This window comes from Rhipicephalus microplus, unplaced genomic scaffold (assembly GCF_043290135.1).
Source record: "Rhipicephalus microplus isolate Deutch F79 unplaced genomic scaffold, USDA_Rmic scaffold_31, whole genome shotgun sequence".
Lineage (NCBI taxonomy): Eukaryota > Metazoa > Arthropoda > Arachnida > Ixodida > Ixodidae > Rhipicephalus > Rhipicephalus microplus.
The window spans coordinates 1,484,797-1,628,975 of NW_027464604.1; positions in this window are offsets into that span (position 1 = coordinate 1,484,797).

The window sequence follows — 144,179 nt, forward strand, 5'->3', positions numbered from 1 at the left end:
CTGTGTATGCGTTCATTTCGTATCATGTAATGCTCTTCTGCTCACGCTGGCATTACCGCAGTGCTTTTGCGATGCAGTGAAGCTTGATCAAATTTAAGTATTGGTCCTTCTGTTTGCCTGAGACGGACATGCCAAGATGCATATTTGGCCTAAGCAGTCGCAAATGCTTATATTTGTTTGATGCACAAGTGGCCTGTTCTTGCAGTCATTTCGTATCATGTAATGCTTTTCTGCTCACGCTGGCTTTACCGCAGTGAATTTCGCGATGCAGTGAAGCTTAGTCATCTTTCGGTAACTGTCTTTTTGTCTCCCTGAAACGGACGTGCCAAGATGCATATTTGGCCTGAGCAGTCGCAAATGCTTATATTTGTTTGATGCACAAGTGGCCTGTGCATGCGTTCGTTTCGTATCATGTAATGCTCTTCTGCTCATGCTGGTTTTACCGCAGTGCTTTGGAGATGGAGTGAAGCTTAATCAGCTTTTGGTAATTGTAGTTTTGTCTCCCTGAAACGAACGTGCCAAGTTGCATATTTGGCCCGAGCAGTCGCAAATGCTTATATTTGTTTGATGCACAAGTGGCTTGTGCATGCGTTCATTTTGTATCATGTAATGCTCTTCTGTTCACGCTGGTTTTACCGCAGTGCTTTTTCGATCCAGTGAAGCTTAATATTTTTCGGTAATTGTCTTTTTGTCTCCCTAAAACGGACGTGCCAAGATGCATATTTGGCCAGAGCAGTCGCAAATACTTATATTTGTTTGATGCACAAGTGGCCTATGCATGCGTTCATTTCGTATCATGTAATGCTCTTCTGCTCATGCTGGCTTTACCGCAGTGCTTTTGAGATGCAGTGAAGCTTGATCATATTTAAGTATTTGTCCTTTTGTTTGCCTGAAACGGACATGCCAAGATGCATATTTGGCCTGAGCAATCGCAAATGCTTATATTTGTTTGATGCACATGTACCCTGTGCATGCCTTCATTTCGTAACATGTATTGCTCTTCTGCTCACGCTGGCTTTACCGCAGTGCTTTTGCGATGCAGTGAAGCATGATCATATTTAAGTATTTGTCCTTTTGTTTGCCCGAAACGGACGTGCCAAGATGCATAATTGGCCTGAGCAGTCGCAAATGATTATATTTGTTCGATGCACAAGTGGCCTGGGCATGCGTTCATTTCGTATCATGTAGTGCTCTTCTGCTTATGCTGGCTTTACCGCAGTGCTTTTTCGATGCAGTGAAGCTTGCTCATCTTTTGGTAATTGTCTTTTTGTCTCCATGAAACGGACGTGCCAAGATGCATATTTAGCCTGAGTAGTCGCAAATGCTTATATTTGTTTGATGCACAAGTGGCCTGTGCATGCGTTCATTTCGTATCATGTATTGCTATTTGCTCAAGCTGGCTTTACCGCAGTGCTTTTGTGATGCAGTCAAGCTTGATCATATTTAAGTATTTGTCCTTTTGTTTGCCTGAAGTGGACGTGCCAAGATGCATATTTGGCCTGAGCAGTCGCAAATGCTTATATTTGATTGATGCACAAGTGGCCTGTGCATGCGTTCATTTCGTATCATGTAATCCTCTTCTGCTCACGCGGGCATTACCGCAGTGCTTTTGCGATGCAGTGAAGCTTGATAAAATTTAAGTATTTGTCCTTTTGTTTTCCTGAAACAGACGTGCCAAGATGCATATTTGGCTTGAGCAGCCGCAAATGCCTATATTTGTTTGATGTGCAAGGGGCCTTGGCCTGCGTTCAATTCGTATCATGTAATGCTCTTCTGCTCAAGCTGGCTTTACCGCAGTGCTTTTTCGATGCAGTGAAGCTTGATCATATTTTAGTATTTGTCCTTTTGTTTGCCTGAAACGGACGTGCCAAGATGCATATTTAGCCTGAGCAGTCGCAAATGCTTATAATTGTTTCATGCACAAGTGGCCTGTGCATGCGTTCAATCCGTATCATGTAATGCTCTTCTGCTCACGCTGGCATTACCGCAGTGCTTTTGCGGTGCAGTGAAGCTTGATTAAATTTTAGTATTTGTCTTTTTGTTTGCCTGAAACGGACGTGCCAAGATGCGTATTTGGCCCGAGCAGTCGCAAATGCTTATATTTGTTGGATGCACAAGTGGCTTGTGCATGCGTTCATTTCGTATCATGTAATGCTCTTCTGTTCACGCTGGCTTTACCGCAGTGCTTTTTCGATCCAGTGAAGCTTAATAATTTTTTTGTATTGTCTTTTCATCTTTCTGAAACGGAGGTGCCAAGATGCATATTTGGCGTGAGCAGTCGCAAATGCCTATATTTGTTTGATGTGCAAGGGGCCTTGGCCTGCGTTCAATTCGTATCATGTAATGCTCTTCTGCTCAAGCTGGCTTTACCGCAGTGCTTTTTTGATGCAGTGAAGCTTGATCATATTTTAGTATTTGTCCTTTTGTTTGCCTGAAACGGACGTGCCAAGATGCATATTTAGCCTGAGCAGTCGCAAATGCTTATAATTGTTTCATGCACAAGTGGCCTGTGCATGCGTTCAATCCGTATCATGTAATGCTCTTCTGCTCACGCTGGCATTACCGCAGTGCTTTTGCGGTGCAGTGAAGCTTGATTAAATTTTAGTATTTGTCTTTTTGTCTCCCTAAAACGGATGTGCCAAGATGCATATTTGGCTTGAGCAGCCGCAAATGCCTATCTTTGTTTGATGCGCAAGTGGCCTGGGCATGCGTTCATTTCGTATCATGTAATGCTCTTCTGCTCACGCTGGCTTTACCGCAGTGCTTTTTTGATGCAGTGAAGCTTGAACATATTTTAGTATTTGTCTTTTCGTTTGTTTTAGACGGACATGCCAAGATGCATATTTGGCCTGAGAGGTCGAAAATACTTATATTTGTTTGATGCACAAGTGGCCTGTGCAGTCGCAAATGCTTATATTTGTTGATGCACTAGTGGCCTGTGCATGCGTTCATTTCGTATCTTGTAATGCCCTTCTGCTCATGCTTGTTTTACCGCAGTGCTTTGGCGATGCAGTGAAGCTTAATCAGCTTTTGGTAATTGTAGTTTTGTCTCCCTGAAACGAACGTGCCAAGTTGCATATTTGGCCCGAGCAGTCGCAAATGCTTATATTTGTTTGATGCAGATGTGGCTTGTGCATGCGTTCATTTCGTATCATGTAATGCTCTTCTGTTCACGCTGGCTTTACCGCAGTGCTTTCGTGATGCAGTGAAGCTTAATCGTCTTTTGGTAATTGTCTTTTTGTCTCTCTGAAACGGACGTGCCAAGATGCATATTTGGCCTGAGCTGTCGCAAATGCTTATATATGTTTGATGCACAAGTGGCCTGTGCATGCGTTCATTTCGTATCATGTAATGCTCTTAGCTCACGCTGGCTTAACCGCAGTACTTTTGCGATGCAGTGAAGCTTGATCATATTTAAATATTTGTCTTTTTGTTTGCCTGAAGCGGACGTGCCAAGACGCATATTTGGCCTGTGCAGTCGCAAATGCTTATATTTGATGCAGAAGTGGCCTGGGCATGCGTTCATTTTGTATCATGTAGTGCTCTTATGGTCATGCTGGCTTTAGCGCAGTGGTTTTTTGATGGTGTGAAGCTTGATCATATTTTAGTAATTGTCCTTTTGTTTGCCTGAAACGGAAGTGCCAAGATGCGTATTTGGCCTGAGCAGTCGCAAATACTTATATTTTTTTGATGCACAAGTGGCGTGGGCATGCGTTCATTTCGTATTAAGTAATGCTCTTGATCTCATGCTAGCTTTACTGCAGTGCTTTCGCAATGCAGTGAAGCCTAATCATCTCTTGGTAATTGTTTTTTTGTCTCCCTGAAACCGACATGTTAAGATGCATATTTGGCCTGAGCAGTCGCAAATGCTTATATTTGATTGATGCACAAGTGGCCTGTGCATGCGTTCATTTCATAACATGTAATGCTCTTCTGCTCACGCTGGCTTTACCGCAGTGCTTTTGCGATGCAGTGAAGCATGAATATATATTTAAGTATTTGTCCTTTTGTTTGCCCGAAACGGACGTGCAGAGATGCATATTTGGCCTGAGCAGTCGCAAATGAATATATTTGTTTGATGCACAAGTGGCCTGGGCATGCGTTCATTTCGTATCATATTTGTCCTTTTGTTTGCCTGAAGCGGACGTGCCAAGACGCATATTTGGCCTGTGCAGTCGCAAATGCTTATATTTGATGCACAAGTGGCCTGGGCATGCGTTCATTTTGTATCATCTAGTGCTCTTCTGGTCATGCTGGCTTTAGCGCAGTGGTTTTTTGATGGTGTGAAGCTTGATCATATTTTAGTAATTGTCCTTTTGTTTGCCTGAAACGGAAGTGCCAAGATGCGTATTTGGCCTGAGCAGTCGCAAATACTTAAATTTTTTTGATGCACAAGTGGCGTGGGCATGCGTTCATTTCGTATTAAGTAATGCTCTTGATCTCACGCTAGCTTTACTGCAGTGCTTTCGCAATGCAGTGAAGCCTAATCATCTCTTGGTAATTGTTTTTTTGTCTCCCTGAAACCGACATGTTAAGATGCATATTTGGCCTGAGCAGTCGCAAATGCTTATATTTGATTGATGCACAAGTGGCCTGTGCATGCGTTCATTTCATAACATGTAATGCTCTTCTGCTCACGCTGGCTTTACCGCAGTGCTTTTGCGATGCAGTGAAGCATGAATATATATTTAAGTATTTGTCCTTTTGTTTGCCCGAAACGGACGTGCAGAGATGCATATTTGGCCTGAGCAGTCGCAAATGAATATATTTGTTTGATGCACAAGTGGCCTGGGCATGCGTTCATTTCGTATCATATTTGTCCTTTTGTTTGCCTGAAGCGGACGTGCCAAGACGCATATTTGGCCTGTGCAGTCGCAAATGCTTATATTTGATGCACAAGTGGCCTGGGCAGGCGTTCATTTTGTATCATCTAGTGCTCTTCTGGTCATGCTGGCTTTAGCGCAGTGGTTTTTTGATGGTGTGAAGCTTGATCATATTTTAGTATTTGTCTTTTGTTTGCCTGAAACGGACGTGCAGAGATGCATATTTGGCCTGAGCAGTCGCAAATGAATATATTTGTTTGATGCACAAGTGGCCTGGGCATGCGTTCATTTCGTATCATGTAGTGCTCTTCTGCTCATGCTGGCTTTACCGCGGTGCTTTTTTGATGCAGTGAAGCTTGATCATATTTTAGTATTTGTCTTTTGTTTGCCTGAAACGGACGTGCCAAGATGCATATTTGGCCTGAGCAGTCGCAAATGCTTATATTTGTTTGATGCAAAAGTGGCCTGTGCATGCGTTAATTTCGTATCATGTAATGCTCTTCTGTTCACGCTGGCTTTACCGCAATGCTTTTTCGATCCAGTGAAGCTTAATAATTTTTTGGTAATTGTCTTTTTGTCTCCCTAAAACGGATGTGCCAAGATGCATATTTGGCCTGAGCAGTCGCAAATACTTATATTTGTTTGATGCAAAAGTGGCCTGTACATGCGTTCATTTCGTATCTTGTAATGCTCTTCTGCTCACGCTTGCTTTACCGTAGTGTTTTTGCAATGCAGTGAAGCTTGATCATATTTAAGTATTTGTCCTTTTGTTTGCCAGAAACGGACGTGCCAAGATGCATATTTGGCCTGTGCAGTCGCAAATGCTTTTATTTGTTTGATGCACAAGTGGCCTGTTCTTGCGTTCATTTCGTATCATGTAATGCTTTTCTGCTCACGCTGGCTTTACCGCAGTGAATTTCGCGATGCAGTGAAGCTTAATCAGCTTTTGATAATTGTAGTTTTGTCTCCCTGAAACGAACGTGCCAACTTGCATATTTGGCCCGAGCAGTCGCAAATGCTTATATCTGTTTGATGCACAAGTGGCTTCTGCATGCGTTCATTTCGTATCACGTATTGCTCTTCTGCTCATGTTGGCTTTACCACAGTGCTTTCGTGATGCAGTGAAGCTTAATCGTCTTTTCGTAATTGTCTTTTTGTCTCTCTGAAATGGACGTGCCAAGATGCATATTTGGCCTGAGCTGTCGCAAATGCTTATATTTGTTTGATGCACAAGTGGCGTGTGCATGCGTTCATTTCGTTTCATGTAATGCTCTTAGCTCACGCTGCCTTAACCGCAGTACTTTCGCGATGCAGTGAAGCTTGATCATATTTAAGTATTTGTCCTTTTGTTTGCCTGAAACGGACATGCCAAGATGCATATGTGGCCTGAGGAGTCGCAAATACTTATATTTTTTTATGCACAAGTTGCGTGGGCATGCGTTCAATTCGTATCATGTAATGCTCTTCTGCTCACGCTGGATTTACCTCAGTGCTTTTGCGATGAAGTGAAACTTGATCAAATTTAAGTATTTGTCCTTTTGTTTGCCTGAAACGGACGTGCCAAGATGCATATTTGGCTTGAGCAGTCGCAAATGCCTATATTTGTTTGATGCGCAAGTGGCCTTGGCCTGCGTTCAATTCGTATCATGTAATGCTCTTCTGCTCAAGCTGGCTTTACCGCAGTGCTTTTTCGATGCAGTGAAGCTTGATCATATTTTAGTATTTGTCCTTTTGTTTGCCTGAAACGGACGTGCCAAGATGCAAATTTAGCTTGAGCAGTCGCAAATGCTTAGAATTGTTTCATGCACAAGTGGCCTGTGCATGCGTTCAATTCGTATCATGTAATGCTCTTCTGCTCACGCTGGCATTACCGCAGTGCTTTTGCGATGCAGTGAAGCTTGAATAAATTTTAGTATTTGTCTTTTTGTCTCCCTGAAACGGACGTGCCAAGATGCATATTTGGCCTGAGCAGTCGCAAATGCTTATATTTGTTTGATGCACAAGTGGCCTGTGCATGCGTTCATTTCGTATCATGTAATGCTCTTCTGCTCATGCTGGTTTTACCGCAGTGCTTTGGAGATGGAGTGAAGCTTAATCAGCTTTTGGTAATTGTAGTTTTGTCTCCCTGAAACAAACGTGCCAAGTTGCATATTAGGCCCGAGCAGTCGCAAATGCTTATATTTGTTTGATGCACAAGTGGCTTGTGCATGCGTTCATTTTGTATCATGTAATGCTCTTCTGTTCACGCTGGTTTTACCGCAGTGCTTTTTCGATCCAGTGAAGCTTAATATTTTTTGGTAATTGTCTTTTTGTCTCCCTAAAACGGACGTGCCAAGATGCATATTTGGCCTGAGCAGTCGCAAATGCTTATATTTGTTTGATGCACAAGTGGCCTGTTCTTGCAGTCATTTCGTATCATGTAATGCTTTTTTGCTCACGCTGGCTTTACCGCAGTGAATTTCGCGATGCAGTGAAGCTTAGTCATCTTTCGGTAACTGGCTTTTTGTCTCCCTGAAACGGACGTGCCAAGATGCATATTGGGCCTGAGCAGTCGCAAATGCTTATATTTGTTTGATGCACAAGTGGCCTGTTCTTGCAGTCATTTCGTATCATGTAATGCTTTTTTGCTCACGCTGGCTTTACCGCAGTGAATTTCGCGATGCAGTGAAGCTTAGTCATCTTTCGGTAACTGTCTTTTTGTCTCCCTGAAACGGACGTGCCAAGATGCATATTTGGCCTGAGCAGTCGCAAATGCTTATATTTGTTTGATGCACAAATGGCCTGTGCATGCGTTCATTTCGTATCTTGTAATGCTCTTTTGCTAACGCTGGCTTTTCCACAGTGCTTTTGCAATGCAGTGAAGCTTGATCATATTTAAGTATTTGTCGTTTTGTTTGCCAGAAACAGACGTGCCAAGATGCATATTTGGCCTGTGCAGTCGCAAATGCTTATATTTGTTTGATGCACAAGTGGCGTGGGCATGCGTTCATTTCGTATTAAGTAATGCTCTTGTTCTCACGCTAGTTTACTGCAGTTCTTTCGCAATGCAGTGAAGCCTAATCATCTCTTGGTAATTGTTTTTTTGTCTCCCTGAAACGGACATGTCAAGATGCATATTTGGCCTGAGCAGTCGCAAATGCTTATATTTGATTGATGCACAAGTGGCCTGTGTATGCGTTCATTTCGTATCATGTAATGCTCTTCTGCTCACGCTGGCATTACCGCAGTGCTTTTGCGATGCAGTGAAGCTTGATCAAATTTAAGTATTGGTCCTTATGTTTGCCTGAGACGGACATGCCAAGATGCATATTTGGCCTAAGCAGTCACAAATGCTTATATTTGTTTGATGCACAAGTGGCCTGTGCATGCGTTCGTTTCGTATCATGTAGTGCTCTTCTGCTCATGCTGGCTTTACCGCAGTGCTGTTTCGATGCAGTGAAGCTTGATGATATTTTAGTATTTGTCCTTTTGTTTGCCTGAAACGGACGTGCCAAGATGCATATTTGGCCTGAGCAGTCACGAATGCTTTTATTTGTTTGATGCAAAAGTGGCCTGTGCATGCGGTAATTTCGTATCATGTAATGCTTTTCTGCTCACGGTGGCTTTACCGCAGTGCTTTCGCGATGCAGTGAAGCTTAATCATCTTTTGGTAATTGTCTTTTTGTCTCCATGAAACGGACGTGCCAAGATTCATATTTGGCCTGAGCAGTCGCAAATGCTTATATTTCTTTGATGCACAAGTGGCCTGTGCATGCGTTCATTTCGTATCATGGAATGCTATTTGCTCAAGCTGGTTTTATCGCAGTGCTTTTGTGATGCAGTGAAGCTTGATCATATTTAAGTATTTGTCCTTTTGTTTGCCTGAAGCGGGCGTGCCAAGATGCATATTTGGCCTGTGCAGTCGCAAATGCTTATATTTGTTTGATGCACAAGTGGCCTGGGCATGCGTTCATTTTGTATCATGTAGTGCTCTTCTGCTCAAGCTGGCTTTACCGCAGTGCTTTTTCAATGCAGTGAAGCCTAATCATTTCTTGGTAATTGTTTTTTTGTCTCCATGAAACGGACGTGCCAAGATGCATATTTGGCCTGAGCAGTCGCAAATGCTTATATTTGTTTGATGCACAAGTGGCGTGTGCATGCGTTCATTTCGTATCATGTAATGCTCTTCTGCTCACGCTGGCATCACCGCAGTGCTTTTGCGATGCAGTGAAGCTTGATCAAATTTAAGTATTTGTCCTTTTGTTTGCCTGAAATGGACGTGCCAAGATGCATATTTGGCTTGAGCAGCCGCAAATGCCTAACTTTGTTTGATGCGCAAGTGGCCTGTGCTTGCGTTCACTTCGTATCATCTAATGCTCTTCTGCTCACGCTGGCTTTACTGCAGTGCTTTTTCGATGCAGTGAAGCTTGATCATATTTTAGTATTTGTCTTTTCGTTTGTCTGAGACGGACATGCCAAGATGGTTATTTGGCCTGAGCAGTCGCAAATGCTTATATTTGTTTGATGCACAGGTGGCCTGTGTATGCGTTCATTTCGTATCATCGAATGCTCTTCTGCTCATGCTGGTTTTACCGCAGTGCTTTGGCGATGCAGTGAAGCCTAATCAGCTTTTGGTAATTGTAGTATTGTCTCCCTGAAATGAACGTGCCAAGATGCATATTTGGCCTGAGCAGTCGCAAATACTTATATTTGTTTATGCACAAGTGGCCTGTGCATGCGTTCATTTCGTATGTTGTAATGCTCTTCTGCTCACGCTGGCTTTACCGCAGTGCTTTTGCAATGCAGTGAAGCTTAATCATATATAAGTATTTGTCCTTTTGTTTGCCAGAAAGGGACGTGCCAAGATGCATATTTGGCCTGTGCAGTCGCAAATGTTTATATTTGTTTGATGCACAAGTGGCCTGTTCTTGCGTTCATTTCGTATCATGTAGTGCTTTTCCGCTCACGCTGGCTTTACCGCTGTGAATTTCGCAATGCAGTGAAGCTTAGTCATCTTTCGGTAATTGTCTTTTTGTCTCTCTGAAACGGACGTGCCAAGATGCATATTTGGCCTGAGCAGTCGCAAATGCTTATATTTGTTTGATGCACAAGTGGCCTGTGCATGCGTTCGTTTCGTATCTTGTAATGCTCTTCTGCTCACGCTGGCTTTAGCGCAGTGCTTTTGCGATGCAGTGAAGCTTAATCATCTTTTGGTGTGTGTCTTTTTGTCTCCCTGAAATGGACGTGCCAAGATGCATATTGGCCTGAGCAGTCTCAAATACTTTTTTTTGATGCACAAGTGGCGTGGGCTAGAGTTCATTTCGTATGATGTAATGCTCTTGTGCTCAAGCTGGCTTTACCGCAGTGCTTTTGTGATGCAGTGAAGCTTGATCATATTTAAGTATTTGTCCTTTTGTTTGCCTGAAACGAACGTGCCAAGATGCATATTTGGCCTGGGCAGTCGCAAATGCTTATATTTGTTTGATGCAAAAGTGGCCTGTGCATGCGTTAATTTCGTATCATATAATGCTTTTCTGCTCACGGTGGCTCTACCGCAGTGCTTTCGCGATGCAGTGAAGCCTAATCATGTTTTGGTAATTGTCTTTTTGTCTCCATGAAACGGACATGCCAAGATGCATATTGGGCCCAAGCAGTCGCAAACGCTTATATTTGTTTGATGCACAAGTGGCTTGTGCATGCGTTCATTTCGTATCATGTAATACTCTTCTGTTCACGCTGGCTTTACCGCAGTGCTTTTTCGATCCAGTGAAGCTTAATAATTTTTTGGTAATTGTCTTTTTGTCTCCCTAAAACGGATGTGCCAAGATGCATATTTGGCCTGAGCAGTCGCAAATACTTAAATTTGTTTGATGCACAAGTGGCCTGTGCATGCGTTCAATTCGTATCTTGTAATGCTCTTCTGCTCACGCTGGCTTTACCGTAGTGTTTTTGCAATGCAGTGAAGCTTGATCATATTTAAGTATTTGTCCTTTTGTTTGCCAGAAACGGACATGCCATGATGCATATTTGGCCTGTGCAGTCGCTAATGCTTATATTTGTTTGATGCACAAGTGGCCTGTTCTTGCGTTCATTTTTCTGCTCACGCTGGCTTTACCGCAGTGAATTTCGCGATGCAGTGAAGCTTAGGCATCTTTCCGTAATTGTCTTATTGTCTCCCTGAAACGGACGTGCTAAGATGCATATTTGGCCGGAGCAGTCGCAAAAGCCTATATTTTTTTATGCACAAGTGGCCTGTGCTTGCGTTCATTTCGTATCATGTATTGCTCTTCTGCTCATGTTGGCTTTACCACAGTGCTTTTGTGATGCAGTGAAGCTTAATCGTCTTTTGGTAATTGTCTTTTTGTCTCTCTGAAACGGACGTGCCAAGATGCATATTTGGCCTGAGCAGTCGCAAATGCCTATATTTGTTTGATGCACAGGTGGCCTGTGCATGCGTTCATTTCGTATCATGTAATGCTCTTCTGTTCACGCTGGCTTTACCGCAGTGCTTTTTCGATCCTGTGAAGCTTAATATATTTTTCGTAATTGTCTTTTTGTCTCCCTAAAACGGACGTGCGAAGATGCATATTTGGCCTGAGCAGTCGCAAATACTTATATTTGTTTGATGCACAAGTGGCGTGGGCATGCGTTCATTTCGTATCAAGTAATGCTATTGTGCTCACGCTTGCTTTACCGCAGTGCTTTCGCGATGCAGTGAAGCTTGATCATATTTTAGTATTTGTCCTTTTGTTTGCCTGAAACGGACGTGCCAAGATGCATATTTAGCCTGAGCAGTCGCAAATGCTTATAATAGTTTCATGCACAAGTGGCCTGTGCATGCGTTCAATTCGTATCATGTAATGCTCTTCTGCTCACGCTGGCATTACCGCAGTGCTGTTTCGATGCAGTGAAGCTTGAATAAATTTAAGTATTTGTCTTTTTGTTTGCCTGAAACGGACGTGCCAAGATGCATATGTTGCCCGAGCAGTCGCAAATGCTTATATTTGTTTGATGCACAGGTGGCTTGTGCATGCGTTCATTTCGTATCATGTAATGCTCTTCTGTTCACGCTGGCTTTACCACAGTGCTTTTTCGATCCAGTCAAGCTTAATAATTTTTTGGTAATTGTCTTTTTGTCTCCCTAAAACGGACGTGCCAAGATGCATATTTGGCCTGAGCAGTCGCAAATACTTATATTTGTTTGATGCCCTAGTGGCCTGTGCATGCGTTCATTTCGTATCTTGTAATGCTCTTCTGCTCACGCTGGCTTTACCGTAGTGCTTTTGCAATGCAGTGAAGCTTGATGATATTCAAGTATTTGTCCTTTTGTTTGCCAGAAACGAACGTGCCAAGATGCATATTTGGCCTGTGCAGTCGCAAATGCTTATATTTGTTTGATGCTCAAGTGGCCTTTCTTGATCTCATTTCGTATCATGTAATGCTTTTCTGCTCACGCTGGCTTTACCGCAGTGAATTTCGCGATGCAGTGAAGCTTAGTCATCTTTCGGTAACTGTCTTTTTGTCTCCCTGAAACGGACGTGCCAAGATGCATATTTGGCCTGAGCAGTCGCAAATGCTTATATTTGTTTGATGCACAAGTGACCTGTGCATGCGTTCATTTCGTATCATGTAATGCTCTTCTGCTCACGCTGGCATTACCGCAGTGCTTTTGCGATGCAGTGAAGCTTGATCAAATTTAAGTATTTGTCCTTTTGTTTGCCTGAAATGGACGTGCCAAGATGCATATTTGGCTTGAGCAGCCGCAAATGCCTATCTTTGTTAGATGCGCAAGTGGCCTGGGCTTGCGTTCATTTCGTATCATCTAATGCTCTTCTGCTCACGCTGGCTTTACCGCAGTGCTTTTTCGATGCAGTGAAGCTTGATCATATTTTAGTATTTGTCTTTTCGTTTGTCTGAGACGAACATGCCAAGATGCATATTTGGCCTGAGCAGTCGCAAAGGTTTATATTTGTTTGATGCACAAGTGGCCTGTGTATGCGTTCATTTCGTTTCATCGAATGCTCTTTTGCTCATGCTGGTTTTACCGCAGTGCTTTGGCGATGCAGTGAAGCCTAATCAGCTTTTTGGTAATTGTAGTTTTGTCTCCCGGAAATGAACGTGCGAAGATGCATATTTGGCCTGAGCAGTCGCAAATACTTATATTTGTTTGATGCACAAGTGGCCTGTGCATGCGTTCATTTCGTATGTTGTAATGATCTTCTGCTCACGCTGGCTTTACCGCAGTGCTTTTGCAATGCAGTGAAGCTTGATCATATATAAGTATTTGTCCTTTTGTTTGCCAGAAAGGGACGTGCCAAGACGCATAATTGGCCTGTGCAGTCGCAAATGCTTATATTTGTTTGATGCACAAGTGGCCTGTTCTTGCGTTCATTTCGTATCATGTAATGCTTATCCGCTCACGCTGGCTTTACCGCTGTGAATTTCGCAATGCAGTGAAGCTTAGTCATCTTTCGGTAATTGTCTTTTTGTCTCTCTGAAACGGACGTGCCAAGATGCATATTTGGCTTGAGCAGTCGCAAATGCTTATATTTGTTTGATGCACAAGTGGCCTGTGCATGCGTTCGTTTCGTATCATGTAATGCTCTTCTGCTCACGCTGGATTTAGCGCAGTGCTTTTGCGATGCAGTGAAGCTTAATCATCTTTTGGTATGTGTCTTTTTATCTCCCTGAAATGGACGTGCCAAGATGCATATTGGCCTGAGCAGTCGCTAATACTTATATTTTTTTGATGCACAAGTGGCGTGGGCTTGCGTTCATTTCGTATGATGTAATGCTCTTGTGCTCAAGCTGGCTTTACCGCAGTGCTTTTGTGATGCAGTGAAGCTTAATCATATATAAGTATTTGTCCTTTTGTTTGCCAGAAAGGGACGTGCCAAGATGCATATTTGGCCTGTGCAGTCGCAAATGCTTATATTTGTTTGATGCACAAGTAGCCTGTTCTTGCGTTCATTTCGTATCATGTAATGCTTTTCCGCTCACGCTGGCTTTACCGCTGTGAATTTCGCAATGCAGTGAAGCTTAGTCATCTTTCGGTAATTGTCTTTTTGTCTCTCTGAAACGGACGTGCCAAGATGCATATTTGGCCTGAGCAGTCGCAAATGCTTATATTTGTTTGATGCACAAGTGGCCTCTGCATGCGTTCGTTTCGTATCATGTAATGCTCTTGTGCTCACGCTAGCTTTAGCGCAGTGCTTTTTCAATGCAGTGAAGCCTAATCATCTTTTGGTATGTGTCTTTTTATCTCCCTGAAATGGACGTGCCAAGATGCATATTGGCCTGAGCAGTCTCAAAAACTTTTTTTTGATGCACAAGTGGCGTGGGCTTGAGTTCATTTCGTATGATGTAATGCTCTTGTGCTCAAGCTGGCTTTACCGCAGTGCTTTTGTGATGCAGTGAAGCTTGATCTTATTTAAGTATTTGTCCTTTTGTTTGCCTGAAACGGACGTGCCAAGATGCATATTTGGCCTGTGCAGTCGCAAATGCTTATATTTGTTTGATGCAAAAGTGGCCTGTGCATGCGTTAATTTCGTATCATGTAATGCTTTTCTGCTCACGGTGGCTTTACCGCATTGCTTTCGCGATGCAGTGAAGCCTAATCATGTTTTGGTAATTGTCTTTTTGTCTCCATGAAACGGACATGCCAAGATGCATATTGGGCCCGAGCAGTCGCAAACGCTTATATTTGTTTGATGCACAAGTGGTTTGTGCATGTGTTCATTTCGTATCATGTAATGCTCTTCTGTTCACGCTGGCTTTACCGCAGTGTTTTGCAATGCAGTGAAGCTTGATCATATTTAAGTATTTGTCCTTTTGTTTGCCAGAAACGGACGTGCCAAGATGCATATTTGGCCTGTGCAGTCGCAAATGCTTATATTTGTTTGATGCAAAAGTGGCCTGTTCTTGCGTTCATTTCGTATCATGTAATGCTTTTCTGCTCACGCTGGCTTTACCACAGTGAATTTCGCGATGCAGTGAAGCTTAGGCATCTTTCCGTAATTGTCTTATTGTCTCCCTGAAACGGACGTGCTAAGATGCTTATTTGGCCTGAGAAGTCGCAAATGCCTTTATTTTTTTATGCACAAGTGGCCTGTGCTTGCGTTCATTTCGTATCATGTATTGCTCTTCTGCTCATGTTGGCTTTACCACAGTGCTTTCGTGATGCAGTGAAGCTTAATCGTCTTTTGGTAATTGTCTTTTTGTCTCTCTGAAACGGACGTGCCAAGATGCATATTTGGCCTGAGCTGTCGCAAATGCTTATATTTGTTTGATGCACAGGTGGCCTGTGCATGCGTTCATTTCGTATCATGTAATGCTCTTCTGTTCACGCTGGCTTTACCGCAGTGCTTTTTCGATCCTGTGAAGCTTAATAATTTTTTGGTAATTGTCTTTTTGTATCCCTAAAACGGACGTGCGAAGATGCATATTTGGCCTGAGCAGTCGCAAATACTTATATTTGTTTGATGCACAAGTGGCGTGGGCATGCGTTCATTTCGTATCAAGTAATGCTATTGTGCTCACGCTGGCTTTACCGCAGTGCTTTCGCGATGCAGTGAAGCTTGATCATATTTTAGTATTTGTCCTTTTGTTTGCCTGACACGGACGTGCCAAGATGCATATTTAGCCTGAGCAGTCGCAAATGCTTTTAATTGTTTCATGCACAATTGGCCTGTGCATGCGTTCAATTCGTATCATGTAATGCTCTTCTGCTCACGCTGGCATTACCGCTGTGCTTTTGCGATGCAGTGAAGCTTGAATAAGTTTAAGTATTTGTCTTTTTGTTTGCCTGAAACGGACGTGCCAAGATGTATATTTGGCCTGAGCAGTCGCAAATACTTATATTTGTTTGATGCACCAGTGGCCTGTGCATGCGTTCATTTCGTATCTTGTAATGCTCTTCTGCTCACGCTGGCTTTACCGTAGTGCTTTTGCAATGCAGTGAAGCTTGATCATATTTAAGTATTTGTCCTTTTGTTTGCCAGAAACGAACGTGCCAAGATGCATATTTGGCCTGTGCAGTCGCAAATGCTTGTATTTGTTTGATGCACAAGTGGCCTTTCTTGATCTCATTTCGTATCATGTAATGCTTTTCTGCTCACGCTGGCTTTACCGCAGTGAACTTCGCGATGCAGTGAAGCTTAGTCATCTTTCTGTAACTGTCTTTTTGTCTCCCTGAAACGGACGTGCCAAGATGCATATTTGGCCTGAGCAGTCGCAAATGCTTATATTTGTTTGATGCACAAGTGGCCTGTGTATGCGTTCATTTCGTATCATGTAATGCTTTTCTGCTCACGGTGGCTTTACCGCAGTGCTTTCGCGATGCAGTGAAGCTTAATCATCTTTTGGTAATTATCTTTTTGTCTCCATGAAACGGACGTGCCAAAATGCATATTTGGCCTGAGCAGTCGCAAATGTTTATATTTGTTTGATGCACAAGTGGCCTGTGCATGCGTTCATTTCGTATCATGTAATGCTCTTCTGCTCACGCTGGCATTACCGCAGTGCTTTTGCGATGCAGTGAAGCTTGATCAAATTTAAGTATTTGTCCTTTTGTTTGCCTGAAATGGACGTGCCAAGATGCATATTTGGCTTGAGCAGCCGCAAATGCCTATCTTTGTTAGATGCGCAAGTGGCCTGGGCTTGCGTTCATTTCGTATCATCTAATGCTCTTCTGCTCACGCTGGCTTTACCGCAGTGCTTTTTCGATGCAGTGAAGCTTGATCATATTTTAGTATTTGTCTTTTCGTTTGTCTGAGACGAACATGCCAAGATGCATATTTGGCCTGAGCAGTCGCAAAGGCTTATATTTGTTTGATGCACAAGTGGCCTGTGTATGCGTTCATTTCGTATCATCGAATGCTCTTCTGCTTATGCTGGTTTTACCGCAGTGCTTTGGCGATGCAGTGAAGCCTAATCAGCTTTTGGTAATTGTAGTTTTGTCTCCCGGAAATGAACGTGCCAAGATGCAAATTTGGCCTGAGCAGTCGCAAATACTTATATTTGTTTGATGCACAAGTTTCCTGTGCATGCGTTCATTTCGTATGTTGTAATGCTCTTCTGCTCACGCTGGCTTTACCGCAGTGCTTTTGCAATGCAGTGAAGCTTGATTATATATAAGTATTTGTCCTTTTGTTTGCCAGAAAGGGACGTGCCAAGACGCTTAATTGGCCTGTGCAGTCGCAAATGCTTATATTTGTTTGATGCACAAGTGGCCTGTTCTTGCGTTCATTTCGTAGCATGTAATGCTTATCCGCTCACGCTGGCTTTACCGCTGTGAATTTCGCAATGCAGTGAAGCTTAGTCATCTTTCGGTAATTGTATTTTTGTCTCTCTGAAACGGACGTGCCAAGATGCATATTTGGCCTGAGCAGGCGCAAATGCCTATATTTGTTTGATGCACAAGTGGCCTGTGCATGCGTTCGTTTCGTATCATGTAATGCTCTTCTGCTCACGCTGGCTTTAGCGCAGTGCTTTTGCGATGCAGTGAAGCTTAATCATCTTTTGGTATGTGTCTTTTTATCTCCCTGAAATGGACGTGCCAAGATGCATATTGGCCTGAGCAGTCGCTAATACTTATATTTTTGATGCACAAGTGGCGTGGGCTTGCGTTCATTTCGTATGATGTAATGCTCTTGTGCTCAAGCTGGCTTTACCGCAGTGCATTTGTGAAGCTTAATCATATATAAGTATTTGTCCTTTTGTTTGCCAGAATGGGACGTGCAAAGATGCATATTTGGCCTGTGCAGTCGCAAATGCTTATATTTGTTTGATGCACATGTGGCCTTTCTTGATCTCATTTCGTATCATGTAATGCTTTTCTGCTCACGCTGGCTTTACCGCAGTGAATTTCGCGATGCAGTGAAGCTTAGTCATCTTTCGGTAACTGTCTTTTTGTCTCCCTGAAACGGACGTGCCAAGATGTATATTTGGCCTTAGCAGTCGCAAATGCTTATATTTGTTTGATGCACAAGTGGCCTGTGTATGCGTTCATTTCGTATCATGTAATGCTCTTCTGCTCACGCTGGCTTTACCGCAGTGCTTTCGCGATGCAGTGAAGCTTGAATAAATTTAAGTATTTGTCTTTTTGTTTGCCTGAAACGGACGTGCCAAGATGCATATTTGGCCTGAGCAGTCGCAAATGCTTATATTTGTTTGATGCACAAGTGGCCTGTGTATGCGTTCATTTCGTATCATGTAATGCTCTTCTGCTCACGCTGGCTTTACCGCAGTGCTTTCGCGATGCAGTGAAGCTTGAATAAATTTAAGTATTTGTCTTTTTGTTTGCCTGAAACGGACGTGCCAAGATGCGTATTTGGCTCGAGCAGTCGCAAATGCTTATATTTGTTTGATGCACAAGTGGCTTGTGCATGCGTTCATTTCGTATCATGTAATGCTCTTCTGCTCATGCTGGCTTTACCGCAGTGCTGTTTCGATGCAGTGAAGCTTGATGATATTTTAGTATTTGTCCTTTTGTTTGCCTGAAACGGACGTGCCAAGATGCATATTTGGCCTGAGCAGTCGCGAATGCTTATATTTGTTTGATGCAAAAGTGGCCTGTGCATGCGTTAATTTCGTATCATGTAATGCTTTTCTGCTCACGGTGGCTTTACCGCAGTGCTTTCGCGATGCAGTGAAGCTTAATCATCTTTTGGTAATTATCTTTTTGTCTCCATGAAACGGACGTGCCAAAATGCATATTTGGCCTGAGCAGTCGCAAATGTTTATATTTGTTTGATGCCCAAGTGGCCTGTGCATGCGTTCATTTCGTATCATGTAATGCTCTTCTGCTCACGCTGGCATTACCGCAGTGCTTTTGCGATGCAATGAAGCTTGATCAAATTTAAGTATTTGTCCTTTTGTTTGCCTGAAATGGACGTGCCAAGATGCATATTTGGCTTGAGCAGCCGCAAATGCCTATCTTTGTTAGATCCGCAAGTGGCCTGGGCTTGCGTTCATTTCGTATCATCTAATGCTCTTCTGCTCACGCTGGCTTTACCGCAGTGCTTTTTCGATGCAGTGAAGCTTGATCATATTTTAGTATTTGTCTTTTCGTTTGTCTGAGACGAACATGCCAAGATGCATATTTGGCCTGAGCAGTCGCAAATACTTATATTTGTTTGATGCACAAGTGGCCTGTGCATGCGTTCATTTCGTATGTTGTAATGCTCTTCTGCTCACGCTGGCTTTACCGCAGTGCTTTTGCAATGCAGTGAAGCTTGATTATATATAAGTATTTGTCCTTTTGTTTGCCAGAAAGGGACGTGCCAAGACGCATAATTGGCCTGTGCAGTCGAAATTGCTTATATTTGTTTGATGCACAAGTGGCCTGTTCTTGCGTTCATTTCGTAGCATGTAATGCTTATCCGCTCACGCTGGCTTTACCGCTGTGAATTTCGCAATGCAGTGAAGCTTAGTCATCTTTCGGTAATTGTCTTTTTGTCTCTCTGAAACGGACGTGCCAAGATGCATATTTGGCCTGAGCAGTCGCAAATGCCTATATTTGTTTGATGCACAAGTGGCCTGTGCATGCGTTCGTTCCGTATCATGTAATGCTCTTCTGCTCACGCTGGCTTTAGCGCAGTGCTTTTGCGATGCAGTGAAGCTTAATCATCTTTTGGTATGTGTCTTTTTATCTCCCTGAAATGGACGTGCCAAGATGCATATTGGCCTGAGCAGTCGCTAATACTTATATTTTTGATGCACAAGTGGCGTGGGCTTGCGTTCATTTCGTATGATGTAACGCTCTTGTGCTCAAGCTGGCTTTACCGCTAGTGCTTTTGTGAAGCTTAATCATATATAAGTATTTGTCCTTTTGTTTGCCAGAAAGGGACGTGCAAAGATGCATATTTGGCCTGTGCAGTCGCAAATGCTTATATTTGTTTGATGCACAAGTGGCCTGTTCTTGCGTTCATTTCGTATCATGTAATGCTTTTCCACTCACGCTGGCTTTACCGCTGTGAATTTCGCAATGCAGTGAAGCTTAGTCATCTTTCGGTAATTGTCTTTTTGTCTCTCTGAAACGGACGTGCCAAGATGCATATTTGGCCTGAGCAGTCGCAAATGCTTATATTTGTTTGATGCACAGGTGGCCTGTGCATGCGTTCATTTCGTATCATGTAATGCTCTTCTGTTCACGCTGGCTTTACCGCAGTGCTTTTTCGATCCTGTGAAGCTTAATAATTTTTTGGTAATTGTCTTTTTGTATCCCTAAAACGGACGTGCGAAGATGCATATTTGGCCTGAGCAGTCGCAAATACTTATATTTGTTTGATGCACAAGTGGCGTGGGCATGCGTTCATTTCGTATCAAGTAATGCTATTGTGCTCACGCTGGCTTTACCGCAGTGCTTTCGCGATGCAGTGAAGCTTGATCATATTTTAGTATTTGTCCTTTTGTTTGCCTGACACGGACGTGCCAAGATGCATATTTAGCCTGAGCAGTCGCAAATGCTTTTAATTGTTTCATGCACAATTGGCCTGTGCATGCGTTCAATTCGTATCATGTAATGCTCTTCTGCTCACGCTGGCATTACCGCAGTGCTTTTGCGATGCAGTGAAGCTTGAATAGGTTTAAGTATTTGTCTTTTTGTTTGCCTGAAACGGACGTGCCAAGATGCATATTTGGCCTGAGCAGTCGCAAATACTTATATTTGTTTGATGCACCAGTGGCCTGTGCATGCGTTCATTTCGTATCTTGTAATGCTCTTCTGCTCACGCTGGCTTTACCGTAGTGCTTTTGCAAAGCAGTGAAGCTTGATCATATTTAAGTATTTGTCCTTTTGTTTGCCAGAAACGAACGTGCCAAGATGCATATTTGGCCTGTGCAGTCGCAAATGCTTGTATTTGTTTGATGCACAAGTGGCCTTTCTTGATCTCATTTCGTATCATGTAATGCTTTTCTGCTCACGCTGGCTTTACCGCAGTGAATTTCGCGATGCAGTGAAGCTTAGTCATCTTTCTGTAACTGTCTTTTTGTCTCCCTGAAACGGACGTGCCAAGATGCATATTTGGCCTGAGCAGTCACAAATGCTTATATTTGTTTGATGCACAAGTGGCCTGTGTATGCGTTCATTTCGTATCATGTAATGCTTTTCTGCTCACGGTGGCTTTACCGCAGTGCTTTCGCGATGCAGTGAAGCTTAATCATCTTTTGGTAATTATCTTTTTGTCTCCATGAAACGGACGTGCCAAAATGCATATTTGGCCTGAGCAGTCGCAAATGTTTATATTTGTTTGATGCACAAGTGGCCTGTGCATGCGTTCATTTCGTATCATGTAATGCTCTTCTGCTCACGCTGGCATTACCGCAGTGCTTTTGCGATGCAGTGAAGCTTGATCAAATTTAAGTATTTGTCCTTTTGTTTGCCTGAAATGGACGTGCCAAGATGCATATTTGGCTTGAGCAGCCGCAAATGCCTATCTTTGTTAGATGCGCAAGTGGCCTGGGCTTGCGTTCATTTCGTATCATCTAATGCTCTTCTGCTCACGCTGGCTTTACCGCAGTGCTTTTTCGATGCAGTGAAGCTTGATCATATTTTAGTATTTGTCTTTTCGTTTGTCTGAGACGAACATGCCAAGATGCATATTTGGCCTGAGCAGTCGCAAAGGCTTATATTTGTTTGATGCACAAGTGGCCTGTGTATGCGTTCATTTCGTATCATCGAATGCTCTTCTGCTTATGCTGGTTTTACCGCAGTGCTTTGGCGATGCAGTGAAGCCTAATCAGCTTTTGGTAATTGTAGTTTTGTCTCCCGGAAATGAACGTGCCAAGATGCAAATTTGGCCTGAGCAGTCGCAAATACTTATATTTGTTTGATGCACAAGTTTCCTGTGCATGCGTTCATTTCGTATGTTGTAATGCTCTTCTGCTCACGCTGGCTTTACCGCAGTGCTTTTGCAATGCAGTGAAGCTTGATTATATATAAGTATTTGTCCTTTTGTTTGCCAGAAAGGGACGTGCCAAGACGCTTAATTGGCCTGTGCAGTCGCAAATGCTTATATTTGTTTGATGCACAAGTGGCCTGTTCTTGCGTTCATTTCGTAGCATGTAATGCTTATCCGCTCACGCTGGCTTTACCGCTGTGAATTTCGCAATGCAGTGAAGCTTAGTCATCTTTCGGTAATTGTATTTTTGTCTCTCTGAAACGGACGTGCCAAGATGCATATTTGGCCTGAGCAGTCGCAAATGCCTATATTTGTTTGATGCACAAGTGGCCTGTGCATGCGTTCGTTTCGTATCATGTAATGCTCTTCTGCTCACGCTGGCTTTAGCGCAGTGCTTTTGCGATGCAGTGAAGCTTAATCATCTTTTGGTATGTGTCTTTTTATCTCCCTGAAATGGACGTGCCAAGATGCATATTGGCCTGAGCAGTCGCTAATACTTATATTTTTGATGCACAAGTGGCGTGGGCTTGCGTTCATTTCGTATGATGTAATGCTCTTGTGCTCAAGCTGGCTTTACCGCAGTGCATTTGTGAAGCTTAATCATATATAAGTATTTGTCCTTTTGTTTGCCAGAATGGGACGTGCAAAGATGCATATTTGGCCTGTGCAGTCGCAAATGCTTATATTTGTTTGATGCACATGTGGCCTTTCTTGATCTCATTTCGTATCATGTAATGCTTTTCTGCTCACGCTGGCTTTACCGCAGTGAATTTCGCGATGCAGTGAAGCTTAGTCATCTTTCGGTAACTGTCTTTTTGTCTCCCTGAAACGGACGTGCCAAGATGTATATTTGGCCTTAGCAGTCGCAAATGCTTATATTTGTTTGATGCACAAGTGGCCTGTGTATGCGTTCATTTCGTATCATGTAATGCTCTTCTGCTCACGCTGGCTTTACCGCAGTGCTTTCGCGATGCAGTGAAGCTTGAATAAATTTAAGTATTTGTCTTTTTGTTTGCCTGAAACGGACGTGCCAAGATGCATATTTGGCCTGAGCAGTCGCAAATGCTTATATTTGTTTGATGCACAAGTGGCCTGTGTATGCGTTCATTTCGTATCATGTAATGCTCTTCTGCTCACGCTGGCTTTACCGCAGTGCTTTCGCGATGCAGTGAAGCTTGAATAAATTTAAGTATTTGTCTTTTTGTTTGCCTGAAACGGACGTGCCAAGATGCGTATTTGGCTCGAGCAGTCGCAAATGCTTATATTTGTTTGATGCACAAGTGGCTTGTGCATGCGTTCATTTCGTATCATGTAATGCTCTTCTGCTCATGCTGGCTTTACCGCAGTGCTGTTTCGATGCAGTGAAGCTTGATGATATTTTAGTATTTGTCCTTTTGTTTGCCTGAAACGGACGTGCCAAGATGCATATTTGGCCTGAGCAGTCGCGAATGCTTATATTTGTTTGATGCAAAAGTGGCCTGTGCATGCGTTAATTTCGTATCATGTAATGCTTTTCTGCTCACGGTGGCTTTACCGCAGTGCTTTCGCGATGCAGTGAAGCTTAATCATCTTTTGGTAATTATCTTTTTGTCTCCATGAAACGGACGTGCCAAAATGCATATTTGGCCTGAGCAGTCGCAAATGTTTATATTTGTTTGATGCCCAAGTGGCCTGTGCATGCGTTCATTTCGTATCATGTAATGCTCTTCTGCTCACGCTGGCATTACCGCAGTGCTTTTGCGATGCAATGAAGCTTGATCAAATTTAAGTATTTGTCCTTTTGTTTGCCTGAAATGGACGTGCCAAGATGCATATTTGGCTTGAGCAGCCGCAAATGCCTATCTTTGTTAGATGCGCAAGTGGCCTGGGCTTGCGTTCATTTCGTATCATCTAATGCTCTTCTGCTCACGCTGGCTTTACCGCAGTGCTTTTTCGATGCAGTGAAGCTTGATCATATTTTAGTATTTGTCTTTTCGTTTGTCTGAGACGAACATGCCAAGATGCATATTTGGCCTGAGCAGTCGCAAATACTTATATTTGTTTGATGCACAAGTGGCCTGTGCATGCGTTCATTTCGTATGTTGTAATGCTCTTCTGCTCACGCTGGCTTTACCGCAGTGCTTTTGCAATGCAGTGAAGCTTGATTATATATAAGTATTTGTCCTTTTGTTTGCCAGAAAGGGACGTGCCAAGACGCATAATTGGCCTGTGCAGTCGCAAATGCTTATATTTGTTTGATGCACAAGTGGCCTGTTCTTGCGTTCATTTCGTAGCATGTAATGCTTATCCGCTCACGCTGGCTTTACCGCTGTGAATTTCGCAATGCAGTGAAGCTTAGTCATCTTTCGGTAATTGTCTTTTTGTCTCTCTGAAACGGACGTGCCAAGATGCATATTTGGCCTGAGCAGTCGCAAATGCCTATATTTGTTTGATGCACAAGTGGCCTGTGCATGCGTTCGTTTCGTATCATGTAATGCTCTTCTGCTCACGCTGGCTTTAGCGCAGTGCTTTTGCGATGCAGTGAAGCTTAATCATCTTTTGGTATGTGTCTTTTTATCTCCCTGAAATGGACGTGCCAAGATGCATATTGGCCTGAGCAGTCGCTAATACTTATATTTTTGATGCACAAGTGGCGTGGGCTTGCGTTCATTTCGTATGATGTAACGCTCTTGTGCTCAAGCTGGCTTTACCGCTAGTGCTTTTGTGAAGCTTAATCATATATAAGTATTTGTCCTTTTGTTTGCCAGAAAGGGACGTGCAAAGATGCATATTTGGCCTGTGCAGTCGCAAATGCTTATATTTGTTTGATGCACAAGTGGCCTGTTCTTGCGTTCATTTCGTATCATGTAATGCTTTTCCACTCACGCTGGCTTTACCGCTGTGAATTTCGCAATGCAGTGAAGCTTAGTCATCTTTCGGTAATTGTCTTTTTGCCTCTCTGAAACGGACGTGCCAAGATGCATATTTGGCCTGAGCAGTCGCAAATGCTTATATTTGTTTGATGCACAAGTGGCCTGTGCATGCGTTCGTTTCGTATCTTGTAATGCTCTTCTGCTCATGCTGGCTTTAGCGCAGTGCTTTTGCGATGCAGTGAAGCTTAATCATCTTGTGGTATGTGTCTTTTTGTCTCCCTGAAATGGACGTGCCAAGATGCATTTTGGCTTGAGCAGTCTCAAATACTTTTTTTTGATGCACAAGTGGCGTGGGCTTGAGTTCATTTCGTATGATGTAATGCTCTTGTGCTCAAGCTGGCTTTACCGCAGTGCTTTTGTGATGCAGTGAAGCTTGATCATATTTAAGTATTTGTCCTTTTGTTTGCCTGAAACGGACGTGCCAAGATGCATATTTGGCCTGTGCAGTCGCAAATGTTTATATTTGTTTGATGCAAAAGTGGCCTGTGCATGCGTTAATTTCGTATCATGTAATGCTTTTCTGCTCACGGTGGCTTTACCGCAGTGCTTTCGCGATGCAGTGAAGCCTAATCATGTTTTGGTAATTGTCTTTTTGTCTCCATGAAACGGACATGCCAAGATGCATATTGGGCCCGAGCAGTCGCAAACGCTTATATTTGTTTGATGCACAAGTGGCTTGTGCATGCGTTCATTTCGTATCATGTTATGCTCTTCTGTTCACGCTGGCTTTACCGCAGTGCTTTTTCGATCCAGTGAAGCTTAATAATTTTTTGGTAATTGTCTTTTTGTCTCCCTAAAACGGATGTGCCAAGATGCATCTTTGGCCTGAGCAGTCGCAAATACTTATATTTGCTTGATGCACAAGCGGCCTGTGAATGCGTTCATTTCGTATCTTGTTATGCTCTTCTGCTCATGCTGGCTTTACCGCAGTGCTTTTGCGATGCAGTGAAGCTTGATCATATTTAAGTATTTGTCCTTTTGTTTGCCTGAAACGGACATGCCAAGATGCATATTTCGCCTGAGCAATCGCAAATGCTTATATTTGTTTGATGCACATGTACCCTGTGCATGCCTTCATTTCGTAACATGTAATGCTCTTCTGCTCACGCTGGCTTTACCGTAGTGTTTTTGCAATGCAGTGAAGCTTGATCATATTTAAGTATTTGTCCTTTTGTTTGCCAGAAACGGACTTGCCAAGATGCATATTTGGCCTGTGCAGTCGCAAATGCTTATATTTGTTTGATGCACAAGTGGCCTGTTCTTGCGTTCATTTCGTATCATGTAATGCTTTTCTGCTCACGCTGGCTTTACCGCAGTGAATTTCGCGATGCAGTGAAGCTTAGGCATCTTTCCGTAATTGTCTTATTGTCTCCCTGAAACGGACGTGCTAAGATGCATATTTGGCCTGAGCAGTCGCAAATGCCTATATTTTTTTATGCACAAGTGGCCTGTGCTTGCGTTCATTTCGTATCATGTATTGCTCTTCTGCTCATGTTGGCTTTACCACAGTGCTTTTGTGATGCAGTGAAGCTTAATCGTCTTTTGGTAATTGTCTTTTTGTCTCTCTGAAACGGACGTGCCAAGATGCATATTTGGCCTGAGCTGTCGCAAATGCTTATATTTGTTTGATGCACAGGTGGCCTGTGCATGCGTTTATTTCGTATCATGTAATGCTCTTCTGTTCACGCTGGCTTTACCGCAGTGCTTTTTCGATCCTGTGAAGCTTAATAATTTTTCGGTAATTGTCTTTTTGTCTCCCTAAAACGGACGTGCGAAGATGCATATTTGGCCTGAGCAGTCGCAAATACTTATATTTGTTTGATGCACAAGTGGCGTGGGCATGCGTTCATTTCGTATGAAGTAATGCTATTGTGCTCACGCTGGCTTTACCGCAGTGCTTTCGCGATGCAGTGAAGCTTGATCATATTTTAGTATTTGTCCTTTTGTTTGCCTGAAACGGACGTGCCAAGATGCATATTTAGCCTGAGTAGTCGCAAATGCTTATAATTGTTTCATGCACAAGTGGCCTGTGCATACGTTCAATTCGTATCATGTAATGCTCTTCTGCTCACGCTGGCATTACCGCAGTGCTTTTGCGATGCAGTGAAGCTTGAATAAATTTAAGTATTTGTCTTTTTGTTTGCCTGAAACGGACGTGCCAAGATGCGTATTTGGCCCGAGCAGTCGCAAATGCTTATATTTGTTTGATGCACAGGTGGCTTGTGCATGCGTTCATTTCGTATCATGTAATGCTCTTCTGTTCACGCTGGCCTTACCACAGTGCTTTTTCGATCCAGTCAAGCTTAATAATTTTTTGGTAATTGTCTTTTTGTCTCCCTAAAACGGACGTGCCAAGATGCATATTTGGCCTGAGCAGTCGCAAATACTTATATTTGTTTGATGCACTAGTGGCCTGTGCATGCGTTCATTTCGTATCTTGTAATGCTCTTCTGCTCACGCTGGCTTTACCGTAGTGCTTTTGCAATGCAGTGAAGCTTGATCATATTTAAGTATTTGTCCTTTTGTTTGCCAGAAACGAACGTGCCAAGATGCATATTTGGCCTGTGAGTCGCAAATGCTTATATTTGTTTGATGCACATGAGGCCTTTCTTGATCTCATTTCGTATCATGTAATGCTTTTCTGCTCACGCTGGCTTTACCGCAGTGCTTTTTCGATGCAGTGAAGCCTGATCATATTTTAGTATTTGTCTTTTCGTTTGTCTGAGACGAACATGCCAAGATGCATATTTGGCCTGAGCAGTCGCGAAGGCTTATATTTGTTTGATGCACAAGTGGCCTGTGTATGCGTTCATTTCGTATCATCGAATGCTCTTCTGCTCATGGTGGTTTTACCGCAGTGCTTTGGCGATGCAGTGAAGCCTAATCAGCTTTTGGTAATTGTAGTTTTGTCTCCCGGAAATGAACGTGCCAAGATGCATATTTGGCCTGAGCAGTCGCAAATACTTATATTTGTTTGATGCACAAGTGGCCTGTGCATGCGTTCATTTCGTATGTTGTAATGCTCTTCTGCTCACGCTGGCTTTACCGCAGTGCTTTTGCAATGCAGTGAAGCTTGATTATATATAAGTATTTGTCCTTTTGTTTGCCAGAAAGGGACGTGCCAAGACGCATAATTGGCCTGTGCAGTCGCAAATGCTTATATTTGTTTGATGCACAAGTGGCCTGTTCTTGCGTTCATTTCGTAGCATGTAATGCTTATCCGCTCACGCTGGCTTTACCGCTGTGAATTTCGCAATGCAGTGAAGCTTAGTCATCTTTCGGTAATTGTCTTTTCGTCTCTCTGAAACGGACGTGCCAAGATGCATATTTGGCCTGAGCAGTCGCAAATGCCTATATTTGTTTGATGCACAAGTGGCCTGTGCATGCGTTCGTTTCGTATCATGTAATGATCTTCTGCTCACGCTGGCTTTAGCGCAGTGCTTTTGCGATGCAGTGAAGCTTAATCATCTTTTGGTATGTGTCTTTTTATCTCCCTGAAATGGATGTGCCAAGTTGCATATTGGCCTGAGCAGTGGCTAATACTTATATTTTTGATGCACAAGTGGCGTGGGCTTGCGTTCATTTCGTATGATGTAATGCTCTTGTGCTCAAGCTGGCTTTACCGCAGTGCTTTTGTGAAGCTTAATCATATATAAGTATTTGTCCTTTTGTTTGCCAGAAAGGGACGTGCAAAGATGCATATTTGGCCTGTGCAGTCGCAAATGCTTATATTTGTTTGATGCACAAGTGGCCCGTTCTTGCGTTCATTTCGTATCATGTAATGCTTTTCCGCTCACGCTGGCTTTACCGCTGTGAATTTCGCAATGCAGTGAAGCTTAGTCATCTTCCGGTAATTGTCTTTTTGTCTCTCTGAAACGGACGTGCCAAGATGCATATTTGGCCTGAGCAGTCGCAAATGCTTATATTTGTTTGATGCACATGTGGTCTGTGCATGCGTTCGTTTCGTATCTTGTAATGCTCTTCTGCTCATGCTGGCTTTAGCGCAGTGCTTTTGCGATGCAGTGAAGCTTAATCATCTTTTGGTATGTGTCTTTTTGTCTCCCTGAAATGGACGTGCCAAGATGCATTTTGGCCTGAGCAGTCTCAAATATTTTTTTTGATGCACAAGTGGCGTGGGCTTGAGTTCATTTCGTATGATGTAATGCTCTTGTGCTCAAGCTGGCTTTACCGCAGTGCTTTTGTGATGCAGTGAAGCTTGATCATATTTAAGTATTTGTCCTTTTGTTTGCCTGAAACGGACGTGCCAAGATGCATATTTGGCCTGTGCAGTCGCAAATGCTTATATTTGTTTGATGCAAAAGTGGCCTGTGCATGCGTTAATTTCGTATCATGTAATGCTTTTCTGCTCACGGTGGCTTTACCGCAGTGCTTTCGCGATGCAGTGAAGCCTAATCATGTTTTGGTAATTGTCTTTTTGTCTCCATGAAACGGACATGCCAAGATGCATATTGGGCCCGAGCAGTCGCAAACGCTTATATTTGTTTGATGCACAAGTGGCTTGTGCATGCGTTCATTTCGTATCATGTAATGCTCTTCTGTTCACGCTGGCTTTACCGCAGTGCTTTATCGATCCAGTGAAGCTTCATAATTTTTTGGTAATTGTCTTTTTGTCTCCCTAAAACGGATGTGCCAAGATGCATATTTGGCCTGTGCAGTCGCAAATGCTTATATTTGTTTGATGCACAAGTGGCAAGTGTTGATGCAAGTGTTCTTGCGTTCATTTCGTATCATGTAATGCTTTTCTGCTCACGCTGGCTTTACCGCAGTGAATATCGCGATGCAGTGAAGCTTAGGCATCTTTCCGTAATTGTATTATTGTCTCCCTGAAACGGACGTGCTAAGATGCATATTTGGCCTGAGGAGTCGCAAATGCCTATATTTTTTTATGCACAAGTGGCCTGTGCTTGCGTTCATTTCGTATCATGTATTGCTCTTCTGCTCATGTTGGCTTTACCACAGTGCTTTTGTGATGCAGTGAAGCTTAATCGTCTTTTGGTAATTGTCTTTTTGTCTCTCTGAAACGGACGTGCCAAGATGCATATTTGGCCTGAGCTGTCGCAAATGCTTATATTTGTTTGATGCACAGGTGGCCTGTGCATGCGTTTATTTCGTATCATGTAATGCTCTTCTGTTCACGCTGGCTTTACCGCAGTGCTTTTTCGATCCTGTGAAGCTTAATAATTTTTCGGTAATTGTCTTTTTGTCTCCCTAAAACGGACGTGCGAAGATGCATATTTGGCCTGAGCAGTCGCAAATACTTATATTTGTTTGATGCACAAGTGGCGTGGGCATGCGTTCATTTCGTATGAAGTAATGCTATTGTGCTCACGCTGGCTTTACCGCAGTGCTTTCGCGATGCAGTGAAGCTTGATCATATTTTAGTATTTGTCCTTTTGTTTGCCTGAAACGGACGTGCCAAGATGCATATTTAGCCTGAGCAGTCGCAAATGCTTATAATTGTTTCATGCACAAGTGGCCTGTGCATACGTTCAATTCGTATCATGTAATGCTCTTCTGCTCACGCTGGCATTACCGCAGTGCTTTTGCGATGCAGTGAAGCTTGAATAAATTTAAGTATTTGTCTTTTTGCTTGCCTGAAACGGACGTGCCAAGATGCGTATTTGGCCCGAGCAGTCGCAAATGCTTATATTTGTTTGATGCACAGGTGGCTTGTGCATGCGTTCATTTCGTATCATGTAATGCTCTTCTGTTCACGCTGGCCTTACCACAGTGCTTTTTCGATCCAGTCAAGCTTAATAATTTTTTGGTAATTGTCTTTTTGTCTCCCTAAAACGGACGTGCCAAGATGCATATTTGGCCTGAGCAGTCGCAAATACTTATATTTGTTTGATGCACTAGTGGCCTGTGCATGCGTTCATTTCGTATCTTGTAATGCTCTTCTGCTCACGCTGGCTTTACCGTAGTGCTTTTGCAATGCAGTGAAGCTTGATCATATTTAAGTATTTGTCCTTTTGTTTGCCAGAAACGAACGTGCCAAGATGCATATTTGGCCTGTGAGTCGCAAATGCTTATATTTGTTTGATGCACATGTGGCCGTTCTTGATCTCATTTCGTATCATGTAATGCTTTTCTGCTCACGCTGGCTTTACCGCAGTGCTTTTTCGATGCAGTGAAGCCTGATCATATTTTAGTATTTGTCTTTTCGTTTGTCTGAGACGAACATGCCAAGATGCATATTTGGCCTGAGCAGTCGCGAAGGCTTATATTAGTTTGATGCACAAGTGGCCTGTGCATGCGTTCGTTTCGTATCATGTAATGATCTTCTGCTCACGCTGGCTTTAGCGCAGTGCTTTTGCGATGCAGTGAAGCTTAATCATCTTTTGGTATGTGTCTTTTTATCTCCCTGAAATGGATGTGCCAAGTTGCATATTGGCCTGAGCAGTCGCTAATACTTATATTTTTGATGCACAAGTGGCGTGGGCTTGCGTTCATTTCGTATGATGTAATGCTCTTGTGCTCAAGCTGGCTTTACCGCAGTGCTTTTGTGAAGCTTAATCATATATAAGTATTTGTCCTTTTGTTTGCCAGAAAGGGACGTGCAAAGATGCATATTTGGCCTGTGCAGTCGCAAATGCTTATATTTGTTTGATGCACAAGTGGCCTGTTCTTGCGTTCATTTCGTATCATGTAATGCTTTTCCGCTCACGCTGGCTTTACCGCTGTGAATTTCGCAATGCAGTGAAGCTTAGTCATCTTTCGGTAATTGTCTTTTTGTCTCTCTGAAACGGACGTGCCAAGATGCATATTTGGCCTGAGCAGTCGCAAATGCTTATATTTGTTTGATGCACACGTGGCCTGTGCATGCGTTCGTTTCGTATCTTGTAATGCTCTTCTGCTCATGCTGGCTTTAGCGCAGTGCTTTTGCGATGCAGTGAAGCTTAATCATCTTTTGGTATGTGTCTTTTTGTCTCCCTGAAATGGACGTGCCAAGATGCATTTTGGCCTGAGCAGTCTCAAATACTTTTTTTTGATGCACAAGTGGCGTGGGCTTGAGTTCATTTCGTATGATGTAATGCTCTTGTGCTCAAGCTGGCTTTACCGCAGTGCTTTTGTGATGCAGTGAAGCTTGATCATATTTAAGTATTTGTCCTTTTGTTTGCCTGAAACGGACGTGCCAAGATGCATATTTGGCCTGTGCAGTCGCAAATGCTTATATTTGTTTGATGCAAAAGTGGCCTGTGCATGCGTTAATTTCGTATCATGTATTGCTTTTCTGCTCACGGTGGCTTTACCGCAGTGCTTTCGCGATGCAGTGAAGCCTAATCATGTTTTGGTAATTGTCTTTTTGTCTCCATGAAACGGACATGCCAAGATGCATATTGGGCCCGAGCAGTCGCAAACGCTTATATTTGTTTGATGCACAAGTGGCCTGTTCTTGCGTTCATTTCGTATCATGTAATGCTTTTCTGCTCACGCTGGCTTTACCGCAGTGAATATCGCGATGCAGTGAAGCTTAGGCATCTTTCCGTAATTGTATTATTGTCTCCCTGAAACGGACGTGCTAAGATGCATATTTGGCCTGAGCAGTCGCAAATGCCTATATTTTTTTATGCACAAGTGGCCTGTGCTTGCGTTCATTTCGTATCATGTATTGCTCTTCTGCTCATGTTGGCTTTACCACAGTGCTTTTGTGATGCAGTGAAGCTTAATCGTCTTTTGGTAATTGTCTTTTTGTCTCTCTGAAACGGACGTGCCAAGATGCATATTTGGCCTGAGCTGTCGCAAATGCTTATATTTGTTTGATGCACAGGTGGCCTGTGCATGCGTTTATTTCGTATCATGTAATGCTCTTCTGTTCACGCTGGCTTTACCGCAGTGCTTTTTCGATCCTGTGAAGCTTAATAATTTTTTGGTAATTGTCTTTTTGTCTCCCTAAAACGGACGTGCGAAGATGCATATTTGGCCTGAGCAGTCGCAAATACTTATATTTGTTTGATGCACAAGTGGCGTGGGCATGCGTTCATTTCGTATGAAGTAATGCTATTGTGCTCACGCTGGCTTTACCGCAGTGCTTTCGCGATGCAGTTAAGCTTGATCATATTTTAGTATTTGTCCTTTTGTTTGCCTGAAACGGACGTGCCAAGATGCATATTTAGCCTGAGCAGTCGCAAATGCTTATAATTGTTTCATGCACAAGTGGCCTGTGCATACGTTCAATTCGTATCATGTAATGCTCTTCTGCTCACGCTGGCATTACCGCAGTGCTTTTGCGATGCAGTGAAGCTTGAATAAATTTAAGTATTTGTCTTTTTGTTTGCCTGAAACGGACGTGCCAAGATGCGTATTTGGCCCGAGCAGTCGCAAATGCTTATATTTGTTTGATGCACAGGTGGCTTGTGCATGCGTTCATTTCGTATCATGTAATGCTCTTCTGTTCACGCTGGCCTTACCACAGTGCTTTTTCGATGCAGTCAAGCTTAATCATTTTTTGGTAATTGTATTTTTGTCTCCCTAAAACGGACGTGCCAAGATGCATATTTGGCCTGAGCAGTCGCAAATACTTATATTTGTTTGATGCACTAGTGGCCTGTGCATGCGTTCATTTCGTATCTTGTAATGCTCTTCTGCTCACGCTGGCTTTACCGTAGTGCTTTTGCAATGCAGTGAAGCTTGATCATATTTAAGTATTTGTCCTTTTGTTCGCCAGAAACGAACGTGCCAAGATGCATATTTGGCCTGTGCAGTCGCAAATGCTTATATTTGTTTGATGCACATGTGGCCTTTCTTGATCTCATTTCGTATCATGTAATGCTTTTCTGCTCACGCTGGCTTTACCGCAGTGCTTTTTCGATGCAGTGAAGCCTGATCATATTTTAGTATTTGTCTTTTCGTTTGTCTGAGACGAACATGCCAAGATGCATATTTGGCCTGAGCAGTCGCAAAGGCTTATATTTGTTTGATGCACAAGTGGCCTGTGTATGCGTTCATTTCGTATCATCGAATGCTCTTCTGCTCATGGTGGTTTTACCGCAGTGCTTTGGCGATGCAGTGAAGCCTAATCAGCTTTTGGTAATTGTAGTTTTGTCTCCCGGAAATGAACGTGCCAAGATGCATATTTGGCCTGAGCAGTCGCAAATACTTATATTTGTTTGATGCACAAGTGGCCTGTGCATGCGTTCATTTCGTATGTTGTAATGCTCTTCTGCTCACGCTGGCTTTACCGCAGTGCTTTTGCAATGCAGTGAAGCTTGATTATATATAAGTATTTGTCCTTTTGTTTGCCAGAAAGGGACGTGCCAAGACGCATAATTGGCCTGTGCAGTCGCAAATGCTTATATTTGTTTGATGCAGAAGTGGCCTGTTCTTGCGTTCATTTCGTAGCATGTAATGCTTATCCGCTCACGCTGGCTTTACCGCTGTGAATTTCGCAATGCAGTGAAGCTTAGTCATCTTTCGGTAATTGTCTTTTTGTCTCTCTGAAACGGACGTGCCAAGATGCATATTTGGCCTGAGCAGTCGCAAATGCCTATATTTGTTTGATGCACAAGTGGCCTGTGCATGCGTTCGTTTCGTATCATGTAATGCTCTTCTGCTCACGCTGGCTTTAGCGCAGTGCTTTTGCGATGCAGTGAAGCTTAATCATCTTTTGGTATGTGTCTTTTCATCTCCCTGAAATGAACGTGCCAAGTTGCATATTGGCCTGAGCAGTCGCTAATACTTATATTTTTGATGCACAAGTGGCGTGGGCTTGCGTTCATTTCGTATGATGTAATGCTCTTGTGCTCAAGCTGGCTTTACCGCAGTGCTTTTGTGAAGCTTAATCATATATAAGTATTTGTCCTTTTGTTTGCCAGAAAGGGACGTGCAAAGATGCATATTTGGCCTGTGCAGTCGCAAATGCTTATATTTGTTTGATGCACAAGTGGCCTGTTCTTGCGTTCATTTCGTATCATGTAATGCTTTTCCGCTCACGCTGGCTTTACCGCTGTGAATTTCGCAATGCAGTGAAGCTTAGTCATCTTTCGGTAATTGTCTTTTTGTCTCTCTGAAACGGACGTGCCAAGATGCATATTTGGCCTGAGCAGTCGCAAATGCTTATATTTGTTTGATGCACATGTGGCCTGTGCATGCGTTCGTTTCGTATCTTGTAATGCTCTTCTGCTCATGCTGGCTTTAGCGCAGTGCTTTTGCGATGCAGTGAAGCTTAATCATCTTTTGGTATGTGTCTTTTTGTCTCCCTGAAATGGACGTGCCAAGATGCATATTGGCCTGAGCAGTCTCAAATACTTTTTTTTGATGCACAAGTGGCGTGGGCTTGAGTTCATTTCGTATGATGTAATGCTCTTGTGCTCAAGCTGGCTTTACCGCAGTGCTTTTGTGATGCAGTGAAGCTTGATCATATTTAGGTATTTGTCCTTTTGTTTGCCTGAAACGGACGTGCCAAGATGCATATTTGGCCTGTGCTGTCGCAAATGCTCATATTTGTTTGATGCAAAAGTGGCCTGTGCATGCGTTAATTTCGTATCATGTAATGCTTTTCTGCTCACGGTGGCTTTACCGCAGTGCTTTCGCGATGCAGTGAAGCCTAATCATGTTTTGGTAATTGTCTTTTTGTCTCCATGAAACGGACATGCCACGATGCATATTGGGCCCGAGCAGTCGCAAACGCTTATATTTGTTTGATGCACAAGTGGCTTGTGCATGCGTTCATTTCGTATCATGTAATGCTCTTCTGTTCACGCTGGCTTTACCGCAGTGCTTATTCGATCCAGTGAAGCTTAATAATTTTTTTGGTAATTGTCTTTTTGTCTCCCTAAAACGGATGTGCCAAGATGCATATTTGGCCTGAGCAGTCGCAAATACTTATATTTGTTTGATGCACAAGTGGCCTGTTCTTGCGTTCATTTCGTATCATGTAATGCTTTTCTGCTCACGCTGGCTTTACCGCAGTGAATTCCGCGATGCAGTGAAGCTTAGGCATCTTTCCGTAATTGTCTTATTGTCTCCCTGAAACGGACGTGCTAAGATGCATATTTGGCCTGAGCAGTCGCAAATGCCTATATTTGTTTATGCACAAGTGGCCTGTGCTTGCGTTCATTTCGTATCTTGTATTGCTCTTCTGCTCGTGTTGGCTTTACCACAGTGCTTTTGTGATGCAGTGAAGCTTAATCGTCTTTTGGTAATTGTCTTTTTGTCTCTCTGAAACGGACGTGCCAAGATGCATATTTGGCCTGAGCTGTCGCAAATGCTTATATTTGTTTGATGCACAGGTGGCCTGTGCATGCGTTCATTTCGTATCATGTATTGCTCTTCTGCTCATGTTGGCTTTACCACAGTGCTTTCGTGTTGCAGTGAAGCTTAATCGTCTTTTGGTAATTGTCTTTTTGTCTCTCTGAAACGGACGTGCCAAGATGCATATTTGGCCTGAGCAGTCGCAAATGCTTATATTTGTTTGATGCAAAAGTGGCCTGTGCATGCGTTAATTTCGTATCATGTAATGCTTTTCTGCTCACGGTGGCTTTACCGCAGTGCTTTCGCGATGCAGTGAAGCCTAATCATGTTTTGGTAATTCTCTTTTTGTCTCCATGAAACGCACATGCCAAGATGCATATTGGGCCCGAGCAGTCGCAAACGCTTATATTTGTTTGATGCACAAGTGGCTTGTGCATGCGTTCATTTCGTATCATGTAATGCTCTTCTGTTCACGCTGGCTTTACCGCAGTGCTTTTTCGATCCTGTGAAGCTTAATAATTTTTTGGTAATTCTCTTTTTGTCTCCATGAAACGCACATGCCAAGATGCATATTGGGCCCGAGCAGTCGCAAAGGTTTATATTTGTTTGATGCACAAGTGGCCTGTGTATGCGTTCATTTCGTATCATCGAATGCTCTTCTGCTCATGCTGGTTTTACCGCAGTGCTTTTGCAAGACAGTGAAGCTTGATCATATATAAGTATTTGTCCTTTTGTTTGCCAGAAAGGGACGTGCCAAGACGCATAATTGGCCTGTGCAGTCGCAAATGCTTATATTTGTTTGATGCACAAGTGGTCTGTTCTTGCGTTCATTTCGTATCATGTAATGCTTATCCGCTCACGCTGGCTTTACCGCTGTGAATTTCGCAATGCAGTGAAGCTTAGTCATCTTTCGGTAATTGTCTTTTTGTCTCTCTGAAACGGACGTGCCAAGATGCATATTTGGCCTGAGCAATCGCAAATGCTTATATTTGTTTGATGCACAAGTGAACTGTGCATGCGTTCGTTTCGTATCATGTAATGCTCTTCTGCTCACGCTGGCTTTAGCGCAGTGCTTTTGCGATGCATTGAAGCTTAATCATCTTTTGGTATGTGTCTTTTTATCTCCCTGAAATGGACGTGCCAAGATGCATATTGGCCTGAGCAGTCTCAAATACTTTATTTTGATGCACAAGTGGCGTGGGCTTGAGTTCATTTCGTATGATGTAATGCTCTTGTGCTCAAGCTGGCTTTACCGCAGTGTTTTGTGATGCAGTCTAGCTTGATCTTATTTAAGTATTTGTCCTTTTGTTTGCCTGAAACGGACGTGCCAAGATGCATATTTGGCCTGTGCAGTCGCAAATGCTTATATTTTTTTATGCACAAGTGGCCTGTGCTTGCGTTCATTTCGTATCATGTATTGCTCTTCTGCTCATGTTGGCTTTACCACAGTGCTTTCGTGTTGCAGTGAAGCTTAATCGTCTTTTGGTAATTGTCTTTTTGTCTCTCTGAAACGGACGTGCCAAGATGCATATTTGGCCTGAGCTGTCGCAAATGCTTATATTTGTTTGATGCACAGGTGGCCTGTGCATGCGTTCATTTCGTATCATGTAATGCTCTTCTGTTCACGCTGGCTTTACCGCAGTGCTATTTCGATTCTGTGAAGCTTAATAATTTTTTGGTAATTGTCTTTTTGTCTCCCTAAAACGGACGTGCGAAGATGCATATTTGGCCTGAGCAGTCGCAAATACTTATATTTGTTTGATGCACAAGTGGCGTGGGCACGCGTTCATTTCGTATCAAGTAATGCTATTGTGCTCACGCTGGCTTTACGGCAGTGCTTTCGCGATGCAGTGAAGCTTGATCTTATTTTAATATTTGTCCTTTTGTTTGCCTGAAACGGACGTGCCAAGATGCATATTTAGGCTAAGCAGTCGCTAATGCTTATAATTGTTTCATGCACAAGTGGTCGGTGCATGCGTTCAATTCGTATCATGTAATGCTCTTCTGCTCACGCTGGCATTACCGCAGTGCTTTTGCGATGCAGTGAAGCTTGAATAAGTTTAAGTATTTGTCTTTTTGTTTGCCTGAAACGGACGTGCCAAGATGCGTATTTGGCCCGAGCAGTCGCAAATGCTTATATTTGTTTGATGCACAGGTGGCTTGTGCATGCGTTCATTTCGTATCATGTAATGCTCTTCTGTTCACGCTGGCTTTACCACTGTGCTTTTTCGATCCAATGAAGCTTAATAATTTTTTGGTAATTGTCTTTTTGTCTCCCTAAAACGGATGTGCCAAGATGCATATTTGGCCTGAGCAGCCGCAAATACTTATATTTGTTTGATGCACTAGTGGCCTGTGCATGCGTTCATTTCGTATCTTGTAATGCTCTTCTGCTCACGCTGGCTTTACCGTAGTGCTTTTGCAATGCAGTGAAGCTTGATCATATTTAAGTATTTGTCCTTTTGTTTGCCAGAAACGAACGTGCCAAGATGCATATTTGGCCTGTGCAGTCGCAAATGCTTATATATGTTTGATGCACAGGTGGCTTGTGCATGCGTTCATTTCGTATCATGTAATGCTCTTCTGTTCACGCTGGCTTTACCACAGTGCTTTTTCGATCCAGTCAAGCTTAATAATTTTTTGGTAATTTTCTTTTTGTCTCCCTGAAACGGACGTGCCAAGATGCTTATTTGGCCTGAGCAGTCGCAAATGCCTATATTTGTTTGATGCACAAGTGGCCTGGGCATGCGTTCATTTCGTATCATGTAGGTCTCTTCTGCTCATGCTGGCTTTACCGCAGTGCTTTTTCGATGCAGTGAAGCTTAATCATCTTTTGGTAATTGTCTTTTTGTCTCCCTGAAACGAACGTGCCAAGATGCATATTTGGCCTGAGCAGTCGCAAATGCTTATATTTGTTAATGCACAAGTGGACTGTGCATGCGTTCATTTCGTATCATGTAATGCTTCTCTGCTCATGCTGGTTTTACCGCAGTGCTTAGGCTATGCAGTGAAGCTAAATAAGCTTTTGGTAATTGTCGTTTTGTCTCCCTGAAACGAAAGTTCCAAGTTGCATAATTGGCCTGAGCAGTCGCGAATGCTTATATTTGTTTGATGCACAAGTGGCCTGTGCATGCGTTCATTTCGTATCATGTAACGCTCTTGTGTTCACGCTGGCTTTACCGCAGTGCTTTCGCGATGCAGTGAAGCATAATCACCTTTTGGTAATTGTCTTTTTGTCTCCCTGAAACGGACGTGTCAAGATGCATATTTGACCTGAGCATTCGCAAATGGTTATACTTGTTTGATGCACAAGTGGCTTGTGCATGCGTTCATTTCGTATCATGAAATGCTCTTCTGCTCATGCTGGTTTTACCGCAGTGCTTTGCGATGCAGTGGAGCTAAATGAGCTTTTGGTAATTGTCATTTTGTCTCCCTGAAACGAACGTTGCAAGTTGCATATTTGGCCTGAGCAGTCGCAAATGCTTATATTTGTTTGATGCACAATTGGCCTGTGCATGCGTTTCTTTCGTATCATGTAATGCTCTTCTGTTCACGCTGGCTTTACCACAGTGCTTTTTCGATCCAGTGAAGCTTAATAATTTTTTGGTAATTGTCTTACTGTCTCCCCAACTTGGACGTGCCAAGATGCATATATGGCCTGAGCAGTCGCAAGTGCTTATATTTGTTTGATGCACAAGTGACCTGTGCATGCGTTCATTTCGTATCATGTAATGCTCTTCTGCTCACGCTGGTTTTACCGCAGTGCTTTGGCGATGCAGTGAAGCTTAATCAACTTTTAGTAATTTTCTTTTTATCTTCCTGAAACGGACGTGCCAAGATGCATATTTGGCCTGAGCAGTCGCAAATGCTTATATTTGTTTGATGCACAAGTGGCCTGGGCACGCGTTCATTTTGTATCATGTAGTGCTCTTCTGCTCATGCTGGCTTTACCGCAGTGCTTTTTTGATGCAGTGAAGCTTGATCATATTTTAGTATTTGTCCTTTTGTTTGCCTGAAACGGACGTGCCAAGATGCATATTTGGCCTGAGCAGTCGCAAATGCTTACATTTGTTTGATGCACAAGTGGCCTGGGCAAGCGTGCGTTTTGTATCATGTGGTGCTCTTCTGCTCATGCTGGCTTTACCGCAGTGCTTTTTCGATGCAGTGAAGCTTGATCATATTTTAGTATTTGTGCTATTGTTTTCCTGAAACGGACGTGCCAAGATGCGTATTTTGCTTGAGCAGTCGCAAATACTTATATTTTTTTGATGCACAAGTGGCCTGTGCATGCGTTCATTTCGTATCATGTAATGCTCTTTGTTCACGCTGCCTTTACCGCAGTGCTTTTTCGATCCAGTGAAGCTTAATCAGCTTTTGGTAATTGTAGTCTTGTCTCCCTGAAACGAACGTGCCAAGTTGCATATTTGGCCTGTGCAGTCGCAAATGCTCATATTTGTTTGATGCACAAGTGGCCTGTGCATGCGTTCATTTCGTATCATGTAATGCTCTTCTGCCCACGCTGGCCTTACCGCAGTGCTTTCGCGATGGAGTGAAGCATAATCATCTTTTGGTAATTGTCTTTTTGTCTGCCTGAAACGGACGTGCGAAGATGCATATTTGGCCTGAGCAGTCGCAAGTGCTTATATTTGTTTGATGCACAAGTGGCCCTTGCATGTGTTCATTTCGTATCATGTAATGCTCTTCTGCTCACGCTTGCATTACCGCAGTGCTTTTGCGATGCAGTAAAGCTTCATTAAATTTAAGTATTTGTCCTTTTGTTTGCCTGAAACGGACGTGCCAAGATGCATATTTTGCCTGAGCCGTCACAAATGCTTATCTTTGTTTGATGCACAAGTGGCCTGTGCATGCGTTCATTTCGTATCGTGTAATGCTCTTCTGCTCACGCTGGTTTTACCGCAGTGCTTTCGCGATGCAGAGAAGCTTATTCATCTTTTGGTAATTTTCTTTTTGTCTCCCTGAAACGGACGTGCCAAGATGCATATTTGGCCTGAGCAGTCGCAAATGCCTATATTTGTTTGATGCACAAGTGGCCTGGGCATGCGTTCATTTCGTATCTTGTAGGTCGCTTCTGCTCACGCTGGCTTTATCGCAGTGCTTTTTCGATGCAGTGAAGCTTGATCATATTTTAGTATTTGTCTTTTCGTTTGTCTGAGACGGACATGCCAAGATGCATATTTGGCCTGAGCAGTCGCAAATGCTTACATTTGTTTGATGCACAAGTGGCGTGTGCATGCATTCATTTCGTATCATGTAATGCTCTTCTGTTCACGCTGGCTTTACCGCAGTGCTTTTTCGATCCAGTGAAGCTTAATAATTTTTTGGTAATTGTCTTATTGTCTCCTTAAAACGGACGTGCCAAGATGCATATTTGGCCTGGGCAGTCGCAAATGCTTATATTTGTTTGATGCACAAGTGGATTGTGCATGCGTTTATTTCGTATCATGTAATGCTCTTCTGCTCACGCTGGCTTTACCGCAGTGCTTTTGCGATGCAGTGAAGCATGATCATATTTAGGTATTTGTCCTTTTGTTCTCCCGAAACGGACGTGCCAAGATGCATATTTGGCCTGAGCAGTCGCAAATGATTATATTTGTTTGATGCACAAGTGGCCTGGGCATGCGCTCATTTCGTATCATGTAGTGCTCTTCTGCTCATGCTGGCTTTACCGCGGTGCTTTTTCGATGCAGTGAAGCTTGATCATATTTTAGTATTTGTCTTTTTGTTTGCCTGAAACGGACGTGCCAAGATGCATATTTGGCCTGAGCAGTCGCAAATGCTTATATTTGTTTGATGCAAAAGTGGCCTGTGCATGCGTTAATTTCGTATCATGTAATGCTTTTCTGCTCACGGTGGCTTTACCGCAGTGCTTTCGCGATGCAGTGAAGCTTAATCATCTTTTGGTAATTGTCTTTTCGTCTCCATGAAACGAACGTGCCAAGATGCATATTTGGCCTGAGCAGTCGCATATGCTTATATTTGTTTGATGCACAAGTGAACTGTGCATGCGTTCGTTTCGTATCATGTAATGCTCTTCTGCTCACGCTGGCTTTAGCGCAGTGCTTTTGCGATGCATTGAAGCTTAATCATCTTTTGGTATGTGTCTTTTTATCTCCCTGAAATGGACGTGCCAAGATGCATATTGGCCTGAGCAGTCTCAAATACTTTATTTTGATGCACAAGTGGCGTGGGCTTGAGTTCATTTCGTATGATGTAATGCTCTTGTGCTCAAGCTGGCTTTACCGCAGTGTTTTGTGATGCAGTCTAGCTTGATCTTATTTAAGTATTTGTCCTTTTGTTTGCCTGAAACGGACGTGCCAAGATGCATATTTGGCCTGTGCAGTCGCAAATGCTTATATTTTTTTATGCACAAGTGGCCTGTGCTTGCGTTCATTTCGTATCATGTATTGCTCTTCTGCTCATGTTGGCTTTACCACAGTGCTTTCGTGTTGCAGTGAAGCTTAATCGTCTTTTGGTAATTGTCTTTTTGTCTCTCTGAAACGGACGTGCCAAGATGCATATTTGGCCTGAGCTGTCGCAAATGCTTATATTTGTTTGATGCACAGGTGGCCTGTGCATGCGTTCATTTCGTATCATGTAATGCTCTTCTGTTCACGCTGGCTTTACCGCAGTGCTATTTCGATTCTGTGAAGCTTAATAATTTTTTGGTAATTGTCTTTTTGTCTCCCTAAAACGGACGTGCGAAGATGCATATTTGGCCTGAGCAGTCGCAAATACTTATATTTGTTTGATGCACAAGTGGCGTGGGCACGCGTTCATTTCGTATCAAGTAATGCTATTGTGCTCACGCTGGCTTTACGGCAGTGCTTTCGCGATGCAGTGAAGCTTGATCTTATTTTAATATTTGTCCTTTTGTTTGCCTGAAACGGACGTGCCAAGATGCATATTTAGGCTAAGCAGTCGCTAATGCTTATAATTGTTTCATGCACAAGTGGTCGGTGCATGCGTTCAATTCGTATCATGTAATGCTCTTCTGCTCACGCTGGCATTACCGCAGTGCTTTTGCGATGCAGTGAAGCTTGAATAAGTTTAAGTATTTGTCTTTTTGTTTGCCTGAAACGGACGTGCCAAGATGCGTATTTGGCCCGAGCAGTCGCAAATGCTTATATTTGTTTGATGCACAGGTGGCTTGTGCATGCGTTCATTTCGTATCATGTAATGCTCTTCTGTTCACGCTGGCTTTACCACTGTGCTTTTTCGATCCAATGAAGCTTAATAATTTTTTGGTAATTGTCTTTTTGTCTCCCTAAAACGGATGTGCCAAGATGCATATTTGGCCTGAGCAGCCGCAAATACTTATATTTGTTTGATGCACTAGTGGCCTGTGCATGCGTTCATTTCGTATCTTGTAATGCTCTTCTGCTCACGCTGGCTTTACCGTAGTGCTTTTGCAATGCAGTGAAGCTTGATCATATTTAAGTATTTGTCCTTTTGTTTGCCAGAAACGAACGTGCCAAGATGCATATTTGGCCTGTGCAGTCGCAAATGCTTATATATGTTTGATGCACAGGTGGCTTGTGCATGCGTTCATTTCGTATCATGTAATGCTCTTCTGTTCACGCTGGCTTTACCACAGTGCTTTTTCGATCCAGTCAAGCTTAATAATTTTTTGGTAATTTTCTTTTTGTCTCCCTGAAACGGACGTGCCAAGATGCTTATTTGGCCTGAGCAGTCGCAAATGCCTATATTTGTTTGATGCACAAGTGGCCTGGGCATGCGTTCATTTCGTATCATGTAGGTCTCTTCTGCTCATGCTGGCTTTACCGCAGTGCTTTTTCGATGCAGTGAAGCTTAATCATCTTTTGGTAATTGTCTTTTTGTCTCCCTGAAACGAACGTGCCAAGATGCATATTTGGCCTGAGCAGTCGCAAATGCTTATATTTGTTAATGCACAAGTGGACTGTGCATGCGTTCATTTCGTATCATGTAATGCTTCTCTGCTCATGCTGGTTTTACCGCAGTGCTTAGGCTATGCAGTGAAGCTAAATAAGCTTTTGGTAATTGTCGTTTTGTCTCCCTGAAACGAAAGTTCCAAGTTGCATAATTGGCCTGAGCAGTCGCGAATGCTTATATTTGTTTGATGCACAAGTGGCCTGTGCATGCGTTCATTTCGTATCATGTAACGCTCTTGTGTTCACGCTGGCTTTACCGCAGTGCTTTCGCGATGCAGTGAAGCATAATCACCTTTTGGTAATTGTCTTTTTGTCTCCCTGAAACGGACGTGTCAAGATGCATATTTGACCTGAGCATTCGCAAATGGTTATATTTGTTTGATGCACAAGTGGCTTGTGCATGCGTTCATTTCGTATCATGAAATGCTCTTCTGCTCATGCTGGTTTTACCGCAGTGCTTTGCGATGCAGTGGAGCTAAATGAGCTTTTGGTAATTGTCATTTTGTCTCCCTGAAACGAACGTTGCAAGTTGCATATTTGGCCTGAGCAGTCGCAAATGCTTATATTTGTTTGATGCACAATTGGCCTGTGCATGCGTTTCTTTCGTATCATGTAATGCTCTTCTGTTCACGCTGGCTTTACCACAGTGCTTTTTCGATCCAGTGAAGCTTAATAATTTTTTGGTAATTGTCTTACTGTCTCCCCAACTTGGACGTGCCAAGATGCATATATGGCCTGAGCAGTCGCAAGTGCTTATATTTGTTTGATGCACAAGTGACCTGTGCATGCGTTCATTTCGTATCATGTAATGCTCTTCTGCTCACGCTGGTTTTACCGCAGTGCTTTGGCGATGCAGTGAAGCTTAATCAACTTTTAGTAATTTTCTTTTTATCTTCCTGAAACGGACGTGCCAAGATGCATATTTGGCCTGAGCAGTCGCAAATGCTTATATTTGTTTGATGCACAAGTGGCCTGGGCACGCGTTCATTTTGTATCATGTAGTGCTCTTCTGCTCATGCTGGCTTTACCGCAGTGCTTTTTTGATGCAGTGAAGCTTGATCATATTTTAGTATTTGTCCTTTTGTTTGCCTGAAACGGACGTGCCAAGATGCATATTTGGCCTGAGCAGTCGCAAATGCTTACATTTGTTTGATGCACAAGTGGCCTGGGCAAGCGTGCGTTTTGTATCATGTGGTGCTCTTCTGCTCATGCTGGCTTTACCGCAGTGCTTTTTCGATGCAGTGAAGCTTGATCATATTTTAGTATTTGTGCTATTGTTTTCCTGAAACGGACGTGCCAAGATGCGTATTTTGCTTGAGCAGTCGCAAATACTTATATTTTTTTGATGCACAAGTGGCCTGTGCATGCGTTCATTTCGTATCATGTAATGCTCTTTGTTCACGCTGCCTTTACCGCAGTGCTTTTTCGATCCAGTGAAGCTTAATCAGCTTTTGGTAATTGTAGTCTTGTCTCCCTGAAACGAACGTGCCAAGTTGCATATTTGGCCTGTGCAGTCGCAAATGCTCATATTTGTTTGATGCACAAGTGGCCTGTGCATGCGTTCATTTCGTATCATGTAATGCTCTTCTGCCCACGCTGGCCTTACCGCAGTGCTTTCGCGATGGAGTGAAGCATAATCATCTTTTGGTAATTGTCTTTTTGTCTGCCTGAAACGGACGTGCGAAGATGCATATTTGGCCTGAGCAGTCGCAAGTGCTTATATTTGTTTGATGCACAAGTGGCCCTTGCATGTGTTCATTTCGTATCATGTAATGCTCTTCTGCTCACGCTTGCATTACCGCAGTGCTTTTGCGATGCAGTAAAGCTTCATTAAATTTAAGTATTTGTCCTTTTGTTTGCCTGAAACGGACGTGCCAAGATGCATATTTTGCCTGAGCCGTCACAAATGCTTATCTTTGTTTGATGCACAAGTGGCCTGTGCATGCGTTCATTTCGTATCGTGTAATGCTCTTCTGCTCACGCTGGTTTTACCGCAGTGCTTTCGCGATGCAGTGAAGCTTATTCATCTTTTGGTAATTTTCTTTTTGTCTCCCTGAAACGGACGTGCCAAGATGCATATTTGGCCTGAGCAGTCGCAAATGCCTATATTTGTTTGATGCACAAGTGGCCTGGGCATGCGTTCATTTCGTATCTTGTAGGTCGCTTCTGCTCACGCTGGCTTTATCGCAGTGCTTTTTCGATGCAGTGAAGCTTGATCATATTTTAGTATTTGTCTTTTCGTTTGTCTGAGACGGACATGCCAAGATGCATATTTGGCCTGAGCAGTCGCAAATGCTTACATTTGTTTGATGCACAAGTGGCGTGTGCATGCATTCATTTCGTATCATGTAATGCTCTTCTGTTCACGCTGGCTTTACCGCAGTGCTTTTTCGATCCAGTGAAGCTTAATAATTTTTTGGTAATTGTCTTATTGTCTCCTTAAAACGGACGTGCCAAGATGCATATTTGGCCTGTGCAGTCGCAAATGCTTATATTTGTTTGATGCACAAGTGGATTGTGCATGCGTTTATTTCGTATCATGTAATGCTCTTCTGCTCACGCTGGCTTTACCGCAGTGCTTTTGCGATGCAGTGAAGCATGATCATATTTAGGTATTTGTCCTTTTGTTCTCCCGAAACGGACGTGCCAAGATGCATATTTGGCCTGAGCAGTCGCAAATGATTATATTTGTTTGATGCACAAGTGGCCTGGGCATGCGCTCATTTCGTATCATGTAGTGCTCTTCTGCTCATGCTGGCTTTACCGCGGTGCTTTTTCGATGCAGTGAAGCTTGATCATATTTTAGTATTTGTCTTTTTGTTTGCCTGAAACGGACGTGCCAAGATGCATATTTGGCCTGAGCAGTCGCAAATGCTTATATTTGTTTGATGCAAAAGTGGCCTGTGCATGCGTTAATTTCGTATCATGTAATGCTTTTCTGCTCACGGTGGCTTTACCGCAGTGCTTTCGCGATGCAGTGAAGCTTAATCATCTTTTGGTAATTGTCTTTTCGTCTCCATGAAACGAACGTGCCAAGATGCATATTTGGCCTGAGCAGTCGCATATGCTTATATTTGTTTGATGCACAGGTGGCCTGTGCACGCGTTCATTTCGTATCATGTAATGCTATTTGCTCAATCTGGCTTTACCGCAGTGCTTTTGTGATGCAGTGAAGCTTGATCATATTTAAGTATTTGTCCTTTTGTTTGCCTGATGCGGACATGCCAAGATGCATATTTGGCCTGTGCAGTCGCAAATGCTTATATTTGTTCGATGCACAAGTGGCCTGGGCATGCGTTCATTTTGTATCATGTAGTGCTCTTCTGCTCATGCTGGCTTTACCGCAGTGCTTTTTCAATGCAGTAAAGCTTGATCATATTTTAGTATTTGTCCTTTTGTTTGCAAATACTTTTTTTTATGCACAAGTGGCGTGGGCATGCGTTCGATTCGTATCATGTAACGCTCTTCTGTTCACGCTGGCTTTACCGCAGTGCATTTTGATCCAGTGAAGCTTAATAATTTTTTGGTAATTGTCTCATTGTCTCCCTAAAACGGACGTGCCAAGATGCATATATGGCCTGAGCAGTCGCAAATGCTTATATTTGTTTGATGCACAAGTGGCCTGTGCATGCGTTCACTTCGTATCATGTCTTGCTATTCTGCTCACGCTGGCTTTACCGCAGTGCTTTTGCGATGCAGTGAAGCTTAATCATATTTAAGTATTTGTCCTTTTGTTTGCCTGAAACGGACGTGCCAAGATGCATATTTGGCCTGAGCAGTCGCAAATGCTTATATTTGTTTGATGCACAAGTGGCCTGTGCATGCGTTCATTTCGTATCATGTAATGCTCTTCTGTTCACGCTGGCTTTACCACAGTGCTTTTTCGATCCAGTGAAGCATAATAATTTTTTGGTAATTGTCTTTTTGTCTCCCTAAAACAGATGTGCCAAGATGCATATTTGGCCTGAGCAGTCGCAAATACTTATATTTGTTTGATGCACAAGTGGCGTGGGCACGCGTTCATTTCGTATCAAGTAATGCTATTGTGCTCACGCTGGCTTTACCGCAGTGCTTTCGCGATGCAGTGAAGCTTGATCATATTTTAATATTTGTCCTTTTGTTTGCCTGAAACGGACGTGCCAAGATGCATATTTAGCCTAAGCAGTCGCAAATGCTTATAATTGTTTCATGCACAAGTGGCCGGTGCATGCGTTCAATTCGTATCATGTAATGCTCTTCTGCTCACGCTGGCATTACCGCAGTGCTTTTGCGATGCAGTGAAGCTTGAATAAGTTTAAGTATTTGTCTTTTTGTTTGCCTGAAACGGACGTGCCAAGATGCGTATTTGGCCCGAGCAGTCGCAAATGCTTATATTTGTTTGATGCACAGGTGGCTTGTGCATGCGTTCATTTCGTATCATGTAATGCTCTTCTGTTCACGCTGGTTTTACCACAGTGCTTTTTCGATCCAATGAAGCTTAATAATTTTTTGGTAATTGTCTTTTTGTCTCCCTAAAACGGATGTGCCAAGATGCTTATTTGGCCTGAGCAGCCGCAAATACTTATATTTGTTTGACGCACTAGTGTCCTGTGCATGCGTTCATTTCGTATCTTGTAATGCTCTTCTGCTCACGCTGGCTTTACCGTAGTGCTTTTGCAATGCCGTGAAGCTTGATCATATTTAAGTATTTGTCCTTTTGTTTGCCAGAAACGAACGTGCCAAGATGCATATTTGGCCTGTGCAGTCGCAAATGCTTATATATGTTTGATGCACAGGTGGCTTGTGCATGCGTTCATTTCGTATCATGTAATGCTGTTCTGTTCACGCTGGCTTTACCACAGTGCTTTTTCGATCCAGTCAAGCTTAATAATTTTTTGGTAATTTTCTTTTTGTCTCCCTGAAACGGACGTGCCAAGATGCTTATTTGGCCTGAGCAGTCGCAAATGCCTATATTTGTTTGATGCACAAGTGGCCTGGGCATGCGTTCATTTCGTATCATGTAGGTCTCTTCTGCTCATGCTGGCTTTACCGCAGTGCTTTTTCGATGCAGTGCAGCTTAATCATCTTTTGGTAATTGTCTTTTTGTCTCCCTGAAACGAACGTGCCAAGTTGCACATTTGGCCCGAGCAGTCGCAAATGCTTATATTTGTTTGATGCACAAGTGGCTTGTGCATGCGTTCATTTCGTATCATGTAATGCACTTCTGCTCACGCTGGCATTACCGCAGTGCTTTTGCGATGCAGTGAAGCTTGATCAAATTTAAGTATTTGTCCTTTTGTTTGCCTGAAACGGCCGCGCCAAGATGCATATTTGGCTTGAGCAGCCACAAAAGCCTATCTTTGATTGATGCGCAAGTGGCCTGGGCATGCGTTCATTTCGTATCATGTAATGTTCTTCTGCTCATGCTGGCTTTACCGCAGTGCTTTTTCGATGCAGTGAAGCTTGATCATATTTTAGTATTTGTCTTTTCGTTTGTCTGTGACGAACATGCCAAGACTCATATTTGGCCTGAGCAGTCGCAAATGCTTATATTTGTTTTATGCACAAGTGGCCTGTGCATGCGTTCATTTCGTATCATGTAATGCTCTTCTGCTCATGCTGGTTTTACCGCAGTGCTTTGGCGATGCAGTGAAGCTTAATCAGCTTTTGGTAATTTTAGTTTTGACTCCCTGAAACGAACGTGCCAAGTTGCACATTTGGCCCGAGCAGTCGCAAATGCTTATATTTGTTTGATGCACAAGTGGCTCGTGCATGCGTTTATTTCGTATCATGTAATGCTCTTCTGTTCACGCTGGCTTTACCGCAGTGCTTTTTCGATCCAGTGAAGCTTAATAATTTTTTTGTAATTTTCTTTTTGTCTCTCTGAAACGGACGTGCCAAGATGCATATTTTGCCTGAGCAGTCGCAAATGCTTATATTTGTTTGATGCACAAGCGGCCTGTGCATGCGTTCATTTCGTATCATGTAATGCTCTTCTGCTCATGCTGGCTTTACCGCAGTGCTTTTGCGATGCAGTGAAGCTTGATCATATTTAGGTATTTGTCCTTTTGTTTGCCTGAAACGGACATGCCAAGATGCATATTTGGCCTGAGCAATCGCAAATGCTTATATTTGTTTGATGCACATGTACCCTGTGCATGCCTTCATTTCGTAACATGTAATGCTCTTCTGCTCACGCTGGCTTTACCACAGTGCTTTTTCGATCCAGTAAAGCTTAATAATTTTTTGGTAATTGTCTTTTTGTCTCCCTAAAACGGACGTGCCAAGATGCATATTTGGCCTGAGCAGTCGCAAATACTTATATTTGTTTGATGCACAAGTGGCCTGTGCATGCGTTCATTTCGTATCTTGTAATGCTCTTCTGCTCACACTGGCTTTACCGTAGTGCTTTTGCAATGCAGTGAAGCTTGATCATATTTAAGTATTTGTCCTTTTGTTTGCCAGAAACGGACGTGCCAAGATGCATATTTGGCCTGTGCAGTCGCGAATGCTTATATTTGTTTGATGCACAAGTGGCCTGTTCTTGCAGTCATTTCGTATCATGTAATGCTTTTCTGCTCACGCTGGCTTTACCGCAGTGAATTTCGCGATGCACTGAAGCTTAGTCATCTTTCGGTAACTGTCTTTTTGTCTCCCTGAAACGGACGTGCCAAGATGCATATTTGGCCTGAGCAGTCGCAAATGCTTATATTTGTTTGATGCACAAGTGGCCTGTGCATGCGTTCATTTCGTATCATGTAATGCTCTTCTGCTCATGCTGGTTTTACCGCAGTGCTTTGGAGATGGAGTGAAGCTTAATCAGCTTTTGGTAATTGTAGTTTTGTCTCCCTGAAACGAACGTGCCAAGTTGCATATTTGGCCCGAGCAGTCGCAAATGCTTATATTTGTTTGATTCACAAGTGGCTTGTGCATGCGTTCATTTCGTATCATGTAATGCTCTTCTGCTCACGCTGGCATTAACACAGTGCTTTTTCGATGCATTGAAGCTTGATCATATTTTAGTATTTGTCTTTTCGTTTGTCTGAGACGGACATGCCAAGATGCATATTTGGCCTAAGCAGTCGCAAATGCTTATATTTGTTTGATGCACAAGTGGCCTGTGCATGCGTTCATTTCGTATCATGTAGTGCTCTTCTGCTCATGCTGGCTTTACCGCAGTGCTGTTTCGATGCAGTGAAGCTTGATGATATTTTAGTATTTGTCCTTTTGTTTGCCTGAAACGGACGTGCCAAGATGCATATTTGGCCTGAGCAGTCGCAGATGCCTATATTTGTTTGATGCAAAAGTGGCCTGTGCATGCGTTAATTTCGTATCATGTAATGCTTTTCTGCTCACGGTGGCTTTACCGCAGTGCTTTCGCGATGCAGTGAAGCTTATTCATCTTTTTGTAATTGTCTTTTTGGCTCCATGAAACGGACGTGCCAAGATGGATATTTGACCTGAGCAGTTGCGTATGCTTCTATTTGTTTGATGCACAAGTGGCCTGTGCATGCGTTCATTTCGTATCATGTAATGCTATTTGCTCAAGCTGGCTTTACTGCAGTGCTTTTGTGATGCAGTAAACTTGATCATATTTAAGTATTTGTCCTTTTGTTTGCCTAATGTGGACGTGCCAAGATGCATATTTGGCCTGTGCAGTCGCAAATGCTTATATTTGTTTGATGCACAAGTGGCCTGGGCATGGGTTCATTTTGTATCATGTAGTGCTCTTCTGCTCATGCTGGCTTTACCGCAGTGCTTTTTCGATGCAGTGAAGCTTCATCATATTTTAGTATTTGTCCTTTTGTTTGCCTGAAACGGACATACCAAGATGCGTATTTGGCCTGAGCAGTCAAAAATACTTATATTTTTTTGATGCACAAGTGGCGTGGGCATGCGTTCATTTCGTATTAAGTAATGCTCTTCTTCTCACGCTAGCTTTACTGCAGTGCATTCGCAATGCAGTGAAGCCTAATCATCTCTTGGTAATTGTTTGTCTCCTTGAAACGGACATGTCAAGATGCTTATTTGGCCTGAGCAGTCGCAAATGCTTATATTTGATTGATGCACAAGTGGCTTGTGCATGCGTTCATTTCGTATCATGTAATGCTCTTCTGCTCACGCTGGCATTACCGCAGTGCTTTTGCGATGCAGTGAAGCTTGATCAAATTTAAGTATTTGTCCTTTTGTTTGCCTGAAACGGCCGCGCCAAGATGCATATTTGGCTTGAGCAGCCGCAAAAGCCTATCTTTGTTTGATGCGCAAGTGGCCTGGGCATGCGTTCATTTCGTATCATGTAATGTTCTTCTGCTCACGCTGGCTTTACCGCAGTGCTTTTTCGATGCAGTGAAACTTGATCATATTTTAGTATTTGTCTTTTCGTTTGTCTGTGACGGACATGGCAAGATGCATATTTGGCCTGAGCAGTCGCAAATGCTTATATTTGTTTTATGCACAAGTGGCCTGTGCATGCATTCATTTCGTATCATGTAATGCTCTTCTGCTCATGCTGGTTTTACCGCAGTGCTTTGGCGATGCAGTGAAGCTTAATCAGCTTTTGGTAATTGTAGTTTTGGTTCCCTGAAACGAACGTGCCAAGTTGCACATTTGGCCCGAGCAGTCGCAAATGCTTATATTTGTTTGATGCACAAGTGGCTTGTGCATGCGTTCATTTCGTATCATGTAATGCACTTCTGCTCACGCTGGCATTACCGCAGTGCTTTTGCGATGCAGTGAAGCTTGATCAAATTTAAGTATTTGTCCTTTTGTTTGCCTGAAACGGCCGCGCCAAGATGCATATTTGGCTTGAGCAGCCGCAAAAGCCTATCTTTGTTTGATGCGCAAGTGGCCTGGGCATGCGTTCATTTCGTATCATGTAATGTTCTTCTGCTCATGCTGGCTTTACCGCAGTGCTTTTTCGATGCAGTGAAGCTTGATCATATTTTAGTATTTGTCTTTTCGTTTGTCTGTGACGAACATGCCAAGACTCATATTTGGCCTGAGCAATCGCAAATGCTTATATTTGTTTGATGCACATGTACCCAGTGCATGCCTTCATTTCGTAACATGTAATGCTCTTCTGCTCACGCTGGCTTTACCACAGTGCTTTTTCGATCCAGTAAAGCTTAATAATTTTTTGGTAATTGTCTTTTTGTCTCCCTAAAACGGACGTGCCAAGATGCATATTTGGCCTGAGCAGTCGCAAATACTTATATTTGTTTGATGCACAAGTGGCCTGTGCATGCGTTCATTTCGTATCTTGTAATGCTCTTCTGCTCACACTGGCTTTACCGTAGTGCTTTTGCAATGCAGTGAAGCTTGATCATATTTAAGTATTTGTCCTTTTGTTTGCCAGAAACGGACGTGCCAAGATGCATATTTGGCCTGTGCAGTCGCGAATGCTTATATTTGTTTGGTGCACAAGTGGCCTGTTCTTGCAGTCATTTCGTATCATGTAATGCTTTTCTGCTCACGCTGGCTTTACCGCAGTGAATTTCGCGATGCAGTGAAGCTTAGTCATCTTTCGGTATGTAATAACGTGAGCAGCAGACAGCATACCAAGAAGCAACTGATAAGTTTATTAGAAGACGCACCATATATAGGCGCAGAACCACGTGATCGGTCGCACAGGAATGCGCGCACTGGGTGCGCAGTGATAAGTGACGTCACGCTACAACACTCCTTCCCCTTCAGATTACTTCCGAAAGTCACTGGACTGGTATCTGTTCGGGGCATGTCGTACACGTGCACTACGACGCAGAGTTGGAAGTTCGGCTGCAGGTGGCGCGTCGTCGGCACTGGGCTGGTCCGGCGAGCCGGAGGCAGCTGCTCCGGCCGTGGGCGATGCAGTTGCCGGAAGGAGAGACGTCGCAGAGTCGGTTGCGTGTGGATTTACGAGAGGCGACCCGGCGACTGGCCCACACGCCATCGGAACCGTCGGTGGAGTCGTGTCTACGGATGTCGTTGGAGCAGGTTGTGCCTGCGGATAACTTGAAGAATCCTGGCTTCCGTGGCGGGCTCTGATGTGGTCCGAATGCGTAAATCGCACCGCCTGCGACACTTTCACCAGATAGGTTACGGGACTGATAACCTGTGTCACGACACCATCTTCCCACGACACTGTTTCACCTCGCACAGTCTTCACCCACACAGCGTCCCCCACAGCAAAACATCGCGGAACCCCCCTAGACATGTCCTTTTGCACTTTGGTACGTTGCTGCTGCTCCCGCATGGAGAGCTCGAAATCTGGTTTTAGCAATGACAGCTTTACCCGTGGCTGTCTTTTCAAGAATAATTCTGCCGGGGTCTGGCGAGTGGTACTGTGCGGAGTAGTCCTGTAACTCATTAGATAGCTGTCCAAGCGTTCCCGAAATGAATGTTTGTGGTGGCTAGCTTTGTCCTGCAAGACATGCTTTGACAGTGCTTGTTTGGTAGTCTGCACTAAACGCTCGGCCGCTCCGTTAGAAGCCGCGTGATAAGGAGGTGTCTTGACATGCCTTACACCGTTTACACTCAAGAAGGCCGCGAACTCTTCTGAAATGAACTGCGGTCCATTATCACTCACCAGTACCTCTGGCAGACCATACGCGGCAAACATACTACGTAGCTTCTCAATGGTTTTGTTAGCAGTAGTGGATGACATAGGCGAGACCTCGATCCATTTAGAGAACGCGTCGACGAGAACCAAGAACGCCTGAGAGCCCTTTACCGCATAATCGACGTGCACGCGTTGCCAGGGCCTTGTGGGATAATTCCATGGTTGCAAAGGAACCGGTGAAGCAGCTTTTTGGACGGCCTGACAAACCTGACATTGTCGAACGTAGCTCTCAACCGAAAGGTCGAGGCCAGGCCACCACACAAAGCTTCTTGCTAACGCTTTCATGCGACTAGATCCCGGGTGGTCCTCATGCAATAGCTGCAAGACCTGTAGCTGGAGCTTATCAGGTATGATCACCCTTGATCCCCACGTTATGCATTCTTGCTCTACTGATAGCTCGTCGCGCCGGGAATAAAATGGTCTAAATGCTTCAGAGCACTCTGAAGGCCATCCATTTAAGATGAAGTGCGTCACGCGAGACAAGGTGGGATCACGTCGTGTGGCTCGCGCTACGTCATCCGCTTTGAGGGGCATGCTGTCAAATAGCAAGAGACACTCGGAAGGTTCATCGGCCGCTACAATAGGCCGTGGAAGCCGAGACAGAGCGTCAGCCACTTCAACATTTCTTCCCTTTCGGTATTTTAGTTTATACTGGTACGCTGCCAGGGTAATTGCCCATCTTTGCATTCGAGCTGCAGCAAGCGCAGGCACCGGCTTGTCGTGGCCTAATATTCCGAGCAATGGCTGATGATCTGTATAAAGAGTGAACTCTCGTCCATACAAGTGGTGGTGGAATTTTCTTAACCCAAACATCAGTGCTAATGCTTCGCGTTCGCACTGAGCATAGTTTTTCTCTGCGGCTGTAAGTGTTCTAGAAGCAAATGCCACTGGCCTTTCGTGTCCCTCTGCGGTCTCATGAAAAATGACAGCCCCCAATCCATACGACGAAGCGTCACATGTCATAGCCATTGGTTTCGCCACATCGTAAAAAGTGAGCACATTACTCTTGACAAGTAACAGTTTCGTAGAAGCAAATGCTTCGCTACACTCCCGTGTCCACGACCACCTTTCGCCCTTGCGCAACAGACGGTACAATGGCTCTGCCACGCAGGCAAGGTTACTTAAGAACTTTGCATAAAAGGTTAACATGCCGAGATAAGCCTTTAGCTCTGTTTGGCAAGTGGGCTCTGGCGCTTCTGTGATCGCCTTTATCTTTTCTTCTGTAGGATATATACCTTCAGCGCCCACAGTGTGACCGAGATAAGTCACAGTGCTCTGAAAAAACCGACAGTTTTCCTCTTTCAGTGTCACGTTGTAGTCACTCAGCCGCTGCAGGACTAGTTCCAACGTTTTTTGACAGTCGGCTAAGTCTTTTCCCGACACAATGACGTCGTCTATGTAACATCCCACGTGCGGTATGCCTTTGAGCACCTCATTCATGAAGGACTGAAAAATGGCTGGCGCACTGGCTACCCCAAATGGTAAGCGCTGGAACTCGAACAGCCCCCTGTGCGTATTAATAGTTAGCAGTGGTCGGGACTCGGCAGTGAGCGGAATCTGCTGATACGCGGCCGAAAGATCCAACACACAAAACACTCTGCCGCCAGCTATGGCAGAGAACAAATCTTCCGGTCTAGGCAATGGGTAGTGGTCGGTCTTTAAAACAGAATTAATGGTGACTTTGTAGTCCCCGCACAGCCTCAGTGAACCATCTTTCTTTTGGATTACGACTACTGGCGTGGCCCAATCGCTCCGATTTACGGGGCGTATAACACCGCTTTTCTCTAGCCTTTCTAGCTCGCCTTCCACTTTATCTCGAAGCGCAAATGGGACGTTTCTGGCCTTGCCAAAAATAGCCGTACAATTCTGGCTTAAAACTATCCTTGCTTGATAGTTTTTTACTTTTCCAGGTTGCTTAGAAAACACCCCTGGGAACTTCTTTTTAACCGCCTCTACCCTGTGAGAGTCGCTTACATTTATAGCAAACACGCTTTTCCAGTCAAGCCCGAGCCTTTCAAGCCAACTTCGCCCCATCAGCAATGGTAGCTGCTTGCTTTTATCCTTGACGATAATAGCGGGTAGCCGCAAAGACTGTTTTCCCACCGTAACGGAAACGTTGCATTGCCCTTTTACTGGAACAGGTTCCCCAGTGTATGTTTTTAGGGTGACTCGAGATGGCTCGCACTTGACATGAGGAAATGCGTTCAGCCTCACACTCTCAGGAATTAGTGTTACAGCTGCTCCCGTATCAATCTGCATGCAGAGCTCTTGCCCTTCTACGTTTAGCTGCACTTCATACCCAGAACGCACGGTATTGATAACATGGTACACATCTAATTCAGAGTCACTATCAGAGCAGTCCACCACGTTTGCAGTCTTGAGTTCTCTGCGATTACTTGGACACATCTTCTGTAGATGACCGATTTGAGAACAGCTGTGACACTGGACGTTCTTATACCAGCAAACACTAGCCGCATGCGCCTTGCCACATCTTTCGCAAACTCGCTTGGCTTCCTTGAGCTTCCGAAGCTTCGATTTCTTTTCGCTTCCTTTTCCTCTTATCGCCATTGCATAAAAAGCCGCTTCCTTGCCTTCTGCATGAAGTAACGCTGTCTGTCGCGCAGCCTGCTCTCGGTCCTGGGCTATCTTGCACGCCTTTTCGAAGGTTAAATCTTCTTCAGCAAATAGGGCGAGTTGCGTTTCCTCGCGTCTTATGCCTGCCACTATTCTGTCTCGCAGCGCGTCTTGCAGAAACTGACCGAAATCGCACTTCCTTGCTAACTGTTTTAAGGCCACTATGAAGTCCTCGACGCTTTCCTGCTCTTCTTGTGCTCGCTTGTTAAATTTGCAACGTTCGGCAATGACCGAGCACTGTGGGCTATAGTGTTTCTTCAACAGCAGTGTGACCTCTTCAAAGGACTTGTCCCCAGGAACAGCGGGTACTACCAAACTTTTGAGCACCTCGTACGTTCGTGGTCCTATCACACTCAAGAATACTGCCAGCTTCTTTTCCTCTCTGATGTCATTTGCGGTGACGAAGTGCTCAAAACGCTCCAGATAGGATTCAAAATTCTGATCCTTCTCGTCGAACTCGTCTAGCTTGCCTAGTCGCGCCATTGTTCAGTAAAAGTGCAGTATACTTATCGGGTTGCTTTCCCCGACGACTGCGTTGCCTCTTGCCGAAGGTAGTGCCGCCGAGTTCAACCGTCCCAGGCCATGGCTGCCGTTGTTTTCTGGTCCATGGCTGTCGACCGCCGATCGCCCGCAATACTGCTTCGTACTGAGCTAGTACAAGGGGGCGGATCCCATCCTCGTCGCCAGTGTAATAACGTGAGCAGCAGACAGCATACCAAGAAGCAACTGATAAGTTTATTAGAAGACGCACCATATATAGGCGCAGAACCACGTGATCGGTCGCACAGGAATGCGCGCACTGGGTGCGCAGTGATAAGTGACTTCACGCTACAACAGGTAAGTGTCTTTTTGTCTCCCTGAAACGGACGTGCCAAGATGCATATTTGGCCTGAGCAGTCGCAAATGCTTATATTTGTTTGATGCACAAGTGGCCTGTGCATGCGTTCATTTCGTATCATGTAATGCTCTTCTGCTCATGCTGGTTTTACCGCAGTGCTGTTTCGATGCAGTGAAGCTTGATGATATTTTAGTGTTTCTCCTTTTGTTTGCCTAAAACGGACGTGCCAAGATGCATATTTGGCCCGAGCAGTCGCAAATGCTTATATTTGTTTGATTCACAAGTGGCTTGTGCATGCGTTCATTTCGTATCATGTAATGCTCTTCTGCTCACGCTGGCTTTAACACAGTGCTTTTTCGATGCAGTGAAGCTTGATCATATTTTAGTATTTGTCTTTTCGTTTGTCTGAGACGGACATGCCAAGATGCATATTTGGCCTAAGCAGTCGCAAATGCTTATATTTGTTTGATGCACAAGTGGCCTGTGCATGCGTTCATTTCGTATCATGTAGTGCTCTTCTGCTCATGCTGGCTTTACCGCAGTGCTGTTTCGATGCAGTGAAGCTTGATGATATTTTAGTATTTGTCCTTTTGTTTGCCTAAAACGGACGTGCCAAGATGCATATTTGGCCTGAGCAGTCGCGAATGCTTATATTTGTTTGATGCAAAAGTGGCCTGTGCATGCGTTAATTTCGTATCATGTAATGCTTTTCTGCTCACGGTGGCTTTACCGCAGTGCTTTCGCGATGCAGTGAAGCCTAATCATCTTTTGGTAATTGTCTTTTTGTCTCCATGAAACGGACGTGCCAACATGCATATTTGGCCTGAGCAGTCGCAAATGCTTATATTTGTTTGATGCACAAGTGGCCTGTGCATGCGTTCATTTCGTATCATGTAATGCTCTTCTGCTCATGCTGGCTTTACCGCAGTGCTTTTGCGATGCAGTGAAGCTTGATCATATTTAAGTATTTGTCCTTTTGTTTGCCTGAAACGGACATGCCAAGATGCATATTTGGCCTGAGCAATCGCAAATGCTTATATTTGTTTGATGCACATGTACCCTGTGCATGCCTTCATTTCGTAACATTTAATGCTCTTCTGCTCACGCTGGCTTTACCGCAGTGCTTTTGAGATGCAGTGAAGCATGATCATATTTAAGTATTTGTCCTTTTGTTTGCCCGAAACGGACGTGCCAAGATGCATAATTGGCCTGAGCAGTCGCAAATGATTATATTTGTTTGATGCACAAGTGGCCTGGGCATGCGTTCATTTCGTATCATGTAGTGCTCTTCTGCTTATGCTGGCTTTACCGCAGTGCTTTTGTGATGCAGTCAAGCTTGATCATATTTAAGTATTTGTCCTTTTGTTTGCCTGAAGCGGACGTGCCAAGATGCATATTTGGCCTGTGCAGTCGCAAATGCTTATATTTGTTTGATGCACAAGTGGCCTGGGCATGCGTTCATTTTGTATCATGTAGTGCTCTTCTGCTCATTCTGGCTTTACCGCAGTGCTTTTTCGACGCAGTGAAGCTTGATCATATTTTAGTATTTGTCCTTTTGTTTGCATGAAACGGACGTGCCAAGATGCGTATTTGGCCTGAGCAGTCGCAAATACTTATATTTTTTTGATGCACAAGTGGCGTGGGCATGCGTTCATTTCGTATTGAGTAATGCTCTTGTTCTCACGCTAGCTTTACTGCAGTGCTTTCGCAATTCAGTGAAGCCTAATCATCTCTTGGTAATTGTATTTTTGTCTCCCTGAAACGGACATGTCAAGATGCATATCTGGCCTGAGCAGTCGCAAATGCTTATATTTGATTGATGCACAAGTGGCCTGTGCATGCGTTCATTTCGTATCATGTAATCCTCTTCTGCTCACGCTGGCATTACCGCAGTGCTTTTGCGATGCAGTGAAGCTTGATAAAATTTAAGTAATTGTCCTTTTGTTTTCCTGAAACGGACGTGCCAAGATGCATATTTGGCTTGAGCAGCCGCAAATGCCTATCTTTGTTTGATGCGCAAGTGGCCTGGGCATGCGTTCATTTCGTATCATGTAATGCTCTTCTGCTCACGCTGGCTTTACCGCAGTGCTTTTTCGATGCAGTGAAGCCTGATCATTATTTAGTATTTGTCTCTTCGTTTGTTTTAGACGGACATGCCAAGATGCATATTTGGCCTGAGAGGTCGAAAATGCTTATATTTGTTTGACGCACAAGTGGCCTGTGCAGTCGCAAATGCTTATATTTTTTGATGCACAAGTGGCCTGTGCATGTGTTCATTTCGTATCATGTAATGCTCTTCTGCTCATGCTGGTTTTACCGCAGTGCTTTGGCGATGCAGTGAAGCTTAATCAGCTTTTGCTAATTGTAGTTTTGTCTCCCTGAAACGAACGTTCCAAGTTGCATATTTGGCCCGAGCAGTCGCAAATGCTGATATTTGTTTGATGCACAAGTGGCTTGTGCATGCGTTCATTTCGTATCATATAAGGCTCTTCTGTTCACGCTGGCTTTACCGCAGTGTTTTTTCGAATAAGTGAAGCTTAATAATTTTTTGGTAATTGTCTTTTTGTCTCCCTAAAACGGATGTGCCAAGATGCATATTTGGCCTGAGCAGTCGCAAATGCTTATATTTGTTTGATGCACAAGTGGCCTGAGCATGCGTTCATTTCGTATCATGTAATGCTATTTGCTCAAGCTGGCTTTACCGCAGTGCTTTTGTGATGCAAAGAAGCTTGATCACATTTAAGTATTTGTCCTTTTGTTTGCTTGAAGCGGACGTGCCAAGATGCATATTTGGCCTGTGCAGTCGCAAATGCTTATATTTGTTTAATGCACAAGTGGCCTGGGCATGCGTTCATTTTGTATCATGTAGTGCTCTTCTGCTCATGCTGGCTTTACCGCAGTGCTTTTTCGATGCAGTGAAGCCTAATCATCTCTTGGTAATTGTTTTTTTGTCTCCTTGAAACGGACATGTCAAGATGCTTATTTGGCCTGAGCAGTCGCAAATGCTTATATTTGATTGATGCACAAGTGGCTTGTGCATGCGTTCATTTCGTATCATGTAATGCTCTTTTGCTCACGCTGGCTTTACCGCAGTGCTTTTTTGATGCAGTGAAGCTTGATCATATTTTAGTATTTGTCTTTTCGTTTGTCTGAGACGGACATGCCAAGATGCATATTTGGCCTGAACAGTCGCAAATGCTTATATTTGTTTTATGCACAAGTGGCCTGTGCATGCGTTCATATCGTATCATGTAATGCTCTTCTGCTCATGCTGGTTTTACCGCAGTGCTTTGGCGATGCAGTGAAGCTTAATCAGCTTTTGGTAATTGTAGTATTGTCTCCCTGAAACGAACGTGCCAAGTTGCACGTTTGGCCCGAGCAGTCGCAAATGCTTATATTTGTTTGATGCACAAGTGGCTTGTGCATGCGTTAATTTCGTATCATGTAATGCTCTTCTGTTCACGCTGGCTTTACCGCAGTGCTTTTTCGATCCAGTGAAGCTTAATAATTTTTTTGTATTGTCTTTTTGTCTTTCTGACACGGACGTGCCAAGATGCATATTTGGCGTGAGCAGTCGCAAATGCCTATATTTGTTTGATGTGCAAGTGGCCTTGGCCTGCGTTCAATTCGTATCATGTAATGCTCTTCTGCTCAAGCTGGCTTTACCGCAGTGCTTTTTCGATGCAGTGAAGCTTGATCATATTTTAGTATTTGTCCTTTTGTTTGCCTGAAACGGACGTGCCAAGATGCATATTTAGCCTGAGCAGTCGCAAAGGCTTATAATTGTTTCATGCACAAGTGGCCTGTGCATGCGTTCAATTCGTATCATGTAATGCTCTTCTGCTCACGCTGGCATTACCGCAGTGCTTTTGCGATGCGGTGAAGCTTGATTAAATTTTAGTATTTGTCCTTTTGTTTGCCTGAAACGGACGTGCCAAGATGCATATTTAGCCTGAGCTGTCGCAAATGCTTATAATTGTTTCATGCACAAGTCGCCTGTGCATGCGTTCAATTCGTATCATGTAATGCTCTTCTGCTCATGCTGGTTTTACCGCAGTGCTTTGGCGCTGCAGTGAAGCCTAATCAACTCTTGGTAATTGTTTTTTTGTCTCCCTGAAACGGACATGTCAAGATGCATATTTGGCCTGAGCAGTTGCAAATGCTTATATTTGATTGATGCACAAGTGGCCTGGGCATGCGTTCATTTCGTATCATGTAATGCTCTTCTGCTCACGCTGGCTTTACCGCAGTGCTTTTTCGATGCAGTGAAGCTTGATCATATTTTAGTATTTGTCTTTTCGTTTGTCTGAGACGGACATGCCAAGATGCATATTTGGCCTGAGCAGTCGCGAATGTTTATATTTGTTTGATGCAAAAGTGGCCTGTGCATGCGTTAATTTCGTATCATGTATTGCTTTTCTGCTCACGGTGGCTTTACCGCAGTGCTTTTGCGATGCCGTGAAGCCTAATCATCTTTTGGTAATTGTCATTTTGTATCCATGAAACGGACGTGCCAAAATGCATATTTGGCCTGAGCAGTCGCAAATGCTTATATTTGTTTGATGCACAAGTGGCCTGTGCATGCGTTCATTTCGTATCAAGTAATGCTCTTCTGCTCATGCTGGCTTTACCGCAGTGCTTTTGCGATTCATTGAAGCTTGATCATATTTAAGTATTTGTCCTTTTGTTTGCCTGAAACGGACATGCCAAGATGCATATTTGGCCCGAGCAGTCGCAAATGCTCATATTTTTTTGATGCAGAAGTGGCTTGTGCATGCGTTCATTTCGTATCATGTAATGCTCTTCTGTTCACGCTGGCTTTACCGCAGTGCTTTGGCGATGCAGTGAAGCTTAATCAGCTTTTGGTAATTGTCGTTTTGTCTCCCTGAAACGAACGTGCCAAGTTGCATATTTGGCCCGAGCAGTCGCAAATGCTTATATTTGTTTGATGCAGAAGTGGCTTGTGCATGCGTTCATTTCGTATCATGTAATGCTCTTCTGTTCACGCTGGCTTTACCGCAGTGCTTTCGTGATGCAGTGAAGCTTAATCGTCTTTTGGTAATTGTCTTTTTGTCTCTCTGAAACGGACGTGCCAAGATGCACATTTGGCCTGAGCTGTCGCAAATGCTTATATTTGTTTGATGCACAAGTGGCCTGTGCATGCGTTCATTTCGTATCATGTAATGCTCTTAGCTCACGCTGGGTTAACCGCAGTACTTTTGCGATGCAGTGAAGCTTGATCATATTTAAATATTTGTCCTTTTGTTTGCCTGAAGCGGACGTGCCAAGACGCATATTTGGCCTGTGCAGTCGCAAATGCTTATATTTGATGCACAAGTGGCCTGGGCATGCGTTCATTTTGTATCATGTAGTGCTCTTCTGGTCATGCTGGCTTTAGCGCAGTGGTTTTTTGATGGTGTGAAGCTTGATCATATTTTAGTAATTGTCCTTTTGTTTGCCTGAAACGGAAGTGCCAAGATGCGTATTTGGCCTGAGCAGTCGCAAATACTTATATTTTTTTGATGCACAAGTGGCGTGGGCATGCGTTCATTTCGTATTAAGTAATGCTCTTGATCTCACGCTAGCTTTACTGCAGTGCTTTCGCAATGCAGTGAAGCCTAATCATCTCTTGGTAATTGTTTTTTTGTCTCCTTGAAACCGACATGTTAAGATACATATTTGGCCTGAGCAGTCGCAAATGCTTATATTTGATTGATGCACAAGTGGCCTAAGCATGCGTTCATTTCATAACATGTAATGCTCTTCTGCTCACGCTGGCTTTACCGCAGTGCTTTTGCGATGCAGTGAAGCATGAACATATTTAAGTATTTGTCCTTTTGTTTGCCCGAAACGGACGTGCAGAGATGCATATTTGGCCTGAGCAGTCGCAAATGAATATATTTGTTTGATGCACAAGTGGCCTGGGCATGCGTTCATTTCGTATCATGTAGTGCTCTTCTGCTCATGCTGGCTTTACCGCGGTGCTTTTTTGATGCAGTGAAGCTTCATCATATTTTAGTATTTGTCTTTTGTTTGCCTGAAACGGACGTGCCAAGATGCATATTTGGCCTGAGCAGTCGCAAATGCTTATATTTGTTTGATGCAAAAGTGGCCTGTGCATGCGTTAATTTCGTATCATGTAATGCTCTTCTGTTCACGCTGGCTTTACCGCAGTGCTTTTTCGATCCAGTGAAGCTTAATAGTTTTTTGGTAATTGTCTTTTTGTCTCCCTAAAACGTATGTGCCAAGATGCATAATTGGCCTGAGCAGTCGCAAATACTTATATTTGTTTGATGCAAAAGTGGCCTGTGCATGCGTTCATTTCGTATCTTGTAATGCTCTTCTGCTCACGCTTGCTTTACCGTAGTGTTTCTGCAATGCAGTGAAGCTTGATCATATTTAAGTATTTGTCCTTTTGTTTGCCAGAAACGGACGTGCCAAGATGTATATTTGGCCTGTGCAGTCGCAAATGCTTTTATTTGTTTGATGCACAAGTGGCCTGTTCTTGCGTTCATTTCGTATCATGTAATGCTTTTCTGCTCACGCTGGCTTTACCGCAGTGAATTTCGCGATGCAGTGAAGCTTAATCAGCTTTTGGTAATTGTAGTTTTGTCTCCCTGAAACTAACGTGCCAAGTTGTATATTTGGCCTGAGCAGTCGCAAATGGTTATATTTGTTTGATGCACAAGTGGCTTGTGCATGCGTTCATTTCGTATCACGTATTGCTCTTCTGCTCATGTTGGCTTTACCACAGTGCTTTCGTGATGCAGTGAAGCTTAATCGTCTATTGGTAATTGTCTTTTTTCTCTTTGAAATGGACGTGCCAAGATGCATATTTGGCCTGAGCTGTCGCAAATGCTTATATTTGTTTGATGCACAAGTGGCGTGTGCATGCGTTCATTTCGTTTCATGTAATGCTCTTAGCTCACGCTGGCTTAACCGCAGTACTTTTGCGATGCAGTGAAGCTTGATCATATTTAAGTATTTGTCCTTTTGTTTGCCTGAAACGGACATGCCAAGATGCATATGTGGCCTGAGGAGTCGCAAATACTTATATTTTTTTATGCACAAGTGGCGTGGGCATGCGTTCAATTCGTATCATGTAATGCTCTTCTGCTCACGCTGGATTTACCTCAGTGCTTTTGAGATGCAGTGAAACTTGATCAAATTTAAGTATTTGTCCTTTTGTTTGCCTGAAACGGACGTGCCAAGATGCATATTTGGCTTGAGCAGTCGCAAATGCCTATATTTGTTTGATGCGCAAGTGGCCTTGGCCTGCGTTCAATTCGTATCATGTAATGCTCTTCTGCTCAAGCTGGCTTTACCGCAGTGCTTTTTCGATGCAGTGAAGCTTGATCATATTTTAGTATTTGTCCTTTTGTTTGCCTGAAACGGACGTGCCAAGATGCATATTTAGCCTGAGCAGTCGCAAATGCTTATAATTGTTTCATGCACAAGTGGCCTGGGCATGCGTTCATTTCGTATCATGTAATGCTCTTTTGCTCACGCTGGCTTTACCGCAGTGCTTTTTTGATGCAGTGAAGCTTGATCATATTTTAGTATTGATCTTTTCGTTTGTCTGAGACGGACATGCCAAGATGCATATTTGGCCTGAGCAGTCGCAAATGGTTATATTTGTTTTATGCACAAGTGGCCTGTGCATGGGTTCATTTCGTATCATGTAATGCTCTTCTGCTCATGCTGGTTTTACCGCAGTGCTTTGGCGATGCAGTGAAGCTTAATCAGCTTTTGGTAATTGTAGTTTTGTCTCCCTGAAACGAACGTGCCAAGTTGCACGTTTGGCCCGAGCAGTCGCAAATGCTTATTAACAGTTGGTAGTGAGCGCTGCGTGTCGTGTGTGTTGCTCTGGTGTAAGTGTGTGTGCTTGTGTGAGTGTTTGCGTGAGTCGAGGTTGCGCCAAAATTTCTAAGCAAATGCTTATATTTGTTTGATGCACAAGTGGCTTGTGCATGCGTTAATTTCGTATCATGTAATGCTCTTCTGTTCACGCTGGCTTTACCGCAGTGCTTTTGCAATGCAGTGAAGCTTGATCATATATAAGTATTTGTCTTTTCGTTTGTTTTAGACGGACATGTCAAGATGCATATTTGGCCTGAGAGGTCGAAAATACTTATATTTGTTTGATGCACAAGTGGCCTGTGCAGTCGCAAATGCTTATATTTGTTGATGCACAAGTGGCCTGTGCATGCGTTCATTTCGTATCATGTAATGCTCTTCTGCTCATGCTGGTTTTACCGCAGTGCTTTGGCGATGCAGTGAAGCTTAATCAGCTTTTGGTAATTGTAGTTTTGTCTCCCTGAAACGAACGTGCCAAGTTGCATATTTGGCCCGAGCAGTCGCAAATGCTTATATTTGTTTGATGCAGAAGTGGCTTGTGCATGCGTTCATTTCGGATCATGTAATGCTCTTGTGTTCATGCTGGCTTTACCGCAGTGCTTTCGTGATGCAGTGAAGCTTAATCGTCTTTTGGTAATTGTCTTTTTGTCTCTCTGAAACGGACGTGCCAAGATGCATATTTGGCCTGAGCTGTCGCAAATGCTTATATTTGTTTGATGCACAAGTGGCCTGTGCATGCGTTCATTTCGTATCATGTAATGCTCTTAGCTCACGCTGGCTTAACCGCAGTACTTTTGCGATGCAGTGAAGCTTGATCATATTTAAATATTTGTCCTTTTGTTTGCCTGAAGCGGACGTGCCAAGACGCATATTTGGCCTGTGCAGTCGCAAATGCTTATATTTGATGCACAAGTGGCCTGGGCATGCGTTCATTTTGTATCATGTAGTGCTCTTCTGGTCATGCTGGCTTTAGCGCAGTGGTTTTTTGATGGTGTGAAGCTTGATCATATTTTAGTAATTGTCCTTTTGTTTGCCTGAGACGGACATGCCAAGATGCTTATTTGGCCTGAGCAGTCGCAAATGCTTATATTTGTTTGATGCACAGGTGGCCTGTGTATGCGTTCATTTCGTATCATCGAATGCTCTTCTGCTCATGCTGGTTTTACCGCAGTGCTTTGGCGATGCAGTGAAGCCTAATCAGCTTTTGGTAATTGTAAATTTGTCTCCCTGAAATGAACGTGCCAAGATGCATATTTGGCCCTAGCAGTCGCAAATACTTATATTTGTTTGATGCACAAGTGGCCTTTGCATGCGTTCATTTCGTATGTTGTAATGCTCTTCTGCTCACGCTGGCTTTACCGCAGTGCTTTTGCAATGCAGTGAAGCTTGATCATATATAAGTATTTGTCCTTTTGTGTGCCAGAAAGGGACGTGCCAAGATGCATATTTGGCCTGTGCAGTCGCAAATGCTTATATTTGTTTGATGCACAAGTGGCCTGTTCTTGCGTTCATTTCGTATCATGTAATGCTTTTCCGCTCACGCTGGCTTTACCGCTGTGAATTTCGCAATGCAGTGAAGCTTAGTCATCTTTCGGTAATTGTCTTTTTGTCTCTGTGAAACGGACGTGCCAAGATGCATATTTGGCCTGAGCAGTCGCAAATGCTTATATTTGTTTGATGCACAAGTGGCCTGTGCATGCGTTCGTTTCGTATCTTGTAATGCTCTTCTGCTCACGCTGGCTTTAGCGCAGTGCTTTTGCGATGCAGTGAAGCTTAATCATCTTTTGGTATGTGTCTTTTTGTCTCCCTGAAATGGACGTGCCAAGATGCATATTGGCCTGAGCAGTCTCAAATACTTTTTTTTGATGCACAAGTGGCGTGGGCTTGAGTTCATTTCGTATGATGTAATGCTCTTGTGCTCAAGCTGGCTTTACCGCAGTGCTTTTGTGATGCAGTGAAGCTTGATCATATTTAGGTATTTGTCCTTTTGTTTGCCTGAAACGAACGTGCCAAGATGCACATTTGGCCTGTGCAGTCGCAAATGCTTATATTTGTTTGATGCAAAAGTGGCCTGTGCATGCGTTAATTTCGTATCATGTAATGCTTTTCTGCTCACGGTGGCTTTACCGCAGTGCTTTCGCGATGCAGTGAAGCCTAATCATGTTTTGGTAATTGTCTTTTTGTCTCCATGAAACGGACATGCCAAGATGCATATTGGGCCCGAGCAGTCGCAAACGCTTATATTTGTTTGATGCACAAGTGGCTTGTTCATGCGTTCATTTCGTATCATGTAATGCCCTTCTGTTCACGCTGGCTTTACCGCCGTGCGTTTTCGATCCAGTGAAGCTTAATAATTTTTTGGTAATTGTCTTTTTGTCTCCCTAAAACGGATGTGCCAAGATGCATATTTGGCCTGAGCAGTCGCATATACTTATATTTGTTTGATGCACAAGTGGCCTGTGCATGCGTTCAATTCGTATCTTGTAATGCTTTTCTGCTCACGCTGGCTTTACTGCAGTGAATTTCGCGATGCAGTGAAGCTGAGGCATCTTTCCGTAATTGTCTTATTGTCTCCCTGAAACGGACGTGCTAAGATGCATATTTGGCCCGAGCAGTCGCAAATGCCTATATTTTTTATGCACAAGTGGCCTGTGCTTGCGTTCATTTCGTATCATGTATTGCTCTTCTGCTCATGTTGGCTTTACCACAGTGCTTTTGTGATGCAGTGAAGCTTAATCGTCTTTTGGTAAATGTCTTTTTGTCTCTCTGAAACGGACGTGCCAAGATGCATATTTGGCCTGAGCTGTCGCAAATGCCAATATTTGTTTGATGCACAGGTGGCCTGTGCATGCGTTCATTTCGTATCATGTAATGCTCTTCTGTTCACGCTGGCTTTACCGCAGTGCTTTTTCGATCCTGTGAAGCCTAATAATTTTTTGGTAATTGTCTTTTTGCCTCCCTAAAACGGACGTGCGAAGATGCATATTTGGCCTGAGCAGTCGCAAATACTTATATTTGTTTGATGCACAAGTGGTTTGGGCATGCGTTCATTTCATATCAAGTAATGCTATTGTGCACACGCTGGCTTTACCGCAGTGCTTTCGCGATGCAGTGAAGCTTGATCATATTTTAGTATTTGTCCTTTTGTTTGCCTGAAACGGACGTGCCAAGATGCATATTTAGCCTGAGCAGTCGCAAATGCTTATAATTGTTTCATGCACAAGTGGCCTGTGCATGCGTTCAATTCGTATCATGTAATGCTCTTCTGCTCACGCTGGCATTACCGCAGTGCTTTTGCGATGCAGTGAAGCTTGAATAAATTTAAGTATTTGTCTTTTTGTTTGCCTGAAACGGACGTGCCAAGATGCATCTTTGGCCTGAGCAGTCGCAAATGCTTATATTTGTTTGATGCACAAGTGGCCTGTGTATGCGTTCATTTCGTATCATGTAATGCTCTTCTGCTCACGCTAGCTTTACCGCAGTGCTTTCGCGATGCAGTGAAGCTTGAATAAATTTAAGTATTTGTCTTTTTGTTTGCCTGAAACGGACGTGCAAAAATGCGTATTTGGCTCGAGCAGTCGCAAATGCTTATATTTGTTTGATGCACAAGTGGCTTGTGCATGCGTTCATTTCGTATCATGAAATGCTCTTCTGCTCCTGCTGGCTTTACCGCAGTGCTGTTTCGATGCAGTGAAGCTTGATGATATTTTAGTATTTATCCTTTTGTTTGCCTGAAACGGACGTGCCAAGATGCATATTTGGCCTGAGCAGTCGCGAATGCTTATATTTGTTTGATGCAAAAGTGGCCTGTGCATGCGTTAATTTCGTATCATGTAATGCTTTTCTGCTCACGGTGGCTTTACCGCAGTGCTTTCGCGATGCAGTGAAGCTGAATCATTTTTTGGTAATTATCTTTTTGTCTCCATGAAACGGACGTGCCAAGATGCATATTTGGCCTGAGCAGTCGCAAATGTTTATATTTGTTTGATGCACAAGTGGCCTGTGCATGCGTTCATTTCGTATCATGTAATGCTCTTCTGCTCACGCTGGCATTACCGCAGTGCTTTTGCAATGCAGTGAAGCTTGATCATATTTTAGTATTTGTCTTTTCGTTTGTCTGAGACGAACATGCCAAGATGCATATTTGGCCTGAGCAGTCGCAAAGGTTTATATTTGTTTGATGCACAAGTGGCCTGTGTATGCGTTCATTTCGTATCATCGAATGCTCTTCTGCTCATGCTGGTTTTACCGCAGTGCTTTGGCGATGCAGTGAAGCCTAATCAGCTTTTGGTAATTGTAGTTTTGTCTCCCGGAAATGAACGTGCCAAGATGCATATTTGGCCTGAGCAGTCGCAAATACTTATATTTGTTTGATGCACAAGTGGCCTGTGCATGCGTTCATTTCGTATGTTGTAATGCTCTTCTGCTCACGCTGGCTTTACCGCAGTGCTTTTGCAATGCAGTGAAGCTTGATCATATATAAGTATTTGTCCTTTCGTTTGCCAGAAAGGGAAGTGCCAAGACGCATAATTGGCCTGTGCAGTCGCAAGTGCTTATATTTGTTTGATGCACAAGTGGCCTGTTCTTGCGTTCATTTCGTATCATGTAATGCTTATCCGCTCACGCTGGCTTTACCGCTGTGAATTTCGCAATGCAGTGAAGCTTAGTCATCTTTCGGTAATTCTCTTTTTGTCTCTCTGAAACGGACGTGCCAAGATGCATATTTGGCCTGTGCAGTCGCAAATGCTTATATTTGTTTGATGCAAAAGTGGCCTGTGCATGCGTTAATTTCGTATCATGTAATGCTTTTCTGCTCACTGTGGCTTTACCGCATTGCTTTCGCGATGCAGTGAAGCCTAATCATGTTTTGGTGATTGTATTTTTGTCTCCATGAAACGGACATGCCAAGATGCATATTGGGCCCGAGCAGTCGCAAACGCTTATATTTGTTTGATGCACAAGTGGCTTGTGCATGCGTTCATTTCGTATCATGTAATGCTCTTCTGTTCACGCTGGTTTTACCGCAGTGCTTTTTTGATCCAGTGAAGCTTAATAATTTTTTGGTAATTGTCTTTTTGTCTCCCTAAAACAGATGTACCAAGATGCATATTTGGCCTGAGCAGCCGCAAATACTTATATTTGTTTGATGCACAAGTGGCCTGTGCATGCGTTCAATTCGTATCTTGTAATGCTCTTCTGCTCACGCTGGCTTTACCGTAGTGTTTTGAAATGCAGTGAAGCTTGATCATATTTAAGTATTTGTCCTTTTGTTTGCCAGAAACGGACGTGCCAAGATGCATATTTGGCCTGTGCAGTCGCAAATGCTTATATTTGTTTGATGCACAAGTGGTATGTTCTTGCGTTCATTTCGTATCATGTAATGCTTTTCTGCTCACGCTGGCTTTACCGCAGTGAATTTCGCGATGCAGTGAAGCTTAGGCATCTTTCCGTAATTGTCTTATTGTCTCCCTAAAACGGACGTGCTAAGATGCATATTTGGCCTGAGCAGTCGCAAATGCCTATATTTTTTTATGCACAAGTGGCCTGTGCTTGCGTTCATTTCGTATCATGTATTGCTCTTCTGCTCATGTTGGCTTTAACACAGTGCTTTCGTGATGCAGTGAAGCTTAATCTTCTTTTGGTAATTGTCTTTTTGTCTCTCTGAAACGGACGTTGCAAGATGCATATTTGGCCTGAGCTGTCGCAAATGCTTATATTTGTTTGATGCACAGGTGGCCTGTGCATGCGTTCATTTCGTATCATGTAATGCTCTTCTGTTCACGCTGGCTTTACCGCAGTGCTTTTTCGATCCTGTGAAGCTTAATAATTTTTTGGTAATTGTCTTTTTGTCTCCCTAAAACGGACGTGCGAAGATGCATATTTGGCCTGAGCAGTCACAAATACTTATATTTGTTTGATGCACAAGTGGCGTGGGCATGCGTTCATTTCGTACGAAGTAATGCTATTGTGCTCACGCTGGCTTTAGCGCAGTGCTTTCGCGATGCAGTGAAGCTTGATCATATTTTAGTATTTGTCCTTTTGTTTGCCTGAAACGGACGTGCCAAGATGCATATTTAGCCTGAGCAGTCGCAAATGCTTATAATTGTTTCATGCACAAGTGGCCTGTGCATGCGTTCAATTCGTATCATGTAATGCTCTTCTGCTCACGCTGGCATTACCGCAGTGCTTTTGCGATGCAGTGAAGCTTGAATAAGTTTAAGTATTTGTCTTTTTGTTTGCCTGAAACGGACGTGCCAAGATGCGTATTTGGCCCGAGAAGTCGCAAATGCTTATATTTGTTTGATGCACAGGTGGCTTGTGCATGCGTTCATTTCGTATCATGTAATGCTCTTCTGTTCACGCTGGCTTTACCACAGTGCTTTTTCGATCCAGTCAAGCTTAATAATTTTTTGGTAATTGTCTTTTTGTCTCCCTAAAACGGACGTGCCAAGATGCATATTTGGCCTGAGCAGTCGCAAATACTTATATTTGTTTGATGCACTAGTGGCCTGTGCATGCGTTCATTTCGTATCTTGTAATGCTCTTCTGCTCACGCTGGCTTTACCGTAGTGCTTTTGCAATGCAGTGAAGCTTGATCATATTTAAGTATTTGTCTTTTTGTTTGCCAGAAACGAACGTGCCAAGATGCATATTTGGCCTGTGCAGTCGCAAATGCTTATATTTGTTTGATGCACAAGTGGCCTTTCTTGATCTTATTTCGTATCATGTAATGCTTTTCTGCTCACGTTGGCTTTACCGCAGTGAATTTCGCGATGCAGTGAAGCTTAGTCATCTTTCTGTAACTGTCTTTTTGTCTCCCTGAAACGGACGTGCAAAAATGCATATTTGGCCTGAGCAGTCGCAAATGCTTATATTTGTTTGATGCACAAGCGGCCTGTGTATGCGTTCATTTCGTATCATGTAATGCTCTTCTGCTCACGCTGGCTTTACCGCAGTGCTTTCGCGATGCAGTGAAGCTTGGATAAATTTAAGTATTTGTCTTTTTGTTTGCTAGAAGCGGACGTGCCAAGATGCGTATTTGGCTCGAGCAGTCGCAAATGCTTATATTTGTTTGATGCACAAGTGGCTTGTGCATGCGTTCATTTCGTATCATGTAATGCTCTTCTGCTCATGCTGGCTTTACCGCAGTGCTGTTTCGATGCAGTGAAGCTTGATGATATTTTAGTATTTGTCCTTTTGTTTGCCTGAAACGGACGTGCCAAGATGCATATTTGGCCTGAGCAGTCGCGAATGCTTATATTTGTTTGATGCAAAAGTGGCCTGTGCATGCGTTAATTTCGTATCATGTAATGCTCTTCTGCTCACGGTGGCTTTACCGCAGTGCTTTCGCGATGCAGTGAAGCTTAATCATCTTTTGGTAATTATCTTTTTGTCTCCATGAAACGGACGTGCCAAGATGCATATTTGGCCTGAGCAGTCGCAAATGATTATATTTGTTTGATGCACAAGTGGCCTGTGCATGCGTTCATTTCGTATCATGTAATGCTCTTCTGCTCACGCTGGCATTACCGCAGTGCTTTTGCGATGCAGTGAAGCTTGATCAAATTTAAGTATTTGTCCTTTTGTTTGCCTGAAATGGACGTGCCAAGATGCATATTTGGCTTGAGCAGCCGCAAATGCCTATCTTTGTTAGATGCGCAAGTGGCCCGGGCTTGCGTTCATTTCGTATCATCTAATGCTCTTCTGCTCACGCTGGCTTTACCGCAGTGCTTTTTCGATGCAGTGAAGCTTGATCATATTTTAGTATTTGTCTTTTCGTTTGTCTGAGACGAACATGCCAAGATGCATATTTGGCCTGAGCAGTCGCAAAGGCTTATATTTGTTTGATGCACAAGTGGCCTGTGTATGCGTTCATTTCGTATCATCGAATGCTCGTCTGCTCATGCTGGTTTTACCGCAGTGATTTGGCGATGCAGTGAAGCCTAATCAGCTTTTGGTAATTGTAGTTTTGTCTCCCGGAAATGAACGTGCCATGATGCATATTTGGCCTGAGCAGTCACAAATACTTATATTTGTTTGATGCACAAGTGGCCTGTGCATGCGTTCATTTCGTATGTTGTAATGCTCTTCTGCTCACGCTGGCTTTACCGCAGTGCTTTTGCAATGCAGTGAAGCTTGATCATATATAAGTATTTGTCCTTTTCTTTGCCAGAAAGGGACGTGCCAAGACGCATAATTGGCCTGTGCAGTCGCAAATGCTTATATTTGTTTGATGCACAAGTGGCCTGTTCTTGCGTTCATTTCGTAGCATGTAATGCTTATCCGCTCACGCTGGCTTTACCGCTGTGAATTTCGCAATGCAGTGAAGCTTAGTCATCTTTCGGTAATTGTCTTTTTGTCTCTCTGAAACGGACGTGCCAAGATGCATATTTGGCCTGAGCAGTCGCAAATGCTTATATTTGTTTGATGCACAAGTGGCCTCTGCATGCGTTCGTTTCGTATCATGTAATGCTCTTCTGCTCACGCTGGCTTTAGCGCAGTGCTTTTGCGATGCAGTAAAGCCTAATCATCTTTTGGTATGTGTCTTTTTATCTCCCTGAAATGGACATGCCAAGATGCATATTGGCCTGAGCAGTCTCAAATACTTTTTTTTGATGCACAAGTGGCGTGGGCTTGAGTTCATTTTGTATGATGTAATGCTCTTGTGCTCAAGCTGGCTTTACCGATGTGCTTTTGTGATGCAATGAAGCTTGATCATATTTAAGTATTTGTCCTTTTGTTTGCCTGAAACGGACGTGCCAAGATGCATATTTGGCCTGTGCAGTCGCAAATGCTTATATTTGTTTGATGCAAAAGTGGCCTGTGCATGCGTTAATTTCGTATCATGTAATGCTTTTCTGCTCACGGTGGCTTTACCGCAGTGCTTTCGCGATGCAGTGAAGCCTAATCATGTTTTGGTAATTGTCTTTTTGTCTCCATGAAACGGACATGCCAAGATGCATATTGGGCCCGAGCAGTCGCAAACGCTTATATTTGTTTGATGCACAAGTGGCTTGTGCATGCGTTCATTTCGTATCATGTAATGCTCTTCTGTTCACGCTGGCGTTACCGCAGTGCTTTTTCGATCCAGTGAAGCTTAATAATTTTTTGGTAATTGTCTTTTTGTCTCCCTAAAACGGATGTGCCAAGATGCATATTTGGCCTGAGCAGTCGCAAATACTAATATTTGTTTGATGCACAAGTGGCCTGTGCATGCGTTCAATTCGTATCTTGTAATGCTCTTCTGCTCACGCTGGCTTTACCGTAGTGTTTTTGCAATGCAGTGAAGCTTGATCATATTTAAGTATTTGTCCTTTTGTTTGCCAGAAACGGACGTGCCAAGATGCATATTTGGCCTGTGCAGTCGCAAATGCTTATATTTGTTTGATGCACAAGTGGCCTGTTCTTGCGTTCATTTCGTATCATGTAATGCTTTTCTGCTCACGCTGGCTTTACCGCAGTGAATTTCGCGATGCAGTGAAGCTTAGGCATCTTTCTGTAATTGTCTTATTGTCTCCCTGAAACGGACGTGCTATAATGCATATTTGGCCTGAGCAGTCGCAAATGCCTATATTTTTTTATGCACAAGTGGCCTGTGCTTGCGTTCAATTCGTATCATGTATTGCTCTTCTGCTCATGTTGGCTTTACCACAGTGCTTTTGTGATGCAGTGAAGCTTAATCGTCTTTTGGTAATTGTCTTTTTGTCTCTCTGAAACGGACGTGCCAAGATGCATATTTGGCCTGAGCTGTCGCAAATGCTTATATTTGTTTGATGCACAGGTGGCCTGTGCATGCGTTCATTTCGTATCATGTAATGCTCTTCTGTTCACGCTGGCTTTACCGCAGTGCTTTCGCGATGCAGTGAAGCTTGATCATATTTTAGTATTTGTCCTTTTGTTTGCCTGAAACGGACGTGCCAAGATGCATATTTAGCCTGAGCAGTCGCAAATGCTTATAATTGTTTCATGCACAAGTGGCCTGTGCATGCGTTCAATTCGTATCATGTAATGCTCTTCTGCTCACGCTGGCATTACCGCAGTGCTTTTGCGATGCAGTGAAGCTTGAATAAATTTAAGTATTTGTCTTTTTGTTTGCCTGAAACGGACGTGCCAAGATGCGTATTTGGCCCGAGCAGTCGCAAATGCTTATATTTGTTTGATGCACAGGTGGCTTGTGCATGCGTTCATTTCGTATCATGTAATGCTCTTCTGTTGACGCTGGCTTTACCACAGTGCTTTTTCGATCCAGTCAAGCTTAATAATTTTTTGGTAATTGTCTTTTTGTCTCCCTAAAACGGACATGCCAAGATGCATATTTGGCCTGAGCAGTCGCAAATAATTATATTTGTTTGATGCACTATTGGCCTGTGCATGCGTTCATATCGTATCTTGTAATGCTCTTCTGCTCACGCTGGCTTTACCGTAGTGCTTTTGCAATGCAGTGAAGCTTGATTATAGTTAAGTATTTGTCCTTTTCTTTGCCAGAAACGAACGTGCCAAGATGCATATTTGGCCTGTGCAGTCGCAAATGCTTATATTTGTTTGATGCACAAGTGGCCTTTCTTGATCTCATTTCGTATCATGTAATGCTTTTCTGCTCACGCTGGCTTTACCGCAGTGAATTTTGCGATGCAGTGAAGCTTAGTCATCTTTCGGTAACTGTCTTGTTGTCTCCCTGAAACGGACGTGCTAAGATGCATATTTGGCCTGAGCAGTCGCAAATGCTTATATTTGTTTGATGCACAAGTGGCCTGTGTATGCGTTCATTTCGTATCATATAATGCTCTTCTGCTCACGCTGGCTTTACCGCAGTGCTTTCGCGATGCAGTGAAGCTTGAATAAATTTAAGTAGTGGTCTTTTTGTTTGCCTGAAACGGACGTGCCAAAATGCGTATTTGGCTCGAGCAGTCGCAAATGCTTATATTTGTTTGATGCACAAGGGGCTTGTGCATGCGTTCAATTCGTATCTTGTAATGCTCTTCTGCTCACGCTGGCTTTACCGTAGTGTTTTTGCAATGCAGTGAAGCTTGATCATATTTAAGTATTTGTCCTTTTGTTTGCCAGAAACGGACGTGCCAAGATGCATATTTGGCCTGTGCAGTCGCAAATGCTTATATTTGTTTGATGCACAAGTGGCCTGTTCTTGCGTTCATTTCGTATCATGTAATGCTTTTCTGCTCACGCTGGCTTTACCGCAGTGAATTTCGCGATGCAGTGAAGCTTAGGCATCTTTCTGTAATTGTCTTATTGTCTCCCTGAAACGTACGTGCTAAGATGCATATTTGGCCTGAGCAGTCGCAAATGCCTATATTTTTTTATGCACAAGTGGCCTGTGCTTGCGTTCAATTCGTATCATGTATTGCTCTTCTGCCCATGTTGGCTTTACAACAGTGCTTTTGTGATGCAGTGAAGCTTATTCGTCTTTTGGTAATTGTCTTTTTGTCTCTCTGAAACGGACGTGCCAAGATGCATATTTGGCCTGAGCTGTCGCAAATGCTTATATTTGTTTGATGCACAGGTGGCCTGTGCATGCGTTCATTTCGTATCATGTAATGCTCTTCTGTTCACGCTGGCTTTACCGCAGTGCTTTCGCGATGCAGTGAAGCTTGATCATATTTTAGTATTTGTCCTTTTGTTTGCCTGAAACGGACGTGCCAAGATGCATATTTAGCCTGAGCAGTCGCAAATGCTTATAATTGTTTCATGCACAAGTGGCCTGTGCATGCGTTCAATTCGTATCATGTAATGCTCTTCTGCTCACGCTGGCATTACCGCAGTGCTTTTGCGATGCAGTGAAGCTTGAATAAATTTAAGTATTTGTCTTTTTGTTTGCCTGAAACGGACGTGCCAAGATGCGTATTTGGCCCGAGCAGTCGCAAATGCTTATGTTTGTTTGATGCACAGGTGGCTTGTGCATGCGTTCATTTCGTATCATGTAATGCTCTTCTGTTCACGCTGGCTTTACCACAGTGCTTTTTCGATCCAGTCAAGCTTAATAATTTTTTGGTAATTGTCTTTTTGTCTCCCTAAAACGGACATGCCAAGATGCATATTTGGCCTGAGCAGTCGCAAATAATTATATTTGTTTGATGCACTATTGGCCTGTGCATGCGTTCATATCGTATCTTGTAATGCTCTTCTGCTCACGCTGGCTTTACCGTAGTGCTTTTGCAATGCAGTGAAGCTTGATTATATTTAAGTATTTGTCCTTTTCTTTGCCAGAAACGAACGTGCCAAGATGCATATTTGGCCTGTGCAGTCGCAAATGCTTATATTTGTTTGATGCACAAGTGGCCTGTGTATGCGTTCATTTCGTATCATGTAATGCTCTTCTGCTCACGCTGGCTTTACCGTAGTGTTTTGCAATGCAGTGAAGCTTGATCATATTTAAGTATTTGTCCTTTTGTTTGCCAGAAACGGACGTGCCAAGATGCATATTTGGCCTGTGCAGTCGCAAATGCTTATATTTGTTTGATGCACAAGTGGCCTGTTCTTGCGTTATTTCGTATCATGTAATGCTTTTCTGCTCACGCTGGCTTTACCGCAGTGAATTTCGCGATGCAGTGAAGCTTAGGCATCTTTCCGTAATTGTCTTATTGTCTCCCTGAAACGGAAGTGCTAAGATGCATATTTGGCCTGAGCAGTCACAAATGCCTATATTTTTTTATGCACAAGTGGCCTGTGCTTGCGTTCATTTCGTATTATGTATTGCTCTTCTGCTCATGTTGGCTTTACCACAGTGCTTTCGTGATGCAGTGAAGCTTAATCGTCTTTTGGTAATTGTCTTTTTGTCTCTCTGAAACTGACGTGCCAAGATGCACATTTGGCCTGAGCTGTCGCAAATGCTTATATTTGTTTGATGCACAGGTGGCCTGTGCATGCGTTCATTTCGTATAGTGTAATGCTATTCTGTTCACGCTGGCTTTACCGCAGTGCTTTTTTGATCCTGTGAAGCTTAATAATTTTTTGGTAATTGTCTTTTTGTCTCCCTAAAACGGACGTGCGAAGATGCATATTTGGCCTGAGCAGTCGCAAATATTTATATTTGTTTGATGCACAAGTGGCGTGGGCATGCGTTCATTTCGTATCAAGTAATGCTATTGTGCTCACGCTGGCTTTACCGCAGCGCTTTCGCGATGCAGTGAAGCTTGATCATATTTTAGTATTTGTCCTTTTGTTTGCCTGAAACGGACGTGCCAAGATGCATATTTAGCCTGAGCAGTCGCAAATGCTTATAATTGTTTCATGCACAAGTGGCCTGTGCATGCGTTCAATTCGTATCATGTAATGCTCTTCTGCTCACGCTGGCATTACCGCAGTGCTTTTGCAAGGCAGTGAAGCTTGATCATATTTAAGTATTTGTCCTTTTGTTTGCCAGAAACGAACGTGCCAAGATGCATATTGGGCCTGTGCAGTCGCAAATGCTTATATTTGCTTGATGCACAAGTGGCCTTTCTTGATCTCATTTCGTATCATGTAATGCTTTTCTGCTCACGCTGGCTTTACCGCAGTGAATTTCGCGATGCAGTGAAGCTTAGTCATCTTTCTGTAACTGTCTTTTTGTCTCCCTGAAACGGACGTGCCAAGATGCATATTTGGCCTGAGCAGTCGCAAATGCTTATATTTGTTTGATGCACAAGTGGCCTGTGTATGCGTTCATTTCGTATCATGTAATGCTCTTCTGCTCACGCTGGCTTTACCGCAGTGCTTTCGCGATGCAGTGAAGCTTGAATAAATTTAAGTATTTGTCTTTTTGTTTGCCTGAAACGGACGTGCCAAGATGCGTATTTGGCGCGAGCAGTCGCAAATGCTTATATTTGTTTGATGCACAAGTGGCTTGTGCATGCGTTCAATTCGTATCATGTAATGCTCTTCTGCTCATTCTGGCTTTACCGCAGTGCTGTTTCGATGCAGTGAAGCTTGATGATATTTTAGTATTTGTCCTTTTGTTTGCCTGAAATGCACGTGCCAAGATGCATATTTGGCCTGAGCAGTCGCGAATGCTTATATTTGTTTGATGCAAAAGTGGCCTGTGCATGCGTTAATTTCGTATCATGTAATGCTTTTCTGCTCACGGTGGCTTTACCGCAGTGCTTTCGCGATGCAGTGAAGCTTATACATCTTTTGGTAATTCTCTTTTTGTCTCCATGAAACGGACGTGCCAAGATGCATATTTGGCCTGAGCAGTCGCAAATGTTTATATTTGTTTGATGCACAAGTGGCCTGTGCATGCGTTCATTTCGTATCATGTAATGCTCTTCTGCTCACGCTGGCATTACCGCAGTGCTTTTGCGATGCAGTGAAGCTTGATCAATTTTAAGTATTTGTCCTTTTGTTTGCCTGAAATGGACGTGCCAAGATGCATATTTGGCTTGAGCAGCCGCAAATGCCTATCTTTGTTAGATGCGCAAGTGGCCGGGGCTTGCGTTCATTTCGTATCATCTAATGCTCTTCTGCTCACGCTGGCTTTACCGCAGTGCTTTTTCGATGCAGGGAAGCTTGATCATATTTTAGTATTTGTCTTTTCGTTTGTCTGAGACGAACATGCCAAGATGCATATTTGGCCTGAGCAGTCGCAAAGGCTTATATTTGTTTGATGCACAAGTGGCCTGTGTATGCGTTCATTTCGTATTATCGAATGCTCTTCTGCTCATGCTGGTTTTACTGCAGTGCTTTGGCGATGCAGTGAAGCCTAATCAGCTTTTGGTAATTGTAGTTTTGTCTCCCGGAAATGAACGTGCCAAGATGCATATTTGGCCTGAGCAGTCGCAAATACTTATATTTGTTTGATGCACAAGTGGCCTGTGCATGCGTTCATTTGGTATGTTGTAATGCTCTTCTGCTCACGCCGGCTTTACCGCAGTGCTTTTGCCATGCAGTGAAGCTTGATCATATATAAGTATTTGTCCTTTTGTTTGCCAGAAAGGGACTTGCCAAGACGCATAATTGGCCTGTGCAGTCGCAAATGCTTATATTTGTTTGATGCACAAGTGGCCTGTTCATGCGTTCATTTCGTAGCATGTAATGCTTATCCGCTCACGCTGGCTTTACCGCTGTGAATTTCGCAATGCAGTGAAGCTTAGTCATCTTTCGGTAATTGTCTTTTTGTCTCTCTGAAACGGACGTGCCAAGATGCATATTTGGCCTGAGCAGTCGCAAATGCTTATATTTGTTTGATGCACAAGTAACCTGTGCATGCGTTCGTTTCGTATCATGTAATGCTCTTCTGCTCACGCTGGCTTTAGCGCAGTGCTTTCGCGATGCAGTGAAGCTTAATCATCTTTTGGTATGTGTCTTTTTGTCTCCCTGAAATGGACGTGCCAATATGCATATTGGCCTGAGCAGTCTCAAATACTTTTTTTTGATGCACAAGCGGCGTGGGCTTGAGTTCATTTCGTATGATGTAATGCTCTTGTGCTCAAGCTGGCTTTACCGCAGTGCTTTTGTGATGCAGTGAAGCTTGATCATATTTAAGTATTTGTCCTTTTGTTTGCCTGAAACGGACGTGCCAAGATGCATATTTGGCCTGTGCAGTCGCAAATGCTTATATTTGTTTGATGCAAAAGTGGCCTGTGCATGCGTTAATTTCGTATCATGTAATGCTTTTCTGCTCACGGTGGCTTTACCGCATTGCTTTCGTGATGCAGTGAAGCCTAATCATGTTTTGGTAATTGTCTTTTTGTCTCCATGAAACGGACATGCCAAGATGCATATTGGGCCCGAGCAGTCGCAAACGCTTATATTTGTTTGATGCACAAGTTGCTTGTGCATGCGTTCATTTCGTATCATGTAATGCTCTTCTGTTCACGCTGGCTTTACCGCAGTGCTTTTTTGATCCAGTGAAGCTTAATAATTTTTTGGTAATTGTCTTTTTGTCTCCCTAAAACGGATGTGCCAAGATGCATATTTGGCCTGAGCAGCCGCAAATACTTATATTTGTTTGATGCACAAGTGGCCTGTGCATGCGTTCAATTCGTATCTTGTAATGCTCTTCTGCTCACGCTGGCTTTACCGTAGTGTTTTTGCAATGCAGTGAAGCTTGATCATATTTAAGTATTTGTCCTTTTGTTTGCCAGAAACGGACGTGCCAAGATGCATATTTGGCCTGTGCAGTCGCAAATGCTTATATTTGTTTGATGCACAAGTGGCCTGTTCTTGCGTTCATTTCGTATCATGTAATGCTTTTCTGCTCACGCTGGCTTTACTGCAGTGAATTTCGCGATGCAGTGAAGCTTAGGCATCTTTCCGTAATTGTCTTATTGTCTCCCTGAAACGGACGTGCTAAGATGCATATTTGGCCTGAGCAGTCGCAAATGCCTATATTTGTTTATGCACAAGTGGCCTGTGCTTGCGTTCATTTCGTATCATGTATTGCTCTTCTGCTCATGTTGGCTTTACCACAGTGCTTTCGTGATGCAGTGAAGCTTTATCGTCTTTTGGTAATTGTCTTTTTGTCTCTCTGAAACGGACGTGCCAAGATGCATATTTGGCCTGAGCTGTCGCAAATGCTTATATTTGTTTGATGCACAAGTGGCCTGTGCATGCGTTCATTTCGTATCATGTAATGCTCTTCTGCTCACGCTGGCATTACCGCAGTGCTTTTGCGATGCAGTGAAGCTTGATCAAATTTAAGTATTTGTCCTTTTGTTTGCCTGAAATGGACGTGCCAAGATGCATATTTGGCTTGAGCAGCCGCAAATGCCTATCTTTGTTAGATGCGCAAGTGGCCGGGGCTTGCGTTCATTTCGTATCATCTAATGCTCTTCTGCTCACGCTGGCTTTACCGCAGTGCTTTTTCGATGCAGGGAAGCTTGATCATATTTTAGTATTTGTCTTTTCGTTTGTCTGAGACGAACATGCCAAGATGCATATTTGGCCTGAGCAGTCGCAAAGGCTTGTATTTGTTTGATGCACAAGTGGCCTGTGTATGCGTTCATTTCGTATTATCGAATGCTCTTCTGCTCATGCTGGTTTTACTGCAGTGCTTTGGCGATGCAGTGAAGCCTAATCAGCTTTTGGTAATTGTAGTTTTGTCTCCCGGAAATGAACGTGCCAAGATGCATATTTGGCCTGAGCAGTCGCAAATACTTATATTTGTTTGATGCACAAGTGGCCTGTGCATGCGTTCATTTCGTATGTTGTAATGCTCTTCTGCTCACGCTGGCTTTACCGCAGTGCTTTTGCAATGCAGTGAAGCTTGATCATATATAAGTATTTGTCCTTTTGTTTGCCAGAAAGGGACTTGCCAAGACGCATAATTGGCCTGTGCAGTCGCAAATGCTTATATTTGTTTGATGCACAAGTGGCCTGTTCTTGCGTTCATTTCGTAGCATGTAATGCTTATCCGCTCACGCTGGCTTTACCGCTGTGAATTTCGCAATGCAGTGAAGCTTAGTCATCTTTCGGTAATTGTCTTTTTGTCTCTCTGAAACGGACGTGCCAAGATGCATATTTGGCCTGAGCAGTCGCAAATGCTTATATTTGTTTGATGCACAAGTAACCTGTGCATGCGTTCGTTTCGTATCATGTAATGCTCTTCTGCTCATGCTGGCTTTAGCGCAGTGCTTTCGCGATGCAGTGAAGCTTAATCATCTTTTGGTATGTGTCTTTTTGTCTCCCTGAAATGGACGTGCCAATATGCATATTGGCCTGAGCAGTCTCAAATACTTTTTTTTGATGCACAAGCGGCGTGGGCTTGAGTTCATTTCGTATGATGTAATGCTCTTGTGCTCAAGCTGGCTTTACCGCAGTGCTTTTGTGATGCAGTGAAGCTTGATCATATTTAAGTATTTGTCCTTTTGTTTGCCTGAAACGGACGTGCCAAGATGCATATTTGGCCTGTGCAGTCGCAAATGCTTATATTTGTTTGATGCAAAAGTGGCCTGTGCATGCGTTAATTTCGTATCATGTAATGCTTTTCTGCTCACGGTGGCTTTACCGCATCGCTTTCGTGATGCAGTGAAGCCTAATCATGTTTTGGTAATTGTCTTTTTGTCTCCATGAAACGGACATGCCAAGATGCATATTGGGCCTGAGCAGTCGCAAACGCTTATATTTGTTTGATGCACAAGTTGCTTGTGCATGCGTTCATTTCGTATCATGTAATGCTCTTCTGTTCACGCTGGCTTTACCGCAGTGCTTTTTTGATCCAGTGAAGCTTAATAATTTTTTGGTAATTGTCTTTTTGTCTCCCTAAAACGGATGTGCCAAGATGCATATTTGGCCTGAGCAGCCGCAAATACTTATATTTGTTTGATGCACAAGTGGCCTGTGCATGCGTTCAATTCGTATCTTGTAATGCTCTTCTGCTCACGCTGGCTTTACCATAGTGTTTTTGCAATGCAGTGAAGCTTGATCATATTTAAGTATTTGTCCTTTTGTTTGCCAGAAACGGACGTGCCAAGATGCATATTTGGCCTGTGCAGTCGCAAATGCTTATATTTGTTTGATGCACAAGTGGCCTGTTCTTGCGTTCATTTCGTATCATGTAATGCTTTTCTGCTCACGCTGGCTTTACTGCAGTGAATTTCGCGATGCAGTGAAGCTTAGGCATCTTTCCCTAATTGTCTTATTGTCTCCCTGAAACGGACGTGCTAAGATGCATATTTGGCCTGAGCAGTCGCAAATGCCTATATTTGTTTATGCACAAGTGGCCTGTGCTTGCGTTCATTTCGTATCATGTATTGCTCTTCTGCTCATGTTGGCTTTACCACAGTGCTTTCGTGATGCAGTGAAGCTTAATCGTCTTTTGGTAATTGTCTTTTTGTCTCTCTGAAACGGACGTGCCAAGATGCATATTTGGCCTGAGCTGTCGCAAATGCTTATATTTGTTTGATGCACAAGTGGCTTGCGCATGCGTTCATTTCGTATCATGTAATGCTCTTCTGTTCACGCTGGCTTAACCGCAGTGCTTTTTCGATCCAGTGAAGCTTAATAATTTTTTGGTAATTGTCTTTTTGTCTCCATAAAACGGACGTGCCAAGATGCATATTTGGCCTGAGCAGTCGCGAATGCTTATATTTGTTAGATGCAAAAGTGGCTTGTGCATGCGTTAATTTCGTATCATGTAATGCTTTTCGGCTCACGGTGGCTTTACCGCAGTGCTTTCGCGATGCAGTGAAGCTTAATCATCTTTTGGTAATTATCTTTTTGTCTCCATGAAACGGACGTGCCAAGATGCATATTTGGCCTGAGCAGTCGCAAATGCTTATATTTGTTTGATGCACAAGTGGCCTGTGCATGCGTTCATTTCGTATCATGTAATGCTCTTCTGCTCACGCTGGCATTACCGCAGTGCTTTTGCGATGCAGTGAAGCTTGATCAAATTTAAGTATTTGTCCTTTTGTTTGCCTGAAGCGGCCGTGCCAAGATGCAAATTTGGCCTGTGCAGTCGCAAATGCTTATATTTGTTTGATGCACAAGTGGCCTGGGCATGCGTTCATTTTGTATCATGTATGGCTCTTCTGCTCATTCTGGCTTTACCGCAGTGCTTTTTTCGATGCAGTGAAGCTTGATCATATTTTAGTATTTGTCTTTTCGTTTGTCTGAGACGAACATGCCAAGATGCATATTTGGCCTGAGCAGTCGCAAAGGTTTATATTTGTTTGATGCACAAGTGGCCTGTGTATGCGTTTATATCGTATCATCGAATGCTCTTCTGCTCATGCTGGTTTTACCGCAGTGCTTTGGCGATGCAGTGAAGCCTAATCAGCTTTTGGTAATTGTAGTTTTGTCTCCCGGAAATGAACGTGCCAAGATGCATATTTGGCCTGAGCAGTCGCAAATACTTATATTTGTTTGATGCACAAGTGGCCTGTGCATGCGTTCATTTCGTATGTTGTAATGCTCTTCTGCTCACGCTGGCTTTACCGCAGTGCTTTTGCAATGCAGTGAAGCTTGATCATATATAAGTATTTGTCCTTTTGTTTGTCAGGAAGGGACGTGCCAAGATGCATATTTGGCCTGTGCAGTCGCAAATGCTTATATTTGTTTGATGCACAAGTGGCCTGTTCTTGCGTTCATTTCGTATCATGTAATGCTTTTCCGCTCACGCTGGCTTTACCGCTGTGAATTTCGCAATGCAGTGAAGCTTAGTCATCTTTCGGTAATTGTCTTTTTGTCTCTTTGAAGCGGACGTGCCAAGATGCATATTTGGCCTGAGCAGTCGCAAATGCTTATATTTGTTTGATGCACAAGTGGCCTCTGCATGTGTTCGTTTCGTATCATGTAATGCTCTTCTGCTCACGCTGGCTTTAGCGCAGTGCTTTTTCAATGCAGTGAAGCTTAATCATCTTTTGGTATGTGTCTTTTTGTCTCCCTGAAATGGACGTGCCAAGATGCATATTGGGCCCGAGCAGTCGCAAACGCTTATATTTGTTTGATGCACAAGTGGCCTCTGCATGCGTTCATTTCGTATCTTGTAATGCTCTTCTGCTCACGCTGGCTTTACCGTAGTGCTTTCGCAATGCAGTGAAGCTTGATCATATTTAAGTATTTGTCCTTTTGTTTGCCAGAAACGGACGTGCCAAGATGCATATTTGGCCTGTGCAGTCGCAAATGCTTATATTTGTTTGATGCACAAGTGGCCTGTGTATGCGTTCATTTCGTATCATGTAATGCTCTTCTGCTCACGCTGGCTTTACCGTAGTGTTTTGCAATGCAGTGAAGCTTGATCATATTTAAGTATTTGTCCTTTTGTTTGCCAGAAACGGACGTGCCAAGATGCATATTTGGCCTGTGCAGTCGCAAATGCTTATATTTGTTTGATGCACAAGTGGCCTGTTCTTGCGTTATTTCGTATCATGTAATGCTTTTCTGCTCACGCTGGCTTTACCGCAGTGAATTTCGCGATGCAGTGAAGCTTAGGCATCTTTCCGTAATTGTCTTATTGTCTCCCTGAAACGGAAGTGCTAAGATGCATATTTGGCCTGAGCAGTCGCAAATGCCTATATTTTTTTATGCACAAGTGGCCTGTGCTTGCGTTCATTTCGTATTATGTATTGCTCTTCTGCTCATGTTGGCTTTACCACAGTGCTTTCGTGATGCAGTGAAGCTTAATCGTCTTTTGGTAATTGTCTTTTTGTCTCTCTGAAACGGACGTGCCAAGATGCACATTTGGCCTGAGCTGTCGCAAATGCTTATATTTGTTTGATGCACAGGTGGCCTGTGCATGCGTTCATTTCGTATAGTGTAATGCTATTCTGTTCACGCTGGCTTTACCGCAGTGCTTTTTGATCCTGTGAAGCTTAATAATTTTTTGGTAATTGTCTTTTTGTCTCCCTAAAACGGACGTGCGAAGATGCATATTTGGCCTGAGCAGTCGCAAATATTTATATTTGTTTTATGCACAAGTGGCGTGGGCATGCGTTCATTTCGTATCAAGTAATGCTATTGTGCTCACGCTGGCTTTACCGCAGCGCTTTCGCGATGCAGTGAAGCTTGATCATATTTTAGTATTTGTCCTTTTGTTTGCCTGAAACGGACGTGCCAAGATGCATATTTAGCCTGAGCAGTCGCAAATGCTTATAATTGTTTCATGCACAAGTGGCCTGTGCATGCGTTCAATTCGTATAATGTAATGCTCTTCTGCTCACGCTGGCATTACCGCAGTGCGTTTGCAATGCAGTGAAGCTTGATCATATTTAAGTATTTGTCCTTTTGTTTGCCAGAAACGAACGTGCCAAGATGCATATTGGGCCTGTGCAGTCGCAAATGCTTATATTTGTTTGATGCACAAGTGGCCTTTCTTGATCTCATTTCGTATCATGTAATGCTTTTCTGCTCACGCTGGCTTTACCGCAGTGAATTTCGCGATGCAGTGAAGCTTAGTCATCTTTCTGTAACTGTCTTTTTGTCTCCCTGAAACGGACGTGCCAAGATGCATATTTGGCCTGAGCAGTCGCAAATGCTTATATTTGTTTGATGCACAAGTGGCCTGTGTATGCGTTCATTTCGTATCATGTAATGCTCTTCTGCTCACGCTGGCTTTACCGCAGTGCTTTCGCGATGCAGTGAAGCTTGAATAAATTTAAGTATTTGTCTTTTTGTTTGCCTGAAACGGACGTGCCAAGATGCGTATTTGGCGCGAGCAGTCGCAAATGCTTATATTTGTTTGATGCACAAGTGGCTTGTGCATGCGTTCATTTCGTATCATGTAATGCTCTTCTGCTCATTCTGGCTTTACCGCAGTGCTGTTTCGATGCAGTGAAGCTTGATGATATTTTAGTATTTGTCCTTTTGTTTGCCTGAAACGCACGTGCCAAGATGCATATTTGGCCTGAGCAGTCGCGAATGCTTATATTTGTTTGATGCAAAAGTGGCCTGTGCATGCGTTAATTTCGTATCATGTATTGCTTTTCTGCTCACGGTGGCTTTACCGTAGTGCTTTCGCGATGCAGTGAAGCTTAATCATCTTTTGGTAATTCTCTTTTTGTCTCCATGAAACGGACGTGCCAAGATGCATATTTGGCCTGAGCAGTCGCAAATGTTTATATTTGTTTGATGCACAAGTGGCCTGTGCATGCGTTCATTTCGTATCATGTAATGCTCTTCTGCTCACGCTGGCATTACCGCAGTGCTTTTGCGATGCAGTGAAGCTTGATCAAATTTAAGTATTTGTCCTTTTGTTTGCCTGAAATGGACGTGCCAAGATGCATATTTGGCTTGAGCAGCCGCAAATGCCTATCTTTGTTAGATGCGCAAGTGGCCTGGGCTTGCGTTCATTTCGTATCATCTAATGCTCTTCTGCTCACGCTGGCTTTACCGCAGTGCTTTTTCGATGCAGGGAAGCTTGATCATATTTTAGTATTTGTCTTTTCGTTTGTCTGAGACGAACATGCCAAGATGCATATTTGGCCTGAGCAGTCGCAAAGGCTTATATTTGTTTGATGCACAAGTGGCCTGTGTATGCGTTCATTTCGTATTATCGAATGCTCTTCTGCTCATGCTGGTTTTACTGCAGTGCTTTGGCGATGCAGTGAAGCCTAATCAGCTTTTGGTAATTGTAGTTTTGTCTCCCGGAAATGAACGTGCCAAGATGCATATTTGGCCTGAGCAGTCGCAAATACTTATATTTGTTTGATGCACAAGTGGCCTGTGCATGCGTTCATTTCGTATGTTGTAATGCTCTTCTGCTCACGCCGGCTTTACCGCAGTGCTTTTGCAATGCAGTGAAGCTTGATCATATATAAGTATTTGTCCTTTTGTTTGCCAGAAAGGGACTTGCCAAGACGCATAATTGGCCTGTGCAGTCGCAAATGCTTATATTTGTTTGATGCACTAGTGGCCTGTTCTTGCATTCATTTCGTAGCATGTAATGCTTATCCGCTCACGCTCGCTTTACCGCTGTGAATTTCGCAATGCAGTGAAGCTTAGTCATCTTTCGGTAATTGTCTTTTTGTCTCTCTGAAACGGACGTGCCAAGATGCATATTTGGCCTGAGCAGTCGCAAATGCTTATATTTGTTTGATGCACAAGTAACCTGTGCATGTGTTCGTTTCGTATCATGTAATGCTCTTCTGCTCACGCTGGCTTTAGCGCAGTGCTTTCGCGATGCAGTGAAGCTTAATCATCTTTTGGTATGTGTCTTTTTATCTCCCTGAAATGGACGTGCCAAGATGCATATTGGCCTGAGCAGTCGCTAATACTTATATTTTTTTGATGCACAAGTGGCGTGGGCTTGCGTTCATTTCGTATGATGTAATGCTCTTGTGCTCAAGCTGGCTTTACCGCAGTGCTTTTGTGAAGCTTAATCATATTTAAGTATTTGTCCTTTTGTTTGCCAGAAAGGGACGTGCCAAGATGCATATTTGGCCTGTGCAGTCGCAAATGCTTATATTTGTTTGATGCACAAGTGGCCTGTTCTTGCCTTCATTTCGTATCATGTAATGCTTTTCCGCTCACGCTGGCTTTACTGCTGTGAATTTCGCAATGCAGTGAAGCTTAGTCATATTTCGTTAATTGTCTTTTTGTCTCTCTAAAACGGACGTGCCAAGATGCATATTTGGCCTGAGCAGTCGCAAATACTTATATTTGTTTGATGCACAAGTGGCCTGTGCATGCGTTCATTTCGTATGTTGTAATGCTCTTCTGCTCACGCCGGCTTTACCGCAGTGCTTTTGCAATGCAGTGAAGCTTGATCATATATAAGTATTTGTCCTTTTGTTTGCCAGAAAGGGACTTGCCAAGACGCATAATTGGCCTGTGCAGTCGCAAATGCTTATATTTGTTTGATGCACAAGTGGCCTGTTCTTGCGTTCATTTCGTAGCATGTAATGCTTATCCGCTCACGCTCGCTTTACCGCTGTGAATTTCGCAATGCAGTGAAGCTTAGTCATCTTTCGGTAATTGTCTTTTTGTCTCTCTGAAACGGACGTGCCAAGATGCATATTTGGCCTGAGCAGTCGCAAATGCTTATATTTGTTTGATGCACAAGTAACCTGTGCATGCGTTCGTTTCGTATCATGTAATGCTCTTCTGCTCACGCTGGCTTTAGCGCAGTGCTTTCGCGATGCAGTGAAGCTTAATCATCTTTTGGTATGTGTCTTTTTGTCTCCCTGAAATGGACGTGCCAATATGCATATTGGCCTGAGCAGTCTCAAATACTTTTTTTTGATGCACAAGCGGCGTGGGCTTGAGTTCATTTCGTATGATGTAATGCTCTTGTGCTCAAGCTGGCTTTACCGCAGTGCTTTTGTGATGCAGTGAAGCTTGATCATATTTAAGTATTTGTCCTTTTGTTTGCCTGAAACGGACGTGCCAAGATGCATATTTGGCCTGTGCAGTCGCAAATGCTTATATTTGTTTGATGCAAAAGTGGCCTGTGCATGCGTTAATTTCGTATCATGTAATGCTTTTCTGCTCACGGTGGCTTCACCGCATTGCTTTCGTGATGCAGTGAAGCCTAATCATGTTTTGGTAATTGTCTTTTTGTCTCCATGAAACGGACATGCCAAGATGCATATTGGGCCCGAGCAGTCGCAAACGCTTATATTTGTTTGATGCACAAGTTGCTTGTGCATGCGTTCATTTCGTATCATGTAATGCTCTTCTGTTCACGCTGGCTTTACCGCAGTGCTTTTTTGATCCAGTGAAGCTTAATAATTTTTTGGTAATTGTCTTTTTGTCTCCCTAAAACGGATGTGCCAAGATGCATATTTGGCCTGAGCAGCCGCAAATACTTATATTTGTTTGATGCACAAGTGGCCTGTGCATTCGTTCAATTCGTATCTTGTAATGCTCTCCTGCTCACGCTGGCTTTACCGTAGTGTTTTTGCAATGCAGTGAAGCTTGATCATGTTTAAGTATTTGTCCTTTTGTTTGCCAGAAACGGACGTGCCAAGATGCATAATTGGCCTGTGCAGTCGCAAATGCTTATATTTGTTTGATGCACAAGTGGCCTGTTCTTGCGTTCATTTCGAATCATGTAATGCTTTTCTGCTCACGCTGGCTTTACTGCAGTGAATTTCGCGATGCAGTGAAGCTTAGGCATCTTTCCGTAATTGTCTTATTGTCTCCCTGAAACGGACGTGCTAAGATGCATATTTGGCCTGAGCAGTCGCAAATGCCTATATTTGTTTATGCACAAGTGGCCTGTGCTTGCGTTCATTTCGTATCATGTATTGCTCTTCTGCTCATGTTGGCTTTTCCACAGTGTTTTCGTGATGCAGTGAAGCTTAATCGTCTTTTGGTAATTGTCTTTTTGTCTCTCTGAAACGGACGTGCCAAGATGCATATTTGGCCTGAGCTGTCGCAAATGCTTATATTTGTTTGATGCACAAGTGGCTTGTGCATGCGTTCATTTCGTATCATGTAATGCTCTTCTGTTCACGCTGGCTTTACCGCAGTGCTTTTTCGATCCAGTGAAGCTTAATAATTTTTTGGTAATTGTCTTTTTGTCTCCATAAAACGGACGTGCCAAGATGCATATTTGGCCTGAGCAGTCGCGAAGGCTTATATTTGTTAGATGCAAAAGTGGCCTGTGCATGCGTTAATTTCGTATCATGTAATGCTTTTCGGCTCACGGTGGCTTTACCGCAGTGCTTTCGCGATGCAGTGAAGCTTAATCATCTTTTGGTAATTATCTTTTTGTCTCCATGAAACGGACGTGCCAAGATGCATATTTGGCCTGAGCAGTCGCAAATGCTTATATTTGTTTGATGCACAAGTGTCCTGTGCATGCGTTCATTTCGTATCATGTAATGCTCTTCTGCTCACGCTGGCATTACCGCAGTGCTTTTGCGATGCAGTGAAGCTTGATCAAATTTAAGTATTTGTCCTTTTGTTTGCCTGAAATGGACGTGCCAAGATGCATATTTGGCTTGAGCACCCGCAAATGCCTATCTTTGTTAGATGCGCAAGTAGCCTGGGCTTGCGTTCATTTCGTATCATCTAATGCTCTTCTGCTCACGGTGGCTTTACCGCAGTGCTTTTTCGATGCAGTGAAGCTTGATCATATTTTAGTATTTGTCTTTTTGTTTGTCTGAGACGAACATGCCAAGATGCATATTTGGCCTGAGAAGTCGCAAATGCTTATATTTGTTTGATGCGCAAGTGGCCTGTGTATGCGTTCATTTCGTATCATCGAATGCTCTTCTGCTCATGCTGGTTTTACCGCAGTGCTTTGGCGATGCAGTGAAGCCTAATCAGCTTTTGGTTATTGTAGTTTTGTCTCCCGGAAACGAACGTGCCAAGATGAATATTTGGCCTGAGCAGTCGCAAATAATTAGATTTGTTTGATGCACAAGTGGCCTGTGCATGCGTTCATTTCGTATGTTGTAATGCTCTTCTGCTCACGCTGGCTTTACCGCAGTGCTTTTGCAATGCAGTGAAGCTTGATCATATATAAGTATTTGTCCTTTTGTTTGCCTGAAGCGGCCGTGCCAAGATGCAAATTTGGCCTGTGCAGTCGCAAATGCTTATATTTGTTTGATGCACAAGTGGCCTGGGCATGCGTTCATTTTGTATCATGTATGGCTCTTCTGCTCATTCTGGCTTTACCGCAGTGCTTTTTCGATGCAGTGAAGCTTGATCATATTTTAGTATTTGTCCTTTTGTTTGCCTGAAACGGACGTGCCAAGATGCGTATTTGGCCTGAGCAGTCGCAAATACTTATATTTTTTGATGCACAAGTGGCGTGGGCATGCGTTCATTTCGTATTGAGTAATGCTCTTGTTCTCACGCTAGCTTTACTGCAGTGCTTTCGCAATGCAGTGAAGCCTAATCATCTCTTGGTAATTGTATTTTTGTCTCCATGAAACGGACATGTCAAGATGCATATTTGGCCTGAGCAGTCGCAAATGCTTATATTTGTTTGATGCACAAGTGGCCTGTGTATGCGTTCATTTCGTATCATGTAATGCTCTTCTGCTCACGCTGGCTTTACCGCAGTGCTTTCGCGATGCAGTGAAGCTTGAATAAATTTAAGTATTTGTCTTTTTGTTTGCCTGAAACGGACGTGCCAAGATGCGTATTTGGCGCGAGCAGTCGCAAATGCTTATATTTGTTTAATGCACAAGTGGCTTGTGCATGCGTTCATTTCGTATCATGTAATGCTCTTCTGCTCATTCTGGCTTTACCGCAGTGCTGTTTCGATGCAGTGAAGCTTGATGATATTTTAGTATTTGTCCTTTTGTTTGCCTGAAACGCACGTGCCAAGATGCATATTTGGCCTGAGCAGTCGCGAATGCTTATATTTGTTTGATGCAAAAGTGGCCTGTGCATGCGTTAATTTCGTATCATGTATTGCTTTTCTGCTCACGGTGGCTTTACCGTAGTGCTTTCGCGATGCAGTGAAGCTTAATCATCTTTTGGTAATTCTCTTTTTGTCTCCATGAAACGGACGTGCCAAGATGCATATTTGGCCTGAGCAGTCGCAAATGTTTATATTTGTTTGATGCACAAGTGGCCTGTGCATGCGTTCATTTCGTATCATGTAATGCTCTTCTGCTCACGCTGGCATTACCGCAGTGCTTTTGCGATGCAGTGAAGCTTGATCAAATTTAAGTATTTGTCCTTTTGCTTGCCTGAAATGGACGTGCCAAGATGCATATTTGGCTTGAGCAGCCGCAAATCCTATCTTTGTTAGATGCGCAAGTGGCCTGGGCTTGCGTTCATTTCGTATCATCTAATGCTCTTCTGCTCACGCTGGCTTTACCGCAGTGCTTTTTCGATGCAGGGAAGCTTGATCATATTTTAGTATTTGTCTTTTCGTTTGTCTGAGACGAACATGCCAAGATGCATATTTGGCCTGAGCAGTCGCAAAGGCTTATATTTGTTTGATGCACAAGTGGCCTGTGTATGCGTTCATTTCGTATTATCGAATGCTCTTCTGCTCATGCTGGTTTACTGCAGTGCTTTGGCGATGCAGTGAAGCCTAATCAGCTTTTGGTAATTGTAGTTTTGTCTCCCGGAAATGAACGTGCCAAGATGCATATTTGGCCTGAGCAGTCGCAAATACTTATATTTGTTTGATGCACAAGTGGCCTGTGCATGCGTTCATTTCGTATGTTGTAATGCTCTTCTGCTCACGCCGGCTTTACCGCAGTGCTTTTGCAATGCAGTGAAGCTTGATCATATATAAGTATTTGTCCTTTTGTTTGCCAGAAAGGGACTTGCCAAGACGCATAATTGGCCTGTGCAGTCGCAAATGCTTATATTTGTTTGATGCACAAGTGGCCTGTTCTTGCATTCATTTCGTAGCATGTAATGCTTATCCGCTCACGCTCGCTTTACCGCTGTGAATTTCGCAATGCAGTGAAGCTTAGTCATCTTTCGGTAATTGTCTTTTTGTCTCTCTGAAACGGACGTGCCAAGATGCATATTTGGCCTGAGCAGTCGCAATTGCTTATATTTGTTTGATGCACAAGTAACCTGTGCATGTGTTCGTTTCGTATCATGTAATGCTCTTCTGCTCACGCTGGCTTTAGCGCAGTGCTTTCGCGATGCAGTGAAGCTTAATCATCTTTTGGTATGTGTCTTTTTATCTCCCTGAAATGGACGTGCCAAGATGCATATTGGCCTGAGCAGTCGCTAATACTTATATTTTTTTGATGCACAAGTGGCGTGGGCTTGCGTTCATTTCGTATGATGTAATGCTCTTGTGCTCAAGCTGGCTTTACCGCAGTGCTTTTGTGAAGCTTAATCATATTTAAGTATTTGTCCTTTTGTTTGCCAGAAAGGGACGTGCCAAGATGCATATTTGGCCGGTGCAGTCGCAAATGCTTATATTTGTTTGATGCACAAGTGGCCTGTTCTTGCCTTCATTTCGTATCATGTAATGCTTTTCCGCTCACGCTGGCTTTACTGCTGTGAATTTCGCAATGCAGTGAAGCTTAGTCATATTTCGTTAATTGTCTTTTTGTCTCTCTAAAACGGACGTGCCAAGATGCATATTTGGCCTGAGCAGTCGCAAATACTTATATTTGTTTGATGCACAAGTGGCCTGTGCATGCGTTCATTTCGTATGTTGTAATGCTCTTCTGCTCACGCCGGCTTTACCGCAGTGCTTTTGCAATGCAGTGAAGCTTGATCATATATAAGTATTTGTCCTTTTGTTTGCCAGAAAGGGACTTGCCAAGACGCATAATTGGCCTGTGCAGTCGCAAATGCTTATATTTGTTTGATGCACAAGTGGCCTGTTCTTGCGTTCATTTCGTAGCATGTAATTCTTATCCGCTCACGCTGGCTTTACCGCTGTGAATTTCGCAATGCAGTGAAGCTTAGTCATCTTTCGGTAATTGTCTTTTTGTCTCTCTGAAACGGACGTGCCAAGATGCATATTTGGCCTGAGCAGTCGCAAATGCTTATATTTGTTTGATGCACAAGTAACCTGTGCATGCGTTCGTTTCGTATCATGTAATGCTCTTCTGCTCACGCTGGCTTTAGCGCAGTGCTTTCGCGATGCAGTGAAGCTTAATCATCTTTTGGTATGTGTCTTTTTGTCTCCCTGAAATGGACGTGCCAATATGCATATTGGCCTGAGCAGTCTCAAATACTTTTTTTTGATGCACAAGCGGCGTGGGCTTGAGTTCATTTCGTATGATGTAATGCTCTTGTGCTCAAGCTGGCTTTACCGCAGTGCTTTTGTGATGCAGTGAAGCTTGATCATATTTAAGTATTTGTCCTTTTGTTTGCCTGAAACGGACGTGCCAAGATGCATATTTGGCCTGTGCAGTCGCAAATGCTTATATTTGTTTGATGCAAAAGTGGCCTGTGCATGCGTTAATTTCGTATCATGTAATGCTTTTCTGCTCACGGTGGCTTCACCGCATTGCTTTCGTGATGCAGTGAAGCCTAATCATGTTTTGGTAATTGTCTTTTTGTCTCCATGAAACGGACATGCCAAGATGCATATTGGGCCCGAGCAGTCGCAAACGCTTATATTTGTTTGATGCACAAGTTGCTTGTGCATGCGTTCATTTCGTATCATGTAATGCTCTTCTGTTCACGCTGGCTTTACCGCAGTGCTTTTTTGATCCAGTGAAGCTTAATAATTTTTTGGTAATTGTCTTTTTGTCTCCCTAAAACGGATGTGCCAAGATGCATATTTGGCCTGAGCAGCCGCAAATACTTATATTTGTTTGATGCACAAGTGGCCTGTGCATGCGTTCAATTCGTATCTTGTAATGCTCTTCTGCTCACGCTGGCTTTACCGTAGTGTTTTTGCAATGCAGTGAAGCTTGATCATATTTAAGTATTTGTCCTTTTGTTTGCCAGAAACGGACGTGCCAAGATGCATAATTGGCCTGTGCAGTCGCAAATGCTTATATTTGTTTGATGCACAAGTGGCCTGTTCTTGCGTTCATTTCGTATCATGTAATGCTTTTCTGCTCACGCTGGCTTTACTGCAGTGAATTTCGCGATGCAGTGAAGCTTAGGCATCTTTCCGTAATTGTCTTATTGTCTCCCTGAAACGGACGTGCTAAGATGCATATTTGGCCTGAGCAGTCGCAAATGCCTATATTTGTTTATGCACAAGTGGCCTGTGCTTGCGTTCATTTCGTATCATATATTGCTCTTCTGCTCATGTTGGCTTTTCCACAGTGCTTTCGTGATGCAGTGAAGCTTAATCGTCTTTTGGTAATTGTCTTTTTGTCTCTCTGAAACGGACGTGCCAAGATGCATATTTGGCCTGAGCTGTCGCAAATGCTTATATTTGTTTGATGCACAAGTGGCTTGTGCATGCGTTCATTTCGTATCATGTAATGCTCTTCTGTTCACGCTGGCTTTACCGCAGTGCTTTTTCGATCCAGTGAAGCTTAATAATTTTTTGGTAATTGTCTTTTTGTCTCCATAAAACGGACGTGCCAAGATGCATATTTGGCCTGAGCAGTCGCGAAGGCTTATATTTGTTAGATGCAAAAGTGGCCTGTGCATGCGTTAATTTCGTATCATGTAATGCTTTTCGGCTCACGGTGGCTTTACCGCAGTGCTTTCGCGATGCAGTGAAGCTTAATCATCTTTTGGTAATTATCTTTTTGTCTCCATGAAACGGACGTGCCAAGATGCATATTTGGCCTGAGCAGTCGCAAATGCTTATATTTGTTTGATGCACAAGTGGCCTGTGCATGCGTTCATTTCGTATCATGTAATGCTCTTCTGCTCACGCTGGCATTACCGCAGTGCTTTTGCGATGCAGTGAAGCTTGATCAAATTTAAGTATTTGTCCTTTTGTTTGCCTGAAATGGACGTGCCAAGATGCATATTTGGCTTGAGCACCCGCAAATGCCTATCTTTGTTAGATGCGCAAGTAGCCTGGGCTTGCGTTCATTTCGTATCATCTAATGCTCTTCTGCTCACGGTGGCTTTACCGCAGTGCTTTTTCGATGCAGTGAAGCTTGATCATATTTTAGTATTTGTCTTTTTGTTTGTCTGAGACGAACATGCCAAGATGCATATTTGGCCTGAGAAGTCGCAAATGCTTATATTTGTTTGATGCGCAAGTGGCCTGTGTATGCGTTCATTTCGTTTCATCGAATGCTCTTCTGCTCATGCTGGTTTTACCGCAGTGCTTTGGCGATGCAGTGAAGCCTAATCAGCTTTTGGTTATTGTAGTTTTGTCTCCCGGAAACGAACGTGCCAAGATGAATATTTGGCCTGAGCAGTCGCAAATAATTAGATTTGTTTGATGCACAAGTGGCCTGTGCATGCGTTCATTTCGTATGTTGTAATGCTCTTCTGCTCACGCTGGCTTTACCGCAGTGCTTTTGCAATGCAGTGAAGCTTGATCATATATAAGTATTTGTCCTTTTGTTTGCCTGAAGCGGCCGTGCCAAGATGCAAATTTGGCCTGTGCAGTCGCAAATGCTTATATTTGTTTGATGCACAAGTGGCCTGGGCATGCGTTCATTTTGTATCATGTATGGCTCTTCTGCTCATTCTGGCTTTACCGCAGTGCTTTTTCGATGCAGTGAAGCTTGATCATATTTTAGTATTTGTCCTTTTGTTTGCCTGAAACGGACGTGCCAAGATGCGTATTTGGCCTGAGCAGTCGCAAATACTTATATTTTTTGATGCACAAGTGGCGTGGGCATGCGTTCATTTCGTATTGAGTAATGCTCTTGTTCTCACGCTAGCTTTACTGCAGTGCTTTCGCAATGCAGTGAAGCCTAATCAGCTCTTGGTAATTGTATTTTTGTCTCCATGAAACGGACATGTCAAGATGCATATTTGGCCTGAGCAGTCGCAAATGCTTATATTTGATTGATGCACAAGTGGCCTGTGCATGCGTTCGTTTCGTATAATGTAATCCTCTTCTGCTCACGCTGGCATTACCGCAGTGCTTTTGCAATGCAGTGAAGCTTGATCATATATAAGTATTTGTCCTTTTGTTTGCCAGAGAGGGACGTGCCAAGATGCATATTTGGCCTGTGCAGTCGCAAATGCTTATATTTGTTTGATGCACCAGTGGCCTGTTCTTGCGTTCATTTCGTATCATGTAATGCTTTTCCGCTCACGCTGGATTTACCGCTGTGAATTTCGCAATGCAGTGAAGCTTAGTCATCTTTCGGTAATTGTCTTTTTGTCTCTTTGAAACGGACGTGCCAAGATGCATATTTGGCCTGAGCAGTCGCAAATGCTTATATTTGTTTGATGCACAAGTGGCCTCTGCATGCGTTCGTTTCGTATCATGTAATGCTCTTCTGCTCAAGCTGGCTTTAGCGCAGTTTTTTTTCAATGCAGTGAAGCTTAATCATCTTTTGGTATGTGTCTTTTTGTCTCCCTGAAATGGACGTGCCAAGATGCATATTGGCCTGAGCAGTCTCAAATTCTTTTTTTTGATGCACAAGTTGCGTGGGCTTGAGTTCATTTCGTATGATGTAATGCTCTTGTGCTCAAGCTGGCTTTACCGCAGTGCTTTTGTGATGCAGTGCAGCTTGATCATATTTAAGTATTTGTCCTTTTGTTTACCTGAAACGGACGTGCCAAGATGCATATTTGGCCTGTGCAGTCGCAAATGCTTATATTTGTTTGATGCAAAAGTGGCCTGTGCATGCGTTAATTTCGTATCATGTAATGCTTTTCTGCTCACGGTGGCTTTACCGCATTGCTTTCGCGATGCAGTGAAGCCTAATCATGTTTTGGTAATTGTCTTTTTGTCTGCATGAAACGGACATGCCAAGATGCATATTGGGCCCGAGCAGTCGCAAACGCTTATATTTGTTTGATGCACAAGTGGCTTGTGCATGCGTTCATTTCGTATCATGTAATGCTCTTCTGTTCACGCTGGCTTTACCGCAGTGCTTTTTTGATCCAGTGAAGCTTAATAATTTTTTGGTAATTGTCTTTTTGTCTCCCTAAAACGGATGTGTCAAGATGCATATTTGGCCTGAGCAGCCGCAAATACTTATATTTGTTTGATGCACAAGTGGCCTGTGCATGCGTTCAATTCGTATCTTGTAATGCTCTTCTGCTCACGCTGGCTTTACCGTAGTGTTTTGCAATGCAGTGAAGCTTGATCATATTTAAGTATTTGTCCTTTTGTTTGCCAGAAACGGACGTGCCAAGATGCATATTTGGCCTGTGCAGTCGCAAATGCTTATATTTGTTTGATGCACAAGTGGCCTGTTCTTGCGTTATTTCGTATCATGTAATGCTTTTCTGCTCACGCTGGCTTTACCGCAGTGAATTTCGCGATGCAGTGAAGCTTAGGCATCTTTCCGTAATTGTCTTATTGTCTCCCTGAAACGGACGTGCTAAGATGCATATTTGGCCTGAGCAGTCGCAAATGCCTATATTTTTTTATGCACAAGTGGCCTGTGCTTGCGTTCATTTCGCATTATGTATTGCTCTTCTGCTCATGTTGGCTTTACCACAGTGCTTTCGTGATGCAGTGAAGCTTAATCGTCTTTTGGTAATTGTCTTTTTGTCTCTCTGAAACGGACGTGCCAAGATGCATATTTGGCCTGAGCTGTCGCAAATGCTTATATTTGTTTGATGCACAGGTGGCCTGTGCATGCGTTCATTTCGTATAGTGTAATGCTCTTCTGTTCACGCTGGCTTTACCGCAGTGCTTTTTTGATCCTGTGAAGCTTAATAATTTTTTGGTAATTGTCTTTTTGTCTCCCTAAAACGGACGTGCGAAGATGCATATTTGGCCTGAGCAGTCGCAAATATTTATATTTGTTTGATGCACAAGTGGCGTGGGCATGCGTTCATTTCGTATCAAGTAATGCTATTGTGCTCACGCTGGCTTTACCGCAGTGCTTTCGCGATGCAGTGAAGCTTGATCATATTTTAGTATTTGTCCTTTTGTTTGCCTGAAACGGACGTGCCAAGATGCATATTTAGCCTGAGCAGTCGCAAATGCTTATAATTGTTTCATGCACAAGTGGCCTGTGCATGCGTTCAATTCGTATCATGTAATGCTCTTCTGCTCACGCTGGCATTACCGCAGTGCTTTTGCGATGCAGTGAAGCTTGAATAAGTTTAAGTATTTGTCTTTTTGTTTGCCTGAAACGGACGTGCCAAGATGCGTATTTTGCCCGAGCAGTCGCAAATGCTTATATTTGTTGATGCACAGGTGGCTTGTGCATGCGTTCATTTCGTATCATGTGATGCTCTTCTGCTCACGCTGGCTTTACCGTAGTGCTTTTGCAATGCAGTGAAGCTTGATCATATTTAAGTATTTGTCCTTTTGTTTGCCAGAAACGAACGTGCCAAGATGCATATTGGGCCTGTGCAGTCGCAAATGCTTATATTTGTTTGATGCACAAGCGGCCTTTCTTGATCTCATTTCGTATCATGTAATGCTTTTCTGCTCACGCTGGCTTTACCGCAGCGAATTTCGCGATGCAGTGAAGCTTAGTCATCTTTCTGTAACTGTCTTTTTGTCTCCCTGAAACGGACGTGCCAAGATGCATATTTGGCTTGAGCAGTCGCAAATGCTTATATTTGTTTGATGCACAAGTGGCCTGTGTATGCGTTCATTTCGTATCATGTAATGCTCTTCTGCTCACGCTGGCTTTACCGCAGTGCTTTCGCGATGCAGTGAAGCTTGAATAAATTTAAGTATTTGTCTTTTTGTTTGCCTGAAACGGACGTGCCAAGATGCGTATTTGGCGCGAGCAGTCGCAAATGCTTATATTTGTTTGATGCACAAGTGGCTTGTGCATGCGTTCATTTCGTATCATGTAATGCTCTTCTGCTCATTCTGGCATTACCGCAGTGCTGTTTCGATGCAGTGAAGCTTGATGATATTTTAGTATTTGTCCTTTTGTTTGCCTGAAACGCACGTGCCAAGATGCATATTTGGCCTGAGCAGTCGCGAATGCTTATATTTGTTTGATGAAAAAGTGGCCTGTGCATGCGTTAATTTCGTATCATGTAATGCTTTTCTGCTCACGGTGGCTTTACCGCAGTGCTTTCGCGATGCAGTGAAGCTTAATCATCTTTTGGAAATTATCTTTTTGTCTCCATGAAACGGACGTGCCAAGATGCATATTTGGCCTGAGCAGTCGCAAATGTTTATATTTGTTTGATGCACAAGTGGCCTGTGCATGCGTTCATTTCGTATCATGTAATGCTCTTCTGCTCACGCTGGCATTACCGCAGTGCTTTTGCGATGCAGTGAAGCTTGATCAAATTTAAGTATTTGTCCTTTTGTTTGCCTGAAATGGACGTGCCAAGATGCATATTTGGCTTGAGCAGCCGCAAATGCCTATCTTTGTTAGATGCGCAAGTGGCCTGGGCTTGCGTTCATTTCGTATCATCTAATGCTCTTCTGCTCACGCTGGCTTTACCGCAGTGCTTTTTCGATGCAGGGAAGCTTGATCATATTTTAGTATTTGTCTTTTCGTTTGTCTGAGACGAACATGCCAAGATGCATATTTGGCCTGAGCAGTCGCAAAGGCTTATATTTGTTTGATGCAAAAGTGGCCTGTGTATGCGTTCATTTCGTATTATCGAATGCTCTTCTGCTCATGCTGGTTTTACTGCAGTGCTTTGGCGATGCAGTGAAGCCTAATCAGCTTTTGGTAATTGTAGTTTTGTCTCGCCGAAAAGAACGTGCCAAGATGCATATTTAGCCTGAGCAGTCGCAAATACTTATATTTGTTTGATGCACAAGTGGCCTGTGCATGCGTTCATTTCGTATGTTGTAATGGTCTTCTGCTCACGCTGGCTTTACCGCAGTGCTTTTGCAATGCAGTGAAGCTTGATCATATTTTAGTATTTGTCTTTTCGTTTGTCTGAGACGAACATGCCAAGATGCATATTTGGCCTGAGCAGTCGCAAAGGCTTATATTTGTTTGATGCAAAAGTGGCCTGTGTATGCGTTCATTTCGTATTATCGAATGCTCTTCTGCTCATGCTGGTTTTACTGCAGTGCTTTGGCGATGCAGTGAAGCCTAATCAGCTTTTGGTAATTGTAGTTTTGTCTCCCGGAAATGAACGTGCCAAGATGCATATTTGGCCTGAGCAGTCGCAAATACTTATATTTGTTTGATGCACAAGTGGCCTGTGCATGCGTTCAATTCGTATCTTGTAATGCTCTTCTGCTCACGCTGGCTTTACCGTAGTGTTTTGCAATGCAGTGAAGCTTGATCATATTTAAGTATTTGTCCTTTTGTTTGCCAGAAACGGACGTGCCAAGATGCATATTTGGCCTGTGCAGTCGCAAATGCTTATATTTGTTTGATGCACAAGTGGCCTGTTCTTGCGTTATTTCGTATCATGTAATGCTTTTCCGCTCACGCTGGCTTTACCGCAGTGAATTTCGCGATGCAGTGAAGCTTAGGCATCTTTCCGTAATTGTCTTATTGTCTCCCTGAAACGGACGTGCTAAGATGCATATTTGGCCTGAGCAGTCGCAAATGCCTATATTTTTTTATGCACAAGTGGCCTGTGCTTGCGTTCATTTCGCATTATGTATTGCTCTTCTGCTCATGTTGGCTTTACCACAGTGCTTTCGTGATGCAGTGAAGCTTAATCGTCTTTTGGTAATTGTCTTTTTGTCTCTCTGAAACGGACGTGCCAAGATGCATATTTGGCCTGAGCTGTCGCAAATGCTTATATTTGTTTGATGCACAGGTGGCCTGTGCATGCGTTCATTTCGTATAGTGTAATGCTCTTCTGTTCACGCTGGCTTTACCGCAGTGCTTTTTTGATCCTGTGAAGCTTAATAATTTTTTGGTAATTGTCTTTTTGTCTCCCTAAAACGGACGTGCGAAGATGCATATTTGGCCTGAGCAGTCGCAAATATTTATATTTGTTTGATGCACAAGTGGCGTGGGCATGCGTTCATTTCGTATCAAGTAATGCTATTGTGCTCACGCTGGCTTTACCGCAGTGCTTTCGCAATGCAGTGAAGCTTGATCATATTTTAGTATTTGTCCTTTTGTTTGCCTGAAACGGACGTGCCAAGATGCATATTTAGCCTGAGCAGTCGCAAATGCTTATAATTGTTTCATGCACAAGTGGCCTGTGCATGCGTTCAATTCGTATCATGTAATGCTCTTCTGCTCACGCTGGCATTACCGCAGTGCTTTTGCGATGCAGTGAAGCTTGAATAAGTTTAAGTATTTGTCTTTTTGTTTGCCTGAAACGGACGTGCCAAGATGCGTATTTTGCCCGAGCAGTCGCAAATGCTTATATTTGTTGATGCACAGGTGGCTTGTGCATGCGTTCATTTCGTATCATGTGATGCTCTTCTGCTCACGCTGGCTTTACCGTAGTGCTTTTGCAATGCAGTGAAGCTTGATCATATTTAAGTATTTGTCCTTTTGTTTGCCAGAAACGAACGTGCCAAGATGCATATTGGGCCTGTGCAGTCGCAAATGCTTATATTTGTTTGATGCACAAGCGGCCTTTCTTGATCTCATTTCGTATCATGTAATGCTTTTCTGCTCACGCTGGCTTTACCGCAGCGAATTTCGCGATGCAGTGAAGCTTAGTCATCTTTCTGTAACTGTCTTTTTGTCTCCCTGAAACGGACGTGCCAAGATGCATATTTGGCCTGAGCAGTCGCAAATGCTTATATTTGTTTGATGCACAAGTGGCCTGTGTATGCGTTCATTTCGTATCATGTAATGCTCTTCTGCTCACGCTGGCTTTACCGCAGTGCTTTCGCGATGCAGTGAAGCTTGAATAAATTTAAGTATTTGTCTTTTTGTTTGCCTGAAACGGACGTGCCAAGATGCGTATTTGGCGCGAGCAGTCGCAAATGCTTATATTTGTTTGATGCACAAGTGGCTTGTGCATGCGTTCATTTCGTATCATGTAATGCTCTTCTGCTCATTCTGGCATTACTGCAGTGCTGTTTCGATGCAGTGAAGCTTGATGATATTTTAGTATTTGTCCTTTTGTTTGCCTGAAACGCGCGTGCCAAGATGCATATTTGGCCTGAGCAGTCGCGAATGCTTATATTTGTTTGATGAAAAAGTGGCCTGTGCATGCGTTAATTTCGTATCATGTAATGCTTTTCTGCTCACGGTGGCTTTACCGCAGTGCTTTCGCGATGCAGTGAAGCTTAATCATCTTTTGGAAATTATCTTTTTGTCTCCATGAAACGGACGTGCCAAGATGCATATTTGGCCTGAGCAGTCGCAAATGTTTATATTTGTTTGATGCACAAGTGGCCTGTGCATGCGTTCATTTCGTATCATGTAATGCTCTTCTGCTCACGCTGGCATTACCGCAGTGCTTTTGCGATGCAGTGAAGCTTGATCAAATTTAAGTATTTGTCCTTTTGTTTGCCTGAAATGGACGTGCCAAGATGCATATTTGGCTTGAGCAGCCGCAAATGCCTATCTTTGTTAGATGCGCAAGTGGCCTGGGCTTGCGTTCATTTCGTATCATCTAATGCTCTTCTGCTCACGCTGGCTTTACCGCAGTGCTTTTTCGATGCAGGGAAGCTTGATCATATTTTAGTATTTGTCTTTTCGTTTGTCTGAGACGAACATGCCAAGATGCATATTTGGCCTGAGCAGTCGCAAAGGCTTATATTTGTTTGATGCAAAAGTGGCCTGTGTATGCGTTCATTTCGTATTATCGAATGCTCTTCTGCTCATGCTGGTTTTACTGCAGTGCTTTGGCGATGCAGTGAAGCCTAATCAGCTTTTGGTAATTGTAGTTTTGTCTCCCGGAAATGAACGTGCCAAGATGCATATTTGGCCTGAGCAGTCGCAAATACTTATATTTGTTTGATGCACAAGTGGCCTGTGCATGCGTTCATTTCGTATGTTGTAATGGTCTTCTGCTCACGCTGGCTTTACCGCAGTGCTTTTGCAATGCAGTGAAGCTTGATCATATATAAGTATTTGTCCTTTTGTTTGCCAGAAAGGGATGTGCCAAGACGCATAATTGGCCTGTGCAGTCGCAAATGCTTATATTTGTTTGATGCACAAGTGGCCTGTTCTTGCGTTCATTTCGTAGCATGTAATGCTCATCCGCTCACGCTGGCTTTACCGCTGTGAATTTCGCAATGCAGTGAAGCTTAGTCATCTTTCGGTAATTGTCTTTTTGTCTCTCTGAAACGGACGTGCCAAGATGCATATTTGGCCTGAGCAGTCGCAAATGCTTATATTTGTTTGATGCACAAGTAACCTGTGCATGCGTTCGTTTCGTATCATGTAATGCTCTTCTGCTCACGCTGGCTTTAGCGCAGTGCTTTTGCGATGCAGTGAAGCTTAATCATCTTTTGGTATGTGTCTTTTTATCTCCCTGAAATGGACGTGCCAAGATGCATATTGGCCTGAGCAGTCGCTAATACTTATATTTTTTTGATGCACAAGTGGCGTGGGCTTGCGTTCATTTCGTATGATGTAATGCTCTTGTGCTCAAGCTGGCTTTACCGCAGTGCTTTTGTGAAGCTTAATCATATATAAGTATTTGTCCTTTTGTTTGCCAGAAAGGGACGTGCCAAGATGCATATTTGGCCTGTGCAGTCGCAAATGCTTATATTTGTTTGATGCACAAGTGGCCTGTTCTTGCGTTCATTTCGTATCATGTAATGCTTTTCCGCTCACGCTGGCTTTACTGCTGTGAATTTCGCAATGCAGTGAAGCTTAGTCATCTTTCGTTAATTGTCTTTTTGTCTCTCTGAAACGGACGTGCCAAGATGCATATTTGGCCTGAGCAGTCGCAAATGCTTATATTTGTTTGATGCACAAGTGGCCTGTGCATGCGTTCGTTTCGTATCATGTAATGCTCTTCTGCTCACGCTGGCTTTAGCGCAGTGCTTTTCCAATGCAGTGAAGCTTAATCATCTTTTGGTATGTGTCTTTTTGTCTCCCTGAAATGGACGTGCCAATATGCATATTGGCCTGAGCAGTCTCAAATACTTTTTTTTGATGCACAAGCGGCGTGGGCTTGAGTTCATTTCGTATGATGTAATGCTCTTGTGCTCAAGTTGGCTTTACCGCAGTGCTTTTGTGATGCAGTGAAGCTTGATCATATTTAAGTATTTGTCCTTTTGTTTGCCTGAAACGGACGTGCCAAGATGCATATTTGGCCTGTGCAGTCGCAAATGCTTATATTTGTTTGATGCAAAAGTGGCCTGTGCATGCGTTAATTTCGTATCATGTAATGCTTTTCTGCTCACGGTGGCTTTACCGCATTGCTTTCGTGATGCAGTGAAGCCTAATCATGTTTTGGTAATTGTCTTTTTTTCTCCATGAAACGGACATGCCAAGATGCATATTGGGCCCGAGCAGTCGCAAACGCTTATATTTGTTTGATGCACAAGTTACTTGTGCATGCGTTCATTTCGTATCATGTAATGCTCTTCTGCTCACGCTGGCTTTACCGCAGTGCTTTTTCGATGCAGGGAAGCTTGATCATATTTTAGTATTTGTCTTTTCGTTTGTCTGAGACGAACATGCCAAGATGCATATTTGGCCTGAGCAGTCGCAAAGGCTTATATTTGTTTGATGCAAAAGTGGCCTGTGTATGCGTTGATTTCGTATTATCGAATGCTCTTCTGCTCATGCTGGTTTTACTGCAGTGCTTTGGCGATGCAGTGAAGCCTAATCAGCTTTTGGTAATTGTAGTTTTGTCTCGCCGAAAAGAACGTGCCAAGATGCATATTTAGCCTGAGCAGTCGCAAATACTTATATTTGTTTGATGCACAAGTGGCCTGTGCATGCGTTCATTTCGTATGTTGTAATGGTCTTCTGCTCACGCTGGCTTTACCGCAGTGCTTTTGCAATGCAGTGAAGCTTGATCATATTTTAGTATTTGTCTTTTCGTTTGTCTGAGACGAACATGCCAAGATGCATATTTGGCCTGAGCAGTCGCAAAGGCTTATATTTGTTTGATGCAAAAGTGGCCTGTGTATGCGTTCATTTCGTATTATCGAATGCTCTTCTGCTCATGCTGGTTTTACTGCAGTGCTTTGGCGATGCAGTGAAGCCTAATCAGCTTTTGGTAATTGTAGTTTTGTCTCCCGGAAATGAACGTGCCAAGATGCATATTTGGCCTGAGCAGTCGCAAATACTTATATTTGTTTGATGCACAAGTGGCCTGTGCATGCGTTCAATTCGTATCTTGTAATGCTCTTCTGCTCACGCTGGCTTTACCGTAGTGTTTTGCAATGCAGTGAAGCTTGATCATATTTAAGTATTTGTCCTTTTGTTTGCCAGAAACGGACGTGCCAAGATGCATATTTGGCCTGTGCAGTCGCAAATGCTTATATTTGTTTGATGCACAAGTGGCCTGTTCTTGCGTTATTTCGTATCATGTAATGCTTTTCTGCTCACGCTGGCTTTACCGCAGTGAATTTCGCGATGCAGTGAAGCTTAGGCATCTTTCCGTAATTGTCTTATTGTCTCCCTGAAACGGACGTGCTAAGATGCATATTTGGCCTGAGCAGTCGCAAATGCCTATATTTTTTTATGCACAAGTGGCCTGTGCTTGCGTTCATTTCGCATTATGTATTGCTCTTCTGCTCATGTTGGCTTTACCACAGTGCTTTCGTGATGCAGTGAAGCTTAATCGTCTTTTGGTAATTGTCTTTTTGTCTCTCTGAAACGGACGTGCCAAGATGCATATTTGGCCTGAGCTGTCGCAAATGCTTATATTTGTTTGATGCACAGGTGGCCTGTGCATGCGTTCATTTCGTATAGTGTAATGCTCTTCTGTTCACGCTGGCTTTACCGCAGTGCTTTTTTGATCCTGTGAAGCTTAATAATTTTTTGGTAATTGTCTTTTTGTCTCCCTAAAACGGACGTGCGAAGATGCATATTTGGCCTGAGCAGTCGCAAATATTTATATTTGTTTGATGCACAAGTGGCGTGGGCATGCGTTCATTTCGTATCAAGTAATGCTATTGTGCTCACGCTGGCTTTACCGCAGTGCTTTCGCGATGCAGTGAAGCTTGATCATATTTTAGTATTTGTCCTTTTGTTTGCCTGAAACGGACGTGCCAAGATGCATATTTAGCCTGAGCAGTCGCAAATGCTTATAATTGTTTCATGCACAAGTGGCCTGTGCATGCGTTCAATTCGTATCATGTAATGCTCTTCTGCTCACGCTGGCATTACCGCAGTGCTTTTGCGATGCAGTGAAGCTTGAATAAGTTTAAGTATTTGTCTTTTTGTTTGCCTGAAACGGACGTGCCAAGATGCGTATTTTGCCCGAGCAGTCGCAAATGCTTATATTTGTTGATGCACAGGTGGCTTGTGCATGCGTTCATTTCGTATCATGTGATGCTCTTCTGCTCACGCTGGCTTTACCGTAGTGCTTTTGCAATGCAGTGAAGCTTGATCATATTTAAGTATTTGTCCTTTTGTTTGCCAGAAACGAACGTGCCAAGATGCATATTGGGCCTGTGCAGTCGCAAATGCTTATATTTGTTTGATGCACAAGCGGCCTTTCTTGATCTCATTTCGTATCATGTAATGCTTTTCTGCTCACGCTGGCTTTACCGCAGCGAATTTCGCGATGCAGTGAAGCTTAGTCATCTTTCTGTAACTGTCTTTTTGTCTCCCTGAAACGGACGTGCCAAGATGCATATTTGGCCTGAGCAGTCGCAAATGCTTATATTTGTTTGATGCACAAGTGGCCTGTGTATGCGTTCATTTCGTATCATGTAATGCTCTTCTGCTCACGCTGGCTTTACCGCAGTGCTTTCGCGATGCAGTGAAGCTTGAATAAATTTAAGTATTTGTCTTTTTGTTTGCCTGAAACGGACGTGCCAAGATGCGTATTTGGCGCGAGCAGTCGCAAATGCTTATATTTGTTTGATGCACAAGTGGCTTGTGCATGCGTTCATTTCGTATCATGTAATGCTCTTCTGCTCATTCTGGCATTACTGCAGTGCTGTTTCGATGCAGTGAAGCTTGATGATATTTTAGTATTTGTCCTTTTGTTTGCCTGAAACGCGCGTGCCAAGATGCATATTTGGCCTGAGCAGTCGCGAATGCTTATATTTGTTTGATGAAAAAGTGGCCTGTGCATGCGTTAATTTCGTATCATGTAATGCTTTTCTGCTCACGGTGGCTTTACCGCAGTGCTTTCGCGATGCAGTGAAGCTTAATCATCTTTTGGAAATTATCTTTTTGTCTCCATGAAACGGACGTGCCAAGATGCATATTTGGCCTGAGCAGTCGCAAATGTTTATATTTGTTTGATGCACAAGTGGCCTGTGCATGCGTTCATTTCGTATCATGTAATGCTCTTCTGCTCACGCTGGCATTACCGCAGTGCTTTTGCGATGCAGTGAAGCTTGATCAAATTTAAGTATTTGTCCTTTTGTTTGCCTGAAATGGACGTGCCAAGATGCATATTTGGCTTGAGCAGCCGCAAATGCCTATCTTTGTTAGATGCGCAAGTGGCCTGGGCTTGCGTTCATTTCGTATCATCTAATGCTCTTCTGCTCACGCTGGCTTTACCGCAGTGCTTTTTCGATGCAGGGAAGCTTGATCATATTTTAGTATTTGTCTTTTCGTTTGTCTGAGACGAACATGCCAAGATGCATATTTGGCCTGAGCAGTCGCAAAGGCTTATATTTGTTTGATGCAAAAGTGGCCTGTGTATGCATTCATTTCGTATTATCGAATGCTCTTCTGCTCATGCTGGTTTTACTGCAGTGCTTTGGCGATGCAGTGAAGCCTAATCAGCTTTTGGTAATTGTAGTTTTGTCTCCCGGAAATGAACGTGCCAAGATGCATATTTGGCCTGAGCAGTCGCAAATACTTATATTTGTTTGATGCACAAGTGGCCTGTGCATGCGTTCATTTCGTATGTTGTAATGGTCTTCTGCTCACGCTGGCTTTACCGCAGTGCTTTTGCAATGCAGTGAAGCTTGATCATATATAAGTATTTGTCCTTTTGTTTGCCAGAAAGGGATGTGCCAAGACGCATTATTGGCCTGTGCAGTCGCAAATGCTTATATTTGTTTGATGCACAAGTGGCCTGTTCTTGCGTTCATTTCGTAGCATGTAATGCTCATCCGCTCACGCTGGCTTTACCGCTGTGAATTTCGCAATGCAGTGAAGCTTAGTCATCTTTCGGTAATTGTCTTTTTGTCTCTCTGAAACGGACGTGCCAAGATGCATATTTGGCCTGAGCAGTCGCAAATGCTTATATTTGTTTGATGCACAAGTAACCTGTGCATGCGTTCGTTTCGTATCATGTAATGCTCTTCTGCTCACGCTGGCTTTAGCGCAGTGCTTTTGCGATGCAGTGAAGCTTAATCATCTTTTGGTATGTGTCTTTTTATCTCCCTGAAATGGACGTGCCAAGATGCATATTGGCCTGAGCAGTCGCTAATACTTATATTTTTTTGATGCACAAGTGGCGTGGGCTTGCGTTCATTTCGTATGATGTAATGCTCTTGTGCTCAAGCTGGCTTTACCGCAGTGCTTTTGTGAAGCTTAATCATATATAAGTATTTGTCCTTTTGTTTGCCAGAAAGGGACGTGCCAAGATGCATATTTGGCCTGTGCAGTCGCAAATGCTTATATTTGTTTGATGCACAAGTGGCCTGTTCTTGCGTTCATTTCGTATCATGTAATGCTTTTCCGCTCACGCTGGCTTTACTGCTGTGAATTTCGCAATGCAGTGAAGCTTAGTCATCTTTCGTTAATTGTCTTTTTGTCTCTCTCAAACGGACGTGCCAAGATGCATATTTGGCCTGAGCAGTCGCAAATGCTTATATTTGTTTGATGCACAAGTGGCCTGTGCATGCGTTCGTTTCGTATCATGTAATGCTCTTCTGCTCACGCTGGCTTTAGCGCAGTGCTTTTCCAATGCAGTGAAGCTTAATCATCTTTTGGTATGTGTCTTTTTGTCTCCCTGAAATGGACGTGCCAATATGCATATTGGCCTGAGCAGTCTCAAATACTTTTTTTTGATGCACAAGCGGCGTGGGCTTGAGTTCATTTCGTATGATGTAATGCTCTTGTGCTCAAGTTGGCTTTACCGCAGTGCTTTTGTGATGCAGTGAAGCTTGATCATATTTAAGTATTTGTCCTTTTGTTTGCCTGAAACGGACGTGCCAAGATGCATATTTGGCCTGTGCAGTCGCAAATGCTTATATTTGTTTGATGCAAAAGTGGCCTGTGCATGCGTTAATTTCGTATCATGTAATGCTTTTCTGCTCACGGTGGCTTTACCGCATTGCTTTCGTGATGCAGTGAAGCCTAATCATGTTTTGGTAATTGTCTTTTTTTCTCCATGAAACGGACATGCCAAGATGCATATTGGGCCCGAGCAGTCGCAAACGCTTATATTTGTTTGATGCACAAGTTACTTGTGCATGCGTTCATTTCGTATCATGTAATGCTCTTCTGTTCACGCTGGCTTTACCGCAGTGCTTTTTTGATCCAGTGAAGCTTAAAAATTTTTTGGTAATTGTCTTTTTGTCTCCCTGAAACGGATGTGCCAAGATGCATATTTAGCGTGAGCAGCCGCAAATACTTATATTTGTTTGATGCACAAGTGGCCTGTGCATGCGTTCAATTCGTATCTTGTAATGCTCTTCTGCTCACGCTGGCCTTACCGTAGTGTTTTTGCAATGCAGTGAAGCTTGATCATATTTAAGTATTTGTCCTTTTGTTTGCCAGAAACGGACGTGCCAAGATGCATATTTGGCCTGTGCAGTCGCAAATGCTTATATTTGTTTGATGCACAAGTGGCCTGTTCTTGCGTTCATTTCGTATCATGTAATGCTTTTCTGCTCACGCTGGCTTTACCGCAGTGAATTTCGCGATGCAGTGAAGCTTAGGCATCTTTCCGTAATTGTTCTATTGTCTCCCTGAAACGGACGTGCTAAGATGCATATTTGGCCTGAGCAGTCGCAAATGCCTATATTTTTTTATGCACAAGTGGCCTGTGCTTGCGTTCATTTCGTATCATGTATTGCTCTTCTGCTCATGTTGGCTTTACCACAGTGCTTTCGTGATGCAGTGAAGCTTAATCGTCTTTTGGTAATTGTCTTTTTGTCTCTCTGAAACGGACGTGCCAAGATGCATATTTGGCCTGAGCTGTCGCAAATGCTTATATTTGTTTGATGCACAAGTGGCTTGTGCATGCGTTCATTTCGTATCATATAATGCTCTTCTGTTCACGCTGGCTTTACCGCAGTGCTTTTTCGATCCAGTGAAGCTTAATAATTTTTTGGTAATTGTCTTTTTGTCTCCATAAAACGGACGTGCCAAGATGCATATTTGGCCTGAGCAGTCGCAAATACTTATATTTGTTTGATGCACTAGTGGCCTGTGCATGCGTTCATTTCGTATCATGTAATGCTCTTCTGCTCACGCTGGCTTTACCGCAGTGCTTTCGCGATGCAGTGAAGCTTGAATAAATTTAAGTATTTGTCTTTTTGTTTTCCTGAAACGGACGTGCCAAGATGCATATTTGGCCTGAGCAGTCGCGAATGCTTATATTTGTTAGATGCAAAAGTGGCCTGTGCATGCGTTAATCTCGTATCATGTAATGCTTTTCGGCTCACGGTGGCTTTACCGCAGTGCTTTCGCGATGCAGTGAAGCTTAATCATCTTTTGGTAATTATCTTTTTGTCTCCATGAAACGGACGTGCCAAGATGCATATTTGGCCTGAGCAGTCGCAAATGCTTATATTTGTTTGATGTACAAGTGGCCTGTGCATGCGTTCATTTCGTATCATGTAATGCTCTTCTGCTCACGCTGGCATTACCGCAGTGCTTTTGCGATGCAGTGAAGCTTGATCAAATTTAAGTATTTGTCCTTTTGTTTGCCTGAAATGGACGTGCCAAGATTTGGCTTGAGCAGCCGCAAATGCCTATCTTTGTTAGATGCGCAAGTGGCCTGGGCTTGCGTTCATTTCGTATCATCTAATGCTCTTCTGCTCACGCTGGCTTTACCGCAGTGCTTTTTCGATGCAGGGAAGCTTGATCATATTTTAGTATTTGTCTTTTCGTTTGTCTGAGACGAACATGCCAAGATGCATATTTGGCCTGAGCAGTCGCAAAGGCTTATATTTGTTTGATGCACAAGTGGCCTGTGTATGCGTTCATTTCGTATTATCGAATGCTCTTCTGCTCATGCTGGTTTTACTGCAGTGCTTTGGCGATGCAGTGAAGCCTAATCAGCTTTTGGTAATTGTAGTTTTGTCTCCCGGAAATGAACGTGCCAAGATGCATATTTGGCCTGAGCAGTCGCAAATACTTATATTGTTTGATGCACAAGTGGCCTGTGCATGCGTTCATTTCGTATGTTGTAATGCTCTTCTGCTCACGCCGGCTTTACCGCAGTGCTTTTGCAATGCAGTGAAGCTTGATCATATATAAGTATTTGTCCTTTTGTTTGCCAGAAAGGGACTTGCCAAGACGCATAATTGGCCTGTGCAGTCGCAAATGCTTATATTTGTTTGATGCACAAGTGGCCTGTTCTTGCGTTCATTTCGTAGCATGTAATGCTTATCCGCTCACGCTGGCTTTACCGCTGTGAATTTCGCAATGCAGTGAAGCTTAGTCATCTTTCGGTAATTGTCTTTTTGTCTCTCTGAAACGGACGTGCCAAGATGCATATTTGGCCTGAGCAGTCGCAAATGCTTATATTTGTTTGATGCACAAGTAACCTGTGCATGCGTTCGTTTCGTATCATGTAATGCTCTTCTGCTCACGCTGGCTTTAGCGCAGTGCTTTCGCGATGCAGTGAAGCTTAATCATCTTTTGGTATGTGTCTTTTTATCTCCCTGAAATGGACGTGCCAAGATGCATATTGGCCTGAGCAGTCGCTGATACTTAAATTTTTTTGATGCACAAGTGGCGTGGGCTTGCGTTCATTTCGTATGATGTAATGCTCTTGTGCTCAAGCTGGCTTTACCGCAGTGCTTTTGTGAAGCTTAATCATATATAAGTATTTGTCCTTTTGTTTGCCAGAAAGGGACGTGCCAAGATGCATATTTGGCCTGTGCAGTCGCAAATGCTTATATTTGTTTGATGCACAAGTGGCCTGTTCTTGCGTTCATTTCGTATCATGTAATGCTTTTCCGCTCACGCTGGCTTTACTGCTGTGAATTTCGCAATGCAGTGAAGCTTAGTCATATTTCGTTAATTGTCTTTTTGTCTCTCTGAAACGGACGTGCCAAGATGCATATTTGGCCTGAGCAGTCGCAAATACTTATATTTGTTTGATGCACAAGTGGCCTGTGCATGCGTTCATTTCGTATGTTGTAATGCTCTTCTGCTCACGCCGGCTTTACCGCAGTGCTTTTGCAATGCAGTGAAGCTTGATCATATATAAGTATTTGTCCTTTTGTTTGCCAGAAAGGGACTTGCCAAGACGCATAATTGGCCTGTGCAGTCGCAAATGCTTATATTTGTTTGATGCACAAGTGGCCTGTTCTTGCGTTCATTTCGTAGCATGTAATGCTTATCCGCTCACGCTGGCTTTACCGCTGTGAATTTCGCAATGCAGTGAAGCTTAGTCATCTTTCGGTAATTGTCTTTTTGTCTCTCTGAAACGGACGTGCCAAGATGCATATTTGGCCTGAGCAGTCGCAAATGCTTATATTTGTTTGATGCACAAGTAACCTGTGCATGCGTTCGTTTCGTATCATGTAATGCTCTTCTGCTCACGCTGGCTTTAGCGCAGTGCTTTCGCGATGCAGTGAAGCTTAATCATCTTTTGGTATGTGTCTTTTTGTCTCCCTGAAATGGAGGTGCCAATATGCATATTGGCCTGAGCAGTCTCAAATACTTTTTTTTGATGCACAAGCGGCGTGGGCTTGAGTTCATTTCGTATGATGTAATGCTCTTGTGCTCAAGCTGGCTTTACCGCAGTGCTTTTGTGATGCAGTGAAGCTTGATCATATTTAAGTATTTGTCCTTTTGTTTGCCTGAAACGGACGTGCCAAGATGCATATTTGGCCTGTGCAGTCGCAAATGCTTATATTTGTTTGATGCAAAAGTGGCCTGTGCATGCTTTAATTTCGTATCATGTAATGCTTTTCTGCTCACGGTGGCTTTACCGCATTTCTTTCGTGATGCAGTGAAGCCTAATCATGTTTTGGTAATTGTCTTTTTGTCTCCATGAAACGGACATGCCAAGATGCATATTGGGCCCGAGCAGTCGCAAACGCTTATATTTGTTTGATGCACAAGTTGCTTGTGCATGCGTTCATTTCGTATCATATAATGCTCTTCTGTTCACGCTGGCTTTACCGCAGTGCTTTTTTGATCCAGTGAAGCTTAATAATTTTTTGGTAATTGTCTTTTTGTCTCCCTAAAACGGATGTGCCAAGATGCATATTTGGCCTGAGCAGCCGCAAATACTTATATTTGTTTGATGCACAAGTGGCCTGTGCATGCGTTCAATTCGTATCTTGTAATGCTCTTCTGCTCACGCTGGCTTTACCGTAGTGTTTTTGCAATGCAATGAAGCTTGATCATATTTAAGTATTTGTCCTTTTGTTTGCCAGAAACGGACGTGCCAAGATGCATATTTGGCCTGTGCAGTCGCAAATGCTTATATTTGTTTGATGCACAAGTGGCCTGTTCTTGCGTTCATTTCGTATCATGTAATGCTTTTCTGCTCACGCTGGCTTTACTGCAGTGAATTTCGCGATGCAGTGAAGCTTAGGCATCTTTCCGTAATTGTCTTATTGTCTCCCTGAAACGGACGTGCTAAGATGCATATTTGGCCTGAGCAGTCGCAAATGCCTATATTTGTTTATGCACAAGTGGCCTGTGCATGCGTTCATTTCGTATCATGTAATGCTCTTCTGTTCACGCTGGCTTTACCGCAGTGCTTTTTCGATCCAGTGAAGCTGAATAATTTTTTGGTAATTGTCTTTTTGTCTCCATAAAACGGACGTGCCAAGATGCATATTTGGCCTGAGCAGTCGCGAATGCTTATATTTGTTAGATGCAAAAGTGGCCTGTGCATGCGTTAATTTCGTATCATGTAATGCTTTTCGGCTCATGGTGGCTTTACCGCAGTGCTTTCGCGATGCAGTGAAGCTTAATCATCTTTTGGTAATTATCTTTTTGTCTCCATGAAACGAACGTGCCAAGATGAATATTTGGCCTGAGCAGTCGCAAATAATTAGATTCGTTTGATGCACAAGTGGCCTGGGCATGCGTTCATTTTGTATCATGTATGGCTCTTCTGCTCATTCTGGCTTTACCGCAGTGCTTTTTCGATGCAGTGAAGCTTGATCATATTTTAGTATTTGTCCTTTTGTTTGCCTGAAACGGACGTGCGAAGATGCGTATTTGGCCTGAGCAGTCGCAAATGCTTATATTTGTTTGATGCACAAGTAACCTGTGCATGCGTTCGTTTCGTATCATGTAATGCTCTTCTGCTCACGCTGGCTTTAGCGCAGTGCTTTTGCGATCCAGTGAAGCTTAATCATCTTTTGGTATGTGTCTTTTTATCTCCCTGAAATGGACGTGCCAAGATGCATATTGGCCTGAGCAGTCGCTAATACTTATATTTTTTGATGCACAAGTGGCGTGGGCTTGCGTTCATTTCGTATGATGTAATGCTCTTGTGCTCAAGCTGGCTTTACCGCAGTGCTTTTGTGAAGCTTAATCATATATAAGTATTTGTCCTTTTGTTTGCCAGAAAGGGACGTGCCAAGATGCATATTTGGCCTGTGCAGTCGCAAATGCTTATATTTGTTTGATGCACAAGTGGCCTGTTCTTGCGTTCATTTCGTATCATGTAATGCTTTTCCGCTCACGCTGGATTTACCGCTGTGAATTTCGCAATGCAGTGAAGCTTAGTCATCTTTCGGTAATTGTCTTTTTGTCTCTTTGAAACGGACGTGCCAAGATGCATATTTGGCCTGAGCAGTCGCAAATGCTTATATTTGTTTGATGCACAAGTGGCCTCTGCATGCGTTCGTTTCGTATCATGTAATGCTCTTCTGCTCTAGCTGGCTTTAGCGCAGTTCTTTTTCAATGCAGTGAAGCTTAATCATCTTTTGGTATGTGTCTTTTTGTCTCCCTGAAATGGACGTGCCAAGATGCATATTGGCCTGAGCAGTCTCAAATTCTTTTTTTTGATGCACAAGTGGCGTGGGCTTGAGTTCATTTCGTATGATGTAATGCTCTTGTGCTCAAGCTGGCTTTACCGCAGTGCTTTTGTGATGCAGTGAAGCTTGATCATATTTAAGTATTTGTCCTTTTGTTTACCTGAAACGGACGTGCCAAGATGCATATTTGGCCTGTGCAGTCGCAAATGCTTATATTTGTTTGATGCAAAAGTGGCCTGTGCATGCGTTAATTTCGTATCATGTAATGCTTTTCTGCTCACGGTGGCTTTACCGCATTGCTTTCGCGATGCAGTGAAGCCTAATCATGTTTTGGTAATTGTCTTTTTGTCTGCATGAAACGGACATGCCAAGATGCATATTGGGCCCGAGCAGTCGCAAACGCTTATATTTGTTTGATGCACAAGTTACTTGTGCATGCGTTCATTTCGTATCATGTAATGCTCTTCTGTTCACGCTGGCTTTACCGCAGTGCTTTTTTGATCCAGTGAAGCTTAAAAATTTTTTGGTAATTGTCTTTTTGTCTCCCTGAAACGGATGTGCCAAGATGCATATTTAGCGTGAGCAGCCGCAAATACTTATATTTGTTTGATGCACAAGTGGCCTGTGCATGCGTTCAATTCGTATCTTGTAATGCTCTTCTGCTCACGCTGGCCTTACCGTAGTGTTTTTGCAATGCAGTGAAGCTTGATCATATTTAAGTATTTGTCCTTTTGTTTGCCAGAAACGGACGTGCCAAGATGCATATTTGGCCTGTGCAGTCGCAAATGCTTATATTTGTTTGATGCACAAGTGGCCTGTTCTTGCGTTCATTTCGTATCATGTAATGCTTTTCTGCTCACGCTGGCTTTACCGCAGTGAATTTCGCGATGCAGTGAAGCTTAGGCATCTTTCCGTAATTGTTCTATTGTCTCCCTGAAACGGACGTGCTAAGATGCATATTTGGCCTGAGCAGTCGCAAATGCCTATATTTTTTTATGCACAAGTGGCCTGTGCTTGCGTTCATTTCGTATCATGTATTGCTCTTCTGCTCATGTTGGCTTTACCACAGTGCTTTCGTGATGCAGTGAAGCTTAATCGTCTTTTGGTAATTGTCTTTTTGTCTCTCTGAAACGGACGTGCCAAGATGCATATTTGGCCTGAGCTGTCGCAAATGCTTATATTTGTTTGATGCACAAGTGGCTTGTGCATGCGTTCATTTCGTATCATATAATGCTCTTCTGTTCACGCTGGCTTTACCGCAGTGCTTTTTCGATCCAGTGAAGCTTAATAATTTTTTGGTAATTGTCTTTTTGTCTCCATAAAACGGACGTGCCAAGATGCATATTTGGCCTGAGCAGTCGCAAATACTTATATTTGTTTGATGCACTAGTGGCCTGTGCATGCGTTCATTTCGTATCATGTAATGCTCTTCTGCTCACGCTGGCTTTACCGCAGTGCTTTCGCGATGCAGTGAAGCTTGAATAAATTTAAGTATTTGTCTTTTTGTTTTCCTGAAACGGACGTGCCAAGATGCATATTTGGCCTGAGCAGTCGCGAATGCTTATATTTGTTAGATGCAAAAGTGGCCTGTGCATGCGTTAATCTCGTATCATGTAATGCTTTTCGGCTCACGGTGGCTTTACCGCAGTGCTTTCGCGATGCAGTGAAGCTTAATCATCTTTTGGTAATTATCTTTTTGTCTCCATGAAACGGACGTGCCAAGATGCATATTTGGCCTGAGCAGTCGCAAATGCTTATATTTGTTTGATGTACAAGTGGCCTGTGCATGCGTTCATTTCGTATCATGTAATGCTCTTCTGCTCACGCTGGCATTACCGCAGTGCTTTTGCGATGCAGTGAAGCTTGATCAAATTTAAGTATTTGTCCTTTTGTTTGCCTGAAATGGACGTGCCAAGATTTGGCTTGAGCAGCCGCAAATGCCTATCTTTGTTAGATGCGCAAGTGGCCTGGGCTTGCGTTCATTTCGTATCATCTAATGCTCTTCTGCTCACGCTGGCTTTACCGCAGTGCTTTTTCGATGCAGGGAAGCTTGATCATATTTTAGTATTTGTCTTTTCGTTTGTCTGAGACGAACATGCCAAGATGCATATTTGGCCTGAGCAGTCGCAAAGGCTTATATTTGTTTGATGCACAAGTGGCCTGTGTATGCGTTCATTTCGTATTATCGAATGCTCTTCTGCTCATGCTGGTTTTACTGCAGTGCTTTGGCGATGCAGTGAAGCCTAATCAGCTTTTGGTAATTGTAGTTTTGTCTCCCGGAAATTAACGTGCCAAGATGCATATTTGGCCTGAGCAGTCGCAAATACTTATATTTGTTTGATGCACAAGTGGCCTGTGCATGCGTTCATTTCGTATGTTGTAATGCTCTTCTGCTCACGCCGGCTTTACCGCAGTGCTTTTGCAATGCAGTGAAGCTTGATCACATATAAGTATTTGTCCTTTTGTTTGCCAGAAAGGGACTTGCCAAGACGCATAATTGGCCTGTGCAGTCGCAAATGCTTATATTTGTTTGATGCACAAGTGGCCTGTTCTTGCGTTCATTTCGTAGCATGTAATGCTTATCCGCTCACGCTGGCTTTACCGCTGTGAATTTCGCAATGCAGTGAAGCTTAGTCATCTTTCGGTAATTGTCTTTTTGTCTCTCTGAAACGGACGTGCCAAGATGCATATTTGGCCTGAGCAGTCGCAAATGCTTATATTTGTTTGATGCACAAGTAACCTGTGCATGCGTTCGTTTCGTATCATGTAATGCTCTTCTGCTCACGCTGGCTTTAGCGCAGTGCTTTCGCGATGCAGTGAAGCTTAATCATCTTTTGGTATGTGTCTTTTTATCTCCCTGAAATGGACGTGCCAAGATGCATATTGGCCTGAGCAGTCGCTGATACTTAAATTTTTTTGATGCACAAGTGGCGTGGGCTTGCGTTCATTTCGTATGATGTAATGCTCTTGTGCTCAAGCTGGCTTTACCGCAGTGCTTTTGTGAAGCTTAATCATATATAAGTATTTGTCCTTTTGTTTGCCAGAAAGGGACGTGCCAAGATGCATATTTGGCCTGTGCAGTCGCAAATGCTTATATTTGTTTGATGCACAAGTGGCCTGTTCTTGCGTTCATTTCGTATCATGTAATGCTTTTCCGCTCACGCTGGCTTTACTGCTGTGAATTTCGCAATGCAGTGAAGCTTAGTCATATTTCGTTAATTGTCTTTTTGTCTCTCTGAAACGGACGTGCCAAGATGCATATTTGGCCTGAGCAGTCGCAAATACTTATATTTGTTTGATGCACAAGTGGCCTGTGCATGCGTTCATTTCGTATGTTGTAATGCTCTTCTGCTCACGCCGGCTTTACCGCAGTGCTTTTGCAATGCAGTGAAGCTTGATCATATATAAGTATTTGTCCTTTTGTTTGCCAGAAAGGGACTTGCCAAGACGCATAATTGGCCTGTGCAGTCGCAAATGCTTATATTTGTTTGATGCACAAGTGGCCTGTTCTTGCGTTCATTTCGTAGCATGTAATGCTTATCCGCTCACGCTGGCTTTACCGCTGTGAATTTCGCAATGCAGTGAAGCTTAGTCATCTTTCGGTAATTGTCTTTTTGTCTCTCTGAAACGGACGTGCCAAGATGCATATTTGGCCTGAGCAGTCGCAAATGCTTATATTTGTTTGATGCACAAGTAACCTGTGCATGCGTTCGTTTCGTATCATGTAATGCTCTTCTGCTCACGCTGGCTTTAGCGCAGTGCTTTCGCGATGCAGTGAAGCTTAATCATCTTTTGGTATGTGTCTTTTTGTCTCCCTGAAATGGAGGTGCCAATATGCATATTGGCCTGAGCAGTCTCAAATACTTTTTTTTGATGCACAAGCGGCGTGGGCTTGAGTTCATTTCGTATGATGTAATGCTCTTGTGCTCAAGCTGGCTTTACCGCAGTGCTTTTGTGATGCAGTGAAGCTTGATCATATTTAAGTATTTGTCCTTTTGTTTGCCTGAAACGGACGTGCCAAGATGCATATTTGGCCTGTGCAGTCGCAAATGCTTATATTTGTTTGATGCAAAAGTGGCCTGTGCATGCTTTAATTTCGTATCATGTAATGCTTTTCTGCTCACGGTGGCTTTACCGCATTGCTTTCGTGATGCAGTGAAGCCTAATCATGTTTTGGTAATTGTCTTTTTGTCTCCATGAAACGGACATGCCAAGATGCATATTGGGCCCGAGCAGTCGCAAACGCTTATATTTGTTTGATGCACAAGTTGCTTGTGCATGCGTTCATTTCGTATCATATAATGCTCTTCTGTTCACGCTGGCTTTACCGCAGTGCTTTTTTGATCCAGTGAAGCTTAATAATTTTTTGGTAATTGTCTTTTTGTCTCCCTAAAACGGATGTGCCAAGATGCATATTTGGCCTGAGCAGCCGCAAATACTTATATTTGTTTGATGCACAAGTGGCCTGTGCATGCGTTCAATTCGTATCTTGTAATGCTCTTCTGCTCACGCTGGCTTTACCGTAGTGTTTTTGCAATGCAATGAAGCTTGATCATATTTAAGTATTTGTCCTTTTGTTTGCCAGAAACGGACGTGCCAAGATGCATATTTGGCCTGTGCAGTCGCAAATGCTTATATTTGTTTGATGCACAAGTGGCCTGTTCTTGCGTTCATTTCGTATCATGTAATGCTTTTCTGCTCACGCTGGCTTTACTGCAGTGAATTTCGCGATGCAGTGAAGCTTAGGCATCTTTCCGTAATTGTCTTATTGTCTCCCTGAAACGGACGTGCTAAGATGCATATTTGGCCTGAGCAGTCGCAAATGCCTATATTTGTTTATGCACAAGTGGCCTGTGCATGCGTTCATTTCGTATCATGTAATGCTCTTCTGTTCACGCTGGCTTTACCGCAGTGCTTTTTCGATCCAGTGAAGCTGAATAATTTTTTGGTAATTGTCTTTTTGTCTCCATAAAACGGACGTGCCAAGATGCATATTTGGCCTGAGCAGTCGCGAATGCTTATATTTGTTAGATGCAAAAGTGGCCTGTGCATGCGTTAATTTCGTATCATGTAATGCTTTTCGGCTCACGGTGGCTTTACCGCAGTGCTTTCGCGATGCAGTGAAGCCTAATCATCTTTTGGTAATTATCTTTTTGTCTCCATGAAACGAACGTGCCAAGATGAATATTTGGCCTGAGCAGTCGCAAATAATTAGATTCGTTTGATGCACAAGTGGCCTGTGCATGCGTTCATTTCGTATGTTGTAATGCTCTTCTGCTCACGCTGGCTTTACCGCAGTGCTTTTGCAATGCAGTGAAGCTTGATCATATATAAGTATTTGTCCTTTTGTTTGCCTGAAGCGGCCGTGCCAAGATGCAAATTTGGCCTGTGCAGTCGCAAATGCCTATATTTGTTTGATGCACAAGTGGCCTGGGCATGCGTTCATTTTGTATCATGTATGGCTCTTCTGCTCATTCTGGCTTTACCGCAGTGCTTTTTCGATGCAGTGAAGCTTGATCATATTTTAGTATTTGTCCTTTTGTTTGCCTGAAACGGACGTGCGAAGATGCGTATTTGGCCTGAGCAGTCGCAAATGCTTATATTTGTTTGATGCACAAGTAACCTGTGCATGCGTTCGTTTCGTATCATGTAATGCTCTTCTGCTCACGCTGGCTTTAGCGCAGTGCTTTTGCGATCCAGTGAAGCTTAATCATCTTTTGGTATGTGTCTTTTTATCTCCCTGAAATGGACGTGCCAAGATGCATATTGGCCTGAGCAGTCGCTAATACTTATATTTTTTGATGCACAAGTGGCGTGGGCTTGCGTTCATTTCGTATGATGTAATGCTCTTGTGCTCAAGCTGGCTTTACCGCAGTGCTTTTGTGAAGCTTAATCATATATAAGTATTTGTCCTTTTGTTTGCCAGAAAGGGACGTGCCAAGATGCATATTTGGCCTGTGCAGTCGCAAATGCTTATATTTGTTTGATGCACAAGTGGCCTGTTCTTGCGTTCATTTCGTATCATGTAATGCTTTTCCGCTCACGCTGGATTTACCGCTGTGAATTTCGCAATGCAGTGAAGCTTAGTCATCTTTCGGTAATTGTCTTTTTGTCTCTTTGAAACGGACGTGCCAAGATGCATATTTGGCCTGAGCAGTCGCAAATGCTTATATTTGTTTGATGCACAAGTGGCCTCTGCATGCGTTCGTTTCGTATCATGTAATGCTCTTCTGCTCTAGCTGGCTTTAGCGCAGTTCTTTTTCAATGCAGTGAAGCTTAATCATCTTTTGGTATGTGTCTTTTTGTCTCCCTGAAATGGACGTGCCAAGATGCATATTGGCCTGAGCAGTCTCAAATTCTTTTTTTTGATGCACAAGTGGCGTGGGCTTGAGTTCATTTCGTATGATGTAATGCTCTTGTGCTCAAGCTGGCTTTACCGCAGTGCTTTTGTGATGCAGTGAAGCTTGATCATATTTAAGTATTTGTCCTTTTGTTTACCTGAAACGGACGTGCCAAGATGCATATTTGGCCTGTGCAGTCGCAAATGCTTATATTTGTTTGATGCAAAAGTGGCCTGTGCATGCGTTAATTTCGTATCATGTAATGCTTTTCTGCTCACGGTGGCTTTACCGCATTGCTTTCGCGATGCAGTGAAGCCTAATCATGTTTTGGTAATTGTCTTTTTGTCTGCATGAAACGGACATGCCAAGATGCATATTGGGCCCGAGCAGTCGCAAACGCTTATATTTGTTTGATGCACAAGTGGCTTGTGCATGCGTTCATTTCGTATCATGTAATGCTCTTCTGTTCACGCTGGCTTTACCGCAGTGCTTTTTTGATCCAGTGAAGCTTAATAATTTTTTGGTAATTGTCTTTTTGTCTCCCTAAAACGGATGTGCCAAGATGCATATTTGGCCTGAGCAGCCGCAAATACTTATATTTGTTTGATGCACAAGTGGCCTGTGCATGCGTTCAATTCGTATCTTGTAATGCTCTTCTGCTCACGCTGGCTTTACCGTAGTGTTTTGCAATGCAGTGAAGCTTGATCATATTTAAGTATTTGTCCTTTTGTTTGCCAGAAACGGACGTGCCAAGATGCATATTTGGCCTGTGCAGTCGCAAATGCTTATATTTGTTTGATGCACAAGTGGCCTGTTCTTGCGTTATTTCGTATCATGTAATGCTTTTCTGCTCACGCTGGCTTTACCGCAGTGAATTTCGCGATGCAGTGAAGCTTAGGCATCTTTCCGTAATTGTCTTATTGTCTCCCTGAAACGGACGTGCTAAGATGCATATTTGGCCTGAGCAGTCGCAAATGCCTATATTTTTTTATGCACAAGTGGCCTGTGCTTGCGTTCATTTCGCATTATGTATTGCTCTTCTGCTCATGTTGGCTTTACCACAGTGCTTTCGTGATGCAGTGAAGCTTAATCGTCTTTTGGTAATTGTCTTTTTGTCTCTCTGAAACGGACGTGCCAAGATGCATATTTGGCCTGAGCTGTCGCAAATGCTTATATTTGTTTGATGCACAGGTGGCCTGTGCATGCGTTCATTTCGTATAGTGTAATGCTCTTCTGTTCACGCTGGCTTTACCGCAGTGCTTTTTTGATCCTGTGAAGCTTAATAATTTTTTGGTAATTGTCTTTTTGTCTCCCTAAAACGGACGTGCGAAGATGCATATTTGGCCTGAGCAGTCGCAAATATTTATATTTGTTTGATGCACAAGTGGCGTGGGCATGCGTTCATTTCGTATCAAGTAATGCTATTGTGCTCACGCTGGCTTTACCGCAGTGCTTTCGCGATGCAGTGAAGCTTGATCATATTTTAGTATTTGTCCTTTTGTTTGCCTGAAACGGACGTGCCAAGATGCATATTTAGCCTGAGCAGTCGCAAATGCTTATAATTGTTTCATGCACAAGTGGCCTGTGCATGCGTTCAATTCGTATCATGTAATGCTCTTCTGCTCACGCTGGCATTACCGCAGTGCTTTTGCGATGCAGTGAAGCTTGAATAAGTTTAAGTATTTGTCTTTTTGTTTGCCTGAAACGGACGTGCCAAGATGCGTATTTTGCCCGAGCAGTCGCAAATGCTTATATTTGTTGATGCACAGGTGGCTTGTGCATGCGTTCATTTCGTATCATGTGATGCTCTTCTGCTCACGCTGGCTTTACCGTAGTGCTTTTGCAATGCAGTGAAGCTTGATCATATTTAAGTATTTGTCCTGTTGTTTGCCAGAAACGAACGTGCCAAGATGCATATTGGGCCTGTGCAGTCGCAAATGCTTATATTTGTTTGATGCACAAGCGGCCTTTCTTGATCTCATTTCGTATCATGTAATGCTTTTCTGCTCACGCTGGCTTTACCGCAGTGAATTTCGCGATGCAGTGAAGCTTAGTCATCTTTCTGTAACTGTCTTTTTGTCTCCCTGAAACGGACGTGCCAAGATGCATATTTGGCCTGAGCAGTCGCAAATGCTTATATTTGTTTGATGCACAAGTGGCCTGTGTATGCGTTCATTTCGTATCATGTAATGCTCTTCTGCTCACGCTCGCTTTACCGCAGTGCTTTCGCGATGCAGTGAAGCTTGAATAAATTTAAGTATTTGTCTTTTTGTTTGCCTGAAACGGACGTGCCAAGATGCGTATTTGGCGCGAGCAGTCGCAAATGCTTATATTTGTTTGATGCACAAGTGGCTTGTGCATGCGTTCATTTCGTATCATGTAATGCTCTTCTGCTCATTCTGGCATTACCGCAGTGCTGTTTCGATGCAGTGAAGCTTGATGATATTTTAGTATTTGTCCTTTTGTTTGCCTGAAACGCACGTGCCAAGATGCATATTTGGCCTGAGCAGTCGCGAATGCTTATATTTGTTTGATGAAAAAGTGGCCTGTGCATGCGTTAATTTCGTATCATGTAATGCTTTTCTGCTCACGGTGGCTTTACCGCAGTGCTTTCGCGATGCAGTGAAGCTTAATCATCTTTTGGTAATTATCTTTTTGTCTCCATGAAACGGACGTGCCAAGATGCATATTTGGCCTGAGCAGTCGCAAATGTTTATATTTGTTTGATGCACAAGTGGCCTGTGCATGCGTTCATTTCGTATCATGTAATGCTCTTCTGCTCACGCTGGCATTACCGCAGTGCTTTTGCGATGCAGTGAAGCTTGATCAAATTTAAGTATTTGTCCTTTTGTTTGCCTGAAATGGACGTGCCAAGATGCATATTTGGCTTGAGCAGCCGCAAATGCCTATCTTTGTTAGATGCGCAAGTGGCCTGGGCTTGCGTTCATTTCGTATCATCTAATGCTCTTCTGCTCACGCTGGCTTTACCGCAGTGCTTTTTCGATGCAGAGAAGCTTGATCATATTTTAGTATTTGTCTTTTCGTTTGTCTGAGACGAACATGCCAAGATGCATATTTGGCCTGAGCAGTCGCAAAGGCTTATATTTGTTTGATGCAAAAGTGGCCTGTGTATGCGTTCATTTCGTATTATCGAATGCTCTTCTGCTCATGCTGGTTTTACCGCAGTGCTTTGGCGATGCAGTGAAGCCTAATCAGCTTTTGGTAATTGTAGTTTTGTCTCCCGGAAATGAACGTGCCAAGATGCATATTTGGCCTGAGCAGTCACAAATACTTATATTTGTTTGATGCAGAAGTGGCCTGTGCATGCGTTCATTTCGTATGTTGTAATGCTCTTCTGCTCACGCTGGCTTTACCGCAGTGCTTTTGCAATGCAGTGAAGCTTGATCATATATAAGTATTTGTCCTTTTGTTTGCCAGAAAGGGATGTGCCAAGACGCATAATTGGCCTGTGCAGTCGCAAATGCTTATATTTGTTTGATGCACAAGTGGCCTGTTCTTGCGTTCATTTCGTAGCATGTAATGCTCATCCGCTCACGCTGGCTTTACCGCTGTGAATTTCGCAATGCAGTGAAGCTTAGTCATCTTTCGGTAATTGTCTTTTTGTCTCTCTGAAACGGACGTGCCAAGATGCATATTTGGCCTGAGCAGTCGCAAATGCTTATATTTGTTTGATGCACAAGTAACCTGTGCATGCGTTCGTTTCGTATCATGTAATGCTCTTCTGCTCACGCTGGCTTTAGCGCAGTGCTTTTGCGATGCAGTGAAGCTTAATCATCTTTTGGTATGTGTCTTTTTATCTCCCTGAAATGGACGTGCCAAGATGCATATTGGCCTGAGCAGTCGCTAATACTTATATTTTTTTGATGCACAAGTGGCGTGGGCTTGCGTTCATTTCGTATGATGTAATGCTCTTGTGCTCAAGCTGGCTTTACCGCAGTGCTTTTGTGAAGCTTAATCATATATAGGTATTTGTCCTTTTGTTTGCCAGAAAGGGACGTGCCAAGATGCATATTTGGCCTGTGCAGTCGCAAATGCTTATATTTGTTTGATGCACAAGTGGCCTGTTCTTGCGTTCATTTCGTATCATGTAATGCTTTTCCGCTCACGCTGGCTTTACTGCTGTGAATTTCGCAATGCAGTGAAGCTTAGTCATCTTTCGTTAATTGTCTTTTTGTCTCTCTGAAACGGACGTTCCAAGATGCATATTTGGCCTGAGCAGTCGCAAATGCTTATATTTGTTTGATGCACAAGTGGCCTGTGCATGCGTTCGTTTCGTATCATGTAATGCTCTTCTGCTCACGCTGGCTTTAGCGCAGTGCTTTTCCAATGCAGTGAAGCTTAATCATCTTTTGGTATGTGTCTTTTCGTCTCCCTGAAATGGACGTGCCAATATGCATATTGGCCTGAGCAGTCTCAAATACTTTTTTTTTGATGCACAAGCGGCGTGGGCTTGAGTTCATTTCGTATGATGTAATGCTCTTGTGCTCAAGTTGGCTTTACCGCAGTGCTTTTGTGATGCAGTGAAGCTTGATCATATTTAAGTATTTGTCCTTTTGTTTGCCTGAAACGGACGTGCCAAGATGCATATTTGGCCTGTGCAGTCGCAAATGCTTATATTTGTTTGATGCAAAAGTGGCCTGTGCATGCGTTAATTTCGTATCATGTAATGCTTTTCTGCTCACGGTGGCTTTACCGCATTGCTTTCGTGATGCAGTGAAGCCTAATCATGTTTTGGTAATTGTCTTTTTTTCTCCATGAAACGGACATGCCAAGATGCATATTGGGCCCGAGCAGTCGCAAACGCTTATATTTGTTTGATGCACAAGTTACTTGTGCATGCGTTCATTTCGTATCATGTAATGCTCTTCTGTTCACGCTGGCTTTACCGCAGTGCTTTTTTGATCCAGTGAAGCTTAAAAATTTTTTGGTAATTGTCTTTTTGTCTCCCTGAAACGGATGTGCCAAGATGCATATTTAGCCTGAGCAGCCGCAAATACTTATATTTGTTTGATGCACAAGTGGCCTGTGCATGCGTTCAATTCGTATCTTGTAATGCTCTTCTGCTCACGCTGGCCTTACCGTATTGTTTTTGCAATGCAGTGAAGCTTGATCATATTTAAGTATTTGTCCTTTTGTTTGCCAGAAACGGACGTGCCAAGATGCATATTTGGCCTGTGCAGTCGCAAATGCTTATATTTGTTTGATGCACAAGTGGCCTGTTCTTGCGTTCATTTCGTATCATGTAATGCTTTTCTGCTCACGCTGGCTTTACCGCAGTGAATTTCGCGATGCAGTGAAGCTTAGGCATCTTTCCGTAATTGTTTTATTGTCTCCCTGAAACGGACGTGCTAAGATGCATATTTGGCCTGAGCAGTCGCAAATGCCTATATTTTTTTATGCACAAGTGGCCTGTGCTTGCGTTCATTTCGTATCATGTATTGCTCTTCTGCTCATGTTGGCTTTACCACAGTGCTTTCGTGATGCAGTGAAGCTTAATCGTCTTTTGGTAATTGTCTTTTTGTCTCTCTGAAACGGACGTGCCAAGATGCATATTTGGCCTGAGCTGTCGCAAATGCTTATATTTGTTTGATGGACAAGTGGCTTGTGCATGCGTTCATTTCGTATCATGTAATGCTCTTCTGTTCACGCTGGCTTTACCGCAGTGCTTTTTCGATCCAGTGAAGCTTAATAATTTTTTGGTAATTGTCTTTTTGTCTCCATAAAACGGACGTGCCAAGATGCATATTTGGCCTGAGCAGTCGCAAATACTTATATTTGTTTGATGCACTAGTGGCCTGTGCATGCGTTCATTTCGTATCATGTAATGCTCTTCTGCTCACGCTGGCTTTACCGCAGTGCTTTCGCGATGCAGTGAAGCTTGAATAAATTTAAGTATTTGTCTTTTTGTTTGCCTGAAACGGACGTGCCAAGATGCATATTTGGCCTGAGCAGTCGCGAATGCTTATATTTGTTAGATGCAAAAGTGGCCTGTGCATGCGTTAATCTCGTATCATGTAATGCTTTTCGGCTCACGGTGGCTTTACCGCAGTGCTTTCGCGATGCAGTGAAGCTTAATCATCTTTTGGTAATTATCTTTTTGTCTCCATGAAACGGACGTGCCAAGATGCATATTTGGCCTGAGCAGTCGCAAATGCTTATATTTGTTTGATGTACAATTGGCCTGTGCATGCGTTCATTTCGTATCATGTAATGCTCTTCTGCTCACGCTGGCATTACCGCAGTGCTTTTGCGATGCAGTGAAGCTTGATCAAATTTAAGTATTTGTCCTTTTGTTTGCCTGAAATGGACGTGCCAAGATTTGGCTTGAGCAGCCGCAAATGCCTATCTTTGTTAGATGCGCAAGTGGCCTGGGCTTGCGTTCATTTCGTATCATCTAATGCTCTTCTGCTCACGCTGGCTTTACCGCAGTGCTTTTTCGATGCAGTGAAGCTTGATCATATTTTAGTATTTGTCTTTTCGTTTGTCTGAGACGAACATGCCAAGATGCATATTTGGCCTGAGAAGTTGCAAATCCTTATATTTGTTTGATGCGCAAGTGGCCTGTGTATGCGTTCATTTCGTATCATCGAATGCTCTTCTGCTCATTCTGGCTTTACCGCAGTGCTTTTTCGATGCAGTGAAGCTTGATCATATTTTAGTATTTGTCCTTTTGTTTGCCTGAAACGGACGTGCCAAGATGCGTATTTGGCCTGAGCAGTCGCAAATGCTTATATTTGTTTGATGCACAAGTGGCCTGGGCATGCGTTCATTTTGTATCATGTATGGCTCTTCTGCTCATTCTGGCTTTACCGCAGTGCTTTTTCGATGCAGTGAAGCTTGATCATATTTTAGTATTTGTCCTTTTGTTTGCCTGAAGCGGCCGTGCCAAGATGCAAATTTGGCCTGTGCAGTCGCAAATGCTTATATTTGTTTGATGCACAAGTGGCCTGGGCATGCGTTCATTTTGTATCATGTATGGCTCTTCTGCTCATTCTGGCTTTACCGCAGTGCTTTTTCGATGCAGTGAAGCTTGATCATATTTTAGTATTTGTCCTTTTGTTTGCCTGAAACGGACGTGCCAAGATGCGTATTTGGCCTGAGCAGTCGCAAATACTTATATTTTTTGATGCACAAGTGGCGTGGGCATAGGTTCATTTCGTATTGAGTAATGCTCTTGTTCTCACGCTAGCTTTACTGCAGTGCTTTCGCAATGCAGTGAAGCCTAATCATCTCTTGGTAATTGTATTTTTGTCTCCATGAAACGGACATGCCAAGATGCATATTTGGCCTGAGCAGTCGCAAATGCTTATAATTGATTGATGCACAAGTGGCCTGTGCATGCGTTCATTTCGTATCATGTAATCCTCTTCTGCTCACGCTGGCATTACCGCAGTGCTTTTGCGATGCAGTGAAGCTTGATCAAATTTAAGTATTTGTCCTTTTGTTTTCCTGAAACGGATGTGCCAAGATGCATATTTGGCTTGAGCAGCCGTAAATGCCTATCTTTGTTTGATGCGCAAGTGGCCTGGGCATGCGTTCATTTCGTATCATGTAATGCTCTTCTGCTCACGCTGGCTTTACCGCAGTGCTTTTTCGATGCAGTGAAGCTTGATCATATTTTAGTATTTGTCTTTTCGTTTGTTTTAGACGGACATGCCAAGATGCATATTTGGCCTGAGAGGTCAAAAATACTTATATTTGTTTGATGCACAAGTGGCCTGTGCAGTCGCAAATGCTTATATTTATTGATGCACAAGTGGCCTGTGCATGCGTTCATTTCGTATCATGTAATGCTCTTCTGCTCATGCTGGTTTTACCGCAGTGCTTTGGCGATGCAGTGAAGCTTAATGAGCTTTTGGTAATTGTAGTTTTGTCTCCCTGAAACGAACGTGCCAAGATGCGTATTTGGCCCGAGCAGTCGCAAATGCTTATATTTGTTTGATGCACAGGTGGCTTGTGCATGCGTTCATTTCGTATAATGTAATGCTCTTCTGTTCACGCTGGCTTTACCACAGTGCTTTTTCGATCCAGTGAAGCTTAATAATTTTTTGGTAATTGCCTTTTTGTCTCCATAATACGGACGTGCCAAGATGCATATTTGGCCTGAGCAGTCACAAATACTTATATTTGTTTGATGCACTAGTGTCCTGTGCATGCGTTCATTTCGTATCATGTAATGCTCTTCTGCTCACGCTGGCTTTACCGCAGTGCTTTCGCGATGCAGTGAAGCTTGAATAAATTTAAGTATTTGTCTTTTTGTTTGCCTGAAACGGACGTGCCAAGATGCGTATTTGGCGCGAGCAGTCGCAAATGCTTATATTTGTTTGATGCACAAGTGGCTTGTGCATGCGTTCATTTCGTATCATGTAATGCTCTTCTGCTCATTCTGGCATTACCGCAGTGCTGTTTCGATGCAGTGAAGCTTGATGATATTTTAGTATTTGTCCTTTTGTTTGCCTGAAACGCACGTGCCAAGATGCATATTTGGCCTGAGCAGTCGCGAATGCTTATATTTGTTTGATGAAAAAGTGGCCTGTGCATGCGTTAATTTCGTATCATGTAATGCTTTTCTGCTCACGGTGGCTTTACCGCAGTGCTTTCGCGATGCAGTGAAGCTTAATCATCTTTTGGTAATTATCTTTTTGTCTCCATGAAACGGACGTGCCAAGATGCATATTTGGCCTGAGCAGTCGCAAATGTTTATATTTGTTTGATGCACAAGTGGCCTGTGCATGCGTTCATTTCGTATCATGTAATGCTCTTCTGCTCACGCTGGCATTACCGCAGTGCTTTTGCGATGCAGTGAAGCTTGATCAAATTTAAGTATTTGTCCTTTTGTTTGCCTGAATTGGACGTGCCAAGATGCATATTTGGCTTGAGCAGCCGCAAATGCCTATCTTTGTTAGATGCGCAAGTGGCCTGGGCTTGCGTTCATTTCGTATCATCTAATGCTCTTCTGCTCACGCTGGCTTTACCGCAGTGCTTTTTCGATGCAGAGAAGCTTGATCATATTTTAGTATTTGTCTTTTCGTTTGTCTGAGACGAACATGCCAAGATGCATATTTGGCCTGAGCAGTCGCAAAGGCTTATATTTGTTTGATGCAAAAGTGGCCTGTGTATGCGTTCATTTCGTATTATCGAATGCTCTTCTGCTCATGCTGGTTTTACCGCAGTGCTTTGGCGATGCAGTGAAGCCTAATCAGCTTTTGGTAATTGTAGTTTTGTCTCCCGGAAATGAACGTGCCAAGATGCATATTTGGCCTGAGCAGTCGCAAATACTTATATTTGTTTGATGCAGAAGTGGCCTGTGCATGCGTTCATTTCGTATGTTGTAATGCTCTTCTGCTCACGCTGGCTTTACCGCAGTGCTTTTGCAATGCAGTGAAGCTTGATCATATATAAGTATTTGTCCTTTTGTTTGCCAGAAAGGGATGTGCCAAGACGCATAATTGGCCTGTGCAGTCGCAAATGCTTATATTTGTTTGATGCACAAGTGGCCTGTTCTTGCGTTCATTTCGTAGCATGTAATGCTCATCCGCTCACGCTGGCTTTACCGCTGTGAATTTCGCAATGCAGTGAAGCTTAGTCATCTTTCGGTAATTGTCTTTTTGTCGCTCTGAAACGGACGTGCCAAGATGCATATTTGGCCTGAGCAGTCGCAAATGCTTATATTTGTTTGATGCACAAGTAACCTGTGCATGCGTTCGTTTCGTATCATGTAATGCTCTTCTGCTCACGCTGGCTTTAGCGCAGTGCTTTTGCGATGCAGTGAAGCTTAATCATCTTTTGGTATGTGTCTTTTTATCTCCCTGAAATGGACGTGCCAAGATGCATAATGGCCTGAGCAGTCGCTAATACTTATATTTTTTTGATGCACAAGTGGCGTGGGCTTGCGTTCATTTCGTATGATGTAATGCTCTTGTGCTCAAGCTGGCTTTACCGCAGTGCTTTTGTGAAGCTTAATCATATATAGGTATTTGTCCTTTTGTTTGCCAGAAAGGGACGTGCCAAGATGCATATTTGGCCTGTGCAGTCGCAAATGCTTATATTTGTTTGATGCACAAGTGGCCTGTTCTTGCGTTCATTTCGTATCATGTAATGCTTTTCCGCTCACGCTGGCTTTACTGCTGTGAATTTCGCAATGCAGTGAAGCTTAGTCATCTTTCGTTAATTGTCTTTTTGTCTCTCTGAAACGGACGTGCCAAGATGCATATTTGGCCTGAGCAGTCGCAAATGCTTATATTTGTTTGATGCACAAGTGGCCTGTGCATGCGTTCGTTTCGTATCATGTAATGCTCTTCTGCTCACGCTGGCTTTAGCGCAGTGCTTTTCCAATGCAGTGAAGCTTAATCATCTTTTGGTATGTGTCTTTTTGTCTCCCTGAAATGGACGTGCCAATATGCATATTGGCCTGAGCAGTCTCAAATACTTTTTTTTTGATGCACAAGCGGCGTGGGCTTGAGTTCATTTCGTATGATGTAATGCTCTTGTGCTCAAGTTGGCTTTACCGCAGTGCTTTTGTGATGCAGTGAAGCTTGATCATATTTAAGTATTTGTCCTTTTGTTTGCCTGAAACGGACGTGCCAAGATGCATATTTGGCCTGTGCAGTCGCAAATGCTTATATTTGTTTGATGCAAAAGTGGCCTGTGCATGCGTTAATTTCGTATCATGTAATGCTTTTCTGCTCACGGTGGCTTTACCGCATTGCTTTCGTGATGCAGTGAAGCCTAATCATGTTTTGGTAATTGTCTTTTTTTCTCCATGAAACGGACATGCCAAGATGCATATTGGGCCCGAGCAGTCGCAAACGCTTATATTTGTTTGATGCACAAGTTACTTGTGCATGCGTTCATTTCGTATCATGTAATGCTCTTCTGTTCACGCTGGCTTTACCGCAGTGCTTTTTTGATCCAGTGAAGCTTAAAAATTTTTTGGTAATTGTCTTTTTGTCTCCCTGAAACGGATGTGCCAAGATGCATATTTAGCCTGAGCAGCCGCAAATACTTATATTTGTTTGATGCACAAGTGGCCTGTGCATGCGTTCAATTCGTATCTTGTAATGCTCTTCTGCTCACGCTGGCCTTACCGTATTGTTTTTGCAATGCAGTGAAGCTTGATCATATTTAAGTATTTGTCCTTTTGTTTGCCAGAAACGGACGTGCCAAGATGCATATTTGGCCTGTGCAGTCGCAAATGCTTATATTTGTTTGATGCACAAGTGGCCTGTTCTTGCGTTCATTTCGTATCATGTAATGCTTTTCTGCTCACGCTGGCTTTACCGCAGTGAATTTCGCGATGCAGTGAAGCTTAGGCATCTTTCCGTAATTGTTTTATTGTCTCCCTGAAACGGACGTGCTAAGATGCATATTTGGCCTGAGCAGTCGCAAATGCCTATATTTTTTTATGCACAAGTGGCCTGTGCTTGCGTTCATTTCGTATCATGTATTGCTCTTCTGCTCATGTTGGCTTTACCACAGTGCTTTCGTGATGCAGTGAAGCTTAATCGTCTTTTGGTAAGTGTCTTTTTGTCTCTCTGAAACGGACGTGCCAAGATGCATATTTGGCCTGAGCTGTCGCAAATGCTTATATTTGTTTGATGCACAAGTGGCTTGTGCATGCGTTCATTTCGTATCATGTAATGCTCTTCTGTTCACGCTGGCTTTACCGCAGTGCTTTTTCGATCCAGTGAAGCTTAATAATTTTTTGGTAATTGTCTTTTTGTCTCCATAAAACGGACGTGCCAAGATGCATATTTGGCCTGAGCAGTCGCAAATACTTATATTTGTTTGATGCACTAGTGGCCTGTGCATGCGTTCATTTCGTATCATGTAATGCTCTTCTGCTCACGCTGGCTTTACCGCAGTGCTTTCGCGATGCAGTGAAGCTTGAATAAATTTAAGTATTTGTCTTTTTGTTTGCCTGAAACGGACGTGCCAAGATGCATATTTGGCCTGAGCAGTCGCGAATGCTTATATTTGTTAGATGCAAAAGTGGCCTGTGCATGCGTTAATCTCGTATCATGTAATGCTTTTCGGCTCACGGTGGCTTTACCGCAGTGCTTTCGCGATGCAGTGAAGCTTAATCATCTTTTGGTAATTATCTTTTTGTCTCCATGAAACGGACGTGCCAAGATGCATATTTGGCCTGAGCAGTCGCAAATGCTTATATTTGTTTGATGTACAAGTGGCCTGTGCATGCGTTCATTTCGTATCATGTAATGCTCTTCTGCTCACGCTGGCATTACCGCAGTGCTTTTGCGATGCAGTGAAGCTTGATCAAATTTAAGTATTTGTCCTTTTGTTTGCCTGAAATGGACGTGCCAAGATTTGGCTTGAGCAGCCGCAAATGCCTATCTTTGTTAGATGCGCAAGTGGCCTGGGCTTGCGTTCATTTCGTATCATCTAATGCTCTTCTGCTCACGCTGGCTTTACCGCAGTGCTTTTTCGATGCAGTGAAGCTTGATCATATTTTAGTATTTGTCTTTTCGTTTGTCTGAGACGAACATGCCAAGATGCATATTTGGCCTGAGAAGTTGCAAATCCTTATATTTGTTTGATGCGCAAGTGGCCTGTGTATGCGTTCATTTCGTATCATCGAATGCTCTTCTGCTCATTCTGGCTTTACCGCAGTGCTTTTTCGATGCAGTGAAGCTTGATCATATTTTAGTATTTGTCCTTTTGTTTGCCTGAAACGGACGTGCCAAGATGCGTATTTGGCCTGAGCAGTCGCAAATGCTTATATTTGTTTGATGCACAAGTGGCCTGGGCATGCGTTCATTTTGTATCATGTATGGCTCTTCTGCTCATTCTGGCTTTACCGCAGTGCTTTTTCGATGCAGTGAAGCTTGATCATATTTTAGTATTTGTCCTTTTGTTTGCCTGAAGCGGCCGTGCCAAGATGCAAATTTGGCCTGTGCAGTCGCAAATGCTTATATTTGTTTGATGCACAAGTGGCCTGGGCATGCGTTCATTTTGTATCATGTATGGCTCTTCTGCTCATTCTGGCTTTACCGCAGTCCTTTTTCGATGCAGTGAAGCTTGATCATATTTTAGTATTTGTCCTTTTGTTTGCCTGAAACGGACGTGCCAAGATGCGTATTTGGCCTGAGCAGTCGCAAATACTTATATTTTTTGATGCACAAGTGGCGTGGGCATAGGTTCATTTCGTATTGAGTAATGCTCTTGTTCTCACGCTAGCTTTACTGCAGTGCTTTCGCAATGCAGTGAAGCCTAATCATCTCTTGGTAATTGTATTTTTGTCTCCATGAAACGGACATGCCAAGATGCATATTTGGCCTGAGCAGTCGCAAATGCTTATATTTGATTGATGCACAAGTGGCCTGTGCATGCGTTCATTTCGTATCATGTAATCCTCTTCTGCTCACGCTGGCATTACCGCAGTGCTTTTGCGATGCAGTGAAGCTTGATCAAATTTAAGTATTTGTCCTTTTGTTTTCCTGAAACGGATGTGCCAAGATGCATATTTGGCTTGAGCAGCCGTAAATGCCTATCTTTGTTTGATGCGCAAGTGGCCTGGGCATGCGTTCATTTCGTATCATGTAATGCTCTTCTGCTCACGCTGGCTTTACCGCAGTGCTTTTTCGATGCAGTGAAGCTTGATCATATTTTAGTATTTGTCTTTTCGTTTGTTTTAGACGGACATGCCAAGATGCATATTTGGCCTGAGAGGTCAAAAATACTTATATTTGTTTGATGCACAAGTGGCCTGTGCAGTCGCAAATGCTTATATTTATTGATGCACAAGTGGCCTGTGCATGCGTTCATTTCGTATCATGTAATGCTCTTCTGCTCATGCTGGTTTTACCGCAGTGCTTTGGCGATGCAGTGAAGCTTAATGAGCTTTTGGTAATTGTAGTTTTGTCTCCCTGAAACGAACGTGCCAAGATGCGTATTTGGCCCGAGCAGTCGCAAATGCTTATATTTGTTTGATGCACAGGTGGCTTGTGCATGCGTTCATTTCGTATAATGTAATGCTCTTCTGTTCACGCTGGCTTTACCACAGTGCTTTTTCGATCCAGTGAAGCTTAATAATTTTTTGGTAATTGCCTTTTTGTCTCCATAAAACGGACGTGCCAAGATGCATATTTGGCCTGAGCAGTCACAAATACTTATATTTGTTTGATGCACTAGTGTCCTGTGCATGCGTTCATTTCGTATCATGTAATGCTCTTCTGCTCACGCTGGCTTTACCGCAGTGCTTTCGCGATGCAGTGAAGCTTGAATAAATTTAAGTATTTGTCTTTTTGTTTGCCTGAAACGGACGTGCCAAGATGCGTATTTGGCTCGAGCAGTCGCAAATACTTATATTTGTTTGATGCACTAGTGGCCTGTGCATGCGTTCATTTCGTATCATGTAATGCTCTTCTGCTCACGCTGGCATTACCGCAGTGCTTTCGCGATGCAGTGAAGCTTGAATAAATTTAAGTATTTGTCTTTTTGTTTGCCTGAAACGGACGTGCCAAGATGCATATTTGGCCTGAGCAGTCGCGAATGCTTATATTTGTTAGATGCAAAAGTGGCCTGTGCATGCGTTAATCTCGTATCATGTAATGCTTTTCGGCTCACGGTGGCTTTACCGCAGTGCTTTCGCGATGCAGTGAAGCTTAATCATCTTTTGGTAATTATCTTTTTGTCTCCATGAAACGGACGTGCCAAGATGCATATTTGGCCTGAGCAGTCGCAAATGCTTATATTTGTTTGATGTACAAGTGGCCTGTGCATGCGTTAATTTCGTATCATGTAATGCTCTTCTGCTCACGCTGGCATTACCGCAGTGCTTTTGCGATGCAGTGAAGCTTGATCAAATTTAAGTATTTGTCCTTTTGTTTGCCTGAAATGGACGTGCCAAGATTTGGCTTGAGCAGCCGCAAATGCCTATCTTTGTTAGATGCGCAAGTGGCCTGGGCTTGCGTTCATTTCGTATCATCTAATGCTCTTCTGCTCACGCTGGCTTTACCGCAGTGCTTTTTCGATGCAGTGAAGCTTGATCATATTTTAGTATTTGTCTTTTCGTTTGTCTGAGACGAACATGCCAAGATGCATATTTGGCCTGAGAAGTTGCAAATCCTTATATTTGTTTGATGCGCAAGTGGCCTGTGTATGCGTTCATTTCGTATCATCGAATGCTCTTCTGCTCATTCTGGCTTTACCGCAGTGCTTTTTCGATGCAGTGAAGCTTGATCATATTTTAGTATTTGTCCTTTTGTTTGCCTGAAACGGACGTGCCAAGATGCGTATTTGGCCTGAGCAGTCGCAAATGCTTATATTTGTTTGATGCACAAGTGGCCTGGGCATGCGTTCATTTTGTATCATGTATGGCTCTTCTGCTCATTCTGGCTTTACCGCAGTGCTTTTTCGATGCAGTGAAGCTTGATCATATTTTAGTATTTGTCCTTTTGTTTGCCTGAAGCGGCCGTGCCAAGATGCAAATTTGGCCTGTGCAGTCGCAAATGCTTATATTTGTTTGATGCACAAGTGGCCTGGGCATGCGTTCATTTTGTATCATGTATGGCTCTTCTGCTCATTCTGGCTTTACCGCAGTCCTTTTTCGATGCAGTGAAGCTTGATCATATTTTAGTATTTGTCCTTTTGTTTGCCTGAAACGGACGTGCCAAGATGCGTATTTGGCCTGAGCAGTCGCAAATACTTATATTTTTTGATGCACAAGTGGCGTGGGCATAGGTTCATTTCGTATTGAGTAATGCTCTTGTTCTCACGCTAGCTTTACTGCAGTGCTTTCGCAATGCAGTGAAGCCTAATCATCTCTTGGTAATTGTATTTTTGTCTCCATGAAACGGACATGCCAAGATGCATATTTGGCCTGAGCAGTCGCAAATGCTTATATTTGATTGATGCACAAGTGGCCTGTGCATGCGTTCATTTCGTATCATGTAATCCTCTTCTGCTCACGCTGGCATTACCGCAGTGCTTTTGCGATGCAGTGAAGCTTGATCAAATTTAAGTATTTGTCCTTTTGTTTTCCTGAAACGGATGTGCCAAGATGCATATTTGGCTTGAGCAGCCGTAAATGCCTATCTTTGTTTGATGCGCAAGTGGCCTGGGCATGCGTTCATTTCGTATCATGTAATGCTCTTCTGCTCACGCTGGCTTTACCGCAGTGCTTTTTCGATGCAGTGAAGCTTGATCATATTTTAGTATTTGTCTTTTCGTTTGTTTTAGACGGACATGCCAAGATGCATATTTGGCCTGAGAGGTCAAAAATACTTATATTTGTTTGATGCACAAGTGGCCTGTGCAGTCGCAAATGCTTATATTTATTGATGCACAAGTGGCCTGTGCATGCGTTCATTTCGTATCATGTAATGCTCTTCTGCTCATGCTGGTTTTACCGCAGTGCTTTGGCGATGCAGTGAAGCTTAATGAGCTTTTGGTAATTGTAGTTTTGTCTCCCTGAAACGAACGTGCCAAGATGCGTATTTGGCCCGAGCAGTCGCAAATGCTTATATTTGTTTGATGCACAGGTGGCTTGTGCATGCGTTCATTTCGTATAATGTAATGCTCTTCTGTTCACGCTGGCTTTACCACAGTGCTTTTTCGATCCAGTGAAGCTTAATAATTTTTTGGTAATTGCCTTTTTGTCTCCATAAAACGGACGTGCCAAGATGCATATTTGGCCTGAGCAGTCACAAATACTTATATTTGTTTGATGCACTAGTGTCCTGTGCATGCGTTCATTTCGTATCATGTAATGCTCTTCTGCTCACGCTGGCTTTACCGCAGTGCTTTCGCGATGCAGTGAAGCTTGAATAAATTTAAGTATTTGTCTTTTTGTTTGCCTGAAACGGACGTGCCAAGATGCGTATTTGGCTCGAGCAGTCGCAAATGCCTATATTTGTTTGATGCACAAGTGGCTTGTGCATGCGTTCATTTCGTATCATGTAATGCTCTTCTGCTCATGCTGGCTTTACCGCAGTGCTGTTTCGATGCAGTGAAGCTTGATGATATTTTAATTTGTCCTTTTGTTTGCCTGAAACGGACGTGCCAAGATGCATATTTAGCCTGAGCAGTCGCAAATGCTTATAATTGTTTTATGCACAAGTGGCCTGTGCATGCGTTCAATTCGTATCATGTAATGCTCTTCTGCTCACGCTCGCTTTACCGCAGTGATTTTGCGATGCAGTGAAGCTTGATTAAATTTTAGTATTTGTCTTTTTGTTTGCCTGAGACGGACGTGCCAAGATGCGTATTTGGCCCGAGCAGTCGCAAATGCTTAAATTTGTTTGATGCACAAGTGGCTTGTGCATGCGTTCATTTCGTATCATGTAATGCTCTTCTGTTCACGCTGGCTTTAGCACAGTTCTTTTTCGATCCAGTAAAGCTTAATAATTTTTTGGCATTTGTCTTTTTCTCTCCCTAAAACGGACGAGCCAAGATGCATATTTGCCCTGAGCAGTCGCAAATACTTATATTTGTTTGATGCACAAGTGGCCTGTGCATGCGTTCATTTCGTATCTTGTAATGCTCTTCTGCTCGCGCTGACTTTACCGTAGTGCTTTTGCAATGCAGTGAAGCTTGATCATATTTAAGTATATGTCCTTTTGTTTGCCAGAAACGGACGTGCCAAGATGCATATTTGGCCTGCGCAGTCGCAAATGCTTATATTTGTTTGATGCACAAGTGGCCTGTGCATGCGTTCATTTCGTATCATGTAATGCTCTTCTGCTCATGCTGGTTTTACCGCAGTGCTTTGGAGATGGATTGAAGCTTAATCAGCTTTTGGTAATTGTAGTTTTGTCTCCCTGAAACGAACGTGCCAAGTTGCATATTTGGCCCGAGCAGTCGCAAATGCTTATATTTGTTTGATGCACAAGTGGCTTGTGCATGCGTTCATTTCGTATCATGTAATGCTCTTCTGCTCATGCTGGTTTTACCGCAGTGCTTTGGAGATGGAGTGAAGCTTAATCAGCTTTTGGTAATTGTAGTTTTGTCTTCCTGAAACGAACGTGCCAAGTTGCATATTTGGCCCGAGCAGTCGCAAATGCTTATATTTGTTTGATGCACAAGTGGCTTGTGCATGCGTTCATTTTGTATCATGTAATGCTCTTCTGTTCACGCTGGTTTTACCGCAGTGCTTTTTCGATCCTGTGAAGCTTAATATTTTTTGGTAATTGTCTTTTTGTCTCCCTAAAACGGACGTGCCAAGATGCATATTTGGCCTGAGCAGTCGCAAATACTTATATTTTTTGATGCACAAGTGGCCTGTGCATGCGTTCATTTCGTATCTTGTAATGCTCTTTTGCTCACGCTGGCTTTTCCAAAGTGCTTTTGCAATGCAGCGAAGCTTGATCATATTTAAGTATTTGTCGTTTTGTTTGCCAGAAACAGATGTGCCAAGATGCATATTTGGCCTGTGCAGTCGCAAATGCTTATATTTGTTTGATGCACAAGTGGCGTGAGCATGCGTTCATTTCGTATTAAGTAATGCTCTTGTTCTCACGCTAGTTTACTGCAGTGCTTTCGCAATGCAGTGAAGCCTAATCATCTCTTGGTAATTGTTTTTTTGTCTCCCTTAAACGAACATGTCAAGATGCATATTTGGCCTGAGCAGTCGCAAATGCTTATATTTGATCGATGCACAAGTGGCCTGTGTATGCGTTCATTTCGTATCATGTAATGCTCTTCTGCTCACGCTGGCATTACCGCAGTGCTTTTGCGATGCAGTGAAGCTTGATCAAATTTAGGTATTGTCCTTATGTTTGCCTGAAACGGACGTGCCAAGATGCATTATTGGCTTGAGCAGCCGCAAATGCCTATCTTTGTTTGATGCACAAGTGGGCTGGGCAAGCGTTCATTTCGTATCATGTAATGCTCTTCTGCTCACGCTGGCTTTACCGCAGTGCTTTTTTGATGCAGTGAAGCTTGATCATATTTTAGTATTTGTATTTTCGTTTGTCTGAGACGGACATGCCAAGATGCATATTTGGCCTAAGCAGTCGCAAATGCTTATATTTGTTTGATGCACAAGTGGCCTGTGGATGCGTTCATTTCGTATCATGTAGTGCTCTTCTGCTCATGCTGGCTTTACCGCAGTGCTGTTTCGATGCAGTGAAGCTTGATGATACTTTAGTATTTGTCCTTTTGTTTGCCTGAAACGGACATGCCAAGATGCATATTTGGCCTGTGCAGTCGCGAATGCTTATATTTGTTTGATGCAAAAGTGGCCTGTGCATGCGTTAATTTCGTATCATGTAATGCTTTTCTGCTCACGGTGGCTTTACTGCAGTGCTTTCGCGATGCAGTGAAGCCTAATCATCTTTTGGTAATTGTCTTTTTGTCTCCATGAAACGGACGTGCCAAGATGCATAATTGGCCTGAGCAGTCGCAAATGCTTATATTTGTTTGATGCACAAGTGGCCTGTTCATGCGTTCATTTCGTATCATGTAATGCTCTTCTGCTCATGCTGGCTTTACCGCAGTGCTTTCGCGATGCAGTGAAGCTTGATCATATTTAAGTATTTGTCCTTTTGTTTGCCTGAAACGGACATGCCAAGATGCATATTTGGCCTGGGCAATCGCAAATGCTTATATTTGTTTGATGCACATGTACCCTGTGCATGCCTTCATTTCGTAACATGTATTGCTCTTCTGCTCACGCTGGCTTTACCGCAGTGCTTTTGTTATGCAGTGAAGCATGATCATATTTAAGTATTTGTCCTTTTGTTTGCCCGAAACGGACGTGCCAAGATGCATAATTGGCCTGAGCAGTCGCAAATGATTATATTTGTTTGATGCACAAGTGGCCTGGGCATGCGTTCATTTCGTATCATGTAGTGCTCTTCTGCTTATGCTGGCTTTACCGCAATGCTTTTTCGATGCAGTGAAGCTTGATCATCTTTTGGTAATTGTCTTTTTGTCTCTATGAAACGGACGTGCCAAGATGCATATTTGGCCTGACCAGTCGCAAATGCTTATATTTGATTGATGCACAAGTGGCCTGTGCATGAGTTCATTTCGTATCATGTAATCCTCTTCTGTTCACGCTGGCATTACCGCAGTGCTTTTGCGATGCAGTGAAGCTTGATAAAATTTAGGTATTTGTCCTTTTGTTTTCCTGAAACGGACGTGCCAAGATGCATATTTGGCTTGAGCAGCCGCAAATGCCTATCTTTGTTTGATGCGCAAGTGGCCTGGGCATGCGTTCATTTCGTATCATGTAATACTCTTCTGCTCACGCTGGCTTTACCGCAGTGCTTTTTCGATGCAGTGA